Source organism: Mustela nivalis, assembly GCF_964662115.1.
Source record: "Mustela nivalis genome assembly, chromosome: 16".
NCBI classification, from domain to species: Eukaryota; Metazoa; Chordata; class Mammalia; order Carnivora; family Mustelidae; genus Mustela; species Mustela nivalis.
The window spans coordinates 56329157-56473335 of record NC_139035.1 but is presented as its reverse complement, the minus strand read 5'-3'; the positions used below and the strand labels follow the sequence as shown (position 1 = coordinate 56473335).

The window sequence follows — 144179 nt, the reverse complement described above, 5'->3', positions numbered from 1 at the left end:
AATAAATAAAAAAATCTGGGAGTTCCTTCCACCAAGAAGGTCAAACACATGATGTAAAAGAAGATCAAACTCATTAAGTACCTGCTATGGTTGTGAACGCCTTTAAGGATGAAAATTAAGATGTATTCAACACTCAACACCTACGCACCAAAGAACATAACCCAGATGAGCTAATCTGCAAAACTGGAGTAAAAAATGAGCTAATGCTGTTAGGGGATTGTATGCAAACTATGGCAAGAGATCAATAACAATTGAAAAGAGGAGGAGGAGAAAAGCTGCTCAGCTGCTAACAATAAAAAAGCAGCAAAAATGCATTAACTGTTTCAGTAACTGATAGCATAATGTAGGAATACTGACTAGATTGACCATATAGTTATAATTATGGGATTTTTTCCCACCTTCCTTCCTTCCTTTCCTTCTTCCTTCCTTTTTTCCCTTGGGGAGTCAGTGGGTGGAGAACAGGAAGTGGAAGATGGAAGATTTGTTCATCTTTTTCTCATTCTCCCTGCAGCTGACCTATAAAAACTATCTTCATCATGATGAAGCGGCATGCATAACGTTATTCAGGCTGGCAGTTGAACTGACAACACATTTTATATATTACCCAAAATGTTGAAGAAGAAAATTCGCAATAACCTAATATTCATTTGTAAAAGCATGAAGTTGGCTTCATCAGCAAAGAAATTGAATTTGCGAGCTGTTAAATGTCAGAGCTGACCCCTGGGAGTTTTTGAGGTGGGATGATGTGGTGAAGGGCAGGCTTCAGGTCATGTTTTATACAAGAAGTTTAATTGTTCTGGCTAGGAAGTAGAAGTGACTCATTGAGTTGAAGTGGTCTCTATCTCCCAACACAGATTTCAAATGAGGGAGGATAGTGCAGCAGTAATATCTTAAAAAGAATTGGACTAGTTCACTTCAGTCTTTTAACTACTTCCATCCAGATTCATTTGTTTTGGACACAAAAGTTGATCCCAGGCCAATGATAGCAAAAAATAGTGTCTTTGTCACCCCTTTTGAACCCATACAAACCTTTTCACTGTGTTTAAACCAGGCTTTTTTTGCCAAAGAAAATTGCATGCTATTCGGTCTTTTCTGAGCTTTTATTGAAGGACGTTAAATGGTTTATAGCTATAAAGAATTGTAAAGTCATCATGACACCAGGTTCATGGTATGGTATTTTCTAGTCCTGTTTTGATTATCCTCTCAGAAACTTTCATCCCACTCAGGTATGAGTGCTTTCAATTTCATGTCAGAAGATCACTCATGGTAATTTCTTAGCTGTAAGGTCTAGATGCTGGGTGCTTACACGCTTTAAAGAGCAGGGACCAGCTGGGAGATTTCTAATACAGCCGGGGATTTCTAATCACAGCATTTGTTAGTTACCTGCCATGCTCTTTAACCACTCTTCTTTTGTCACTGATTCTGCCACATCTGAAGCTTAAATTTAAGATATCTGTTTCTTGTTCAGTGAATCTTGGTTCTCTGAAGAAAAATTTATTGCCAGAAGAATGTTGTCACTAGTTTACAGTAACCACTGTCTCTTCAATCCTAACCCCCCAGCAGACAAACGAAAGTCTAAAAACAAAAACAAGCAAACAAACAAAAAAAAAAAATGAAACAAATACTCTCAAAGAAGGGAAAAAACCATCTCTAGGAAAGCCTATATAAAAACAAAAACAAAAACTGACCTAGACAATTGAAGTACGCTCTGAAGAAAACAAACAAAATAAAAGTTGATTAAGGAAACAGGTAACTGTTGCACTCAGGACAGTCTGTACAGAGGTTTTGTGGTGGGAAGGAGCTTGTTAGTTAATTAAGAGAGGTATTATAAAATATAAGGCCAGAAAAGTATAGTAGAGTGAAATCATAAAGGATCTCAAATTGCCAGGCTTAGAAATTTGGATTTGAGGGCGCCTGGGTGGCTCAGTGGGTTAAGCCGCTGCCTTCGGCTCAGGTCATGATCTCGGGGTCCTGGGCAGGGAGCCCGCTTCCTCCTCTCTCTCTCTGCCTACCTCTCTGCCTGCTTGTGATCTCTGTCTGTCAAATAAATAAATAAAATCTTTAAAAAAAAAAGAAATTTGGATTTGATTCCACTCATAATGGTAAAGTCAAAGTAGTCAAAACGTGGTGGATTTGTTTTAGAATAGTCGGAAGGTTAGGAGGGTATTTTGATTTCCCAGACCTAAGGCAGAACAATAGGAATGGAAAGAAAGAAGTCAAATTTGCCGGAAATCATAAAGGGAGAATTTATAGGATTTGTAATGGATTGAAATGGGAAGTAATGAGGAAAGTGAAAGAGTAAAAGATCTTTCTCAGTGGGAAAGTAAAATTTGTCTTATTTTGGTGAAGATGAACTTGAGGCACCTGAAATTCACTCAGCATGGAGCCTTGATGAAGGAAGTTGAAGCATCAACTCAGAAACTCTGTAAAGATCAAGGCTGTAGGACCAGAATCAGGACATCATCATGAATGTAGTCATAGAAGTTTGGGAAAAGTGTGAGCTCAAAATGAGAGTGGGTATAATAAGATAAAGAATTGACACTTCTAGGGTATAATAAGATAAAGAATTGACACTTCTAGTCAGGCAGAGCAAATTGAAAAGATGCAATGTTATTTCTGATCTCTCCTGAAACACCTCAAAAAAACAATAAAGGGATTAAAAAAAGAAACCTCAAAACCCCCCAAAGCAAAGAGTAACAGTTAAAAAGAGAAGCACAAAGGAGATGTATCAACATTTTGAAAACTGAAAAGCAGGGCAACAAGTTGTACCTGAATTAACATCATGAAAAAAGCTAAGTACATGGTTGGCAATGCCAAAATATAGAGCCAGGTTTCACAACACTATTTTAAAAAGGCTCAAGAATTGGAGGTGGCTGGTACCTTGGAAGGTAAAAGTGCCAGTGGGTCTGAATGCAGGAGGACTGGTTTTGATACTGAAAAAAAGAAATTATAAAACTGTCTTCACCAATCATATCCTTTCTCAGTTCTATGCAGCTAAGAGGCTTACTCCTTTCCCAGTGAGGCGGGAGATTAAGTGGTTGTCCAGAATGGTTGAACGAATGAGAGAAACTGAACTCAGGGTATCCAGGAAGTGTTCTTACTGGGGAGTCACTCCAAAAATAAAGGGGTATATAAAAATGACAAAAGTCTAGCTTGTCTCCCCACTCAGCTGGTAATGCTTAGCCTAGATCCCCTTGTAGAAAATTAGACAATTTCTCTGGGATAAAGTATGGTCTGAGAGATTAGACCAACACTAGTGACACTTGGATGTCCCTCCATTAATAATAACACTGCCTAATTATCTTATAGTTAGGTTCAGCCCTTGACAATAGCCTTTGCTTTCACACATGAAGTTTCTAATCAGCTCTTTTGCGAAGTATAGAAATACAATACAGAATGTTTGGAAATGAAGACTCAGGTACATAAGTATTTAATTATTATTAATTTTTTTTAAGATTTTATTTATTTACTTGACAGAGAGAGATCACAAGTAGACAGAGAGGCAGGCAGAGAGAGAGAGAGGGAAGCAGGCTCCCTGCTGAGCAGAGAGCCCGATGCGGGCCTCGATCCCAGGACCCTGAGATCATGACCAGAGCCGAAGGCAGCGGCTTAACCCACTGAGCCATTCAGGCGCCCAATTATTATTAATTTTTATAAGAAAGGTAGGGGCTTGGGGTCCCAGGGTGGCTCGGTGGGTTGGGCCACTGCCTTTGGCTCAGGTCATGGTCTCAGGGTCCTGGGATCAAGCCCCACAACAGGCTCTCTGCTCAGCGGGGAGCCCGTTTCCACCCCCCCACCCCTGCCTGCCTGCTCCTCTGCCTACTTGTGATCTCTCTCTCTGTCAAATAAATAAATAAAATCCTAAAAAAAAAAAAAAAAGGAAGGTAGGAGCTTGAGAAGAGACATAGGAGGACAGAATATCTAAGTGGCAAACTATAAGATAAAAAGGGATTTTTTAATGATATGGAAGATAACAGTGAATTGTGTAGGGGACAAAAGAGAAAGGTTAAAAATCCACGAAAGGGTAATTATTTATCTGTCAAAATAACAAACTATTTGTTTTATAGCATTCAGATAAAACCTATCCATTCATTCATTCAGACATAGAGTACCATCGCTGTGTCCAAAACTGGAGGCTTGTGTGACAATGAAATACAGATAAGAATGAAATGATATCTTAATTTGCTCACATACGGAACCAATACTGATAGCCTGACTGGGGGAGAAAGGAAAGTCTAATTCTCTGTCTTTGCATTTAGGAGGCAGCTAATGATTATTTCTTTTATAAATGGGGGCATAGGGTCATGGAGTTTTGGGAATGCTCCATTGGATCAGGCCATGCCTGCCCATTTAATGCTGGAAGTGAATTTGGGGAGAATGCAAAACTTGTCTCTATGCAGTCATCACCTCAAGTTTAAAATGTGCCTAGAATAGCTTTAGCCTCCCTTCCTGTGCCTCCTGGTGCTAAATCTTAAGTAACACCAATGACAGGTAAGTCAGGTAGACATATAATGCAGTGAAACATCATTGTGCTATAAAAGAAAGCCTTTACAATAGCAGGAGAATAACAAACTCTTCAACTATGTTCTGGACCTGTCATAGTTACAACGAAATGAGAGTTATATTTTAAGAAAACAGTTCCTAACGGCAAACGTCAGAGGCATCTGAAGGGGATGTAAGATTAGGATTTGCTAAGCAATGAGCATAATGAGACTAAGCCCTGAAATAAGCAAGGATGAGATGCAAGAAAACCCAAGGCAAGGCCAAGGGGAAAAGAACAAATAAGCAAATCTGTTTGTATGATCCATACCATGCTGGGGGAAAATGAGGGATACAGTTGGAAAGGTTGGTTGAGCACTGGAGTTGGAATTGTGTCTTTTAAGTGTTGACAATTTTATTCTTGAGAAAGAAATGGTTAAAAAAAATGTGTGGAATATAAATTTTTCTGTTAGATATAAGTGAACTGGAGGAAAAGGCAGACAAGGAAGATTGATCAGGCATCTTCTGCGTTATTATACATGAGAACAATCAACATTCCATAATAATAATAGACATGGAAAGGAAGGGAGAAACAATCTTGGGAATAAATTACTATTTTCTTGTCTCTGAGATAACGTTTAAGACTCTAATTAAAGGGGACACCTGGGTGGCTCAGTCGGCTAAGTGTCTGCCTTCTGCTCAGGTTGGGATCCCAGGTTCCTGGGACTGAGCCACATGAGGCTCCTTGCTCAGTGGAGACCTTGCTTCTCTCTCTCCTTCTGATGCTCCCCCTGTTTGCATGCTCCTGCTCTCTCTGTGTCATATAAATAAATCTTAACAAAAAAAAAAAAAAAAAGAGAGAGAGAGAGAGAGAATCTAACCAAAGGATTTTATAGAGATATATACTTACATTTTTGAAAGGGTTTTCAAACTTTTTTCTGTTACATGGCTCACTTTATTTCATATGCTTCAAATAGATCCTCCACCCAATATTTCTCTGATAAAAATATTTTAAAAATCAAGTACTAAACTTCCATAAATAAGAATGAGTTTGCTATTAAAGGAGAGGGACCAGTTACATTTATTGTCTTCATTATACTTTTCTCAAAGGTACAGCATGTTCTCTTGCCTTCTTGTCTCCAAAAATGTGTGTGTGTATGTGTGCATGTTTGTACATGTGAGAGAGAGAGAGAGAAAGAGAGAGGCAGAAACACACAGAGAGAGGAACAGAGACACAAAGATAATGGAGATGGTGAAACAGAGAAACAGAATGGGAGAAGGGAGGGAGATACTGAGCATAAATATTGTATGTATTGTAGGGGGAAGGGAAGGCGACATAAGATAATATATCACAAAAGGAGAATTACATTTCAAATCTTGTCAAAATCACATATAGTAATTTAAATGAATACATGTGGTATTATATAATATTTAAATCAATAGTTAACTTAAGAGACAGATTCTCTAAATATCTGTATTATAAAATTTTCAGGTTTTCCTCAGCCATATGTCCCCTGGTCCCTTGTTCCTCTTTTATTACATTCTGGAAACATTCCCTCAGAATGTTGCTGTGTGCTCTATTCAAGTGAAATCTGTAAAGAATCCCTCACTCCTTCTCCTGAGCTTCTCTTTTACTCTCACACGAGGGCCACACTCACACTTCTGACACCTGATGTGGAGTTTTCTCCCCACACTGAGCAATTCTGTGACACCAGTCATGTGTCCTAGAGTTTAACTCAGTTCTGACGCTATCTACCTGGGTTAAAGCCTCAGTCCTATAAGACCATCCCTCCTCATATGTCAAGCTCAGGTCCAGGTTGCCACCTATAGCCCATGTGCTATAAATCAGAGGTTCCTATTCCTCTGATATGATTCATGTGCAAGAGCAACTCACAGAACTAAGAAAAACCGTTAGCTTACTGTTTATATTATTGTGTATAATAGATGAAATATATTATTCATAAACAGATGGAAGAGATGCATATAGCAGGTATGTAGCAAGAGGCTCAGAGCTTCTGTGCTCTCCCTGAGGACACCACTCTCCCAACATGTCCACATATTTGCCAACCTGGAAGCTGTCTGAACCTCATATTTCTGAGATTTTTTAAAAAGATTTTATTTATATATTCTACAGAGGGAGATCACAAGTAGCCAGAGAGGCTGGCAGAGAGAGAGGGGAGTGGGTAAGCAGGCTCCCTGATAAGCAGAGAGCCTGATGTGGGGCTTGATCCCAAGACCCTGAGATCACGACCTGAGCTGAAGCAGAGGCTTAACCTACTGAGCCACCCAGGTGCTCCTATTTCTGATATTTTTATGGAGGCTTCATCATGTAGGTGTGATGGATCATTAACCCTATTTCCAGCTCCTCCCCCCTCTCTGGAGAATGAGGGGCATGGCTGAATATTCCAAGCTTTTAACTGTGGCTTGGTCGTTCTGGTGATGTGCTCCATCAAGGAGCCTACCAATGATCACCTCATTACAACAGAAGACACTGTTAACAGTTAGGGAATTCCAAGGCAATTGGGAGCTCTGGATTAGGAACTCCCAAATATCAGAACAAAAGATGTTCCCAGTGCTCTCATCACTTAAGAGATTACAATGGTCATAATAAAAAATATATATATACTACTATAAGAAATTAGAAAATTTAATTTAAAAAAATATATTTTTTAGGAGTTCAACTACTATATTAAAGTGAAAAGATTTTACTACATATATGCTAATTAAAAATCCACCTCATCTAAACAATTTGAGTTATGCATATCACTAATAATAGACATGGAAAAAAAATTCACACTTTTGATGTACCACATATATTCTCTTCTATAATGTTCATTATTTTTTTTTTATAAAATAGAATTTAGGCCTGTAGTGTCTTTTTGAGAGTTAGAACTGCTCAGTGCAATAGATATATACATAATATATATTGTTTTCTTTTTTTTAACCTTTTTTCATTGTATTTTATTTCTTTTCAGTGTTCCAGCAATCATTGTTTATGCACCACACCCAGTGCTCCATGCAATACGTGGCCTCCACAATACCCACCACCAGGCTCACCCAACCCCCCATCCTCCTCCCCTCCAAAACCCTCAGTGTATTTCTCAGAGTCCACAGTCTCTCATGGTTTGTCTCCCCCTCCAATTTCCCCCAACTCACTTCTCCTCTCCATCTCCCAATGTCCTCCATGTTATTCCTTATGCTCCACAAGTAAGTGAAACCATATGATAATTGACTCTCTCTGCTTGACTTATTTCACTCAACATAATCTCCTCCAGTCCCGTCCATATTGATACAAAAGTTGGGTATTCATTCTTTCTGATGGAAACATTAATACTCCATTATAGAAAAATATAATTTATAATAGCAACAAATAATATAACATAAGAATAAGTCTAATAAAATATATGAAAAACTTCTTTTTTTTTTTTTAAAGAGGTAACAGTGCTGTTAGGAGCTCTAGATCAAGGGTAAAGACCAACATATATCCTCTCTATTATTCCACAGGGCCCTTTACAGTTTAGTTAGTGTGCATTTTTCCCTAATCATCTGCCTATTTTTAAAATAAACTTTTTATTTTAAAACTGTTTAGACTTACAGAAAAAAATTGAAACTACCATAAGAATTCTTATAAAACACCCACACCCAATTACACCTGTTATTAGCATCTAACATTAATATGGCACATTTGTCACAACTAATGAATCAATAGTGATACATTATTGTTAATGAAAGTCTATGCCTGATTCTGATTTTTTTTTCTTTTTTGTACTTTTTCTGTTTGAGGACTCCATCAAGGATACAATATTACTTTGTCTCCTTAGGTTCCTCCTGGCTGTGACCATTTCTCAAACTTTCCTTATTTTTGATGACCCTGAGAGTTTGAGAAATATTGGTCAGGTATTTTGTAGAATGTCCTCAATAGGGATTTCTCTGTTGTTTTTCTCATGATGAGACTGGGATTAAAATCACAGAGAAAAAGTTTCATTTTTATCAAGGGCATATACTATTAACAGGAGTCATCAGTGTTGTATCAACTTGACCACTCAGCTGAAGTGGTATTTGACAGATTTCTCCAAGTAAAGTTCCTCTTGCTCCTCTTCTCCTACTGTCTTCTTTGGAAGGAAGTCACTAGTGCAGCCCACACTTAAGGGATAAGGAGTTAAGCTCCCCCTTCTTGAGGACAGAGTATCTGCATTAAATATTTTGAATCCTTTTGTATGGGAAATTTGTCCATTCTCCTTATTTATTTATTTAATCATTTCTTTGAATCAATATAGACTCATGCACATTTATATTTTAGGTTGTTGCTGTGCATTTTAGATTAACTAGCTTCTCTGCCTTTAAGACCTACATCATTCAGGCTGAAAACACCTTTTCCTTTCTAGAAAGTAATAGCTTACATATGACTCAAGGAGAAAAACTTGAACAACCCAGTAAGCAGCATTTTATCCTAAGAGAAATTCCTAAGAGCTGATGAAGCTGAAGGACTTGATATTTATCTGGATACCTTGCAAAAAATTATTATTTGTCTCCTTGGACTTTATTGCTTCAAATATGAAAACAAACCCGACTACTTGGTATTTTAATTTTACTGTTTCTTATGAGTGATTCATTTTTGAATTTTGCTATGTCTTTTAATGATTTCGTGTTCCCCATTTGCACCCAGTATTCTGGCTTTTTCTATATGTATAAGAAATACACAATATAAAGACATTTTTAGGTTTCTAATGGCATAGGATTAGAGTTCTGTTGCCCTTGAAATAAGATACTCTTGGTATTCGTTCTTCAGTGATTCACAATGTGTTGATGTGTATGGTTATCTGCCCGGTTACTAGAAAAAAAAAAAAACTGCCAAGAGTTAAACTAATCCCCTGTTACTCCTCAATTTATAACTGAATTTATTTATTTAATCCTTGTAGAATATCTGGGCTCGTTAGGGCTTATTACCTTAATTCTAGCAGAAGAGGAATCTTAATTCCTCCACCAGGGAAGTGGACATATTATTAGAAGGCAGTACAGTGCCTGAGGCAGTCATGCCTCCTGTTCCTGGTGGCCTTCCCGGATGGCCACGTATAGCATCATACCTTTCTTCTCCACTCAGTACATGTCGTCATCTCTATAATTAAGCTTCTGACTCGTATCTTGCCAATTACTGTATCCTCCACTGATAGAATCTTTAGGGACTACTGTAAGGATAAGGTTTCCAGATCGTCCTGGTCATCAGAATTGGCCGGGAGCATCTCTCTTCAAGCCCCCCATATCCCAGCCTGTCCAAGACTTGTGGGCATAATCAACTCTCAAGTTCCCTTTTCATTTAATCTAATTATCACTCTTCATACTAATACATCAGACTTTGCCCCATAATATTTTTCCTTCATCATAATGTTACCCACATAAAAAAGATTTCCAGGAACAACCCTTGTAACAAAATGGTCATAGGCACTGATTGCATTTCTTTTTTAGCTGATATAAGTTCAGCCACCCATACATACACACACTCGCAACCTTGGTTCTGTAATAACAGTACAGGTAGATGTGATCTGTAATAACAGTGCAGGCAGAAGTGAAGAAAAACAAATGGGAAGAAAGAGAGTGAAATGTTCCATGTGGTCATTCTTCATCTCATTCCCCAGCCTGTGAACTGGTCTCTCAAGTAATGTTTCTGGTCTTAGGCTCCTTTCTCCCAACCCAAATGCTTTGGAAATTAAGGTCAATCTACCTTTATTCTTCTTGTGCTAAAAGTCTCACTGTAAGACAAATTCGACCTTCAGCTGTCCCCATCAGATTTCAGAATGTGAGGGGAGAAGAAGAGAGGAGAAAGTCTCCCAACACACTCTCTCAGAGACCTAACAAGAAAATAACAAAAACCATTTAAGAGGGAAATACAAGAAACATTTACAAAACATCTATATGCGACAGGCAATTTTTGCCATGGACTTTTACAAAGGTGAATAGGACATAGAACCCACTTTAAAGACACTCATGGTCTACTTAGAGAGATGGGCCCTTATGCTAAAACACAAACAATTCTACTAAGTACTGTCACTTGAATATATGTTATCCTACAGAAATGCAAGGGTCTGAAGCAAAAAAGAGTTCTTTGTGTAGCTCTTAGGGCCGTGTGTGTGTATGTTTTCAGAAAGAGACCACAAAGTAAAATGGGGAAAAAATGGGGCTTGGGGTTGAATCATAGCTCTGCCATAATCTGAATAACTATGGAGAAGTTATTTAAACTCTCCAACCTTCCATATTTTGTATGTGAAATAAGGATAATTATCCTCCATTTACATCTTATATGGTTATTATAAAGATTAAATTAGAGAATGTAAACAAATCATCTAAAATTATTTCTGAGACTAAGTTGGAACTTCGTAAGTATTTGTTGAATTTAAAGGGATCATTTAATTTGGTGATCAAAATGAATTTTCTCATAAAAATATGATATAGTTTGTGGTTGTTTAAATGGGACAATTACTGCAACAAATTTATTCCCATTAACTATACCTTAAATAAACCTACTGAATGGATTATGAACATATTACAGCTATTTTTAACATTTTGTATGGTTACTGTTTGTGCAATTTCTAAGCAAGCCATTTAGAAACAAGTTTTTGAAAAATTAAATGTCTCAGACTTAAAGTTACTTGAAAGGCTGCCTTCATGTGTGATATTATCTGATTTTACCACAGACCGCCTTCAGACTAGAACTGCAACATGGGCTCTTTCTGGGTCTTCAGTCTGCCAGCCCACCCTGCAAATTTGATTTGCTAGTTTTCATACTCAGGTAAGCCAATTCCTTATAATAAATATCTTTCCATATAAACATTCTATTGGTTCTGTTTCTCTGAGAGACACACTTTGGTTTTAGGTCAGAAGACTTAAGATGTCAGGTGTCCCGAAAGTGATCTGTAGATTTAATGAAATCCCAATGAAAATGCCAGCAGGCATTTTTTTGGGGGGTAGAAAGTAATCAGTTCATTATACAATTCATATAAAAACACAAAAACCTAGGGGCGCTTAGGTGACTCAGTCAGTTAAGCATCTGGCTCTTGATTTCTGGTCAGCGTGATCTCATCCCATGCCTCTGCTCCTCCCCCTCTAGTATATGAAAATATACTCTCTCTCTTAAAAAAAAAAAAATTGCCGAAACAGGGTTAAAGAGATCAGTTAGAGGACTAACACCACAAGATTGCAAAACTTAATATAAGGTTATAGTAATTAAGATAGTGTGGCATAGGTGTAAAGATAAAGAGATGGGGAACTAAATCAATGACATGGCATATAATTTAGAAATAGACCCAAACACATATAGAAAAGAGAGTTTTTATAAAGGTGCAAAAGCAATTCAGTGAAGAACACATTATCTTTTCCAAAAGTGAGGCTAGAACAATTGGATATATACATAAGCAAAAAATTAACTCCAATCTACACCACACTACACACAAAAATGTACTCAAAATGGGTAATAGATATAAATGTGAAGTCTAAATCTATACAATTTCTCATTGAAAATGGAAAAAAAAATTCTTTGTAGCCTTGTGTTAGGCACATTTCTTAGATATGACAGCTAAAGTATAATCCATAAGATTTTTAAAAATGATAAATTGCACTTGATCAAAATGTAAAACTTTTGCTCTTTGAAAAATACTCCTAAGAGTATGAAGAAACAAGCCACAGATAGAGAAAATATTTGTAGAGACTACATCTGTTAAAGGGCTTATATCTGGAATATGTGAAGAGCTTCCAAAACTCATTAACAAGAAAAATAAAGCTCAATTTTTAAAAAATGGGCAAACAACTTGAATAGACACTTCCTCAAGGAGGATCTATAGATGGAAAATAAGCACATGAAAATGCTCAGCATCATTGATGGGGAGGGAAATGCAAATTGAAACCATAACGAATAACCATTACACTCCTATCTAGAAAGGCTAAAACGGAAAAGACTGCCTATACCACATGTTGGTGAGAATGTATAGAACCTGGATGGATCTCTCACACGTTGCTGGTGGGGATGTACAACCGCACAACTGCTTTGAAAAACAGTTAAGTAATTTCTTTAAATGTGAAATAATACACCTACCCTGCTCCTACCATTTCTACTCACAGGATTTACTCAAGAGAAAGGGAAGCATATATCCCTACAAGCACTTACCCAGAAATGTTTATTTGTGATAGTTAAAAACTGAAAGCAACCCAGTCGTGTATGAAAAAGTGGACTTAGAAATGAATGGTGGTGTATCCGTACAGTGGAATGGATACCCAACAATAAAACTGAGCTGACTACTGATGAACATAGCTACACAATGACTCTCAAAATAATTATTCTGAAAAGGGGAAAAGTATGCACGATATAAGATCCTATGTATATACATCTGTAGAATATGAATTCTTTCTATATGTGTGGTTTACCATGTCTATAATATGTCACTAAACTCTTTTGTTTTGTTTAATTGCTTAAGGTTTGAAGGGTATCTCTTCAAGCTATTATAAAGGGATTTCCAGGGAATATTGTTAAGTTAAAAAAAATCAAGGCTTGAGAACACATATATAATATGCTTCTCTAAGAAGGGCGATAAGAAGAGACATAAAAATCATATATACATATGTGCATATATGCGTATATATACACAGATATACATATATTCATGCTATTATAAAGGGATTTCCAGGGAATATTGTTAAGTTAAAAAAAATCAAGACTAGAGGCTAGAGCAGACAGAGCAGGTGCGGTTGTAGTCAGGATTTAGAGTTCAGGTGTCAGTGAGGAGTTCACATTTGTTATTTCACCTCTTCTCAGCTCTGTTTTATGAAGCTATGGCTATGTATATATATATATATACACACACACACACACACATATATATATATATATATATATATATATATATGTGTGTGTGTGTGTGTATATATGTATGTATATACCATATATATATGGTATATACCAGGATATGTTTGGGAAGGGAGAAGAAATAAATAATATTTCCATTTAATCTAACTGCCAAGCAACTGACTAGAATCTCAAACTTAAATGGCAGAATTTTAAGCTTCAGCTACAAACTTATTCAATGAGAAGAACACCTACAAAGCAGGGCTGGGGGTGATCAGTTGTGGAAGTATGAACACAATACTTCATCTACTATGCATATAATGCATTTGCAACACACTGGAATTATAAAATAAAATAAAATAATGGGGTAATAATAACTAAAGAAAAGCTGAAGTCATAAATGAAAATAAGGTACAAGAGCCTTACCAGGTTTCCAATGCTAAGAACATTGTTGGTTTCTTCACTCATTGGATAACATTCTAAGGCCAAAAAACATATGTTTAGAATTATGCATATGGTAAGGACAAGATCAGTGAATGCATCCATTATAATCATATGGATAAACTCTTTCCATTTTAACCAACAGGGAGAACAATTCCAGATCAAGAAAGTTTTAGCAAATCTCTGCCAACACAATGGGCATCTCTTCCTGGATTTTTCAGATTCTGAAATGAAGAAATAAAAAAGTTAAACACTAGCAAATTGTTTAAGTTCTAACTAATAAAATATTTTGACTTTGCATGCAAAGAGATGTTTAGACTAGACTTCTGATTTGGAATTAACAAATAAAAATATTCTGTACTAATAAAAAAAATCAAGTTTGGAGAACATATATGTAATATGCTTCTCTTTAATAAAGGGTTAAGAAGACACATAAAGATCATATATACATATATATATGCTAATATATCCATACATAAAGTATATATATGTATAAAGTGAGTGTGTGTGTATTTATACACATACACTTCAGGAAAAATAAATGGAAAGATAACCTCTTAAAAAATGTGATGGTTACCTATGAGAGGAGTGTGATCTGGGAAAAATGAGTTTTACTCAACACTGATACACAGCTGGTGCAGTTACCAAATTTTAAGAGTAAACAGAAGCATGTGGGTAACAAGTTAGAGAAAACTGTTTACATAAAAGTGAGAAAAAAGTCCACACCAGACTTACAGATGCCAAAAGATACTTGAACAATATTTACAAATTTATAAAGAATAGACAATGGGACCCAGAAAGTTTACAGCAAGACAAATTCTCTTCAAAAGGCATAGATCCTCAGACATGCAGGAACTCTGTGAATGCTGGGCATGTCTTGATAAATTCCTGTCCCCAAAGATTAATCAAGGTAATTCAGGACTGGAGAAACTCTAACAAAAGTATTGTTAGTGAGCAGTGAATGAATGTCTTTTTTTTTTTTTTTTAATATTGGACCTAAATGAATATGGAGAATGTGGTTTCAGAATTGGATGGAAACTTTATACATTTTGACAATGGAAAAATGTGATAGAACTGAATGAACATGAGAGGGACACTGGAAGACTGAGAGCACAGAACTTTCTCCTTTTTGTTCATAAGAGATTGATAAATATTACATACAGTTACAATATGTAATTATACATAGTGATTATAGCTCTTTAGTGTTTTTCAAACTATTTTAAAAATCTGAGTCATCTTTTTGAAACTTTTAACTTGTGGCTTGGAGGAACAACATTCAAAAGTTTAGCACTTCCTTTGTTTTCATGTTTCTTTATCGGTAAGTTTAGTAATGATAAATTTAGCATTTTCAATAAAAATAGTATCCATGCACTTTTTTATAGAATTGCCTATCTATCATATTCTATCCATCCATCCATCCATCCATCCATCTAATTAATTACCTACCTATCCTCTCTATTTGGACATATACATCTAGAATGATGTTTGCCAGATGTTGACTGATTATTTTGGTTTGGAGAAATTTGGGTAATTTTATTTCCTCTCTATCCTTTGCATTTTTATTTTTTTATTTTTTTTTTTAAGATTTTATTTATTTATCAGAGAGAGGGGGGGGGAGAGAGAGAGCACAGGCAGACAGAATGGCAGGCAGAGGGAGAAGCAGGCTCCCTGCTGAGCAAGGAGCCCGACGTGGGACTTGATCGCAGGACGCTGGGATCATGACCTGAGCCGAAGGCAGCTGCTTAACCAACTGAGCCACCCAGGCGTCCCGATCCTTTGCATTTTTAAAAAGACGTATGTATGTATGTATTTGAAGTAGAGAGAGAGAATGTGGGTACAAGTTGTGGTCTGGGGCAGAGGAAGAAAGAGAGAGAATCTCAAGCAGACACCCCCCTGAGCACAGAGCCTGAGGCGGGGCTCAATCTCAGGACCCCAATGTCGTGACCTGAGCTGAAATCAAGAGTTGGCAGCTCAACCAACTGAGCCACCCAGGCGCCCATCCCTTGCATTTTTTTTTAAAGATGTTTACTTATCAAATAGATAGAAAGAGAGATCACAAGTAGGCAGAGAGGCAGGCAGAGAGAGAGGAGGAAGCAGACTCGCTGCTGAGCAGAAAGCCCGATGTGGGGCTTGATCCCAGGACCCTGGGATCAGGGCCTGAGCCGAAGACAGAGGCTTTAACCCACTGAACCATCCAGGTGCCCCACCATCTTTTGCATTTTTAAATGTTATATATTTATATGATGAATGTGAACCATATTTTTAAAAATTAAGATTATTTTGTAAGGTACAGCTAAACTGATCAATAATTCAGATATGTCAACCAGTGGAGGAATTGATGAATATTATGAGCTGAAATGTGTCCCTCAGAATTCATAGGTTGAAGCCCTAACTCCCAATGTGACTGTAGTTGAAGATAGGGACTTTAAGGAGGTAATTAAGATTAAATGAGCTCATAAGGTGGCGCCTTAATCCACTAGGATTACCACCCTTTTAAAAAGGAAGAGGCACTAAGAATGTGAAGGTACAGAGGAAAAGTCATGTGAGGACGCCGATGAGAGACCTCTCTGGAAACCAGTCCTCCCAGTCCCTAGATCCAGACTCCATGACTGTGAGAAAATAGTTGTACTCTTTAAGCTGCCCAGCTGGTGGCACTTTGTCATGGCGGCCCTAACAGACTAATACAGTGAGTAAATTCATCTTTACGCTGCCATTGCAAAGAGTAATTCAAATACAGACCTAGAAAGTATCTTTGATACATCAATAAATGACAAAAACAAATTTTAAGATAATACACATGTAGTATGACTCAATTTCTGTTTCAAAGAAAAAGACAGCAAAACGTAATAAATTCTGTGTGCATATCTTTTCATGTGTTTGTAGAAAGAGATACATACCAGATTGGTTTCCTCAGCGATGGAACTATTAGGGAAAAGAGGTCACAATTTTTTAATACATTTCTGTATTGTTTAAAATGTTACAGTAAACATGCATACTTTTGCAATTAAGAAAAAAAGGGGGGGCACCTGGGTGGCTCAATTGGGTAAGAGTCTGTCTTCAGCTCAGGTCATGATCCAGAGGTCATGGGATCGAGCCCTGCCTTGGACTCCCTGCTCCATGGGGAGTCTGCTTCTCCCTCTGTTCCTCACCCTGCTCATCCTCGCTTTCTCTCTCTCTCTTAAATAAATAATAAAACCCTTAAAAAAAGAAAATAATATTAATGAAAACATCATTTTGGAAACAACACAAAATATGTTTAATTAGTGTTTGTGTGGTATATAATACTCATATTGATTTCCGTCTACATGTCATATGTCCAGCAAGACTTTGTCAGGGATCCTAAAATCTTTCTAATGGAACTATTCTTTTCTCATTAGTGCAAGTAACATAACCATGTCTCTTCTTGTGTTCCTGGCAATAATTCTCAATGTATATAATTACGTCTTTGTTTTCAAACAGTGATTTTTTTTTCCCCCAAGATGTGTGCATGTAGACACACACATGTGTACACACAGTGTTTAGGTGGTTAAATAGGTAGTCTACAAGATTTATTTTTTATTATATTTTAACTCAGAGTTGGCTATGAAACAAGAACAACAAAAAATCAAAACAAGCCCCTTTTTTTTAGAGAATTGCCAGGGCCTCTGTTACGTGTTATAGTCTACATACTATCTAACTGTGGGTAGTAATTAATATTAGACAGCTATAAAAATAATTGAAACTGAGAAATCCAAGCAATCACGTATTACTGACAAATCCTTTTCTTCTTCTCAATCCAACAATTACCAGTCTGGAGAACTGGTAACTTACCTAAAACCCCTCTGGTGGAACGGGGAGGAGAAGCTCAGGACTGAGTGGTCGCCTGTGGAAGATGAGATGGCATTTTTCAAGTAAAACAGGGGCAGGGGTTGCAGGGTCAAGCAGGAAAAACAAATGCAAATCTATGAGCTGTTATTTTAAAACCGAAGAAAAGGAGGTTACACAAGCCACTTCCATGTTTAAATGCTACCTCTCTCGTGGTGTTGGGGGAAACCTTTGCTCACTTGTCCTTTTTTGCTAAAGATGCTGTTTTTCCACGGCGGCAAAGAGTAATATTTGCGGAAGAGGTTTGACAGATGCAATTATAGCAAAAGACACTAAAGCTCAGGTTTGCACGTGGGTAAACACGTGCTTTCTCACCCAGAGAAAAGTTTAGCTTGGCAGCCTTTGCTGCAAAGCATGACTCTGATCCTAGAGAAAGCCAAAGCTACAGAAAACCAAGTCATCTCCAAAAATAACACCAAAATTAGGGCCTTGAAACTCCTCAGGCTGGTCATGCTGGGAATGATGATACCCTGATGGTCAGGACCCACGAAGCTACTGAACCCTCAACATTTGCTTTGTACATTAAGGCTCCACTTGGCATCTCAGCCTTTAGAAGAGGCTGTATTCTGGAGACGTGCATTTTGGAGGTGAGTTGTGCCGCTTAATTGCTTCTGGAAGATTCTAGGAAAACAAATAAACAAAAAAATAGGGTATCATTGAAACCTTTTCTGAGCAAAGATATCTATAGGACAAATAATAAATAGAGCTCCATAAAAATCTATGAAATAATCTGCTTATCCAAAAAAAAAAAAAAAAAAGTCTGAAAAGATAGAAATGCAAACCCCCCATGAGAGAAAAAGTTTGCAATACCTATATCTGAGCTATTAACTTATAGGCATGGTATATATAGAGCTCCTACATATTCAGTTATTAAAAAGACAATTCAAGGCATCTGGGTGGTTCAGTGGGTTAAAGTCTCTGCCTTCGGCTCAGGTCATCGTCTCAGGGTCCTGGGATCGAGCCCTGCATCCTGCTCTTTGCTCAGCGGGGAGCCTGCTTCTTCCTCTCTCTCTGCCTGCCTCTCTGTCTACTTGTGATCTCTGTCTCTGAAACAAATAAATAAAATCTTTTAAAAAAATAATAAAATAAAATAAAAAGACAACCCAATTTCTCAAATACCCAGGGGAAGATTGAACAGAGTCGTTGTAAAGGAAGATACTCAAATGCTCAATAAGCAACATGAAAGAACAGTATCATTTAACCTTGAGAAAATGCAAATTAAAATAAAAGTAAGGTAGCACTTACCCCACTAAGATGGTAGACAAGCCTGAAAACACTGATAGCAGAACAGTGATTAACTATGGCACTGAAATTGCAGGTGTGAGACATGAGGATCTTCCTGAAATGATGAAAATGTTCTGGATCTTGATTGGGGTGTTAGTTACATGTTTCTGTATACGTGTCATAATCCTCAACATTTTACTTACAGCCTATGCCTTTTTCTCTGTTTAAATTTGATCTTAACTTTAAAAATTAGATGCATTGCTCTATTATCCATTTAACCACTTGGAAAATATCAGTATGCTGTTGAAATGTGGGAAGAGGAAGGGGAAACGCTCTCATAGGCATGATTTTGCTTGCAGTAAATGATTCTGTTTTTCATGGAATTGGGAGTTTTCTAATATTTTTTCAAAATAGAGGCAAAAACATTCTACTTACCAGAGAGAACAGGTTTTTTTTGGAGATATATATATATATAGAGAGAGAGATACATAGATATATAGTTATGGACCAGGGACCCAGAGGGCCCCAGCTAAGTGATTCTCATTTAGTCCTACAATAGAGGGCATTTAATATTAAAGGGCTTATTATGCCTGTCTATATTAGGCAGCCCTCATGGACAAGTTTTCTTAGGATCTTATTCTGCAGTGACCATTGGAGTAACAGAGTCCGAGAAAGGTACGAGGCTCCGAAGACTGGGCGGCCACCGAGGGGCTCCTGCTGCCTGCTCATCCAGGCAATGCCAAGGCAAAGAAAGCCTCTTCTTAGGTGCTGTGTGAGCCAGCTTGACTGTCATTGCCTTATAAGCAGTCAGGGGTTGACATGACAGTGCCACCCTCAGGGTGACCCTCCTTCTTTTCCCATGATGCATTTTATTGCAAGTTCTATGAACTGCTCATTAAAAGTTGACAAGGCATTTACTTTACGGCTGAAATAATTCTTTTTACTCCAACAAGCAGCACATTGGACTGGACCCCACAGAAGCAGCTTCCCTCCATCTGTAAGTGAGACCCAAGGCCTGGTAGCCAGTAGGAGGGCAGGGTAGAGTCTTCAATGGGTATGTGTTCCAGGGCTGGTGCTTGCTTAGGTCTGTGCCGGGGCTAGGACCTGGGGTGCAGTGGCACCATTTTCCACCCAGAGCTGGTATTTGGCTCTGGTATTTGAACCTGGGTAAAAACCTCCACCTTTAGCCCCCTCCCCCCCCACCAATCATCAACACTGTTCACTTAAAGAGGATTTGTAGCATGGATATTGGTGGACTTGTGAAACAAAGTTTTCAATGGACCCTTCAGTTTTCAGAAGCTTCTTAGTTTCCCTAAACAGAAATCCCTGGCAGCCTCTAGAGAGCTAGTATTCAGATCTGCAAACACTTTTGTGTTGCAAATTCAGAACAAAATTGGGAATGATGTGGCTTGTCTGCAGCAAACAGACTTCTGAGAGCACCACGATTTTAGGCAGTTTGGGGAATTTTCAGCAGTATGGACCGAATGAGCCGGAAAAAACAGTAGCAGCAGATTGGACAGACACATTCAGGAAAGCTCTGAATGTATGTCCTGTGATAAGTGAACTCTCTTTATTCTGGTCAGATGGAAAGCCTCCCTGCAGAGCCAGACCTCAGAAACATCTATCCCACGTGGGATTTGCCTGGGCAATCTTTTTTTTTTTTTTTTGTGGGGAAGGCAATCTTTTTTATATTTGACTTAGCCTGCTCAGTCTTTTCCAGAGTGAAGGTTCCATTTCCATGGTAAAGGTTATAATCTTGAAATACTGACCATAATAATTTCAGGACCCTGGTTCCACCTTTGTGAATACCTCGAAGCCCTAGAACTCAAGGGTGAGAATCACTGGTTTAACACAAAGTGGTCAGCATCGTGAGGGGCAGGAGAGGTAACTCACAGGCTCCCTGGGGATGTGAGCTGTTTTGCAGGTCAGAGAACTCCGGGCTCCAGGCACAGCTCCTGTTGTGAAGTGGTGCTTAACCTGTGTGTGTTGAACTTCCTGAGCTGAGCCAGAGCTTGGGCAAAGGTCTTTCAACTAGAGATTGTTCCCTCTTTGCATTAAGCCAGACATCCTAACATTACTCACCGTGCAAGTTTATTATAAAGATTTCATAGGAAAGCACTTTGTAAACTAGGGAGCACTTCCATGGAAGTGTCAGGAATGATGATCACGATGAAGGGGCTGGTGGGGAGCATGAAGACGATGAGCTTGACACTGACATTGATGGTAGTGTTTTAAAGATGGTCACAACTGACTGTGAGTCCTGGATATGGTCGCCAGCAGGTACACGTAAGGGAAAGGATATGGGCATCGGGGGTGAAGGTGAAGGGCTAGTGAAACGGAGTTGGGAGAGGGAGAATACATCTACCTACACCAGCCCTGATATTGCCACCATTTCCACAACTGGGTCTCTGCCAAAGTGATCATGAACAAGAAGCTGTGCCAGGATACCAGGCCTGGCCCGGAGACCTGTGGAAGGTACTTGCCCGCTGATAACTGGTTCTAGAGTTTCCAAGATTGCCAATCAAGACGTTTGGATTTATCTCCCCATTTGTTTTTCCTCCTGACATTTGAAACTTTCCATATTTGTATATTATATTTGGAAGAGATGGTTGCCACTCCTGGGAAAAAAATATCTACTGTTGGATGAGCTGCTTAATCCAGTTGGTGCCAATGGGAAATGTCAAATGATTATGTTTATTCTCTTTTCCTCCAACTTGGCATGAGTAGGATTACATGCTAAGCTCTGAGCTCTAGCAATTCACTCAACTAGGAAAAATAGGGTTTCTTTTTTCCTTTCTCCTTTTCCTTTTATGCAAATGCCTCTACTTCCCAACTCCTAGAAATTGCATAAACAACAGTAAGAGAGAGAGCATGCTTGTGAGAGGCAAAAGAGATAGAGAGGGAGAAAGAGAATCTCAAGTAGGCCCCACACCCAGCGCAGAGCCCGACATGGGGCTCAGCCTCATGACCTTGAGATCATGACCTGAGCCAAAATCCAGAGTAGGACACTCAACCAACCAAGCTACCCAGGTGCCCCTCTTATATTAAATCACTATTTACAAATTTTCAAATCACAACAACTCTGAAGTAGATAAGATACTTATTATGGGGTGTCAACAAAAAGCAATGCTGATTTAGAGGAACTGTAATTTAAAACAAAACAAAACAATAAAAAACCTTCAGGTTAGAATGTATATGGCCCTTTCTGAGAAATGCAAAATAAAGGACCCATAAGGGCTTCTACAGATACCCCATGAAATCAATGTCAGGGTCATTGCTTTATACTCATAGTATAAATAACAACTGTGAGCAGCGCACCATCAGAAGCAGGAGAGGCCCCAGCAGTAAGTTCTCGGGCCCTCAGGTGACACAGCTAAGTCTGAATCCCCGCTCAGGATTTGAGCAACCTTAGGCAAGTCGTGTATCTTTCTATGTCTCAGATTCCTTCTCTGTCAAATGAGAATGGCTGCCTCTGGGGATCGTGAGGAGGGAATTGGGAATAGTGTGTCCAAGAGTGCAGCCCATAAGAAGCATACAACAAATGTCAATTATCATTTTTTTAAAGATTTTATTTATTTATTTGACAGACAGAGATCTCAAGTAGGCAGAGAGGCAGATAGAGAGAAAGAGGGAAGCAGGCTCCCCACTGAGCAGAGAGCCCAATGCAGGGCTTGGTCCCAGGACCCTCGGATCATGACCTGAGCCCAAGCCAGAGGCCCAACCCCCTGAGCCACCCAGGTGCCCCATCAATTATCACTGTTAATGAGAAAAGAACATTTGACCAGAAGTCTAGGACACATATTCCCACTTCACAAATTAGCTGTGTCATTTTCAGCAAGTACATTAAACCATGGGCCTCAGTTTCCTAGTGTCACACTGAAAGGCTTGGGTGAGTGGTTTCTGTGTCATTTAGCACTCTTTTAGTTGCAAGTGACAGAAAAGTCAACCAAACCCTGCCTAAATGGTAGAATGTGTTATTGCCTCATGTAATGGAAATTTCTAAGCATGACAAATGTCAGAGCTCAAATGATAGAGTTAGAATTTGGTTTCTATTTCTCGGTTCTTCCTTTCATCGCGTAGGTTCAGAAAGCCAGTAGAGCCAAGAGCCGCAGGCAAGTTAGTGTTCCAGCAATATGAACATAGTTGATAGGTTATCATGAAGATTAAATAAGTGAAGGCCCAGAAAGCACTTAGAACTCTGCCTTAGGAATTTGTGCTCCGTACAGAATAATTAACGGGTTTATTTCCACCTGAGGCAAGATGATGGCAGTAGCTTCAGAACTTAGACCCTTTCAGATTCATGCCTAAAGAGAAGGAACGGTCACATGAGTTCCAGAAATCTAAGCAATATCACATGGTCTTTTCTGGTGCTAAGAGACCTGATAAACATCCCTGAATATAAGATTTCGATTGGCTGGACTTGAATCATAGGCAGACTGTAACAGACACTGTTGGTTATTCACACAACACACATCTGTCACCTTCCTCCTTGTTAAAAGAAAGCCGAGTCTGATGAATGTCCACCTCACCTGTAATTGTACCTGATGGTAATCTCACCCTTCTTGCCAGGTATTGGCTAAGATATGAGCATATGGTAAAAGTTGGACAAAGGATATATGAAGTTAAGTCTGCTGCAGGAGTTCTTAAAAGCTTTCAGAATAATTTAGTTCTACGTTGCTCTGTAATCTCAGATTTGCTAACTGTGTTGAGTGATAGGAAAAGGACCAGAAAGTCTGAACTTACTCGAACTAAGAGAAAAAGGCACTGAGTGAAATATCATCTTTCTCCAGGACTCTATATTGTTCCAGGTTTAGAGATACAAAAGTAAGCCACAGGCTTTGAGATAAGAGAACTAATTTACAGAAAATCAGGGCTGACCAGGAGTAGCCTAAAACATCAGTCCAAGGATTTATCAGAGTTTTTCATACAATGTTGCAATGAACATAATTTGAATTTAGTATTAACAGTCCGACTTTATAAGAAACACATTTTACCATTTACTTAAGATGGATATGCAACATTATAAAAGATAGAAGATTATAAATTCAAAGAAAGAAATGTGCTAAAATATCGCCAAGTCGTATTTTGAAAGCAACATGACGAATTGAGATCATTATAAGTTCCTAGACACACAGAGTTGATGTTTTATTCTTAGGACCTTTATGAAATACCCGTGAAGAAGACCTAGCAGTATGCCTATGTCTGTGATATTTAAAAGGCACTCAGTAAATCATTTACTCCTTTCAGACCTTCTTTTTTCCTAAAACCTAATGGAATCTTTTCAAGGGCATTTGTTACAGCTCCCACTGAACAAACTTTACCTATAAGGAATCTCTAATGTGTAGAATACAGAGGGACATATGGTCCAAGGGCTTAGTCCATGAGAATACTACCGGCAGGCAACAGATCCTCCAAGACAAAAATAACCAGCATCGTGGATAGAAACCTCAGCTCAACCAGCGTTTCCCCTGACAACAAAGGTAATACTCATGTGGCACTTGCGAAAAGGGGATACAGTTGGCAAGAAATGACACAAAGTATGGGAAGCTAAGATTTTAACATCACACACACTACACTCATACTCAAATATCAGTATAAAGGATCTCATTAAAAATATAAAAGTCCTGCATAAGATTGAGGTATGATTCACAGAAACATTTCTGCTGGTGTAGGATTTCTCTGACCCTCTACATTCAGTTGTTTTTAGTCCTTGATTTGCAGATTTCAGCTTCAAATCACTGCTCACGCTGCCACTTCTCTGCATAAAAAGTTCCAATCAATAAAGCCAGGGTTGTTTGGAAAATGCTTACCATGAAACGTGTCGAGCCACTGTCTTTTATGCATTTAGCTTTTTAATTGACTTTGCATGCATCAACTCTGCCTTCCAGTAAGTAGACACAGTTCCCAGGGATTGTCAAAAGACGCCTGGCTCAGGAGCAAATCTAATCCAGTTGGTGCCATTGAAAAACCTTAAATGGCAGCTTTCATCTTATTTGCAAAAACTCCCTTGGTTCAGGTTACATGTTAATCCCAGTTGCTATATCAGCTTTATGGCAGCAGGGGTGGGGGTGGACTTGGGGGCTGTTTTTGGCTAAGCCTTAGTTTTCCTCTTCTTTTATGTAAATGATTAGCTCCAGCGAAATCCTATAATGGGAGCGGTATCTAAGTCTTGAGGGCAGGCCAGCTCTGGGCCCAAACTCCTCACCAGTTGTTCCTGAGAAATAGCTGTCAAACACATAGAGATTTAACACTCACCATTCTTGCTTTGATGAATACGGAAGGCAACAGCCTGCGATAGAGACACAAGTTTATTTGTGCGTCTTTTTTCAACACTGCTAGGGAAAATTCGATCCCTCAGATGCATGCATAGATCTCTGTGACCCAACGCAAAATTATGACCATAGGGGTAACACTTTAGCCCTAAGTGACTTTCCAAAATAAACAATGTAGCTTTTTTTTTTCCTTTTCTTTTTTTTTTTTTTTTTTTTTTTTTATTGAAACCACCCCAAGGCTTGTTGTCCTTGGATGCAATTCTTAGCTTCCTATCCTGTCACACACACCTTACGTGTATTTGTCCGTATGCATGTTTAAGAAAATGATACCAGTCGTCTTGAGTTTGGTTCCCATTCATCTCCCATATAGGATCTGGTCAGTCCACTTCTATTTCCACATGTGAATGGCGGAGTAAGAGAGGGGAACCACCTGCCGAGTACAGAGCATGGACATTGCTCATTCTATAAATAGTACGTCCTTTGGTATACACAGTAGCTCAGGGAGGTGCTGGCTATTATTAGTCTCATTTTACAGATGAGTAAACCTGAGGCCCAGATGGTTTAAGTGATTCTGTCAAGGTCTGACATCTAAAGAATGACCTGGCTGGGATTCGGTGCCAGGTTGCCTCCTCCCTCAGACTATGTTGCTTCAGATCCAGGGATTTCATAGACACTTACAAAGAAAAAAGCATGGCTTTTCTTTGTCTGCTTCTCTCACTTCTCTGAACCCTGTGTGTCTGTATTCAACTTGTGCATTGTACACACAGGACACTCAGCAGGGAGTTTAAAGATCAGTTCACAAAAATCTGTTACTCTCAGGTGTCAATCAGATTCCACCTTTAAGGCCATCATATGGTAACATATAGTGTGATTTGAAGGTTTCCTGGATGTAACTTTCATTTCCCAACCATTCCTGCTGAGTGTCATTAGACTGATATTCCTTGTGCATTAGTCATGACCTTCTCAAACGTCTCTTTTGCAATACTCAGGGTGACCAGGATTAGCCTCTCAAACCATGAGCTGCCCTCATAATTGATATCATTTCACCCATCAGAGCTTCACCCCAGTAACGAGCTGCCATTTGAACAGCTTTAGAAGAAGGACATGTCGGGGGTTATAGAGATGGCAAGATAAAAACTTAAATAAGTCTGGTGTCTAGAGACAAGCTAAACAAGGTCCAAGTCTCTGCCATCTGACCTTGGATGAGTGGCATTTCTTCAACAGCAAAGTGAAGATAATGGCACCTTCCATTTCCAAGTGTGGCGTGGGAGTAAATGAGGCAGCAGAGATCGAGCCCTGGGAGGGATCCATAAGTGCCGTGGGCTCTGATCAATTGTAGTTCTCAATCCAGTGATCTCTGGGAAGAGAATGGTGAGCTACATCTAGGCTGGACAGAACCTTTAATCCATTTGGACTGCTCTAATAGAAATACCATAGATTGGATAATTTATAAACAGCAGAAATTTATTTCACACAGTTCTGGAGATCAGGGAACCAGCACGGTTGAGTCTGGTGAAGACCACCTTCTGGGTTACAGACTCCTGATCTCTTGCTTTGTCCTCATGTGGCGGAAGAGGCAAGGGAGCTCTCTAGAAACTCTTTATAAAGGCAGAGGCCTCAAAGCACCTAGGACTCTCCCACGCTTTCACCCCTCATACCATCCTGTGAGAGGTTAGGATTTAAACATATGAATTCGGGGGAGGACACAAATATTCATACCCTAGCACATGGGTCGTTCTATTAGTCACCAACACTGATGGCCAAGGGCTCTTGGTCTTCTCTAGAAGCCTCATGCTCCTAGCCTTAAGTAGTTTCTGACATAAAAGGCAAGAAAGCTCAAACACATGAAAGATGAAGGAAGCCCTAAATAGACATGTAATCAAGTAGAGCCACCATCTCACTGTAAGTCTAAACATACATGTGCCAAGAAGAAAGTAGGGGTGAGAGAGTTACATGATCCAGGTAGGACTGGTCTAAAATGAGCAGGGCTCTAAGACGCAGGAGAGTTAGACCAGTTACCTTACCTTTGGGTACTGTCACTTGTCCTGTACAATGATAAAGTACCAGAGTGCTGCACGGCCCAATTTTCAGGGGATTCTTACCTTATGAACAGAAGGAAAAACCAGCATTTTCAGAACAACCCTAAGAGTGATATATTATTCTCATTGTCCATATTCTAAGGCTGAGACTCAGACAAATTACATAATTTGACAGAGATCACAGAGCTAGTGATGGAGAGAACAAAATTTCTTCTGAAGTATGCCTGATTCTGAAGCATATTCTTGTTAAACTCAAGAGAACAGCCCTATGCAGTCACCCGGACATTTGAACCAGGCATGTGACTTCAGATGCCCACGTGTGAATTGTTGGCCTAATATTGGGCCACCTGGTTGAATTTCATAATGGAATTTTCCTTGAAACCTGCTTTATCCACCTGCTAGGGCCTTCCCACCAGCTGATAAAATAAAAAGACTCAGAATTCTGCAACCACCTCTGGGTGATGAGAAGTCACAGAGGTTTAAAACACTTCATGGAGATGCCCAGTTCCCCTTAAATTCTTTCCAACACAGTGAATACACATTCAGGAATTATCATGGCTCAGTGGACGATTGGAAAGGCACCCTGTGGTGCTTTTCTGCAGGGCCCAGACCCAGGCTTTTTCCTTTGGATGAAATAGGTTGAGGCTCTGCTTCCCAAATTCCTGCCCACAACCAGGGAAAACCTTAAAAGGCTTTCCCCTTCTCCAGTGACAATATTTAAAATAGTTAACACCAGAGCTGGCTAATGGCTGAGCCTCAGAGGAACCAGGGTGCCCAGGGAAGGTAGTTGGAGGACCCATCCTGGAAACTATGTTCCAGCTGTTACAAGAGCATTTTGGTGTTTTAACAAGCCTGTGGCTGTCCTAGTATGTAGCAGCTAAACACCATTTCTACCTTCCTCCCTGCTTTATGCATTCTCTTAGAAATACCTGTACTGCTGGGCACTCTCGAGGCTTGGGAATACCACAGACTGTCATGAAGGTCTCTAAAATGTGCTCAGTATCCTCATCTGCAGAAATGGACTGGAGTCTGTCAGCCTCACTTCTTATCACGGCCCCATGTAAACAGAAAGACCGATGCTAGATGGTTCCTAACTAAGTAGCCAAAGACTGTGCAGTCCGCAGGGCAGCCCGTACCTACAGAGCCTTTCTGTGAGAGACAGTATTTTCTAACGGACTGACAACCATAAGCCAAGCCATGCAGTCATCAAAACAAACAAATAAAAACCCCCGTGTTTAAGAGTAAACGCAGATCATGTGATAGTCAGTTTGATATGACCGGGACCCCTCTCCCCAGTTAGTGCGACTGTTTCTAATCTTAGATGAAGAGGAGTTCCTGGAGTGAAGCTATTTGTATAACCCACGAGAAGACTTCCCACCCCCACATCTTTAACTGCATTAGGTCTGGAAAAGTTAAAATGATTTCTAAGTGTTCCGTCAGAACCAGGATGCTTATCAGTCTGGTGTGGCTACTTGCCTGCATCTAGCTCCCAGTTAATCTCAATGCTGCTGAGCCTGTCTCCTGGGGGGAAGGGGGTGCAGACTCCCTGCTGTGCAGAAAGGCAGCCTATAGGCAAATTGAGGAGCAGATTAACCCCTTGTGTTCCAAAGTTGCCCAGAAAAAAACTCAACTAGAGTAGTGGAAGTCCCCATTATTGCAAATAGTCAATGTTTTAAAATTCATGAGGAAAAAATAAGTTCAAAATCTCAGAAATGCCTCAAAAACCAAAGTCTGAGGAACCAGTTAAGTAGAAGAGATCTGCTGTAAGCTGCCCATTTGACAAGAATGACTGTAATGCGTGAGATAAGGAATGTTTTTAATGGCTTCTTTTACCTAAAGCTTACAGTTTATCCTAGTATCACGGATGTCTAAGATGCCAGGCAATCTCATACCGTTTATATTTCTGGGTTCAAATCATACTAATTCTATTTGACATTTATGTGACTTGAACAGATTGCTGATCCTCTGAATCTCAATTTCATTGTGAGGAAATTAAAAATACCTTTCTCGTAGCCTTATGAGATGGTTTTAAAGACCGAATGTAGTTCTGTAATGTATGTTAACAGTACATGGCATCTAGTAGGTTCCACATAATTGCTAGTTCCATTTCCTAATAGTACTTATAGGAAGCCGTGCCATGGGAAGCCCACGAACATAAATAGAAAAGTTGGAGGTGCGGCAGATAAAGGGGAGTTCCATAGTATGAACAATCTGGATGTCAGGATCTGGAGGCTGAACCTGAGCCCATGCTGCATGGGTGTACCCAACAGGGAGGACGGCGAGGGGAAGCTAAATGCCAGGGAACCCCTAGTTCCAGACTCCTTCCCTAAACTAGCAAATTCCTGCCCCTCGGGGCTTCTGACCAATCTCTCCACCATGAACACATCCCCATGAGGGACAGTAGGCAAGGATTTACTCAGTTTCCTCTTTCCCCTAAGCCACACTCAGATCCTTAGACGCTTGACAAGAGCTGAGGTAGGAATGCTCAATATGCACAAACTTCCTTTCTACCATCTTCAAAGCCAGTCTGGACTTAGACATTAGCTTACAGCACACCTGTACAGTGTGCACACCTATACAGTACCACATATGGCACGTAAAAATGACTTTTCTTCAATCAAAAATACCCCCTCAACCAAAAAGAATGAGTTTTTGACTATAGTCTCACATACTTCTATTGCTTCAAATCTCTTCTAAAAAGTTGGAAAATAAGGCTGATAGGTCTTAACACAGTATTATACAAAGATGTATCATTAAGAGAAAGCACTAACAAAATGATCTGGATTTCAGGAATGCACATGCTAAGTGAACTTCTGTCTCTTAAAATGTCATAAGGAGACAGGGCCCCTCAAATTTACTAATTTACCTAGCTGATGTTTTTGGTTGTTTTAGAGTTTTGGGTTGGTTTTTTTTTTTTTTTTTTTTTTTTTTTTTTTTTGGTTTGTTTCTTTTTTTGTTTGTTTGTTTTCTTGGCAGCTAAACTAGCAGAAGAAAATACTCTGTTTTTCTCAAGTTCTCATCTCCTGATGCCCATTCTGTTCACAGAAAGAAAACAATAACAAAACAAAAACAATGAAAGCAAAACAAAACAAAACACATAACATCTCTCAATGTGTTGAGCACAATAACACCCCCTTTCGAAATATGCCCTCCCTGTGTTGTGTTTAATGGCTAAAGGAAACTTGCCAGTGTCATTAGGACTGTGGACCTTAAAATAGGGAGATTACCCTGGATTCTCCAGGCAGACCTAAACAATCACATGAGCTCTTCAAAGCTGCTAGAGTCAGAGGGATGTAGGTAAGATGGGGCAGAGGGGCGGTCACAGAGATTCACAACATGAGGAGGTCTTCATCCACACCTGCTGAGTTTAAAAATGGAAGATCTTCCATAAACCAAGGAATATGGTTGCTCTCTAGAAAGATTGTTGCCTGACAGTCCACAAGGAGTTAGGAACCTCAGTCCAACAACCACAAAGCACTTAAATATGCCAGTTACCTGAATGATCTTGCAAGTGGATTCTTCCCAGAACTTCCTCATAAGAGCCCAGCCAGGTGACATTTTGACTCTGGGCTTGTGAGACTTTGAGCAGAGAATCCAGTCAAGACCACTCAGACTTCTGACCCATAAAACGATGAAACACTAAATTTGTATTGTTTTAAGTTGTGAAATTATGATAATTCATGGCAGCAGCATTAGATTAATATTTTATTAATATTTATTAATATAATAAATAATAATAATTTATTAATATTAATATTGTTAATATTTTCTTCTTTCCGGAAAGTGGTACAAATAAAGTGATCAAACCCTTGTGCGTTTGGAAAATTCAGTTCTTTTGGGAACTGAAATCTCGTCAAATCTTCATTTAGAAGTGAGAAGTAGAGAGGAGAAGGAGAAAAGGCATGCTACGTGCGTCCACCTTTCACTCAAAACTCTCTCAAGCAAGGATTACTCATTAAGGATTGCACAAGCATCAATACATAAGAAGAAAAAAGAATTCCTAAAAACCTGCTTTGAAATTGTTAAATAATACTAGGACAGATTAAATAAATAATGTTACTCGTTTGGTTCTACATTATGAAGGATGACTATTGTTAAAGATTTAAATAATGACTTGAGACCTAAAATATGCAAACTGTCTTTCAGTTGAATTGTAACCCTGAACTTATCTGATGTCAATGAAGATTCTACTAGAATACATTTCCAATCCTTTCTTCAAATGGGTCATCCAACACTTTGGGGAGATAAGAATTTCCTCTGAAAAAAATAATACAGAGACATTTTCATCATTTGGATATTGAAAGGAAATATGTTTTCTGGAAAGGTAAAATATAATTGTGGTTAAAGGAAGTTGAATATAGACATTAGGGTAAAGGAATAGTTAACCCTACATAAGCAAACAGTAGGTGACTTATGTAAGAATTACATCCAATGGGAATATATAAATCTGAGGAAGTTAACTAACCCAGAAAACTCACATTGCAATAACATGGTTTTGATTAAGACTTTTTGATGATGTGGCTAGTGGAGAATATGAGTCATCTCTTATGAGGTGCAGAAATGGGTGAACCAAAATGTCACTTGTTAGGGAAAAGAAGGTATGAGTTACAGTAAACAAGTTACTATATATTGTCAGCAAAGTAGCAAAACAACTACTTGAAACCAGTGAAATTCTTGGTTGAAGCTGAAGGGAGGCATGTGGGTAAGGAACCTTGACTGAGTGCAGGCTTTGAGTTCCTCTTCCCTAAGTTTCTTGTAAAAGCTAGAGAAGACAATAGAACAGAAATCGAATTGAGTAGAAATGATGGCACTAATGATACCTGGTGTGAACCAGGTACCTGGTGTGGTTTTTCCCAAACCCATTTCACACAAACCTGTAGGCGCAAGCCCTTTGAGGTAGATATGTCTGAGGTTTACCTGAGTTCATTGTGGCCATATTTCTTGGTGCAACTTACACATATGCTATGCATTTTTAGACCTTGTATATCCACAAGAAACAGATGCTTCTTGAAACTATGGACATGGAGATTTATTTTGTTCAAGTCAACAAGGTGAAATAAAAGAATAGAGCATTTTGGGTCAAGTCTTTAAAATTTTCCATCACACCATCTGCATTCCCATTCAGTCCCCAGATTACTTGGGAAAGCAGTAAGACTTCACTTTCAGGCCAAAGTTACTCAAAATCAATTACTTAAACACTTCCCCAGTGGGATTATCTGAATGTGCAAGACCATGTGTGTCTTTTATACTTACAATTTCTTTCTTCTTTTTATTTAAGAACATCTGAAATAGTTCAAACTTTTAGAAAAGTGCAGAGAATAATTTATTGAACCGCATTGTAATTACTATGCAGCTTTATTAAAAATTACTTTCTTTTGGTCAAATTCATAATCAGATCATCTAACAGAAGACTTGCTGAAGGTGTCTGATTGGTGCCAGACCCTGAAAAGGTGCCTTTTTGTATATATATTTCAGTCCTGCTTTTGCCCTCTCTGTGATTTCCTCTTTCCAAAGCAGTCAATGTGAGTTTATTCTGTTCATTCTGTTTTCTAAATGGAAAGGAAGGATAGCTTTACTGGGGATTTCTGTATAATTTTTTTTTTTTTTAATTCGATACTTAGTACTACATCTTTAGTCTCCTTGATCCTCCCTACATCAAACGCTATCTCCTTTTACTTAAAATGAGTCACTCATCTTCTCCCACACCCTCCTCCCACCGTAATGAGATAGTCACCGCTCAGACTACTAAGAGCTGTAATACATCCCCACCCATTCTGCCGCCTCCCTAAGCCTGGCCTCTCTAGCTTTTACTTGCTGTGTCCCCATTACAGCCCCTCAATCCTCCTCTCCTCCTTCAGACTGTCACCCACAGACAGATTCTTGTTGTCAGCGAACCCACCTTTTCCTGAAGAGTGTCTCCTTCCACTCCCTGGTCCCATTTTTCTTCTCATCTCTGATATTTCTAAGCATACTTGAATTCTTTGTTGCCGAAGAACATACAAGAAAAATCTTTCAAAACAACAAAGGGAAGGAAGGCCTTTTAAAATTAAGCTCGAGTATCCTCTTCAAAACACACACTACTGTTCAGGAATGGTTGCCTGATTCTGTCAATGGTAGAGCAGGTGTCAAAAATTAATGAGTTTGGGGCACCTGGGTGGCTCAGTGAGTTAAAGCCTCTGCCTTTGGCTCAGGTCATGATTCCAGGGTCCTGGGATCGAGCCCCACATCAGGCTCTCTCCTCAGCAGGGAGCCTGTTTCCTCTTCTCTCTCTGCCTGCCTCTCTTCCTACTTGTGATCTCTGTCAAATAAATAAATAAAATCTTAAAAAAAAATTAATGAGTTTGTTCAGATTCCCATAGATGTAGCCGTTCTAGCTGCCTCTGAGTGTTCTTTCTGCTGTAGGACATTCACTCCTAAAGAGCTGGCAGTCCTGTGGTCTTGTTTCAATGAAAGGGTTGAATATATAGCTTCTCTCCTGGTAAGAGCCAGTAACCTATTCCCTCTTCCACAGCCACAAGATAATACCACACACACCAGTTGTCTTTTATTTCACTGGCCAGACTGCACAGATGATAAAAGTGATCACTCGCTCTTTGAAAAGCTTGTGGGACATAATCTACGTAATGTTTAATTTCTTTCTTGTGACAGTGGCAATTCCTGTATGATCATACATTGTCAATTAAAATTTGTGGATGGTCAATTTCAAAGGCTTGGTAAATTATTTTATTTTATTGTTTTAAAGATTTTATTTATTTATTTGAGAGAGAGAGAGGGAGCATGAGTAGGATCAGGGGTGAAGAGGAAGAGGGAGAAACAGACTCCGCGCAGAGCAGAGAGCCTCATGTGGGGCTCGATCACAGAACCCTGGGTTCATGACCCGAGCAGAAGGTAGATGCTCAACTGACTGAGCCATCCAGGTGCCCCTTATTTTATTGATTAAAAGAAATTTTAGGATGAATTGATGTTAGGATAGTTTGATTCAGAGCATATCTTCGATCCATTGAGACAAGGGCTCATAAACTTCTTTAAAAGATTTGCTTTTAACCACATTAATGCTGATTAAAGTTTCTGGAGGTCATGGCTTCAGCAATGGCTCAGAAGGAAAACATCCGCTCTGACACCTTGCTGGTCTTCAGGGCTGTGCACTGGCCCTGGAAGGAGAAAAGGGATCTACCTGTTCCTTCGACTTCGATTCAGGCCTCCTACTTCAAGACACAATTGGAAGAGGATAATACGTAACACAGAATCAGGATTTCCTTTTAAGAAAGTTTCTATTACTGAGTACAGTGAACTTTGGGAAAAGTTCAGTTTGGAGTCATTTTTGTTTAGGTGAGGGGTTTGGTCATGTCTCATTTCCCCCAAACTAGTTCATCCGTCTCAGCTTCTGAAGCTGAAAGAATTGAATCCTGAAACACGTTTTATTGCTGTTTCTTTAGGATAGTGAAGGAGTCTTGGAATTTAACATCTCCCCAAACCTGAAGAACTTAAAGGCCCACTGTGTACTCCAAAATCAAAATCATCTGTTCAGGGGGGACTGAGACTTCCTGTGGAAAGTACAAACTTTTAAAGTTTTCCGTTTTCATTGCTCATCTGAAATGATGTAGGATTTATGATTTCATATTACATGCAAGTACGAAAGCACCCTATTAGATGGGTAGGTTATTCCCATGGGTTTTGTGAGTGTCAGTCTTAGGATGGAGGGCCAGGTAGTCGAGGCCCAGATGTGTGCAGAAACAGATGTGCCTGCCTCTCCTGCAGAACCAGAGATTTGCTGCTGTGGGTGTAGGGTTTGCATTTGCACAGCAGTTCCCCTAAATTATTTTAAAGGTTAATATACTGGCTGTTATCTTTTCAAGAGTTTTTGCCCATTTTAGTTTCTCGGTGTTGCTTTTCTGCTATTTCAGATTTTGCCTCAACCTGATACAGATAAGTGAAGACTTTACTTCAGAGACCACATAAAATTGATTTCCATACTGTTGTTTGTTGGTATATTTCCCTTCAAGCTCTGTGTGTGTGTGTGTGTGTGTGTGTGTGTGTGTGTGTGTTTGTAGGGGGTGGACCGGGGAACTAAAGCCATAATTATCTCTACCCCAAAGAATGTCAAATATATTACATAGCACTTGCCAACAAGCATACAACAGAGCTCTAACAGCTAAGTTGTTTCTCTCTGCTTGATTACAACAAACAATATATCTACAGAGCAAAATGAAAATGCTGATTAAAGCAGCATTTCTGTCCATTTCAGATAGAGACCTATGGGCATCAACCTCATCCTGGCCTCTTGGGTAATATATCTCAATGTCCTGACTCTCTTAGCCTATGTAAACAAAGCAGCTTTGAGAGACATTGGAAAAATTAAATATAAATTTAGGATCTAACCTTTGCCCTCTTGGTTGCTTTTTCCAATTTCCAAGACAGCATGGGTACCTAGAAGATTGGTAGTGGATAAATAGTGATTAAGAAGAGAAAGATCTAGAATGCTACCATATCATTCTCCAGAACTCTTACAGAAGCACAAGAATATGTTAATGGCCATTTATATTTATCCTATTTTATATAATTACTTTTCTTTTTTTTTCTTTCTTTTTTTTTTTTTTGATTTTTTATAAACATATATTTTTATCCCCAGGGGTACAGGTCTGTGAATCGCCAGGTTTACACACTTCACAGCACTCACCAAAACACATACCCTCCCCAATGTCCATAACCCCACCCCCCTCCTCCCATCCCCCCCCCCCAGCAACCCTCAGTTTGTTTTGTGAGATTAAGAGTCAATTATGGTTTATCTCCCTCCCAATCCCATCTTGTTTCATTGATTCTTCTCCTACCCACTTAAGCCCCCATGTTGCATCACCACTTCCTCATATCAGGGAGATCATATGATAGTTGTCTTTCTCTGCTTGACTTATTTCGCTAAGCATGATAATTACTTTTCTTAAAAGCACATAAAATTACATGAAAGATAATCTGGACTAAAAGAACTAAAAACACCAAATACATTATCCATATACCAAACACTTTTTTTCTCCTTCCTAGACTAACATTGTTTAGGTCTACAATTTTAAAACATTGCTAATTTTGTGTGTGTGTGTGTGTGTGTGTGTACATATAATACTGTATTTTCCACTAAACTTGCAAGAATTTTTAAATCTTTCTTTAGTCTTTATAATGATCTTGAAAGTATTTCCATTGAGCTGATGTAGCAAAATTCACTTAGCTATTGTTGAACATTTCCCAGCTGTATGACCTTGAGCATGTGACATTAACTTTACATGCCCAGTTACGTCATCTGTAAAATGGTAGTAATACCACTTACATCATGGGGTTATTGTGAAAGACTAAATGAGCTAATGTGTATATAGCATTTAATACAGTGTCTGGCACTTAAGATGAACTCATTATGTATTAGTTTTTAAAAACTGTTTTTATTGGATATTTAAAACTTCTTTAGTGAACATCTTCATTCAGGAAACTTCTCTCTCTCTCTCTCTCTCCTTCTCACTCTTGCTGTGTGTCGTGTGTCCCGAGTGTGAGATTCCTAGGTCAAATAAAAAATGTTCACCATGGAATTGAAAGTTCTTTATGAAGATTGTATCATGCATTATAAAAACTGTCAAAAAGCAGCTATGAAGTATCTACTTTGCAGTGTGTCGTACAGAATACCATTCCAAACAAATAAAGTTGACTCAGTCTTTGACTATTATATTCTACAACGACACAGTAGAAGAGATATGTTTGCATCTTGCTGATTCAAGTATGGACTAAAATAAGATAAGTAGAGTGTGAAGCCATCTAGGACACATCACTGGAGCATTGCTACCTTTAGGTTTTTTCAATTGTGGGTAAAAGACCATTTTATAAATAAAACAAGTTATATGAGCAACCCACCCAGAACACTGAGCATCAGAATAAACTGTAATAGCTAATAAAGAACAAGGAGAGGATGAAATAAGCTCTTGTCTGAGTAATCAGCAGAGAAAGATCAAGATTTGTCCTAATGGCTCAAAGAGTTTCCTATCAACATAGCAGTCTCCCTCACACATCTGTGACTTCTTTCCTTCTGTACTTTAGTTCCTACTCTTCCCCTTATTTGAAATTCCCTTTCTCCTGTATACATCTTCCCAACTGAAATCTATCCTAGCTCTAAAACTTTTGCCTCCTCCATGAAGCCTCCCCTGACTGTCCCAGGACTAAGGACATTAACTTGACAATTACTTGAGCAGTTACGAAGGTAAAAGAGTAGTAAAGGAATAAAGGGGTTCTGAGGAGACAGTCTTGGGAAATGCCACCCAGGATGAGGCAAAAAAGAAAGTAAAACAGCAAAGAACGGATGGCCAGGATGGAGCCATGTCTGGAAAACCAAAGGGGACGAGCATTTCCAAGGAAGGTTTTATAAATGGAACTGGGATTAGAGTCAAACTCGATTTAGATCCTTTACTCATTGTTCTTCTCTCAGGTGAGGATTTCTTTAGACTTTATGGATGACCACGTTGTTTTCGTGAAGGCAAAGACCAACCACATCATGACCATAACCAAGGAACCACAATCTCTTCATATACAACAAACATGAATGTCTTTTCTCTTCCATGCTTCTTTATTTTTTTTTTAATCATTGAAGATCTCTTTCATGTTTCTTAATTAGTTTTTTTTTTCCCTCTTTAAATACCGAGATAAAAAGCGCTGATTGTATTCTTTTAAGGTTGAGAAAATTAAAAACTTTTTCCAGAGTATTGTAAAGGGTCAGTGACAAGGATACTTTTTGTGCCCTGAAAAAAAAATACCATTGTGGGCATTCTGTAAGAAATGGGCTTTTGTGCCTTTCATAGATTACAGTTCTTTATACAATGGACTTGTCTAAGTTTCTTCCTGTTTTCCAATCAGTTAAATTTAGAACGATTGTTTCCATTGCTTATAAGATATGATGTCTAGGAAAGTGAATGCCTCAATGTGATACCAGGGCCCAGCAAGTCTGTGAAATTCAGTTGTAACTCGGGATATCACCCGACTCCTGGGCCTTCCTCTAGGCTTTCCCATGGGCATCCAAAGCGTATTTTTCCGTATGGTTGCTAGATTGCAAGTCTGGAATATAAATTTTCTGTCACCAGAACACAAAAGAACTCCATTTTTAATATAAAACCACTTATTTTTAGAGACTCTTCTTTATTTTTAGCTTATATAACTTTTTGAACACTTTGTGATTAATACAGTAAAAATGGGAAATAACATTTAAACCAAAAGGAAAAAAAAGCACCCATTTTCCTATCATCCACATATAATCGCTGTTAACATTTTTATATATGTCCTCCTAGGTAGTATTTATACATTGGTTCTACCTCCATATTTTCATTTACATATATATTTTACACAATTGTATGTGTCCTTTTTAAAAAGATTGATGCATATTGTCCTATGACTTTGAAACTTGCTTTTGTCTTTCCATGTCAAGAACAACACTTTCACCACATTACTTTATGACTGCTTGGTTTCTAATTGCATAGGTGAATCATCGTTTATGTACTCTGTTAAATTAATTAAAAAAGGAGGTCATTAGATTGAGGTGGCTCCATTAGACTGAGATGACAATGATGGCGTACCTTAGCAGACCAAAATCTAAGTCTGTGAATGCCTCAAGGTTACGAAATCAAAACACTAAGGCAAACACTCACAAACAGCCAACTAGATTTTAAGCTAAGGCCAACCAATAATATCCTTTAAAAAAAAATAATATCCTTTCTTTGTTTCCACACCTTTCCTATCTAAGTCTTTGCCTTGGTTCCTGTCAAGGAATGTTCCTGATGACTTCCGGTTTGGTGTTACCTGATCGGAATTGATATTTACCCAAGTTAAATCGTAAAATCTTTACTATGCCTTGGTTTATCTTCTAACAACCTCTCCTCTATTGTTGGAAAGCCAGGTACCCCTATGCCAGGGTGTTTTTAAGGTATTTATGTACTTTAAATATTACATAAACCAGTAAAATATAAGTACAAGTTAAGATTGTACATTTTTAAAATTTAAATTAAATACTTTGGAATGGCTTCATTAAGGTGAGTCAGTAAGAAAAACAGAGTGAAAAAAAAAAGAAGAGAAATCTGTCAGATTAAATGTGGGCATAGTAATTATAAAGATTGGGGCATCAAATATAAAACTCTTACACAATAGACATAGTTTGGAAACAACTTTGCATTTATACAAATACTTATGATACCATTTCTTATTAATATTATTCTTAATTTTTATTATTGAGCTAGAGTTGACATGCATTGTTATATTACTTTCAGTTGTACAATGTAGTGATTCAACAATTCTATACATTACACAATGCTCACCATGCCAAGTATAGTTACCATATGTCACCATATGATGTTATTACATTATCATTGACTCTACTCCCTATGCCCTGCTTTTCCTCCTCATGACTTACTTATTTTATAACTAGAAGCTTGTACCTCTTAATTCCCTTCACCTGTTTGGCCTATCCCTCCATCCCCGCCCCTCTGGCTACCATCAGTTTGTTTTCTGTGTTTGAGTTTGTTTCTTTTTTGTTTTGCTTATTTGTTGTTGTTGTTTATTTGTTTGCTTTCTTTATTAGCTTCCACATATAAATGAAGTCATATGGTGTTTCTGCCTGACTTATTTCACTTAGCATAATGCCTCTAGGTCCATCCATGTTGTTGCAAATGGCAAGAAGTCATTCTTTTTTATGATTGATAATATTTCATTATATATATATATTTATATATATATAAATATATATATATATAATCTTCTGTATCTATTTATATGGGCAGAGTACCTGAACAAACATTTTTCCAAAGAAGACTTTCAAGCCAACAGAAAAATGAAAAGCTAGTTAACATCACTAATCATCAGGAAAATGCACATTAAATCCACAATGAGCTAACACCTCACACCAGTCAGAATGACTAGTATAAAAAAGACAAGAAATAGCAATTGTTTGTGAAGATGTGAAGAAAAGGAATCCTTGTGCACAGTTGGTGGGTGTGTAAATTGGTGCAACCACTGTGGAAAACCGTATGGCATTTCCTCAAAAATTTAAAAATAGAAACACCATTTGATCCAGCAGTTCCACTACTGAGTATTTATCCAAAGAAAACAAAAACACTAATTTGAAAAGATATATGCACTTCTAGGTTCTTTCCAGTTTTATTTATAATAGTGATGATATATAAGCAACCCACTATTTTTGAGGTGCTTTGAGACATTAAACACTAAATTTTATTACCTCTCTGTTTTATTTAAAATGTAATCTGAAACTGATTAAAAATTTTCCAACCTGATTTTTAATTAGACATTTCATTCATAAATTTAGTATATGAAAACCCGTCTAGCAATCTGGTTAAAAATGCAGATGCTGGAGCCTTGAGCCTTCTAGAGATTCTGAGTGAAGGTCTATACTGATGCCCAGGAATCTAATTTTTTTAAAAAGATTTTCAGGTGATTCTTATACAGAAGTTAGAAATACCAATATTTGACATTTATGTCTGGTGATAAATTCCAGCCCCTTAGAACCTCCTCATTTATAGCAATATTTGCAGAAACAAAAAACAAACAAACAAAGAAAAAAAGAAAAGAAAAAAACAAAGGAAATGTTCTTTGGACAAGCATTTCACTCTCTCAGGGCAGCTTGCTTTTGAATATTACCTTTCCAAATTTTCACTCTATCCTATTTTTCTATAATCAAAGAATAAGGAAGTTTTAGAACTCAGATTCATAGTTTTGTGATGGTAGTGAGTAAAAACATGAACTTCTCAATTATCTTAAACTTATTTGACATTCATTTAGTGAAAAGATCGACACTTAAGTTTCACTGATGGAAAAATAGCCAAATATTGCAAACATTTTGAGAATATTTGGCATTGTTCTATAAATCACAGATGTTGAAGACAGGAAAGATTTTGCAGGTTCAGCCGGTCATTGGCTTCTGTCCACTAAGGCTGGTCTAGCACATCAGAGACTAGATCTTAGTTCTGGGAAATTCCAAAGTCTTTGAGCCTTGAGGTATTATTTGTTCAATTATCTTATTCCAGGAATAATGGCTTTCCAATCACCCTAAAGGTTGTATATCTAACATTTTCTCAGTATTGTTTAAATTTTAGTATCTGCATTACCACCTCAAAGATTTACCTTCTTGGTAATTCCCATGACCTTGTTTGAAAATGCATTCCAGGTTTTTACAGATTGTCCTACAGTTTATCCTAAAACCATCCTGCTATCATCTAATCTCATTCCCATATTCCTGGTTCACAGTGCAGATGGAAAAATAACATTTTGTCGCTCACATTATATCACCCTGTACACTCGGGGTTGAAGTAATATAAACATGATTATAAGTTGACATCCTGTTCTCTATTAAAATGAAGTGGTCATCCAGATAATCTGATAGAGGGGATGATTTTAAAAAACAAAAATCTCTACTTTTTCTTGGAGTGCTTTGAATGTTTCCCCCCTCCTTTGGCGGTGGTTTTATATTCCAAATTTGTTGGGTTAATGGGAAACAAGTTTTCCTGTGTGTTCACCAACTAACAGTGGAGAAAGCCAACTCCAAGTTTTACAGATTGACAAGGGAATGTAATCTGATTTAATGCTCCATTAAATAAATCAGTGATAGAGAGACAGTAGATGGATGGATGGATAGATAGATAGATAGATAGATAGATAGATGATAGATAGATACCTTGTTGAATTTTGAATGAAAATGCAGCATGAAAATCAATGCCTGGATGCCTTCACTAGAAGGTTGACTATGTCTTCTCCTAAACTGTCCTCCCACAAAATTTTCTTCTTCCAGAAGAAATGTTTTCATTGCTCTCTTGTTGGCCTGCCTCTGTGAACCCCAGACATGAGTCTTTGTTTCTTAGTTTAGAAGCAATGAAGTCTACTTTGAAAAAAGTACTGAACTAGGTACTCCAAGTACCTGTAAATATCAGTTGTACAATTGCTGGCCACAAAAGCCACTTGTCTTAAAAATGAAAACAGGGTAGATAAAAGTAATGAAAGTCTGGACAAAAATTTCCAATCATGTTTACCTTTTTATTAGCTCCTCATCCCAGTTTGTGCAAATGCATGTTTATCCAAATAAAGCACTTTTAGAGCTTTTGAAATTTGAGAGTATTTTAGGTTTTTTTCTTTGTGATTCATCTGATTTTTAAATCTCATAGATGAAATTCTTAATGAGATCCATAACATTTCTACCTATCATCAATCTTCAAGGGTTGCTGATATAATCAGGCTTTGTCTAAATCCAGTCATGGGTCTACAGAGTTCAGTACTGGGTTCTTGGTCTTAACTATCTTAGTGGATTGTATGTTCATATGAGTGTGTAGAAAATATTTGTCTCTAGGCCACACTCTTTTGAAGAGACTAATACTGTCTGAGTCCTCTCAGACCTACCACAGATATTCACGCCTCCTGAACCATTGTGTGGGAGGATCCTAGAGTCTGGATGTATGTTTACCTCAAGATGGGGCAAAACCACACCTCTATCCTCATTTCTCTCAAAGTGGAAACTGCTGGAGAAGAGGGAAAAGCAGGGCACAAGCTACTTCTCAGGGACCCAGCTCAACTTCCATCTTTATGATAGACCCTCTGATTTCTTCCTTTCTGTTTGTAGTACATGGAATCTTTATATATGTCAAGAGCCAGAAAAAATAGCTGATCTTTTAAATCTGGTCATTCTACATCCTGACTCTTTGGGCAAATGCTTAAGATACTCCTCCTCCCAAGCCCAAACTTTAAGAACTTTCAAACTCTACATTTGCCATGAGTTTGAAATTTTTATTTTGAAACTGAAAAGTCGTGGGACTTTCTTTCTGCATTGTTTCATGCCCTCTCTTCCCTGAGAAAACCAAAAGCAGGATGATTATTTGCCTGACTTGGGATGGAGTTGAGAGTGGGTCAAGAGCCAGCCAGTAAATGGAGTGAGGGGGAGGTGTTAGAAAATACTGGGGAAAAATCACATTCTTTAGGAAAAAGACAAAAAAATAAAATTATAAGACAGAAAAGTATTATCTCACTACTATGAAATGAAAAGAACTTACGATGTCTTCCTAAGCCTTCTGCCAAGAAACTTATTTAATTCTTAGAACAATAGCAAATAAAAGCTATGACATCACAGAAATGCCACAAATTCAATACGTTGCTCTTGATCATAAGTTGGGCAAGTTCATGACCAAGAGGTTTTAAAAACCTGTCACCAGAACTTTGCTTATGGCTCTAACCCCCGCAGACTAAAACTCACTAATTTCTAAGATGCTTTTTATTTTCCACTGACCTAAAAAAAAAAAAAAAAATATATATATATATATATATATATATGTATATATATTTTTTTTTTAGTAGGCAAACCATGAAATGCAAACAGAAGTCAAAATGAATTCAACAAGATGGCAAGCCTCTTTATATATGGCTTTGAAGCCTCTTGCAATAATATTAGAGGAACTAATGAAAATGAAACTGGAAGGCTTGCAAAATGCACCTGGTGAGCACGTACATAGTCTCCATCTCACACTCCCTCTTATATTCTAAAAATGAACAGGCTTACTTCTCTTGCCAAGGGTAGCTTCCCCCCCACTTATCCTGTTACATTAACATTGGTGCTGGCATTCATTTTCTGCTTGCTCTCCAGAGTGGGGTTGCCACAGTGAGACTTGGAGGTGGTCTCTCCTTGGTCAGACTGTCCCCCTTCAGCTTGTCCTAGACTGCCCCTTCCTTGCCTCATCCCCCCATACATGGGACCTGGGTTTGGTCTGACCCTTTGGGCCAACATAGTGTGATAGTTTCAACTGACATTTTCAAGTATGATATTTCTTTAGGAAGACAAAGCAAAATAAACGAGACAGGGAGGGAGAGGACGTTAGGGCACTCTCTCCATAGTATGCTTTGTTTGTTTATTTGTTTGTTTGTGTTTGTGTTTGTTTTTTAACCGTTAATTTGAAAACCACAGTTCTGGCTGCCTTTTTTTCTAATGGAGCAGATGAGATCCTAGTCAAAGAACCGACTCCCACCTCCTCTGTCCCTCCCTCCCCACTTCTTCCCTCCACTGTAGTCTCCTGGGTTCTCCACTTCTCACACTGTTTTCCATTCCAATGACTGGCAAAGAGCTTGGAATGAGTAGCCACCACCTATGGTGTTTTGAACAATATCAATGCCTGGAACCTCAAAAAGGAAGACAAAATGTTCAATAGGTTTTATGAGTTCTCAATGCTTTTAGTACACTTCTTGAGGGGGAGGAGGTCGCAGGGAATGGGATGGGCAGAGAAGGACAAGGAAAGCCCTGATCCTCTTCTACGGCATCTCAGAACTCTCAGTGACTTTGTCTTGGCATGGGAATCACTGGATTATGGTCTGCATCGGAATAAATGCCTTTTATGTTCTATGGCAAAATAAATAAATGGAAAGGAGGGAGAATAAATCTGTAATTATTTCCTTCTTCAGGAACTTGAATGGAACTTCTGGGACTTTTGTTCTCATGAGTCCAAATGACTTAAATAGTACAGAGGAGATGGTGAGGACTGAGTCCAGTGGACAGAGTCAAAAGGTTCTCAAGTCACTTTCCTTCTTCTCCCATCAGAGTAATATTTCTCCAGTCCCTTCCCCAATAACCAGATGCATAGTAAGCTTCTGGGCCATTTGATACAGTTAAACTCCTGTCAGTGACTTTTGGCCAAACTTCCCTACAACATTTAAACAGTCTTATCCTCACCATTCTTCACCATAATCTTAGACCTCCCCTTGCTTTCATATCTTCCTGACAAGAAGATAAACTGTTTGATCATCTATATCCAAACAGACTCTAAAGCAAGTAGATAATAGTTACTAGCATCCTCTCCATAGCTCTTATAAATTTGCAACAGAGCAGATTATGCTTCTAGTGATACTGCTGGCTTGACCTAATTGCAGATTACTAAAAAACTCAGGATTTATGAACACTTTAAAAGGGTGGTTTTTAACTTCCAACATTTTGTTATTATGCTGTATACCACTTCCTGAAAATCAACAATTAAAGGAAAGAATTAAGCATTTGTTCTGTTCTGTTTTTATAACATGAAGTTTATTTACAGTAGATGGAAGAAAGTGTTTCTCTATAAAGAATAATATGGGAAAAAAGAAGAATGTGAGCTTATAAATGTGAGTGGAGCGATAGAATTAGAAAATCACCACTGTGCAAGGATGAGGCTATGAAAAGTATTTCACTGAATATTACTGGGGAGCAAAGCATCCCCATGGGGCCCAATGTCATCCCACACGTGACTTGCCAATCCAAAAGGAAAAATATGCCCTCATTAAAGGAATATCTCACGGTCCTGTTAGATCATGTGATCAAATTTAGCATCATTAATAGCAGGACCCCTTGGCATTATACGCTCTAAAATACACAGCAGCATGCGTGGAGTGTTTTTACCAAAAGCTTTAATAGGTCAGTGTGCCTACCATCCAGGTAATGGAAATGGGATAGTCACAAGTTAAACCTCCCCACAGGGAATAAGCAGACAAATCTAGAATGTGGGACAGTCTACAAGAACACTAATGTTGTCTCTTCAAAAAGTTGAAGTTAAGGGGAAGAAAAGGTAGGGGAACTGTTCTACTATAAAAGAGATAAAAAGGGGCACCTGCAGGGGTCCCAGTTGGTTTAGTGTTGAACTCCTGAGTTTGGCTCCAGTCTTGATCTCAGGCTCATGAGTCTGAGCACTGCATGGGGCTCTATGCTCAGCATGGAGTGTGCTTGAGATTCTCTCTCTCCCTCTCCCTTTGCCTGTCCCCCCACTTGTGTGCACACATGCGCTATCTCTTTCACTCCCTAATAAATAAATAAAATCTTTATTTTTAAAAAAAGGGGCTTAAGAAGCATAATATCCAAATCCAGTGTGTGAGGTTTGACTGGATTATGTTTCAGAAAAGGAAAAGAAAACTACAAATAATATTGTGTTGACAATTTGAGAATTTTGAATATGAAGTAAACATTGGATGATATCAAGGAAATATGGTTAATTTTCTTAGGGGTGTGAAAAGGGTATGGCAGTTGCATAGCAAAGTGTCTTGTCTTTTGGAGAGACAAGCTGACATATTTCAAAGTAAAACCTTGTAATTATCTGCACAAACTTACAAATAGTTCAACGAATGAGTAGTGACAATCATGATACTCTTCTTTCAACTTCTCTATACATTGGAAAATTATTTCAAAGTAAAATATTGGAGTGGAGAGATCAAGGCCAAGGAAAAATAATGCCTTCAATGGGAAAATATTTCTCCTTAACTTTCTGTGTTCATTGTCCCCTTATCTCAACTCTGCTAGAGGAAACACTTAGTGTCTTGATGATTTACATAAAACATTAACCTTAGCTTTTTAATATATGTTGCTGCAGTACTTTTTCAGTCAATGCCCTTATATAATCCATGTTTGCAGACATGTACAATCTGATAAGCACTGCAAGGAACCAGGAGCCATTCTAAAATGAGACTCTTTGCTCTGGCTGCCTTTCAGATCCACACCTGAGAGTGAAATGCCAGGTAGATTCTTCAAGAATATTCCTCAGGATAAATATCTGTTCTTGACATAGCTTTCCCCATGGTACTTTTAATACTCTAACTATAGCCCTGGTATTACTGTGCTCAGCCACATCACCCAGACCCTCAGAACCATGGTATTTTCGCATACAAGGTGGTGACTACATCAACTTCCCTGCTCACCTCACACGGTTGCTGTTGGTCAAACAAAAGAGGCATGAGACTGTGATCTGAAATTTGCTGAAAAACACACACATACACACACACCGGATGCTTATTTAAGTAGTTGCCACAAGAATAGTAAACAGAATTTTTCATTTTACGTTGTCCCATTTCTGGTACTGCATTCATCCTATTAAACTTGATTTGTAAAGTGTCCTGGTATTTTAAATCTATCTATATGAGATATTCATCATTTTTAATTTTTCTCATTTTTCTCTCATGATAATATCATCTTCATATTCCTGGAGTGTTCTCATAATATTCTTTTGACACGAAAGTAATTATTTTTGTGTCTGCTTTTAAGTTAAGAAAGATTGGAAGGGGTTTCCCTCCTTGCCCAGGGTCACAGAACACTGGAACAGTGAAGCCGGTCCTCAGAGCTCCTGGTTCCCTGTTTTGGCTGCAGGCTGGGCTGCTTACATTCGATGTGTCTGTACAAACCAGCGAGAGGTCTGGTAAGTTTTCCAAGATCACTTGTGATTTTGTCAGGGACAGGGTGGGGACATACCATGAGATTCCTTTTACAGCAGCTGGATTGGATCTCTGGGGGCTCTTTTGCCAGAGCCTGGTCCTTTCTTGCTGTGCAGCATTGTGCAATAGCCTCTTCTCAGTCCCACGCCCAGACACCAGCTGGGCAGGGGGGAGAGTAGGAAGAGGGTGGGGGGCGTGGAATCCTGGCTAAGCATTCCAGTAACAAAGCCAAGTGGACCAACCACTGTACCATAGAAAGGAAATATTCTGGACTGACTTTAACATGACTGAAGAGGATACATCATTTTACTGTGACCCCTCTGTTGGATTAATCTTGGCTTGGATATTATGGCATTGCACCCCTTCCTCTTTTTTCCAAACTGATTTATTTTACAAAAACCATGTTTGCCCTTATATATACAAAGGAATATATATATATATATATATATATATATATATATATATATATACACACAATATATGTATATATGTATATATAAACAAGAGCATACATATTCTTGTTTATCTGCATTTTAAGATTTAAGTGGAGGTTTTTTACCCATGATAGGTGTTCAATAAATGTTTCTTTCTTTTTTTTTTTTTTAAAGATTTTAATTATTTATTTGACAGAGAGTTAGAGAGAGCACAAGTAAATAGGCAACACGGCAGGCAGAGGGAGAGGGAGAAGCAGACTGTCCACTGAGAGGAAAGCCCGATGTGGGACTCGATCCCAGGACCCTGGGATCATGACCTGAGCCAAAGGCAGCCGAGGCGCCCCTCAATAAATGTTTCTTGATGCTGCTGCTGATAATAAAGTTTGTATAATATTTTATTATTTCACATGATTGTGATGAACAATTCCAAATTCAGTGTTATTTATGGAGTGGAGTGTTAAAAAAAACTGCATCGCTACAATGACAACATCTGTCACTCGTGTTGAATTACCTGCTATGGTTGAGTTATTAGGATGTCCATGAGTTCTTTATTCATCAGATGTCTGTAACTTGAACCAGAATTTACAAAGGATTATTTTATCTTTGTAAAGGCCATTTTCCCTCATTTCTGGCTGATTCCAATGTGCACTGTGCTCTTATGTGTCTCCCTCATTCCAAAGCCTGTAACAAACAAATAATTGTTTGACCGTAACTTAATCTTCAAAGATGAAAATGTTCTCTTTGTAACAATTTGTACTTTTCATAATATGAATCTCCAATTCCAATCAGCCCGTTTTATGGCACTGCATTTGATGAAGTTAAACACACTTATACTGGTGAATACTTCCATCTGGCTACATGCAATTTTGTTTCAACTATAGGCTTTATTTGCTGGTCTCAGAATTCTAAAGTAAGAACTAGATTATCTATGAAAATAACATGTAATGGGCAGGAAAATCATTATGTGCCTTAGAAATCCAAGTCAGATAATAATCATGATCTCTTATATTTGTCAAATAAATCTTGTTTGTCTTTGTCATTTGTTAAACAGATGTTTTGATTTCCACGGACAGTCTCAATTGCCTATCATTTAATTATTTTAATAACTAAATGAGACTTAATTGTTATAATTCTGTAAAAGGTTAACATAAATTAATTTTTAAGTTAAAAAAATTCCCTGCAAAATTGTGTCTCTATTTTTTGGTCTATTTTTCATACCAAAAATTGGTTTGCAAAGTAATTCAAACTCCATTTTAGTCTTCAGGATAAATATTCCCTCTTCCTCCTCAGACCTAAGGATCTTTTCTCCCCCCGCTGTGCACAGATTAGAGAAGGATACAAGTTTTTGTATGCTTTAGATGAATTGGTTCAACTGTAAGATTTCCCAGGAATGTTTGAGTGGGTCCTCAGGAACCCTAGGCCCTCTATTATTTCCTGGGACCTACTATCCATATTGTGAAGAAAGTCGTGTTTTACTCAGTGTAAGCGCAGTTCTGTTGCACTAACAAGAGTCTTCAAGTCAGAGTGGCCCCTTCTTCTCATTTATGGTGAGTATCGCTCCTAATCAGATGCGGTTCTTTCCCACTGAGACCAGACACACCATTAGTGGTCTTCTCAGCTTAGTGCTCTAGCTAATATGACAGATTGAGGATCACATACGAGACAAAAGTTATTTTCCTCTTCATTGGGAGAGTAAGGGCTAGTAGGAATGTTTGACCTAAATTTCTATTATCCAAGAAGAAGTGAGTGCCTGAAGAGATTTAGTAATTTTACTGAATATCCTTCTGGGTTTTGGAAGAACAGATTAGTGAAGAATAGCAAAAGGGAATCCCCAATCCCCAGTTTAAACAGCAGGAATTTCTCTGTGGGACTAGCCTGACATTTACTATAGTACCTGGAGTCTATCTATGCCTCAAAAGAGGCCAAACAATTAAGGTAAAGTGAAATGTTGATTATTTGGATCCTAACCCACTAGAATCCTCAATTAACTATAATTGACCAGTTTTTGCTTCAAGAAGAGATGGGAGAGTCATTAGAAAAATAATCAATGTCAGGAATTTGGTAACAAAACAAATGTCAGTCAAAAGCTATATTTTGGGGCATAATATTTTTTCCTCCAAACCTTTACCCTATATCCACTGTTCTCAACTGCCTCTACCTTTAGTTTCTCCAAGCTTTTCTTTCTGTATGTCACCCTAGATGGTCTTATCTCTAAGGGTCTTATCCCTACCCTTATTCTGTACTCAAGGAACTTTCAAGAACTTAGGTGATGAAACCCAGTCCTTAGCCTGACCTTCCTGGCCCTCCTCAGTCCAACCTGGACATATTTTTCTGTCTTTCCTTTTATAACTGTCTCATTGACCTCTCCACTGTCCTCCAGATGAAACTTGTATTTTTCTGCCTAAAGGCAGAAAAAGCCAGGAAGGCCTTCCTACTTCTTTCTTTTCAAATCCTATTCATCATTCAAATGCAAATAAAGTCTCACCTGACCTCAAGTCCTTCAAGGACATCACAGTCCGCAAAGATTGTTCTCACTGTATCCTATATCCTTATCCCCCAGTTTTCTCAGGGGAGATGACGAGATTGAGTAGTTGGAGACCTCGGCATAAAAACTCAATGTGCATTGCAACAAGAGCTAGTAAGTCAATAAAAAATTTTGAGCTCCTTATCTTCAGAAGTAAGCTGTTGCTCCCCTAGAAATAGTGCTGGTACTAGAATTATATTTAATACTAATCTATAAAGAACCCACCTTACTGACTAGAATGACAAATAATACACATGTAAGATGGGAGTGGTTTTGTTGCTGTAATGCTGCCCTTTTGAACATTTCATAATGGTACAGGACTGTCTCAGTAAATAGATTCTGAGCCACCATGATATTCTTTAGATTAATACTCTTCTGCGGGCTCCACCCTGCTATCCGAGAACTTATCATCCACCCACGCTATCAGTCACTGCATATGTCCTTGCAAGATTATCACATAACAAGAACAAGCTGGGTACATGCTTATCTGTTAGGGATTTTTGGTGGCAAGGAACAGGGACTAAGTCTGTCTAACTCACATAAAGGAAATGTGTGAGAAGGATAGGAAAGAGGACACACACCATAAAAACAAAATCAATGCAGATGAAAATCAGGGCAACACTGAGATTCTTTCTACATGGCTAAAAAAACCACTGCTAATCTTTGCTGGGCACCACTAGTAGGTTGAGATAACTCTAATCATTTTTTTTTTAATTTGTTTTCCTTCTTTCTCCAACCCCCAAGAGAGTCTAATTGAATCCACATGGGTCACATGCTTATCACTAAATGTTCTGATTGACAGTATTACTTAAACAGCTTGCAATGGCAGAGAAATCATTCTTTGAAATCAACTATGGGTGCTCTTACCAGAATAAGAGAGAATGGATGCTGGACAGGAAGCTAACAAATAATCATTACAACTTGGAAAATTTTTCTAACTGAGGGAGTTGACAAACTACTGGAATACAATGGCCAAAAGAAAGACCCAATAGCTCTTTTGGAAATAAAAAACATATACTTTATTTTTTCATTTGCTGAGATAATAACATTTTTTTGGACAGGGATAATGACCAGCTGACCCATTGAGTGCCTTTTTCTGACCCTGTTTCTGAGCTCTTTGAAGCCTTTTCTAGCTATCTCTGCTTGCGTGTAACCCAACTAAACTTCCAGTTGCTTTTTCTTCCTCTGTATCAGGCTGGACTTACCATTCCCCTTCCATTAACCTTTTAGTTCATCTGCTTCTTGTGTCTGTCATCGACTGCAGGAGATGCTGATTATGTTGGGAGCCTCTGGAAAAGGGGATGAGACAGAGAAGCACCAGCAGATAAGGAGACCAACAAGGAAAAGATTAAAAACCTCTCAGCACTAAGTACAGTTAGGTCAGAGTACTGCTGCAAACCTTCGCAGTTGTTGGCTTTGGACAGAGGGAGGATGAATCAGTTTAGATAACTCAGGAATGGGCTTGAACCTTTGCCCAGACCTCAGAATGAACCACTGAAAAAACCTCCGAGTTTTCCCAAATTAAGACATTGAGAAAAACATTGAAAGTGAGTTTTCCTTTCTCGCCCATCCCCGAATCCCAAGGGAACAGTTGGGACCACAAGGCAATTTATTAATAATAATGGATTAGATTTTCAGTACAAATTCCCCTCTGGCCATTTTGATGTGTCAGAAATGCTTTATAAATGTTAAGTACTACACTTAATCTCCTGAAAGGGGGAGGGAGAAGAGGTTTGCCAGCTGTAAATGTTAGTGATTTCATTTGGTTAAGAGTTTGCTATTCAGTTTTAGGATGTGTTTCCCCAGAAAGTCAACCAGTCGTCATTAATTTGTTGGGTGCCCATTATTTGCCAAGCATTGCACTTGGTACTGGGGACTCAAGGCAACGGGTATAAACCAGAGTGCTGGTCTCCTACAGCTTCTAGAGAATTTAAACACCAGGCTGATTGGATGTGCAAATGCCCCTCGATCCATTTACTCACACATCTAGCCACTGGGTATAATACGGTCACTTTCCCCCCCTTCATATTTGTGGTCCAATAGGGAGGACCGGGCAGTGGGGAGATTTAAAAATCTGAATAGTTGTTTTTTTATATTTAACTCATTTATGAGCCAACTTTCCTTTCCCTTCAATGCCAGGGACATCATTATTATTCTTGTACCACTCTTAGAAGCAGTGTGACTTGAGAGGATGACCCAGTCACCTTTTGCCTCCATTTGACTTGAGAACCAGCACACTGCATTTACCCGTCTTGACCTACCTTCACAGAACTAAAAGAGTTTTGAACGATATCTGAAGGAGCTTGTGAAAGTTCCAGACCCCAGATGATGGCTTTTGGCAGTCGGTCGTTACACCTCTCATTTCCTAGTCCAAATGTTGGATGCAAACAACTATCTGTTGTTCGGATCGTATCCAACTGCTCACATTCTTCCGGACGCTACTCAGACACTGTCCCTATCACCACCTCTCTCATCTCATTCAAAAGGGGAAACGTCTCTATAAACTGCTACCAAATGTGAGGAAGCTCACATTCCTAGCTTAAGAAGCTATTTGCTGTTATCTTATTTATATACTTAGGAAATTATGCCTTGTGGCAAGAGAGGGATTTTTAGAAGTGACTGAGTCAGTCTTTGACTCTGTGAAGGATTATAGGTAGGTCCTTCCAGAAGGTTTTTTGTTGTTGTTGTTTAAAAAAAAAAAAAAAAAAAAGAAGTCTATGAATTTGTAAAACTCTATCAGAGTTGGTCTTGTGGGCTCCTCATCCAGATCTTACCTGCTTGAGAAAGCTGCCAAAAAGGCCAAAGACAAAGCCACTGCTTGATTTGATTCCATTGTCTAAGTTTTATTTAAGGAATATTTGTTGAAGTCATTATCCATTTAACTTCCTGATTTGTTGAACACCATCTGTGTCTCACTCACTCTGCGATGACTCCAGATAGACAGAGAAGATCTTCTTTGCCCTCTTAGGACTTAGGGTCTGGTGGAAAATATAAAGATATAGAAATATACCTGATGATAGAATATAAATGTAACTATATCAATATGCACAACGGATAGCAGTGGTCTAAGAGGATGATTAACTAATGTCTATTAGGGGAAAAAAGTAAATTATAGGAAACCTCTCAAAAGAGATGTTGGCCAAGACAGAAACTTCATCTGAGACTTTGACAGCAGAATTAATAAGAAGACCGAGACCCTCAGCTACTAGAGGTGCCCCTGCTGTCCCTTGCCACATGACCCTCTCCACAAGATGGCAGTTGGCTTCTTTAAGGCCAACTGGAGAAAATTTGCTACTCTTTTTTTCATCTCTGACATTTAGACATTTTGTTAAAGGTCTCCCCTGATTAGATGAAGCCCACCCAGGAAAATCTCCCCTTCCGTTAACTTTCCATTAATAGTCAGCTGATTAAGGACTCTGGTTGCAGCTATAAAATCCCTTAATCTTAGCCATATAAAATATTCTAATTGCAGGAATAATATTCCACCATAATCACAGGTCCTAGCACACTTAAGGGCAAGGGACTATAAAAAGGTGTGGTTCCTTGCAATCATCTTGGCATTCTACTCTGGTGAACAACAGGCAAAAACGCATTACAAACTGATACCACAAAGCCATGTGAACCTCATGATTCCTTTCTTGTGTTGCTGCAAGAGTTTCCTGCCTTTAACTCACCAATTCCCAATTTTTCTTCCTTCTCCACAACTTTCTCCCTTCTCCGTTGTCATCACTCCATTCTGATATCTTCTCTCCTAGCACAGCTTTTTTTGTTAAGCATGGATCTGCTCAAGTGAGTGTCTGCTTACAACTCTTATTTATTTATTTGTTTGTTTATTTTTAACTTTTTTAAAGATTTATTTATTTGTTTGAGAGAGAGAGAGAGAGAGCATGCATGTGCAAAGGGAAGAGGGGCAAACGGAGAGGGAGAGAGAGTCTCAGGTAGATTGCCTGCTGAGTGCAGAACCTTATGTGAGGCTGGATCTCACAACCTTGAGATCATGACCTGAGCCAGGTACTCCAGCTTATAACTCTTTAATTATTTCATCTGATCTCCAAATTCCCAAGCCTGGCATTCATGGATGGGCCTTCCAGCCTTGAGTTCACCTTTATTCCTATGAGAGTTGGTTTTATGTGGCAATTTCAGTGGGTTATAACAGTCAAATATTTTTCTGAATGTTTTTATGAGGGATGTTTTTTACTGAGATTTATTGGGGATTTTTAATTTTTTTAAGATTTTATTTATTTATTTGACAGAAAGTGCACACAAGAGAGAGAGAGAACAAAGGAGGGAAAGGGAGAAGCAGGCTCCCCGTGGAGCCAAGAGCCTGATAAGGGGTTCGATCCAGGGACCTTGAGATCATGACTTGAGCTGAAGGCAGATGCTTAATAAACTGAGCCACCCAGGCACCCATATGGGTTTTTTTTTAAACCACTTTATTTATTTATTTTTAAAGATTTTATTTATTTATTTGACAGACAGAGATCGCAAGTAGGCAGAGAGGCAGGCAGAGAGAGAGGAGGAAGCAGGCTCTCTGCAGAGCAGAGAGCCCGATGCGGGCCTCGATCCCAGGACCCCGGGATCATGACCTGAGCTGAAGGCAGAGGCTTTAACCCACTGAGCCACCCAGGTGCCCCAAAACCACTTTATTAAAGTATAATTGGCATATAAAAAGCTATACATGTTTAAAAAATAGAAACTAATGTGTTTGGAGGTAAGTATACATGTATGAAACCATCACCACAATCTATAAATATATTCATCACTTCCAGAAGTTTCCTCCCACCCTCTTTACTTGCTTTATTTTTGTGACAAGAGCACTTAACATAAGATAAACCCTCAGCAAAACATTAGGTGTACAGTACAAAATGGCTAATAATGGGCAGTATGCTTTCCCATCTCTAGGACTTATTCACCTCATACAACTGAAATTTAGTGACCTTTGACTAATAACTCACTATTTACTCCTCTGCCAGTTGCTGGCAACCATCATTCTACTCTTTCCTTCTATGAGTTTGACTACCTATGTAAGTGATATTTTATAATTTTTGTCCTCTGTATCTGGTTTATTTTACTAAGTAAACTTTACATTTAAATCAGTGGGCTTGGGGCACCTGGGTGGCTCAGTGGGTTAAGCCACTGCCTTCGGCTCAGGTCATGATCTCAGGGTCCTGGGATCAAGTCCCGCATTGGGCACTCTGCTCAGCAGGGAGCCTGCTTCCTCCTCTCTCTCTCTCTGCCTGCCTCTCTGCCTACTTGTGATCTCTGTCTGTCAAATAAATAAATAAAATCTTAAAATAAATAAATAAATCAATCAGTGGGCTTTAGGGCACCTGGGTAGCTCAGTCAGTTAAGTGTCTTAATTCCAGCTTAGGTCATGATTTCAGGGTCCTGAGATCAAGCCCTGTGTTGGGCTCTGCACTGGGTATGGAGCCTACTTAAGATTCTCTCTCTTCCTCTCCTTCTCCCTGTCCCCTTTGCTCTTCTTCCCAGCTCACACATGGTCTCTTAATTAATTAACTAATTAATGGACTTCAATTGCTCTCCATAATGTAGGTGGGTCTGATCCAACCATTGGAAGGTCTGAAGAGAAGGAAACACTGATCTCCCCTCATTTGCATTCAGAGAGATTCCTTGCCTATTCAGAGAGATTGGATGGCCTATGGAAGAGAAGCACACTAAAGTAAGAGATTATTGGAATCATCAAGGAGAAAAATAATGAGGACATGAAATCTAAGAGTGGCCATGCAAATTAACAGAAGGGACACATGTGAGAAAGACTTAGGAAGATTTTGTGTCATACTAGATGAGATGGAAAGAGAGAGAGAAGTAAAAAATAATCTCAAAGTTTTTGACTTAAAACTCTATGTAACTAGTGCCACAGAGTGAGAGAGAAGACAGGAGGAAAACCATATTTGAAAAGAAAGATAATGAGTTTGGATTGATAATGTTGTCTGAGGTAGACATCTAAGTCCAGTTGAATATTATGGTGGCCGTCAGCATCCATTTCCACCCCTTCTAGTTGGTCTTCATATACTTTAGAAGCTACAGTACTAGAAGTAACATTGCCCATGTGCACTTGCACCCTTCAGGTTAGCTATAGGTTTGTTTCCACCAGTGTGTTGCAGGGACATAAAATTTGGCATGCAGGGGTGAAGCCAGGGGCATGTTCTTGCTACCTGAGTTGATTTCTGCTGGCAAGCCCATCCTGGAGATTTGGGTACTTTCTGCAGCAAGGGTCCAGGGTGCAGGCCCTAACCTCACGTCTTTTAAGAGGCCATTGATGTGGTGATCAATGGTCAGGGTTCCAGTGACCAGTTTCATGCTTATCAAGAGCAAGTTGTGGGAGTGATAGTGGTAATTTCTCACATTTTATGATGCTAAGGAATCTTACCACTTGATGGTAAGTCTCACCGCTCCAAAGTTATTGTTTACTAATTATGTCGTTTCATTTCTTTTAAACAAAGAAGTTAGAATGTTTGCCAACTATTAAGGCAAAACATAAGCATTCTAAAAGTTTTAACTAACCTTTCTTCAATCAATGTGAGATTTTAGGAAAGGTGGGAGGTGCTATTGACTTCTTGTGGCTCCTGCTTTCTGTCCTGCAAAATTCCTGACACAAGGAACTAATAAGGGCCCAGGAATTAGCTTGGAAAGTGGAGACAAGAAATACAATAGAACTAATAAAATATAATAGCTCATAAAGCTATTCTGTTGCAGAAGAGGTGGTTGAGAACATGCACCAGAACCTCTGTCTTCTGATGTTAAGTCTAATGGTCCTTTCACTATATGACTACTTTTCAGCAAAGTTTTTGTTTTATTTTGTTTTGTTTTGTTTTAGATACTACAAAAGTATCTGTCACTCTCCTTTCTGAATTTCTAATCAATGGAGTGCAAGACAAAGATGTTTTGTTCTTTAGGGAAGTCTATCCTTGAGAGAGCCAGATTCTCTCTGGCTCTCTTGATGTTCTAAAGCACCATCAAGAATATCAGATTTTTCATTCTTCTACATATAGCTGTCCAGCTTTCCCAGCACCATTTATTGAAGAGACTGTCTTTTTTCCACTGTATATTTTTTCCTGTTTTGTCGAAGATTAATTAACCATAGAGTTGAGGGTCCATATCTGGGCTCTCTACTCTGTTCCACTGGTCTATGTGTCTGTTTTTATGCCAGTACCATGCTGTCTTGGTGATCACAGCTTTGTAATAAAGCTTGAAATCGGGTAACGTGATGCCCCCAGCTTTATTTTTGTTTTTCAACATTTCCTTAGTGATTCGGGGTCTCTTCTGATTCCATACAAATTTTTGGATTATTTGCTCCAGCTCTTTGAAGAATACGAGTGGAATTTTGATCGGAATGGCATTAAAAGTATGGAAAGAACCAAGATGCCCTTCAAAGGATGAAGGGATAAGAAATGTGGTCTATATACACTTTGGAGTATTATGCCTCCATCAGAAAGGATGAATATCCAACTTTTGTAGCAGCATGGACGGGACTGGAAGAGATTATGCTGAGTGAAATAAGTCAATGGTTTTACTTATTTGTGGAGCATAACAAATATCATGGAGGACAAGGGGTGTTAGACAGGAGAAGGGAGTTGGGGTAAATTGGAAGGGGAGGTGAATCATGAGAGACTATGGACTCTGAAAAACAATGTGAGGGGTTTGAAGTGGCAGGGGTGTGGGAGGTTGGGGTACCAGGTGGTGGGTATTATAGAGTGCACGGATTGCATGGAGCACTGGGTGTGGTGAAAAAATAATGAATGCTGTTTTTCTGAAAATAAATTAATTAATTTTAAAAAAAGAATATCATATGTTTGGGGGCACCTGGGTGGCTCAGTGGGTTAAAGCCTCTGCCTTCAGCTCAGATCATGATCTCAGGGTTTTGGGATAAAGCCCTGCATTGGGCTCTCTGCTCAGCAGGGAGTCGGCTTCCTTCTCTCTCTCTCTCTCTCTCTGCCTGCCTCTCTACCTACTTGTGATCTCTCTCTGTCAAATAAATAAATGAAATCTTAAAAAAAAAAGTCAGATGTTTTGATGTAGGATTTAGAAAATAGACTTCCCCAAGTTCACCTCACTAAATGTGTTCATGTTAACACTCTCTTCTGCTTGTTGACAACTTGGGTTCCTATTTGCCAAGATATCTGCAAACAGCCTGGATCTTTGGCTAGAGGATCAGTTTAAACTAGAGAGCCCTGGGCTGTTTAGAAAGATGAATGCAGTTGGCTAGCTTGGAGTTATACTGGGTAGTATGGGTCCAGCCTAAGGGTGAGGAGATTGTTCAGCTCACATGCTGAATGTGCTCAAAGCATCTGCGCCTCAGTTTTCAATGCTTCTTTGTCTGAGTTGTCCAGGTATAATAACCTGCCTTTGGCGCCACTGGTGATACGCAAAGCCTGTCCTAGAGGAAGGGACCCTGCATGGGAAGGAAGAGGGGTAGGCTGCACATAATGCCTTCTGGGAAAGAAAAGAGAGCCCCAGGAGCTGGAGAAGTTCTCTCTCTACCTCATAGAAACTACTAACACTTTGAATTGGGGATAAATCAATGCAAATTTTATTTTGTGAAACTAAGCAAAACTGTGTTGCCTTTTCTCTGTTACAAACTGAGAAATGAATACAAATTTCAATTAGAAAATAAATAGCTGCATGATCAGAATCCTTTCTTTTGTATATGCTAAAAATCAGACAGATGTCTCCAACATAGGTGTTATAGGGGAAAGTCCTATGGGCATCGTTGGAACCTACTATCAATATTAACTCTATCTACTGTAAAAAATAAGTCCCCATTGGTTTCTCGTCCTGTTCTTTGCTCAGTAGTTGGGAGGCATATCCTATATCTACATTAGGCAATAATTCCTTAATGAACTGAGAAGCATCAAACCGGGTCATGCTTCCATATATGGTTGCCAAAACAATGTTGCCTCTACTCTAAGTACCTATCTTCAGTATTTTTAGTAGACACTTCAAGATGGTGGGAAATTAACTTACTATCCTCACTCTGCAAACTTGTGTTTCCTCCCTCTTAAGAAAAGAAAGAAAAAAAAAAGAGGCACAGAATCTATATTCAGAAAACTATAAAGTACTCATGAAAGAAATTGAGGAAGACACAAAGAAATGGAAAAATGTTCCATGCTCCTGGATTGGAAGAATAAATATTGTGAAAATGTCTATGCTACCTAAAGCAATCTACACATTTAATGCAATTCCTATCAAAGTACCATCCATCTTTTTCAAAGAAATGGAACAAATAATTCTAAAATTTATATGGAACCAGAAAAGATCTCGTATAGCCAAAGGGATATTGAAAAAGAAAGCCAACGTTGGTGGCATCACAATTCCAGACTTCAAGCTCTATTACAAAGCTGTCATCATTAAGACAGCATGGTACTGGCACAAAAGCAGACACATAGATCAATGGAACAGAATAGAGAGCCCAGAAATAAACCCTCAACTCTATGGTCAACTAATCTTCAACAAAGCAGGAAAGAATGTCCAATGGAAAAAAGACAGCCTCTTCAATAAATGGTGTTGGGAAAATTGGACAGCCACATGCAGAAAAATGAAATTGGACCATTTCCTTATACCACACACAAAAATAGACTCAAAATGGATGAAGGACCTCAATGTGAGAAAGGAATCCATCAAAATCCTTGAGGAGAACACAGGCAGCAACCTCTTCGACCTCAGCCGCAGCAACATCTTCCTAGGAACATCACCAAAGGCAAGGGAAGCAAGGGCAAAAATGAACTATTGGGATTTCATCAAGATCAAAAGCTTTTGCACAGCAAAGGAAACAGTTAACAAAATCAAAAGACAACTGACAGAATGGGAGAAGATATTTGCAAACGACATACCAGATAAAGGACTAGTGTCCAAAATCTATAAAGAACTTAGCAAACTCAACACCCAAAGAACAAATAATCCAATCAAGAAATGCAGAGGACATGAACAGACATTTCTGCAAAGAAGACATCCAGATGGCCAACAGACACATGAAAAAGTGCTCCATATCACTTGGCATCAGGGAAATACAAATCAAAACCACAATGAGATATCACCTCACACCAGTCAGAATGGCTAAAATCGACAAGTCGGGAAATGACAGATGCTGGCGAGGATGCGGAGAAAGGGGAACCCTCCTACACTGTTGGTGGGAATGCAAGCTGGTGCAACCACTCTGGAAAACAGCATGGAGGTCCCTCAAAATGTTGAAAATAGAACTGCCCTATGACCCAGCAATTGCACTACTTGGTATTTACCCTAAAGATACAAACGTAGTGATCCGAAGGGGCACGTGCACCCGAATGTTTATAGCAGCAATGTCCACAATAGCCAAACTATGGAAAGAACCTAGATGTCCATCAACAGATGAATGGATCAAGAAGATGTGGTATATATACACAATGGAATACTATGCAGCCATCAAAAGAAATGAAATCTTGCCATTTGCGACAACATGGATGGAACTAGAGCGTATCATGCTTAGCGAAATAAGTCAAGCAGAGAAAGACAACTATCATATGATCTCCCTGATATGAGGAAGTGGTGATGCAACATGGGGGCTTAAGTGGGTAGGAGAAGAATCAATGAAACAAGATGAGATTGGGAGGGAGACAAACCATAAGTGACTCTTAATCTCACAAAACAAACTGAGGGTTGCTGGGGGGAGGGATGTTGGGAGAAGGGGGATGGGGTTGTGGACATTGGGGAGGGTATGTGCTTTGGTGAGTGCTGTGAAGTGTGTAAACCTGGCGATTCACAGACCTGTACCCCTGGGGATAAAAATATATGTTTATAAAAAATAAAAAATTTAAAAAACAAACAAACAAACAAATAAATAAATAAATAAAAAGAAAAGAAAAAGAAAAATGACCCTTGTTTGACACTGATTCCTCACACTCACCACCTTCCATTCACTAACTGCCAAATCGATATAAGCTTCTTAGACTCTCTAACTGGCCATGTTTCTTCAATGTCCCCGTAACGTAGTTCATTTGCTCATCTTTTCTCACTTTAATTTTGCAACCAGCTCCTAACTGGTCTCCTTTTAAGCTTATCCACTTCTGACACATTCTTTAATTGCTATCAGATGAAGGTTTTTACAACAAATCTGTCAGTTCTGTCCTTGAAATTGTTCAATGAATTTTCATTGTCCTGTTAATAAGTCTTAATTTCCCAGCTTGGCATTGGTACATCCCTGCCTTCTTCTGTAGCTTCATTTATCACTGCTTATTCCTGGCTTATACACAGTACAGTCCTTCTCTTTCTTTCTCTCTCATGTCCCTTTGTTCTTTGAAACGTATGAGTCAACATATCATCACTGGGAGAATCTTCCACAGTCCACCAAAACTAAATTAGGAAACCTGCTTATGTATTTCCAAAGCACTGTTTACCTCTCTGATAACATTTTTTTTTTAAGATTTCATTTTTATTTATTTGACAGACAGAGATTACAAACTGGCAGAGAGGCAGGCAGAGAGAGAAGAAGGGAAGCAGGCTCCCCTCAGAGCAGATAGCCCAATGCTGGGCTCTATCCCAGGACCCTGAGATCGTGACCTGAGCCAAAGGCAGAGGCTTTAACCCACTGAGCCACCCAGGCGCCCCTATGATAACATTTTAAAAATATTATTGGAAATCTATATTTCTCCCACAATATTGTAAGTTACTTGAAGGCAGAGGAAAGGTCTTATGTGTATAATAATCTCTAAAACAGAATAGTGAGCTTGGCACGAAGTATATACTCAATCTCATGTTAGTTCAATGAACAAATAAATATACTTTAGGCCAGTAGCCTGTGGCCATATCCTGGACAGGCAGACAGGTATTTGACAGAATAAGCCATGATAGACAGATTGCCCATTTTTTTGTTGACAAATAATTCATATAATTTTTTAAAAATTGACACTTGGTGTGCCAGGGGGGCTCAGTGGGTTAAGCCTCTGCCTTTGGCTCAGGTCACGATCTCAGGGTCCTGGGATAGAGCCCAGCATCCAACTCTTTGCTCAGCAGGGACCCTGCTTCCCCCTCCCTCTCTCTCTCTGACAAATAAATAAATAAAATCTTAAAAAAATATATTTAAAAAAAATTGACATTTAAGAAGCAGAGAATTGAGCTAATCCATTGTTCTCAAAGTACAGTCTATAGGTCCCTGAAATGTACTGAGACTTTTTAGAGGGCCTGCAAGTTCAATTGTTTCATAGTAGTACAGAGACAGAGGTTATCAAAGCTCTTGGTCCATAGCACCCTTACCATCTTGATAATTTTCCACAGCATTTCTAGACCCAAAGAAATACTTAGCAGTCTGTTTATTAAGTAATTAAGTTGAAAGAACTTAATAAATATTTATGTCCTAAAACCTTAGTAACTATTTGAAAAAATAATGCAAATTAATGGCGTATTTTTATTTCATTCTTTTTTTTTTTTTTTTTTTAAGATGTATTTATTTATTTGAGAGGGGTAGAGGGACAGGGAGAGAGGATCTCAGGCAGACTCCTGCTGAGCACAGAGCCTGACCCAGGGCTTAATGCACTGACCATGAGATCATGACCTTACTCAAAATCAAGAGTCAGACTCTTACCGGACTGAGCAATCCGGGTGCCCCTTATACTATTCAGATTTTCTATAGCTATATCTCTACTCCTTTACCTATCATTTAAATCTGAAGTGGTTATTTTTAAACTCCCAACTAAAATTATTTACTCTTTTAAAATTTTCACTGTGATTCTGATAGGTGTTGCTTTATATATTTTGAGGCTACGTATATGGTCCGTAGTCATTATAACCGCATTATTTTTAGTTTTATGTAGTTTCTATTTGTCCTTTGTTATTTTTTCATCTTAATTTTTTTCTGATATTAAAATTGTTGTCTGGCTTAAATATTTTCAGTGCTTTAATTTCTTAATTTTTTCTGATGGTAACATTTCAAATATTTTAATTTTCTCTTGGTTACTCCAAATATATTAAAATAATTATGATTATTTTATATTCTTTCTTACTTTATATTCTTTCTTTCTTATATTCTTCCTTAAAGTTATATATATTTATATCTTCCCCCTAAAGAAGTAACTTAGCACAATATGTCACATACTTCAGTTCCCTTCACCTAGAATTTCAATTTTGAATTATTGTAAACATTAAATTTTACTAACTATACTAATAGTTTTGTCCCTTTTCTTGTGGTAACTCCCTGGACGTTTTTTACTTTTTTTCATCAAACTACTTTCTCCAAAGTGTCCTTAAAAAGGATCTTTGTTCAAGAAACTCTCCGATTTTATCTATGTTTGAGAAGCTCTGTATTTCGGGTCTGCATTTAAAATAGACTTTTCTGGACATATAATTATAGTTTTGAATTATTTTTCTTAAGCATTTTGAAATAGATTTTATTTTCTTACCTCAAATGTTGTAAAGGAAAGTCTGTAAATCAGTGAAAGTCTGCAGTCTGATCTGATTCTTGTTCCTATATGACCTTATTTTTATTCAGCAAGTTTTAATTTTTTCTTATTTTGTGTATTTCCCCTTACTACAAGCTCTGATACCACTGATCTTTTTACTGACTCCATAGCTTTGCTTTTTCTAGAATGTCAAATAGTTGGAGTCATACAGTACATAGCTTTTTCAAATTGGCTTTTTCACTTAGTAATATGCATTTAAAGTTCCCCATGTCTTTTCATGGCTTGATAACTCACTTGTTTTTAGCACTGAATAATACTCCACTGTCTGGATATACCACATTTATTTATCAATTCACTTACTGAAAAACATCTTGGTTCCTTCCAAGTTTTGGTAATTACTCAAATAGTTCTCTTTTAAAACTTTTTGTCCCTATTCAAATTATTCTATCCTTCCATATCTTTTTGAATGTAGTTATTATTAGTTTTCTATCTAATACATTCATTCTGGCCCTCCAGAAGATGATTCAAAGTATTACTTTTCTTTTATAGCAGGTAACTCCTAAGATCTCTTTCTACCAAGAGCTCATATTTCTCTGGCAGCATCAACTACCCTGGTTACCTGGATACCCAATGAGACAAACTAAGCCCTAAGCCCTGACTTCTGCCTCTTCTGAAACATTTAATGGGGGCAGGGAGAGTTGCCTTCGAATGGAGAACAGTGGTATTAAATCAGGCCCATTGCCCATCTTCCCAACCAGTAAAACCTGCCCCTCCATAAAACATGCTGTTCCTTCACCCTTAGTACCAATCTTATCTAAGAGTTCTATTCCTTGACTGTGACAGCTGAGTCCATGAAATAAGGAGGGTGGGGGAGGAGAAATGTTGTGGCTAATCTTCTTACAGCCATTAGTTCCCTGTCTCACACATGCTGCTTTCCAGCCTGGGCAGGCCTGACATGGTGCTTTGCTGTGATGGTGGAATGGACAATGGTCCTGTCAGGGCAAGGCTGTAGTGAGCTCAGAGCGCGGTCACTCGTTTTCTCTGGACCACTGTTCTCTCCCATTTCAAAATCCATTCCTCTTCTCCCGTTCTAGGAGGTTCTCAAAATCATGGGATTATTTTCTCAGTTTGATCAACTTCACCTCTTTCTCACACTTTTTGGCATATTCAGGATTGGATGTGAGGAAGGGGAGAAACCTCTTGACAGGAAAAGGAAGTCTCTGTAACACTTTTAGATGAGCAGCTTAGAAATATCAGAAATTGGGTGCCTGCGTGGCTCAGTCAGTTAAGGGTCTGTCTTTGGCTCAGGTCGTGATCCTGGGTTCCTGGGATTGAGCCCTGTGTGGGGCTTTCTGCTCCGCAGGGAGTCTGCTTCTCCCTCTCCCTCTGCCTGCATTTCCCCTGCTTGAGCTCATTCTCTCTCTGTCAAATAAATAAAATAAAATCTTTAACAATAACAACAACAACAACAAAAAAAGATAGTGACACTTTATTTCAAAACCCACAATATTTTCCTTTTCAGAGGACAGAATGTGAATGTCTTCCTCCTCTCTGGATAACTGAGGGCCAAAGAGTTCGAATTTAAATCCAGGTCTTTCCACATTCAAGTGTACGCTCTTGCCAGCACTCTCTCCCAGTGCTTCTTCCTTTTGAATATCTTAGGCCAAAGTGCCTTTTCATGGAAACTTATTAGGATTCTCTTCGTGGTTAGGAGATCTAGCAGTGAAAGCTGTTTTCCTGGTTTTCTCAGTCTCTGAAAGAGGATTTACTCTGTGGACAAAATGTATGCAGCTGTCAGAGCTGTGCGCCCTGGAAGAGGCCAACAATTTTACAGTTCAAGACCAGATGTGGTCGAATGTGTTGACAAAAAGTAGGGTCACAAGGTCAAGTGCCAATTTTCCAGATCAATTTTTAAACTGTCTCTGCTGATTATGGCAATGGAAGTATCCATACATTTCTTGGAGAAGGTATTGATCAGGGAACAGAAGCTAACATAATTCATCCCAGCTTAGAAAAATCGTTCACAAGGTATTCTGCTTGATTCATCGTTTCTTTTTTTTTTTTTTTCCCCTGCATATTTGAAAACATTTTGGAGGGGAACTGTGGGAATCCTCTTCCCCAGAACACTGGCAGATATTTCTTAATTCCATTAATAGGAGCTTGGTGCCAGGTCAAAATGCTTTGTTGAATATTATCCTAGCTGGTGCCTTTATTTCTAGCAGTCCATTGGCTCAGTGTTTTGTACCCAATTTTCTACAGACATGTTTCAAGGTAAGGAGTAATTATTTTTTTTCTTTCCCCTGGCTGTTATCCGGGAAGTTCTGAACTCAGAGTAGCTACCGAGTGGTGCTGTCCTCCATGAAAGAATAGAAGGAGGTAGGTTTTAGCTTCTTTTTTCAGAGTCTTAGCAAAGAGCTGTGGTTCTGGAGGCTTTCCCATGTTCATTCTTTTCAAAATGAGGAATCCTGAAATTCAGCCTTTTATAGTATAAAATTACTCACATTCCAGCTTTCTTTCCAGAAAATGGACGGGGCAGGATATATTTTGCATTGCTAACTAGACAAAAGCAATTGTTTCCTCCAAATCTCGAGTCCACATTGTTGTCTATGTACCGTCCAATGACCTCTCGTGGTTTTCATCGGCACTGGGGACACCTAGAATGGTACTGAAAAACTGGACTCACTACACCTGGAAACTCTGTGAGTGAGACCCGAGTTGGCTCTCAGGTGGCAGAATCAAGCCCATTAAATGTGGATTCTTTCTACTTCCTTTGTAGCAGAAAATTTCCCAGGGAAAAACTGACTGTATAAGTAATGGCCATTGAGAAATTCTCGATCTCATATGGAGGCCAGTGGTGCTCTTGGTTCATTATTTTATTCCATTTAGGACCAACACCAGCCTGTTCACTTGGACAAGAGATGCAAAATAACTGTTAAGTTTTAAATATAGAATTGTACCTCTTCTTCAATATCTTTCTGCTTATTTTGTTGAGAATGTTTTCTCATGGAAGCTAGTCCTTTAAGAGCAAACACGAATGTGTAATGAACATGAATATTAGTTCTGATCTTGTGTTTGAAGCCTTATGTTGGTACCACTGGCATGAAGGGCCTGAGTTATTGGATGTACAAGGGTAGTGTGCACGGTAGAGGGGATTTGTGATTGACCTAGCATTAAGCCTCCCCTCTTCCTTGGGAAAATATTTCCTGTTAGACAACCTACCATGCTTCCCTCCAAGTGTAAAAGGCTTGGGCACAGATGGATAATTAGACCTATGTTGAGAAAAATACACAGTGAAACTATCAAATGGACTTCAGGGAGGGGCCGTACAACTGGGAGACTGGGAAGGGAACTATTGTGATCATCGAAGCCAGAAGTACTATAGAAACAGAAAAGAAGAGGAAGCTCCTGGCCATATTTCAGTGACCAGCCTGACTTGTGGGCCCATTTGGTTTCACATTTATTTTAAGTTCCTCTCAAAAAACAAAAAACAAAAAAACAAAAAAACAACAGAATTGTAGGCTCTCCAGCTGCATGAAACCTGAAGGAATCATCTGATGATATAAAGGCCTCACCATAAGCTGAGAAAATATCAAGTTGCTCAAATGAGAATAAGTGGTTAAAAGCAGCATCACATGAGTTATAAGATTTTTTTTTCAAATTCTTTTTGTGTGTGTATGTAAGTTCTGTGTTGACAGCATAACATTTTGGTTGATTCATGGCCCTGTTTTAAGGTAGAGTAGATAAAGTATATATAAAGTTGAGATACATCATCTTGTCTGGCCTCCTGCCTTTAGACAGGCAAAATATTATTATTCCCATGAAGTCATTGAGGTTGAAGAGGCCAACTAACCTGTCACCAGGTAATCAGCACAGGGGAGAGGGTGACTGGAGCGCCATTCTTCAGACCCCTGTTTTTCCCATTATTCCACTGATAGCAGGCCAGGAAGATGATAGTTCTGGGGCAGCTGGGACACAGCTTAGCTACATGAACAAGGTCACAGGAGAAATTATGTGGATGGAAATTTCCCAGATGAGTCTGGGAATGATGTGGACCTCAATAAGCATTTTTATTCTGAAGCCTTTATCATATTTAGTTTGACTGTTTAAAGTCTATTGGATGATTCTATCTGATAGGAAAACATCTCCTCTCTCAACATGGAATAGTCACTATTCCCACCAGTTTTCTAAAATAGACTCAGATTCCAACTTAAAGAACTATGTTCAGCTTTTTTCAGTAACCCAAAGTTGACATTTAATTGTGCCTAGGGATTCAGCAGCCCGAATGTACCTACTGGAATGATCCCTAGAAATCCAGGTGTTGCATATTAATATCATGATAACCATTACTGTTAGGACTTCATGCAGCATTTTTATTTCTTGTAGCTAATCTTTAAAAAAAAATAGTTTCATTCTTTGAGGTCCTTACCTAAATGAAACATTTGCTTTTGCATTTCAGTGTTGTTAGAAACACTGTGGTTGGAACAGAGCACAGTAGCCCATCTTTGGGGGCTCCTTCCAGGCTCCCTTTGAAGTCACTAGGAACATTGTACAGAACATGGACACTGTTGCTGTGGAAAGGAGTAGATAAAGATCAACATGGTTAAACTAGGATAGAAATATCTTTGATTTTCCATTTATATTCAAACTCTCAGAGAATCCTGGAGGAATAGCCCAGAGGCAAGTGTCTGGCCTCTAAGGAACGGAGCACTTATTGCCCTGGTGAAAGGATCACCCATCCACTGGGGGTGTCCATGGTGGCTGAATGAATAAAAGAAAAGATAAAGGGTTATCAGTTGGGTCCTGGCCCTAGTTGAGTGGGATATCAACCAAGGGGGGTTTTATTTTTCCTTTATGTTTAACTACCTGTTTCTTTTCTTCTCTGTTAGGAGGTGAGGTAGAGCACAGTTAACCCAGGCCTGCACTGTGGGTATGTCTGCCAGGGGCAGCACTGGCTTTCCACTCTGGATGTATGCCATTTTCCTGAGGCCCCAAAGAGCCAGTCAGTGCTGTTTGTGCTTCTTCCAGGTGGTGCTAAGAAATGTCTCCTTGACACTCCAGAAAGGCTTCTTTTTGGTGGGTCATGCTAATCCTGGGGATAATACAGAATTTACAAAAGGAATCAACACGTTGGACCAGATTCCAATATGAGACAACACAGTTAGATATAATCCGGCCTAACCTTAACAGAATGTTACATCATCATTAACTTGGGAATTTGTTGTTTACATGTTTAGACTTAATCGTATTTTAACCCCATCGAATTGGCCACACACAGGAAAAGCTTTCAATCACTTCCCTTCAAGCATAGTTTGCAAGAAGAGCTCTGCTCGGTGCCAGCTTTGCCTTTCAGCCCTTGTGCCTTATAGTGATTACTACATCTTTCCCAAGTTCTGACCTTAGCCGTGGTAGAGACTCTGCCAAAATCCCACAGAGCTGCAGTCCCACAGGCATCTTGCTGAGATCCTGTAAAGTCATACCACTGGCATAGCTAGAGAATGGACCACGCCCAGGAAAAGAGCAGAGCCAGAGAGCTCCACGATGCCCATTATCCCTTCTCATCAAAAACGATGTGAAATCAAGAACTCTCAAAGAGGAGGGGAGGAGAGGGAAGAACAGCTTGAAGAGGAAATGCTCTGTTCATCCTTTAATGTCCCATCTTGCATCATCTCTTGGAAGCCTTATCCGCCCCTCCCTGACCCCCACCCTGTTTGCTGTTACACAGTTTTATGATTTCCTGTGTTATTGAACTTACTATTCCGTATGATGCTCACATGTCTTTCTCCTCCACTAGACTTTCAACTTCTTGAAGGCAGTGATAATGCTGCTTAATCCCATCAGCTACTATTTGTTCAGCTGCCACTACATAACAGGCATTTTTCCAGACACTGCAGACCTAATAGTGACCAAGGCAGAGAAGATCCTGTTCTGATGGAACTTATTTCTGGCTAGACAAACTTATAGACATTTTTCTAAAAACTTTTATGTTCCCAGATTATATTTATATACACGTGTATATATGTGTACTTAATATAAATATACACATATAGGTATGTATAAGTATATGCATGTATATATACATATATAAAATATATATTTTTATTATTATTATTATTATTTATTTATTTTAATTTTTTATTTTTTTATAAACATATATTTTTATCCCCAGGGGTACAGGTCTGTGAATCACCAGGTTTACACACTTCACAGCACTCACCAAAGCACATACCCTCCCCAATGTCCATAATCCCACCCCCTTCTCCCAAATATATATTTTTTTAAATAAGCAAAAGGATCTATAACTTTGAGGTGCATGAAGGATGATGTGCCTTTAAAATGTGGATTAAGTGATCCCATTTTTTCCTGTATTACTCCAAAAGTATTATGGTCTTCACACCCATATGCTGACTATTGAAGGACTCACCAAGGAGTGCTGTGGGGTTTAAGTCAACCTGCAGGCCTGGCTGTGGCTTCCATCCATCACCCTGACCAGCAGGTATATCAGGGAGGGCACCCCACCCCCCATGAGCAGTGGCATGAGGAAACTTTTTCAGGGGACTTTATGTGCTCTGGGGGAGTGTATTCTTTTCCCTCAGGAGTCATGATTTGTAGGGAGTTGTAGGCAGTAAACTGAACTAGAATATTTCATAATGTAATCAAATGAAATCTGTTTTGTTTGTTTTCCACTACCTTTTGAAATTTTATATTATCTATGTAAATAGATTTACCTATAGAACAAATTTCTAGTCATGCTTAGATCCTAAAGTCACTTTAAGTTACAAATGCAGTTCCATGTTAGAAATTGCAGTGTTGAGTCCAAGATGTTAATGAAAACTCTGAACTTGATTTAAAGTAAAATATTCTCTCATTTCTTGACATAGGCCTGCTTCAAACTGGGAGGCAGTGAGGGAGAGGGATGGGGAGGATTGGCATGCTTGACTTTTTCCTGTATTTCTCTACATTAAGCTTCTAACTATCCACTTCTCAATCTTGTTAACTCATTCCTGACCCTTTTGGGATCCTCCTGGGTGGAGAAGGAGGATCAGTAAAGAGTGAAGAAAACTCTTTCTTAAGACATTGTTTTACCAAGCTGGCTTCATGCCATCTGGGTAGCAAATGTTTAAAACCATCCCTCCCTCCACACTGTTAAACTGTTAAAAACCATGGGTTCTTTAGATGTTGCTGGTACTGGAGACATTTCCTGCAGTTCCCCTGACGCATTTAGATAGATTTCTTGTGAGTCTTTCCTTCTGCAGAGAATACATCATTCACTTCCAGTTTCAAGTTTTTGAGGTTCCCTCCACCCTTCCAGTAAGGCCCAGAATGGCCTTACTGGGCAGGACCCAGACTGAGCCCACACTGGCTCTTCTAGCACCTGGCATCTCAATAGTCTCTCAGAAACCCTCACACATCTCCTGTCTCAAGAAACTCTGGGTGGGATAGGCTGTTCCAAAGGCAATGTCCCTATGTGGAGCTTGTGACAGCTTTAGCTTGTTCAGTTGTGACTCAGACATCAGCTGTCTCCATCTTCTAGTTTTGAGGTATCCCATCGATAAATCCTCAGTAGGCTTGGGGTGGGAGAGGTAGCCCTCAGGAAAAGCTCCTGGAATGGCTCTCTGGCCATTTCTTTGCAAATTCTGCATGGGATGATCTGGCTTGGGAATTTCACCTTTATTTTACCTTGGTGGCTCACTGGAAACATTAATGTAAAATATTTTCCAGATAATATGGGGCCTTGAGATATCAGGGTCACTGTGGAGAGATCCTACCTGGGAAGACAGAAGCCAAGTGACTCAGAGAGAGGGGCAAAGACTTGACACTTTCTGGAGCCCTGGATTTAGAACTTGACATTGTGAACTAGGAGCTAGAACTACCTCTACCACTTCTCCTCTGACCATCCTTTTTAGCCTCTGCTGGTTTGCATTTGGTTTCTGTTACTTGCGGATGGAAAGAGTCCTTGCTAATGCCTCCAGTTGCTTTTCATGTTAAGCTCTGACCAGGCAAATTAGACCCATCCATTGCCCCTGAAGTTATCCCACGCTTTTCTCTTGTCACTACTTTGTTGTAGCCTTTTCTTCTCAGGGAATACTCCCTCCTTTCGCCCACCCTGCCCTCAATCACTCTTGTAGCAGAAAAGCAAAATCCACATGCCCCTGCCTGCACCTCTGGGGGGCACACACGTGCACACACAGGGTGACCTGACTGCTTGTTTCCTCATCAAAGGAAACTATGTCCATAGTTTTCCATGGACATGTGTGCTTACCGTCTTTCATAGTAAAGGAGACAGGGCCTGGCCCATGGCTACCCGGGGAGCAACTATACTTCCCAACCCTCTGGAGTTGGTTTGGTCTCAGGACTGACTTCTCACCCACAGAACTAGAGAGAAGTGGTCCGCGTCACTCCCGGTCAGCACCACAGGCAGTCATATTCTCTTCTACTCTGTTCCATTTTCCTGTAGGCTTTAACCACCGGAAGTGTGGCGCCCCCAAATAGGACGGCGGGTCGAGTATTTCCTGTCTCTGAGATGAGCAGGGAAGTTGGATGGGGAATATGTGATATAAACGATAAGATGTTGCCAATTGTTGGCCATGCTGCAGCTCTCCTTGGGTTTCTTCAAATCTAGACCCTGGGCAGCCTTTGTGAGGGATGTTTTGAGAAACTAAGGATAGAAGTGATGTGGGGCAGACAGAGATGGAAAAAAAATGGCTTGAGAAGATGAGACACAGAGAAGAGACTGAGAGTTGTAGGAAGGTGTCCAGAAGAAAGCTCAGCCCCTGAAGACCTCTGAGGTACACTGAGGAGGGCACCAGGCTCTCCACAGTGGAAGATGGAAATGCAAGCCAGTTCTCTTCAGGAACTAAAGAATAACTGCAGCCAGCTGGAAGATGCCAGAAGGCACTTGGGTTATGTCCTGCTCTTTTGTTCATATCCTCTGTCTGTCAAGATCCAATTCAAATGTCATTTCCTCCACAAACTCATCTCCACCCCGGGGTCAGCATAAGGGGGCATGCTTTGGGAGCATTCTGCAAAGTTCCGTGGACAGAAGCCCTGGTCTCTAGTGGGATCTCATAAGGGGCCCCAAGTAGAAAATATGACATTCATCTTTGCACCATTATAAATTCAAAATATAATTTTATGAAAAGAGTATTTCACTGAGAACAGGTTGGTTTTCAAAGTGCCATCGTGGCCTACCCTCCGAAGGCCATGGATCAAGCTCAGATTCTTTTTATTATTTCCTGCAAGGGGAAATTCGTTCCTGTACCCAGGGGCATGACAAGTGCCTCCTCTCTGAGGGGGTCAGCAGCCTTTATTGATGTCTGAAAGGTGGTCCTCCATTCCAAGATGACATCCTATATATGTCAAATTACAAAATTGCTTTTCTTTTCTTTTTTCTTTTTTTTTTTTTTCTCTTTCAGGAAAGAGCTCCCAATTTCACCTTCCTTAGTAGTGGAATGAGGGGCTGAAAAACAGCAGTTGCTGATGAAATCCCAACTTCCAAATACATTCCACAGCTTATTTGTGGAGGGAAATGTTCTTTACCTTTTGAACTTTCAGAGAGTTGGCCAAAGCACGCGGGTAAGCTTTTTTCTTTCTTTCTTTCTTACTTTTTTTTTTTTTCTTTTTAATTAAACAGGAAAAAATATCACACCCTGGCTTGGCTGGTTTCCAAAAGTAGGGCTTTCACAGCTATTCCTGAAGGATCACTTGGCAGATGTGAGGCTAGGTGATGGGAACAAGGACCCAGCACAGCGACTGTGAGGGCAACACCGTCCACGTCCATCCTAGAAACCAGCCACAGCCAGGGTTTCTTTCTGGAAGGGGATCCCAAGTTGAAGCAGAAATGATTCGTTTTTCTGTGTATCATAACCTTGCACCTTATTGCCTATAAATCAAAGCTGTTTGAAAATTTACCACATCCTTTTTCTGTCCAGGCCTGTGACATGGCTTCCTTTCATCCAGCAGATAGATGCCTGTGGTTTCAGAGCCCTGGGATGTTCCACTCCGTGTGGTTAGTTAATGACCTGGGTGTCTACTGAGGTTTATGACCACGGGTTGTTGCAGAGCTCTACCTGACTCCTTTCTTCTCCTAGAGAAGATGAGAACATTGTGACCGTATTAGTCATGCTGGGACTTCCTCTTCTTCTTCTTCTTCTTTTTTTTTTTTTTTTAATACACAGGAAATATTCCTCTCCAAGAGCACATAATTTGGCCAATAACAGCTTCCTAGGCTCAGAGCAACTCCTCATTCTATCATGTGTTCTCCAAGATAAAGTTTGTAGTAGCACTTTTAGCAGCTGAAATGTCACCAAATTGCATAAACTCAAGGCAAGTTTGGGCATTCAGTCGAACTGCAAATATTGATGGAGTGGAGTTCACTGGAGTCAGTAAGACGAATTGTATGGTTCATCTTTCATCCTCAGGATTTACCACGATTCACACAAAGTTGCACAGACTTTATTTTGTTCGTAAAGGGGCATTTCAATAATGAATTGTGGAGAGCAGAGCAGACAGTACTGCTCCTCTGATATGAAAGTGTTGGCAATGAGCGCACCAACAGAGGTGGACGTGAGATCCATGCGGCTGGTATTTGGGGCTGAAGTTTAACCTCTTGGCCCTGGAACCTCCAGCTGGAAAAGCCAGGCTCCCAGTGCTAATAAGTTTGTAAGCAAGACCATTCCAGTCCTCATAATCAATTTTTTGTCATGTGAAAATGGACTGTAGCCTATCAGACAGGAAATTCAACTCTGAGGCTGTCTGAATTATATAGTACTTATAGTACTTCTAGTACTAAATGATTCAATCAAGTGTTGCTTGAAGGTATTCCTAGATATGATGAATACAAGCAGCTGACTTTATATAAAGGAGATTCCTGGATAATCTGTGTGGATCTGGTCCAATATTCGAATGGTCTTAATAACAAAATGCAGATTTCGTTCTGGAAGAAGAAAGTCTACGTTTGGACCAGAGCATCAGTTCCTGCCTAAGAGTTTCTACCCTGCCCTTCCTGACAGCCTACCTTCAGATTGTGGATTTGTCCAGATAGCCTCACAATCACAAAAAAAACTAATTCCTTGCTCTCTCTCTCTCTCTCTCTATATATATATATATGTCATATATGTGTGTGTATACATATAATTAACATATATTCATATATAATTGATAGTAATGTATCCTAGTACATATCATTAATCTTATTAATGTATATAATTAGGAATATTTACATGCATATATCTATTCATATTATCTCCTACTAGTTCTGTTACTTTGCTATTGATACATCATCTTATCATTGACCTAGAAGTAACAAACAGCCAGCTTGATGATTTTTTTTTTCACTGAATCAAGTGTCAGTGCCCAAAGATAGCATGTAAGATTAGCAGTAACCTTCAGAATATGTCTATACCCTGACTACATAAAATTTCCTACCTGTTCTCAACACAGAAGCCAAAGCTATCCTACAACAACATGGGTTAGATGATCTCCCTCCACTGTTTAAAACCTTGACTGATAGTCAATGTCAAGGTCTTTATGTCAGCCTACACACCTAAAAGATCTGAGCTCTGATTCCTTGAACCATGTCACTTGCCTTTACCCTCCTATTCTCATGCTGTAGCCATGCTGGGTTTTTCTGTCCCTCTCAGATGTTATTCAGAGCTAAGACATTATTCCCTGGTTTGATTATCCTTTCTACATAGCACCTATAACCACTTAAAATATTCCATATTTACTTACTGCTATGTCCAAAATCTATCTTTGCTTATACTACCTAAGAGCAGGGAGTGCTTCTATTTTGTTCACTGCTATGTATCTCTAGTGTACACATAAGTTAGACAATCTGTTAATATCTGTTGAATGAATGAATGAGCTTAAGAGTGATGAAGTCAGACAGATATGTGAGTTGGTGTTACTTGAAAAAAAAAACAATCGATTCATCAAATTTTAATTTTCTGAAATGCATTTTTCCCCCCATGTAGATACTATTTCAAAGGGAACTGATGTAATAAAACACTGAAAATCTTCTTTATTCTGAATATTTCTGCAGTGGTGGCCATGTTGGTCACTTCTTCCATGTTGAGATCCTCTCCTCTCTTAACTTCATGATTCTGCGCTGCTCATCTATCAAGATCCATCTTTAGTTACCTTTTCTGTGAATTCTTCCCTAATTGCCTTAACAGAAGTTATCTTGGCATCTCCTGAAATCCTCAAAACACGTCAACTCTGATCATGGGATATAGGGCATTAGTTGTCTGCCTTCTGCAACTACATCTCTATGTGCCAATGAATTCTGGGGTATTGGAACCATGCATTACACTTCCATGATTCCCTGCATTCACCAGCATTGTGCCTCACAAAGGCAGATTTCCAGTTCCAATTTGTTGGAGAAATGAATGAGTAGGTATCGTTAGTCACATGTCTCGTTAATGAAATGAAAGAAGAGGAGGAAAAGGAACCGAGTTATTGAGAAACAGAGGAGAGCAAAGAGAAAGAAATTCTCCACAGTCTGACACACTCAGACTCATCTTCAGAGCATGGTAGCTCATGACCTCATGCACCAAGGAAAGAACACAGCAAGGAATGAGGTCCAATGACTTGTCTGATAAGTAGGGTTTCCATTTGAAGAAGGTTTCCTCCTTCTATCTCTGCAATATGGTAAGTGAAATTGGAAAAAGGAAACCAAACTTGCTTTTATTTGTCTTATTCATATTTATTTCCACCTTCTATTGAATATTTATCAGTGTATAGTCTGTCTCTCCTATTAGAATAGAAAGCATACGGAAGTGAAGACTTAGTCTTTATTCACCACAAACTCCACGCTGCCCAGAACAATATCTAGGACAGGCAGACGCTTAGTAAGTATTTGTTGAACGAAAGAATGAAATAGTTCAATCAAAATGGCTAGTAGTATCCATTTCTATCATATCATGTTCATTTGTTTTCTCAAAAAAGTCAATATTCTCCTTTATAAGTCTGGTTGGACATAATGGCTCATATGTGTATGAAGACAAATGCAATGTCCTGCATATTTTCAGCCCTTGTTATAGTGACCAAATGTTCCTACAAATTTGAAAAGGGTTTTATTTTTTTTATTTTTAGAAAGCAGTTAACAAAAGAACTTTCAGCCAAGTTCTAGAGATGCATGGTAGTGATGGTTGTACTTAATGCCACTGAGTTATATACTTAATAACGGGTAGAGTGGCAAACTTCGTTATGTACATTTTACTCCAATTAAAAGGTAAATGATGAAAAGATGAATTTACAAAATTAAGGCTACTAATATCATGAGTAGCTAGAAGGTCAGTCAATACAACTTTCTCATCGAGGTGAGCAAGAAACAGAGGATGGTTCTCCATACTGGAACTCCTATGCCTTTCCCCATTTAGACCCCAATCTGAAAAGCTGGAGAATGATTTAAATTTTCAAAAATAACTAGATAAGTTGACAGTTATAGTTCCCACATTGTAAGCATCTATTTTCCAAAGACTCTTGAACAGAGAGTTGTGCTTCATATTATGTTCAATAAAATGAGTACATACTAGACTTCAGGACAGCCCATAATTTTATACTGAATGCTGCCATCTAAGAGAATCTCAGCATTCTTCCACCATTATTTATTAGTTCCTACATTTATTGCTTTTTCAAAGCTTGGAAATACAAGTGAAATTTAAAACAGCTTAATTAAACTTCAGATGTGTAGTTCTGATAAGCCTGGCACAGAGCCATAACATTCCAAGATTCTCAAATAGCATAATCTAATTAATTTTTTTCTAGAACATAGAGATCATAAACACAGTGATCTGAAACACTTAGTGTCCTGCCAGCTGGCATCTTCTCGTTTCCAGTCCCCCACACTATAATTTTGCTTCCATTTGTGAGAAACTGTGGATTTCTCCCCTTTAGTAGATTGTATTAAGTTACATGCTATTCAGTTGAGGTATTTTTTAATGAACTAATTACATGTTAGTTAATAATAGAACATTGCATCAACAGTCAACTGTCAAAGATCACTTTTAGAGAAATTACTTGAGTTTTGCAGTAGGAATGTCTGGGAAAAGCCTGACCTGTGAAAATAGTATGATTACCCAGCACCGATTATTGAATTATAAATGAATGTTTGTGTATTGGGTATCAGTATTCTTAGCAATAACAATGACAACAATAAATCTATAAAACACAAACTTTAATGTTTCCTACTAAAATAATGTTTTCCATTTGTCCATGCCTAATTTTATCAGCATACAATAATTAAGACAGTGAGGCATATTGGGTAGGCCCATCACTAAAATCCAGTCGAAAGTCCTGGCTCTGAAGGTGGTAGAGGCTTCTATGTGAATATAGAACCTTCTACAATGTTCAGCCAAAGTTAGCTCCTCATCCTCCCACATCTAATTTTGGATCTGATGGATAGCCATTCCTCACTCTACACAGACCATTGATGGTTTTGTTGACACTGACCATCTTCCCTTTAGGGCAGCAGGATGTGCCGATTTCTAGCTGTGCTGGTTCTGGACCTGTTCCTCCTTGGATCTAGTACTCATTTCCCTGTGATCTGCTTTGCAGGGGACTTACCTCACTGTGCAGGGTTTCCCGGGCTCCCATGTCCACTGGGTTCCACTTGGATTCAGCCCTTTAAAAAGACTACATGTTGGAGATGGAGGGTGCAAGGAAGTGAGGAGAAGTCCAGGACACCCCTCTCTCTACCCCCTGATAGCATCTCTGACAGCAGCTGCCTTTCTTCTGCCCAGCTACTAGGCTGGCCCCAACCCCACACCCAGCTCAGAGGTAGCAGGTTGTCTTGCCTGTCCTCATTTCTGGGTTGTGTCACTGTCCCATTAGGCTTCTTAGCTCTTCTATCACCGATGTAACAAGCTCCCTGTATTAAAGTCCTACTGTTCTAAATATTCAGTGGTTTTTATTTCCTGGCAGACCATGACTGAGATACCAGATAAAAATTCACAATCTCCTGAGGCTATATCCACTTTTCATTCATTTCAGGGGCTTATTTCTCAAACTTTTTATTATATCTGTTTACGCAAGAGTGCATAAAATATTTTTTTCTTCCTCTTCTAAAGAACATTTTTTGATTTGAGAGGAGAGATTAAACTGGGGGAAGGGCAGCTATTTATAAAGTATTAGAACTCGACCTAACAGTCTGTATCCTGGAGTTCCACTTTGCCTACACAGCAGGGCACACATTTTTGGTGAGGTCACACACACCTGGGGATATGATGTCATCTTGCACATTGTGTTACAAACAGGTTTAATAATGCATTGTTGCATCTTAAACCCTGAAATGGAATGTTCTGCTCAAACAGCCAAACCCGGGATCCATCTGGTAGACATGTTAGTCAACGACCCCAAGAGCTCAGCACACTTCTCCCTATTGAGATAGAACAGAAATGACTCTTGCAGATTTAAAACTCAGTTTTATAACACAGCAATGATGTCATCACTATAAGTGTGTTTTTTTTTTCCTCTGTGTCTCTTCTTTCTCTGCATCTTTATTTCTCCCTTTCCTCTACTCCCACTCTTTTTTGTGTTTCTCAGACCTTACCTGAGACCAAGTAGCTTAAAAGGGGTACATACACATGCTGGAAAGTTGTTAGCATTTCTCATAGGCAAAGCAATCTGGAACCTTTCCTACCACTGTCCATCTATGGGCTTAAGGGCTATGTAGAAAGACAATGTATCATATCACGAGGCAAACTTGTCCATTGTGGAATACATATGACTTAAGATAGAACAAAAAATACACATCCCAGAGGTTTCGCCAATTGTGAGACAACCACTTTTCCAGTCTGGAAACTATAGAACCCTCTTTGACTCCTCTCTTCTCTCCCTCTCTCTATCCAGTCACACTAAGCTCTTGCTCTTTGCTTCCAGTGTTGCTGATTACTTCTCAGCCTACCCCCAGTCAGTGTCCTAGCCACAGGCACCATTTCCTGAATTCTATGCTAAAGTTCACGTATCTCTTTTGTTATTTGTGTTGTTTTTTCTTAATGCCTCCATTGCTAGGGAAAAAATCTTACTAATTGTTCAGAGTCCTCCAGAAATGTCATTTTCCCCTGAAAACATCCCAGATCACACACAAAAATTGATCATCAATTATACACATACACATACACACACACAGTCTCTTCCAAGGATAAAGAGAACAGAGAGAAGACACGATTTTGGAAGCCAGAAAATAGATAGATGAATGGCAAATGACATAGGCACCCAAGGAAGTGAAGTACTTCACCCACAGTAGGGAAAACTTAGCCAGCAGTATGAAAAACCCAGATTTATACTATATAATCCCCAAAGGCTCACAATTTAGCCTCATCAGTTACCTTGAGAAATTGGAGTGAAGGGGAGTAGACAATTTTTTTTAAATTATTTGATAGTATTTTTAAAGAAATGGGCAGATCACCAACTTCCTAGCTGACGATGCCAGACTATCCCTCCCCAGTTTATTGTCTAGAAAGCACAAAACACAGGATCTTAAGTAACAGCAGGCACAGTGGAGGGTGCAGATTTCTTACTGAAAGGAGTAATCCTATGCATAGTGAAAGCAAATACCCACCACTCTTTGCATCTACCTGACTCTCAGAACACTAGCTGCCAGGACAATGGAAAACAATCTTTCATGGGAAATATCTCCTTGCTAAAAAGAAGGATATAAAGATATAGGCAGTTGAGAGTCTCCATTAAAACAGCCCAGCCAAACCACTCTACAGTGAACCTGACAGTTGACAACCCTGATCATGTACTCAAAATGCAAATCAGCTTATGAGTGCTCTATCTTTAAATATAAAAATTAGCAGATCTTGAAGAAAAGCCTCCAGCATGAAGTATACAAAGTTGAAAAAGAACCCCCATACCTCCCTCCTTATCACACAAAGCAACTTGGCTGAAATGATGATTTGCAGAAAAGAAAAAACTTCAATATCAAAAAAAGGGTTTTATTAATATTATCAAGAATATAAAATATAAATCCAACCACGTAATAAGAATCAGAGATTTAAAAAAAAAAAAAAAAGGAAGAAGAAGTTGTGAATAGAAGAGGAAAAGGGGAAATGGGAAAACAGCAAGACCAACATAAGTCGCCCAACATCAAAGAACAGGGTTCGGAAGAGCCATGAAATGAAGAGAAGGAAACATCAACAACTTTATTCAAGAAAAGTTCTCAAAATGGAAGGATGAGATTGAAATAGCCCACCAAAGGCCCAGCAAACTAAATAGACACAGACTTGTGTGAAGGCAAATCACTGTGAAATTCAACAAAGAGAAAATCCTCAAAGTTTCTGAAGACACAAATTTTTTAAAAGGCCATACACAAAGGATCAGGAATCAGAAAGACTTTGGACTTCTCAGCATCCCTGAATGGTAATAAAGCAATGCCTTTAAACGTCTACAGGCAATGATTTCCAATCTAGATATCTAGACCCTGATACATTATCCATCAAATATGAAGGCAAATCTACAATTTCTCTGAAGATTCTTTCTCAGTTTTTCTCATATGGAAAACTGCTAGAGCATGTCCTCATCCAGAGAAGAGATTGATAACTGTAGGAAACACAGAATCCGGGCAGTAAGAGCAAAGCAAAGGCTATACAAGGAGATCCCAGGAAGGAGTGTACCCCAGGTACAGAGCCACCCCCAGTCCAGCTTGAGCAGCTCAGTAGGCTTTGAGAGAAACTCTGGAAGATGAAACTGAATGACAATCAAATGGCTTGAGTGTCTTAAGAAAACATTTAGACCAATGTTGTCGTGTTTGAGGTTGAAGTAATGATAAGGATATAAGAAATAAATTTAAAAATGAGAAAAATAGTAATTCTTGGGAAAATAAAAATTATGCAGAGAAGGAAAAGTAAGTATATCTTACATGACTCAGCTGTGAATAGTTTTCATAGACATGATAGCAGAGTATTTGCCTTAACCAAAAATACAGGGAGGATGAAGGATAGGAGGGTACACACGTATGGGGAAAGGACATAGAGCTAACTCCTCACCTTCCATAAGGGAATGTCTATAGCTAAAGATAAAACTGAAAAATCAAGATGTAGCAACACAACCAGGCCATTAGAGACATGGAGGTAAATAATACAATCATCAACTAAAAGAGGTGATGATGATTTCTGCTGGGGATAGAAAAACTGCTGGACAAGAGCTACAACATGCTGTTTTAAAAAAATGTAAATCTTGCAAAATTATGTGAATGTTTAAATTATGTGACACATAACATTGGTCAAAACAAATCTCTATCAGGCAAAGTTCACTGTTCATTCCACGTTACTGTACATAGGGCACTGCTTGACGAGGATTCCATGGGTTATGCTGGGTTATCTGCCTGTGTTTCTATCATCCAATAGATTCTGAGTTCTTTAGGACAGAAATTCCTCTCATTCATGTTTATCTTCTTGTTTAGCATGATGCCTGACAGAGTTGACATTCAACAAATGCTGAAAGATCGCTGTAGAACTATGAGCCCTAATTCTACCACAGGGTATTATAAAAATCAAATTCAGTTCCCTTTTAAGTGAAAAACTATGAAATATTTTAATACATTTGCCATACTCACTCTTGATTCTTCTCTTCACTAGACTAAAAATTCCCAGTGTACCTATTATTTGTGGGTTATTTTAAAAATCTACTCACTGTCTTGGTCACAGATCTCCAGTCAGTTCTAATTAGTCTTCATCTCTCATGAATATTAGATAAAATGTTTCAACATGTGATCTGACTTGTGCAGCTCAAATAGAGCTCCCTCCTCCCTAAATCTAGATAGCAAATGTCTATTGATCTAACCCAAAACCACATTACATTTTCTATAAGTCACATTTCCCTATTGTCACATATTTAGCTTGTAGTCTTCTATAAATCCTTTATTTTTTTTTTAATTTATTTATTTGAGACAGAGAGAACACAAGCAGTGGGAGAGGCAGAGGGAAAAACAGAATCCCCACTGAACAGGGAGTTCTATGTGGGGCTCTAACCCAGGACCCTGAGACCTGAGCTGAAGGCAGATGCTTAAGACTCCCTTATAAATCCTTAATTCTTTTTCTAATTTATTCATGCCAAAGCCATTTTTTATGTATATAGTTCATGTTAAGACTGGCTATTTTTCCTTTTTTATATCTATTTAGACCATCATTCATTCAGTCTGTTGAGACTATTAAGATCCTGTGAGTCAACATAACTCTCCTTCCCAGCTGCCCATGATGAACAAATTTGATTTGCAAACATTTTAAGTTAATTCAAGTCATTATTGGTCCATTGACCAGGTTAAAGATGATAACCATTCACACAACATTAAAAACTGCCCTTTATTTTGTCACTTAACTGTTGGCATGCCCCAAACCTGGCCATCCAACTAATCACCAAGTCTCTTAACTCTTTATCATTCACATGATATATATTCACTTTCTCTGCAAAAATACCACAAAAATCCTTGTCAAATGCCTGGTTTAAGTAAGGACAACTATAAAAACACCAAACAGCAGCTACTGTGCATGCACAATTATATCAATTTACATATTAAATCTCACTAAATCTTTACAACAATTCCTACAGCTGCAGTATTCTTCTAATCTGTTAATCTAGTAATACCATCTTTTGGCTTCATATTTTTGTCAGGTGGATTCAATAGCTATTATGTTTGTATGCTTTCGCTCTGGAGAAAAGCTGGTTAAACATTCCAGAAAATCCTTCAATTTTTCAGATTTTAACATTTTTGACACAAACTCCCCCAATAAGTGTAATCATATAACTCCTTTTCTCAAGGATCATGCATTCTGCAGAGGAATACTAATGGAAAACTCTGTGCTGACCCTTTATTCCAGCTTTTCCAGACCTTTTCCCTGACTTGCCATGTGCTTCCCTTCTCCAGCACTTTGTAATGACCCATTTCACCTGAATGCCTCCACCATCCCCCCACATGTATGTCTATAAATTCTACCCTTCCTTCCTAGGTTAAGTGCCATACATTCCACAAAAATTATAATTATCCTTGAGAGGAACTTCTCATCTGAAAAATTAGATTTCCTCCCTAAGACAGAGCCTCAGATTGCTGTTGTGACAGAATTCCCTAAGCTAGATTCAAAGTTCTTTAAGATCAAATGACTATCTCTTATTCACACTTTTATTCAGAAATTTACCTATTGTAACAACTTACTAATAGTGGGTACTAAATCAAATCTGAAGATAGGTCCAAAACCCAGATCTGTTGACCTCTCAATTGTCACAATGGGTGCTTTATAGGAGATTATTTGGGGAGAACACAGAATTGATGCCCCTCCCAATACATCGTGGGCCTTCGATCCCTGAGGGTAAGTAAGAAAGTCCATGTCCAAGCAGCACGGTTATCCTTCTCAGCAGGAATGTAAGCCTTCTCAGCTTCTGAAGCTAGACATAAACTTTGGGATTGGAACAGGAGTTTGAGAATCGATATATATTTTGTTTCCATCTAACCAAAAAAAAAAAAAAAAAAAAGCAAAACCCCCCCAAAACAAAATACCACCCATCCAATGAACAGTAATGGGAATCACCACATCTCCTAAGCCAGGCCTTTGAGATGAAAAATAGTGGCCAAGAAGTCAAGGTGCCTGGGGCTGTGTCGCCTCTCCCCACCTCCATGGATAGACTGAGTGCTTTGGTCTCAAAATCACTCATGAGCATTACTGCAATCATTCTACAGGGATTATTTTAGCTACAAGAGTCACAAGCCCCGAGATTGAAGAGTAATCATATCCATGAGCTCTTTTAATAATAAATTGCTTACATTTCAGCTGAGAGTGGTTGGATGGGCCTCATTTGAAATTTAGCAAACATCGCAAACTAGTTTTCAAATGCTTTTGATCTTCTATAACCCAAGTATGTTTAGCTAAGCACTCTCCCCTTGATTTTTAAAACCCACATGTACTTTATAGGAAATGTTGCTCACATTGTTTTGATTCATTTACATGTTAAATCATCAAAATATTATTTGGGAAGAGTGTTTTGATGTCCAAGAAAACTTTTCAAGCATTTTTATGAGCTGTTTTTCTTAAAAACAGGAAGCTTCATTTTGCCAAGGATAAACAAACTGAAGGCTCCAGAGGCAGGAGGTTGCTTAAAAACTCCAAACCCACAAGGTTGAGTGGGTTCTAAACTTGGCACCACACCTTTCCCCATCCCTTTGTTTAATGTGGTTCCCTGTCTTCCTCCCAAAACCAAACCCCTAAAGCCAGGCTAGGATGCAGGGTAAAACAGCAAACAGAAAGAGAATATAAACAATGAATGGAGGCGATGCTTAAGCCACCCTTTCGTCCCCAGACTTCTTGCAGAGAAGCTAAGAACATTATGTAGCAGGAAACTGAGGCACTGAATGAGGAAATGTTCTCAAGGTTTCAGGGCAAGTTTGCATCTAAGCCAAGGAACCAAGTCGGCACATTTCTTGCCTGCTGTGTGAGGCCTTTACCCTCAGCCATCACCCCGCCCCTACCCCACCTCCAGTTACACAAAGCACATAGTTGATGCCCTTCATTTAAAAGATGAGTCCAGTTCCAATCGTAGATCAGCTGCAAATCACCAAGCTTTGCTGTTTCCAAAAGGCAGAAAGCACCTCATCATTTGCTTTCAACTTTGTCAAAGAAAAGGGACCTTCCCAGTTTTGATTCTGTTCAGGTCCCAGTGAAGTTTGCAATGGTGGGGGTGGGGGTGGCAAGGTGGATGGGCAACACTGATCAACTCTGCACCATAGCACAGGAAGAACACTGTTGACTTCACTCATAGTCTTTCTCAAGTATTGGCAGATTCCTTTGCCTGGTGCTTTGGTTCCCAGAGGTAGACATCTCTGAAATTTAGGTCCACTTCCAAGTATTCTGAACAAAATGCAAAGCACTCCCTGGCTTGCATTTCTGAAGCAGCTGGTGCCAGAAACCTATCTGCATTTTTCCTCTTTTATATCCTAATTCTGAACTTCGTTTTCATTTTACATTTGGCCCTAGAATCCTAGGAAAGGGGGAAGGCAGGAGCCAACAAAAAAGCTATTCAGCCCAAGTTAGCCCACATTTAAGAAGTGAAACAATCACTTTGGGAAAGATTTTAGATTCATGTTGCAGGGCATTTGTAAGCAATATGACCATGAAGCTGAAAAACACTTAGTATTTTCCTCATCCCATTTCTCACTCCAAATCAAATTAATACTAAATTCTATCTTTTTAAAAAAAATCACAAGACACATAATTTATCTCTTCTCTCAACCATCTCTGAGCCAGTTGAAAATTCCACCACATTTGCAATGATCAAATATGCATATGGAATTTTCATTAGAAATTTAAGGAATATGGTTATACCCAGTTCAGTTGCTAGAACACACTTTCCACCTGTTGACTTGTAACAAACTCAGTCCGCCCCCAGTACTAAATTTACTGTGTTATTTATACCCCAACCTCTTAGAGAATCTAGAGGCAAGACAGCAGAATGCAAATGCATTTTGTTCTTTGTGTTTTTTTGCAAACAAAATGAATACTCTTTCCTCCAAATGTGTGTGAGAGCTAAGGGCAAAACTGAATGCTCCCCATAAGTTAAGAAAAGACGGGATTTTTTTTTAAAGCTATGAAAATGCCTCTGAAAGGGGTAAAGATTTTATTTCCTTTATCTTACTCTTCATCCCTCTCTTTTAACGGGGCATAATCTTCTAAATTAAGGCTATTTCTCTATTGAAAAAGTAATAATGGAACAGTTCACCAGGCATGCATAGAGCGAGAATTACAATCTGGGGAGATTTGGTTCATTAAAAAAACAAAACAAACAAACAAACAAAAAAAAACACCGCAGTTTGGCAGAGTAGAAACAGACGGAGGCCACGTACGGAATGGAAAGTCTGTGGAAGGGCAGGTCCTAATCAGTCGAATGGGGACCTGCCCGGAAGTGAATTCCACCCCTGAAGCCCAACTAGACACAAAACAAACGAACAGGCAATACAATGTACATAACAAAAAACCCAAAAGTGCAGGTGTGGACCAACCCTGGATAATCACAAAGTTTCCCTCCATCTCACACCTGATCCCCAGGTTTCCTTCCCACTGATTTACATTTTTTTTACTTAAATACATGCATGTTTAAAGTGTCTGCTGTCTGTGCAGATCTGAACTATGGAGGTGAGGGTACGCAAGAGGGACCCTCAGTGCGATAGTGGCATTTTCAAAATTTAGATGAGCTAAATCTGGGGAAGGGAGGGAATGTGCTTTGAAAATAAATGTAGTGCTTTGAAGTCATAAATGTAAGTAATAATACAAATTCTAGTTTTAACTTACAGGCAAACCAAATTACATATATGTTGTTTTCCTTGTTAATTCATAAGCCCATTCTTTACTCTAGGGCCGAAAGTATTTTAGGGATAGGAAGATAACACTTTACTCCTCTTCCTGGTCATCATCTACAGCAGACCTCCATCACCTCAAGAGTAGTTCATTGTCTCCCCCTCAGAGCCATTTTTAACTCCTACCTTCATTCCTTACTTTTATTTCCTCTGACAGCACTTCTGCCCTTTTGACCGTGACTGCTGACATCCTAGCTCAGCACCAATCCGCTCCAACCTCATCTCTTGCCCTCGCTTCCTGACTGGGATCCCGAGTTCCATTCTTCTCCCCAGCCACTCAAACTGAAATATTCAAATTAAACGTTTATGATGTCTCTTTGCGTGATTAATTCAGAGCTTTGATTATGGTACTTCCTTCACAAGTACATGTTCTCTAAATGATCATCAATCCTCAATTCAAAAGCCTTTAACGACCACCCTATTGCCCATTAAGGAAAGTCCAAAACCTTTCCTCTAGGATTAGTAGATGCCTTCCATTCTGTGCCCTCTGGTTTTTAAACCTCATGTCCCACTATTCCCTTCTTTGAAAATATCACTGCAGTAAAATCAGTTGTTAATTGTTTATAAACAAATCATCCACGGTTTGCTCTCCATGTCTTGGTTCACTCAATGCCCTTGGTTCACTCAATGCCCTCATCTTTTTTATTAATTAAAAGCGCTATCTACATACAATTGCTATCTTACATATCTTCACGTAAGAAACACCTTTGCCAGTAACAAATTATAGAATTAATATTTCAGGAAGATCTGATAAGCATCAGGTTCTCGGCTGGGTGCTTTCGACCAGCATCATGCATCATTCTCACTACAACCCTAAGGGAATAAATATTCCATCCATTTAATAATCCAGGAAGCTGAGATTTAACAAACATGGGAAAATTGCCAAGAATCACAGAGTAGTATATGTAGTAAATGGCACTACCAGAATTCAGTCAAGAAGTTATAGAGATAATTAAATAAAATAATGCACACATCTGGAATGGAGGACACTCTTAATACCTGCTAAGTAATATTAATGTGCCTGGAGAATATTGTGCGTGATACACTTCATTTTCTCCAGAGAAATAAAAGGCGGGGTGCTAGCCAAAGTACCTGAAAGTCTTTCTAGGTTGTTTCCCCAGAGTTTTAAACTCTTAGATCTTAGATGCGTTTGGATGATAAATGGGAAATGTGTGAGGAAAGACAGTATATGGTGGAGCAAGGGAGATAGTCGACTTCTCTTCCATACCTCCCCCAGTAGAGGGACATGTCTGAGCTGAGGGGACATGGATGGGAAGACCTGAAAGCATGATGGGAGACACTTTGGTGAATTGGGGGCCTGGGAAGACTAAGAAACAGCCTTCTAGGCACTGGAAAAGTCTATTAGACACCTAAAAATGAACAATCCACAAGTTAACGCCTGATCTTTTTTACCAACATGTTCTTCTCATGGTCTCTATTTTAGAAAAACAACTTGGAGTCATTTTGGCCCTCTTCTTGAGCTCCTATCCCACATCCAGTCCATCAGATTATCTTTTCGGCTGTACTTTCAGAATCTCACTAGGTTTTTGCCAACTCCGAATAGCAGTTGAAGCCTGAATGACTATTTCTGCCCTTTCCTCCCTCTGATTTATTCTCAGCCCGGCAGCCAGAGTAAGTCTCTTAAAACATAAATCGGACTGCATACTCCTCCTCCTCCTCAAAATCTTCCAGTGGCTGCCACATCACTCAGGGAAAGCTTGTATAATGGCCTACAAAGCTTTACATGATCTAAGCCCGCATTGCCTCTGTACCTTCATCTTTTAATATCCTCAAAGTGGCTGGAGGACATCTCATTGTCCTCCAGCCACTTTGGCCTCCACACTCTTCTACAAACACACCAATGGGCTCCTACCTCTCACCCTTTATCTTGTCCTGTACCTGGAACTTTTTTTTTTATCCCAGACATACACATAATTAACTCCTTACTTTGCCCAGGTATTGCTTTGTAAAAGAATTCTATGTATTCAATTTATTTAAAATACTCCTTTCCCCAACCATTGTTAAGGTAGTCATATAATTTTTTCTGTCCAAACTAAGATACTTTCAAGAATTAACTAACATTAACTACCCTACAGCTACCCTACTGTTGCTCTCCACTTCCTTGACCAGTATCACCAGTATATCAAGCATTTATCTTTTGGTTTCTGGTTCTTCCCTTTAGCTTACAAGCTCTATGAGGATGAAGGTTCATTTGATTCAATCCCTTATTCCCAGAAACTCTGTAATACCCACTTACTAAATATTTATTGAATGAAGGAATAAACAAACTTTCATTAGTACTAAGATTCTAGAGAAGGAAGTTTGAGTGGATAGATAGAATAACGGACAACGTGAAAAAGGATTCTCAAAGAAAGACATGGAATAAATGAACAGCTAAGAGTCTAGCGAACATATTATAAAGAAGAATCAATATCTGTGGAACAGTAAAGACCACAGATTATCTGAGGATCCTCCCATGGACAGTGGGTTTAGTGGGAGTCCAGGTCTCTCCCCTTGAACCTGTGTATGGTGGACATTCTTTAAGATGGCTACCAATTATCTTCACTTCTTGGTATTCATACATTATGTAATCTCTTCCCCTGGGATGTGGGCAGGACCTGTGACTTGCTTCTAAGCAATAGAATAAAGCAAAAGTGATTGTGTTACATAAGATTGTAACATTGGTCGTGCTAGCAGACTCTCTCCCTCACTAGCTTTGATGAAGTAAGCAGTCTGGTTGGGGAGGCTCATGTGGCAGGGAATTGAGGATGGCATTCAGCCAACAAATAGCAAGAAACTCAGTCCATCAATCCAAAAGCCCATAAGGACCCGAATTCTGCCAACAACCCCATGAACTTGGAAACAGCCTCTTCTCTAGTTAGGCCTTCAGATGAGAACTCAGCCTTGGCTAACATCTTGATTGCAGACTTGTAGAGGACTTGGCTAAGCCAGGCTTGGACTCTTGACCCACAGAAACTATGGGATAATAAATATGTGTTGTTTTAAGCCACTAAATTTGTGGTAATATTGCTATGCAGCATTAGAGAACTAATATATTAGGTGAGCTCTGTGATTATTCTGATGAATAGGATATGGAAGTGATTCTATGCCAGCTTCTCAACCCAGACCTTAAGAATCTGGCAGCTTCTACTCTGGGAACACTGTCTCTGTGCATTCTGAGCCACCATGGAAAAGTCTGATCCCACTGAGACTGCTTTTCTAAAGAAGCTACATGGTGATATTCTATTTAACAGTTTCTATTGAACTCAGTCTTCAAGCCACCCTTGACAAAATGCCAGGCATGTAACTAAAGACATCTTGTATACTCTTCTGACAAGCCCTTATGCTATCTGAATACCATGAAGTATTCAGAGGTTTAATTTTATATGCCAACTTGACTAGGCCACAAAGTGCCCAGATATTTGATAAAACAAATATGCTGAGTGTTTCTGGATAAGATTAACATTTGAATCCATAGACAGAGAAAAGCAGATTGTCCTCCTCAGTGTGGGGGGCCTCATCCGGTGCTGAATACATCCAGTGCCTAAATACAACAAAAAGGCTGAATGAGAAAGAATTCATTCTCTGCCTGTCTTTGAGCTGGGACAACAATCTTCTGCCTTTGGATTTAGACTTTGACTAGAACTTACAACATTGGCTTTCCTGGTTCTCAGGCTTTTGTACTCAGACTAGAATGATAACATTATCTCTGCCAGATCTTCATCTTGCCAACTATAGATCTTGGGAATTCTTAACCTCCATAATCATGTAAGCCAATTCATAATAAATCTCTTGATAGATAGATAGAGAGAGAGAGAGATCTTATTTTTTCTGTTTCTGGACAACCCAGACTAATACAGTAGACAATCCCACATGAAACACAAAAACCTCTCAAATAAGCCCTTTTCAAATTCTTGACCAACAAAACCATGAGATGCAATTAAATGGTGGTCATTTTAAACTGTTACATTTGGAAATTTATTATGCAAAAAAAAATTGAAATAATATTTTAGGGTTAAATCAGGAGACCAATGAGGGACAATCAAGAGGGCCAGATAGAATGATGGAATAAGTTTTCCATGGGTTGGGTGATGAATAGAGAAATAGAAGGAATGCCAGGGATTAAACTTCACCCTAGAAAAGGTAGGAATCTTAGAAAATAATTCAATATTCAATATTTGTTAGATATTTGAAATTTTGGATTGATATTTTTAGAATCTATAATATTATCATCATTATTTTTACTTTAAGTTTAACACTTGCAAGTGGTAACTTGTTCTTTTCCATAAATTAATTTCTAGAACAGGGCCCTAAATAGTGCCTGCTCACAAAAAATGTTTGTTGCTAATAGTGGTAGTCTCTAGAGTCTCCCAGAGGGCAGAATCACTGCTTTATGCTTTCCATTTAGAGGGAAATAAAGAGGATTTTTTAACGCTATAGAAAGATGTGTATCTCCTGATACTTGTTTTCCCCTTCTTTCATGATGGAAAGAGCCTGTCTTTTGGGGTTTAGTCTAAAAGAACCACCATACTAGCCGTTACTACACATCTGTTTATGTTTTTTTTATATTTGACTTTTTTTTCCCAGCAGCAAATAATAAAAACAAACAAAATCAATAACAATAACAAAAAGCAAAAAGCAAAAGCTGAAATAGGCTTGTCAAATTATGTAAATTCATTCTTTCCAGGGAAATGGGTGGTAGACCATGCAGGTTATGCTCAAGGAGTCCTCATCATTTGTCCCAAGATTTCTGTGCCTAAGTTCTCGCCATGATTTATGCCGATCACCTTCTGATCCTCACTGAAGGATTCTCTGATGAAAACCCCAGCTTTTGACCAAACCTAAGGGAGAATGTACCAGATCTCTTCTTTAAGACTCCTGAGTCTGGCCAACTCAGACACAATTCTCTCCCACAAACTCTGTTGATCTGTTACATGCAGAAGCTAATTAGGTGTAGACATTTGGGTTAGTTTGTGATAAAAGTAAAGAGGAGTGGAAGCCCATTTAAGCCCTGATAGTCCCTGAATTCTGACTATGGGTTTAGGTTCAGAAAGTTGAATTCAAAGTGCCTGACAGACATCTTAGTGGAAATTTTGATGAGGCATTGTGATATACGAGGTGCTATGGAATGAATGTTTGAGCCCCCTCCCCATTTTGTGTGTTGAAAGTTAATCCCCAAAGTGATGCTATTTGGAGGTGGAGTCTTTAGGAGGTGATTAGGTAGAAATGTTAGAGCCCTCATGATATAGGGAGACAAGAAAACTTGCTTCCTTTCTTTCTCTCTCCCCAACATGTAAGGATACAGCAAAGATGTCCATCTGTGAGCCAGGGGGCAGACCCTTTCCAGACATGAGATTTCCAGGCACCTTGATCTTCTACTTCCCAGCTTCCAGAACAGTGAAAAATAAATATCAGTTGGTCAAGCCATGTGGTCTATGGTATTTGTGATAGCAGCCTGAACTGACTGACATACTAGGGTCCACTTGGGAGATCTCAGGTAAAGTTAGGAATTAGAGAGAATTCATGCTCATCAAAGCGATGTATTTATCTAGGAAATGCAGCATAAAGAGAAATAAAAAAGAAACCCATCATTTGGCCTTGAGAAATTACAATGTTTAAAGATCTGATAGAGGCCACTCAGGGTGCCAAGAATGAGCAACTAAAATAGGAGGGACAATGAAAGAGCAGTGAGTCATAGAAAACAGAGAAGGGAAGTGTTTCGAGAAGGAAGGCATGTTCAACCATGTTAACAACAGTGTCAAATGCTGTGGGGAGATCAAGTAATGAGAGGCATAAAAAACATGCATCAGATTTAATAACAGAAGGAACAGAGGTGAGTTTACCAACAGTTATTTCAAAGAACCTGAAAAGAGCAAGAAGAGATGGTAAATTTAAACAACTCCAAGTATGTCATTGTCTTAAAATTCATGTCGAGGACGGGTTATGATGGGAGCCAGGCTGGGAATCACAGAGAAGACAGAGAGCATTGTTAAAACTGCAGCTGGAAGATTGGCATCTCATTCATCTTTTTTTCCTTTCCAATTACTTGCATATCTAGCCATCTCAAACAATACGATGTGCATTAATTTAATCCAAAGTTTTCCTAAGTTTGGAGCTTTAGACAGAATGACTTGGGTACATTTTCTTTTAAAAATGCAATTTAATTATTTTTCTCTTTCTAGTTGGATAAGTAAACAATTTTAAGGGGTTTGTTTTTCCCCCAATTTCTCCTTGTAAGCTCTTTTATTTCCTCAGCATCTCAATAAACATCCTTGTGTTTATGATTAGAGGGATGATTCACTCCTCCAGTAGAGTAGGTGCGGAAAGATTTTACATTGTTTTTCTCTAAACAGCACTAAAAAAAACCTAACAAATTTCAGCACAACTGGTCAAAACAGAAAGAAAATTCATCAAACCAGTAGAATTCACAGACATTTGAATAAGAGAATCATCAGTCAGAATAACTCAAGAAGATGATCTTAAATAAGAATAGAACTCTTGTCCCCAAATAAAATCAACAGCTTAAGCTTTCATGATACATGGCTCCAAATATTCAGGTTAATGAGTCTAACAGATTGATTCTAATGTCTTCTTTATCCAGTGAAATTAACATATGCAAATCTATGTGAATTTCAAAGGTATTTTCCCTGAAGTTCTAACAGAAGCGATTATTTACTTTAAAAGGAAAATAGTAACAGGCACAAGTCTCTACTTCCAGTTCCTCAATGTAAGCACATCGATCATGTAGGAATATATGAAAGCAAACAGACAAGCAAATTGTTCATAAGGAGAGAAAACCAGGCAGTGCTAGTAACAACATGTTCACAAATAATGATTCACCAGCACTATCACTTTTTCAAAGGAGGCATCATCATAATGCTACTAACAGTGGTAACAGTGAGAGAAAGGGGGTTGGTTTACTGCAGAGGCTTGTCTGGAAAAGAGTCCAGGAATGGCAGAAACAAGCCTCTCAAGATGTTGCCTTGATTCTGCAGCAATCTAGGGCATAACAATGTAAATAGCTAGGATCTGAGCTCCGTGTCAGAAACACAGGATTCATCTGGACCATGGAAGGAACTGGTGATCTTTTACTGTGTCTATGTGCCATAAAAAAGAAGAAGGAGAAGGAAAAAAAGTAGTAGTAGTAGTCCCAAAAATGCATGCCATGAGGTTAGGCAGGAGTGCATGGAATCAGAGTAGAGTAAGATGACAGATGTCATTTGGAGCCAGAATAGTCAGAAAGAGCCACTGGAGTCAATCTAGTCTTCAGTACCCAATAATTCACAGAAGTTATGTTTTGGGGTGACTACCCAGCTCTCTGCTATTGCTTTACCTAAGGGGGAAACAAAAGTCTTGTGGAAGGAATGGGTCTCTGTTCATGCTGGAATCTTATGATGCACTCAGCTGTTTCTGATTGGTCGAAGTGGTGGGACTATTACATGGTAAAACTGATGGGATTCTCATGTTGGAGAATTCAGTCTAAAGACACAGAAACTGTTGGTAGATAAGGTAGATGTTCAGAATGAAAGACTAAATTGAAGTAAGGCTGAGTTGAAAATAGAGCTACCCTATGACCCAGTAATACTACAGGGTATTTACGTTAAAGGTACAAATGTAGTGATCTTAAGGGGCATGTGCACCCCAATGTTAATAGCAGCAATGTCCACAATAGCCAAACTATGTAAAGAGCCTAGATGTCCATCAGCAGATGAATGGATAAAAAGATGTGGTATATATACACAATGGAATATTATGTAGCCATCAAAAAATGAAATCTTGCCATTAGCAATGACATGGACAGAAATAGAGACTATTATGCTAAATGAAATGAGTCAGTCAGAGAAAGACAATTATCAGATGATCTCACTGATACAAGGAATTTGAGAAACAAGACAGAGGATCATAGGGGAAAGGAGGGAAAAAATGAAACAAGACAGAGCATAAGAGAGACAAAGCATAAAAGACAATCTCAGGAAATAAACTGAGGGTTGCTGGAGGGGAGGGGAATGAGACAGATGGTATGGCTGGGTTATGGATATTGGGAAGAGTATGTGCTATGGTGAGTGCTGTGAATTGTGTAAGACCGATGAATCACAGACCTATACTCCTGAAACAAATAATATATATGTTAATATAAATAAATAAATAAATAAATAAAGTAAGGCTGAGAGACTGCCACTTTGGCATTTGTTCTGATGATCATGGAGGACATTCCTCTGCAGAGAAGAGCAATGGAATAGACAGAAAAACTAGAGAATATGTGGGCCACATAGAGAGAGCAATGAAAGACTCCTGATGGCTTTCTATTGCAGGTCCAGCTTTATTTCCATGAGATATCCTTATAATTTTCATCATATCATTCCTTCTCTCTTTATTTAAGCTCTGATTAGAACACTAGCTTGTGACATAATACAAGGCACTCAGCAACAGAAGCAACAAAAACAATAATAGCTAACACCGATTTTATGTTTATTACATCCCTGACACTCTTAAGGACTGACATGGATTTTTTTTTCCATTTAACTCTCAAGCAGAATTATGAGGTAGATACCATTATTTGTCTCCATTTATAGGTGAGAGAGCTGTGACATTGGTCCCAATGGTGAGGGAGTTAAGTCAGGGCAAGTAGTCTCGCCCCATCACCCACTTCAATCACCAACTGTGTCCTTGTGTGAATCTAATCAAGCCTCACTTTTATCTATAATATGTGGATAATAATAAAGGCTTTGCAGGTGTAGATTAAACATGAGGATATAAGTAAAGACACTTTGTAAACTTTAGAATTCTGTGGGCTAAGATTTGGTTCTGCTTTGGTTCAATCCTGGTTTAACCTTTCATCCATTCTGATCATTCATCTATCAACCCATCCATCCAAAAAATTTACAAATAGTTGTTGAGCACAAGATTTATACCATATTGTGAGATTACTATACATCCATTAGGCACTTATAATAGGTATGTATAATGGAGAAAAGCAATTACGTGTTATCTACCAACGTGACCTCTCTCTCAGCTTTACCAGCATGATGATGAAGAAGAGGGTACTTATCGCCTAATCAGTGTCATAACAACATAGGTCCTATCTATCAAATCACTGCTAAAATTGTTGAAGTTTAAATTTCATAGGATATGATAAATGTGTAGAATTACCATCTTCTAACTTGATGCCAAAATATTATCACAAGAATCAATTCATTTATGTGAAACCACCTAATTGAAAAGATAATAACTGGCCTAATTTCATATGCCTAAGTTTTAGGATTTATTTTTCAGCTGCTCTTCCACAAGAAAAAACTTATACTGGAAGATTTCCTCTTTGTGAGTTTATACTTTATCTTTCTAAAAATTGTTTGTAAAGCATATAATCTGAACAGAGAGATATATTGGCTTGATAAATATTTGAGAATCCTAATATATCATTCTGGGGATGAAAGTGCTCATGACCTTAAACCCAGTGTTTCAGATCCATGGACAATACTGTTGAACTTATCCTAACTGCAGTTTACCCCTGAAAGAGGATGTGGGGGTCAAGCCTACTGAAATTATGTGGGCACTATGTGATGGTGGAGGCCAATGTAATGGTTGCTGGGGAGACAACTTCAGTCTTCCCTTTGGGCACACAGCATCCACTTAGACTCTGTTTCTGTACCTATGCTCCCAGAAATTCTCAGTTACATAAACTATATGAAGTCCCTTCATAAAGAAACAAGCAACTTTCTTACCTATTTAGTGAATCCAACTCTGGGTCCAGGATTACTATATAAGAGGTAGCCCTCCTCATCAAATTCAGGTACGTTGCTCACCATCCTGAAAATATTCCTGAAGTGTTTCAAATCCCTCTTATACAGCACTTCATAGACACTCAGCTTTGTCTGCCTCTTTTTTTTGGTCCGACTACCACCACATCATATGCATCATGCTGTAAGTAGGATTTCATCAATGTCATGCAGGTGCAAGCCAGCACTTCCTCCCCTCCTCTCTTGCCCTGTGGCTTCTCTGTCGATACTCAGGTGTGGGGTACCATGAGTCTTTACTTGGTATCCATGTATACAAAACTCAGAATGCAAAAATGTTGAACTCCAAAGGGTAAACTTTTGACTGTTGGGAGACAAGAGCTAATGGAAAACTTTCCCTTCTTTCTACTCTACTCTTCCTCCTCACTTATGTCTACTTAGGAGACATGCTTTATTTGATTCCCCAGGGGATGACCATGTAAGAAAAATAAGATAAATGCACCAGCTCATTACTATAACCATGTATTGTCTCTCTCTCCTTACCTGATTCACTCCCTTTGCCTCTCAACCCTGTACCCATGGTTTGTAAATCTTAATAAAGTAATAGTACATATACTTTTGTTTCAGGTTCTCTATTCTAGGGAGCACAGGCTAAGACAATGTGTAACAGACCTCTGGCATTTCCATTAATAAAAGTTAATAGAAGACTAGATAAAACAAAACTTACATTTGGAAAAGGAGGCAGTGAGAAACATGCAGAAATCACTGGTACATGGCAGGTATCATAATCTTCTGGCCATAAATAACAAGGACAACCTGCCCTGGCATTGGAAGGCATTCCTTGGTCAACTAATCAGAACATTCCGGGTTCTAACCTATGAATGGATTTCCCTTGTCCATTGTCTTCCATGCAGATAGACTTTGGAAAGAATACAATATCTGGGGTCTGACCACTTAAGTAGCCCACTTCCTGTTGATGTGATTCCTGGATCCTTGGGATTATCTTGGGTTTGAGAAATATGGGTTTTTTTGGCCAGTTATTGGGGATTTTTGGCAGTACTACTCACTTAAAAATTTAGTAGGCTGCCGGTCTATTTGCTTTGGGTCTATGTGCTTATGATCAATTCCATAGGCCAGCATCAAAGCCAACTTCCTTGTCAGTTCATGGCTATATGAACCTGGGAAATTTTGTCTCCTAGAAACATATCTCTGTGGTTTTTTTTTTTTTTTTTCCCTCATGCAGATCCTTGTTTAATGGCTGCAAATATATTTCTGGCCTATGCCTCAAGGCAATTGAACATTATCTTTATGGATGGATCCCCTAATAATATACTTCTTATACTCAGACTACTTCATATCTGTGTCTTCAGAGCGTGACTCTTCCCTTTGTCTGGCAAAGAATGTTTAGCAGGATGAAACTTGGAAGAAACACGGTCTCATTCATATTTCCTCCTAAATTTCCCCAGGTTTCTGCTTTTCTTGTCACCAGCCTTGACTTTTGGAGACTATGGCATTTCTGTCCTTGAAAGATTCCAGATTAGATCAGTGGACTCTCTGGCAATATGTCTTCTTAGCTCTTTTTTCTCTCACACTTCATACCTAATACATAAGCAACTTATCAGCTCTACCCTAAGGACATATCTCAAGTTGGAAAACTCACCCCATCTACCACCAGCCCCAAGATGGTCCAGTCATTCCACCACCATCTTCTCTCTGTAATAGTCTTCTGATGTAAGTTTACACACAACACCCATGTGACCTGGTCCACCTTCTCTGCTCCTACTGGCCCTTGCTCACTGAACACAGAATTCACATTGGCCACCTAGCTTTTTATTCCTTTAAACACCAGGCCTACTTTTGTCTCAAGGAATGTCCTTTTGCTGACATCTCTGCTCAGGAACTTTCTCTCAGATATCCTGGTCATCCTATCTATAAATAATGGCACACACCAATTTCTTTGCCCTTATTTTGCTTTATTCTTAAAAAACCATTTGTCACTACCTAACTTCCTATTTTTTTCCCCCAATAGTGTATCTCTATGAATTAGAATGTAAGATCCACGAAGGCAACAGCTTATCAGCCATATAGCCCCTGCCCGTGAGGAGCACAGTGCTTGGCAGACTAGGCATTCAATAAATACTCTTTCAGATATGCTTCCTTCAGCCTGGGCTTATCTCTTTCATACAAGATCTCTCTTCACGCTGGGAGAAAGACCCTCTCAAGTCCCCAGATGCTACAACTTCATCAGGTCTGAGTAACAGCACACAAAAGCCACAACCTAAGCCCTTATCTTGGTTGTACATAACAAAACCTACCAACTTCCTACTCTGGTGTGGCGGGGATTAAGGGGCCCTTGCTGCTCTCCTTGTTATTTCCTCCACTCAGCAAACTCCACAATAAGACATGGATGTGTAACCACGTCTGCTACCAAAATATGGATCTGCTAGAATGCTTTGGGATGCAAGCGGTAGGAAGTGCAATTCAACCTGGCTTGAACAATGAAGGGAATTTATTTATGGAAATCTTACCAAAATAAAGTAAAACAAAATGTCCAGAGATGTGTAAGCTCTAGGAATGATCTGATCTGAGTTCGTGCTCTATTCCTCCTGTGTTCTGTGGATTTCACCTGAGGCGGGCTGCCCTCACGTTAACAACCCACCTGGAGCAGTTCTAGCTTCCAAATATGCACACTAGACTGTCTAGTAATTTTAATCCTACCTGAAGGTTTCTTCAAGACGTATGATAAATTATTTATTCCACTGCACATGATACTACAGGATTTGGCCACTGCTGAGACTGAGTAATAAAGTCCTTTGCCTTCCGCCGGCCAACTGGTGAGCTTGAAGTAAAATACTGAAACTTTTCATTATGCTAAGTGAAATAAGACAGAGAAAGATAAATACCATATGATATCACTTATATGTGGAATCTAAAAAACAAAACAAATGCACAAACAAACAAAGACAAAGCAGAAACAGATTCCTAAGCACAGAGAACAAAGTGACAATTGCCAGAGGGGAGGAGGGTAGAGGGATGGGCGAAATGGGGGAGTCAGAGGGGGAGGTACAGGCTTCTTGTTATGGAATGAAGAAGTCATAGGGATAAAAGGAGCAGCGTGGGGAAATATGGTCAGTGATACTGTAATAACCTTGTATGGTGACAGATACCGGCTAGACTTATGGTGAGTACAAGATAACATATTCCTCAATTAAAAAATGAATAAAAACAAATACATTTTTTAAAAATCTTGATCACTTCAAGTTATTTAAAATCTTTCCCTCAAGTCTCTTCTACTTTCTGTATTCCTCATCTCATCTACTCTTACTAGTTACTGAAGTCAAAACCTCTGGTGTTATATTTATATTCTCTCTCTCTCTCTCTCTCCTCTCTCTCTCTCATCCCATATCCCATATCCCCTGTATCACCTGTTCTATCCTTCAAAATATACAGAATCTGGGCACCTCCAAATACTTTCACCGCCACCACCTTACCTAAGACACCATTATTTCCCTCACAGCACATTATCACAATAGTTTCTAATTAAGCATCAGCTTCTGTTCTGTCCCCCTATTATCCACTGTTGGTAAGCCAGCTAGAAGGAGCCTGTTAAAACTCGAGTTTGGCTAGGCCACTCTTTTACCTGCCTCTTTTAACACTAGGGTTTTCCTGAGGACACTACTATTTAAAAATGGAATCTCTTCACTTCCAGCTTTATTTTTTCCTTAACACTTGTTACCTTCAAACCTACCAACTTCATTATTATTATTATTATTTTTTAATTTCAATCTTTTCTAAAAAGACAGCAAGCTTCACAAGGGTACAATCCGTGTGTATTTGCTCACTGCAGTAGCCTTGGCACTTAGACCAGGATCAGGCATATAAATGTTTCTATAAATAAATAAAAATATTTATATTTACTCATATCTATATTCATTCATGCATTCATGGTTTGGATTATGGCATCATTGAAGTCAGGAAGAGAGGCGATTTCAAGTAAGATGGATCAACAGTGTCAAAGATTTTGGAGAACTAAAGGCCACCTGGCTGGCTCCTTTGGGAGCACATGCAACTCTTGATGTCAAGGTTGTGAGTTTGAACCCCATGTTGAGTGCAGAAATTACTTGAAAACACATTTAAAAAAAAAAAAAAGGATAACTTAAAAAAAAAAGATTTCAGAGAACTCAGGTATGATAGGCTGATGCATGTTTCAAGGGCAAGTACAGATGGCCTTATAGCAAAGCTCTTCAGCAAAATGAATGAGGAAATGGGAGGAGAAGGGTATCTCTTATGCTCCCCAAAGGTTGGGGAGCAGAGTTTGATGGAGAATCTATCCTAGTAAATCTACCTTCTCCATGAAGTAGGGAATTGGGAAGTTAGATTATCTTTTGAAAAGAGGGGATGACGGACTCAGAAATTTGAAGACCATGGAGATTTGAAATGCAGAGAATGGGAAACGAAGCTGAAGGGAAACAGGATGTCTGAATAGTTCTTTGCAGCAACTTCTTTCATTGCTTTTTACTTTGCTCCACTCTGTTTTCCTTTTGAAGAGAGGCTATCATTTTTAGATCAACCCAACTCTAATAATGGATTTTGTGCATGGTAAAAAAAAACAAGATCTTAAGAACTGGATCATGAAACATACTTCCCGAGCACCCTTAGAGCCATATGTATACATGCGCCTGGAAGCATGCATGTGTGCCAGACGTATGTGTGTATGTACAGGTGGTCTTCACGCATTCAGTTCACGCATCCCATACTCTCCTACAGTCTCCCATAGATAGACTTCGCTATGCCAAACATGGACCTTCGTTCATCTATCCATCAAGTAAACATTTCTATCCATCAAGTAAACATTTCAAGCTATTACACAGAAGTCTTATCATCTGCCTTGGAAATGACTCCATTTTGGCTACGTATATAGCAATTTGTGCAATCATTTCATATTTCACTGAATTGGGGCCTTACTATTATAGACATGTGAGTGAAAATGCAGAAACAAGATCATAAAAATTAACACGATTAAGACAAATGAAATCATTAGGTTTTTGGAAGCTGCTGGTCTCTAGCCTTATATGCTCACTTACAAGCAAGCAAGTGAGCTCAATGGTAAACAAAGAAGGAGGAGCAGGAGAAGCAGCTAAATTAAAGGATATGAGTTAAATCCCACTAGGAATAAGGAAAGGCTATTAAGGCTGATGCAAAGAATTTCAGATTCAGACTTGTAGTCAGAACCAGGAAGATAGAGGGGAGAAGCAGCTCGTTCTCTCTTTCGTAGAACACTACGATTTGACTACCTCACATTTCGGATCTTCTAAACCTTATCTGCCACTGTCTGTTCTTCCATTTCCCAGAAAAACTCTTCCAGCTGCCTGACCAAACCTTTGAATTCCAACTTTTGTGACAGACTGTTGCCCTTGAACTGGGAAAGCTCTGCAACTGGGAACTTTCAAATCTTCCCGGGAAGGTTTGTACATGTGCACAAAACCCAAAAGGCTCGATTTAGTTGCTGAGCTCATGGGCACTGTGGCTATTCATTCCCCAGTTTCCACCCCAGACCATGGTTGAGGCCAACCATAATTACCTGTTTCTTTCTACTGGGAAGACCCAACTTGTCATTTGGACAGGAGCGGCCATCTGGAAGAGTTATTCTAAGATGCATTTGTGCCCATCCTGATTCTGCCCCACTTATACTCTGAATTTGTCAGCACCTATTATTTTGAAAGATCCAGTAAGAAGAACTATGTCTGGAGAAGACTGTGTGTGTTTCCACTTGAGCTCCAGTTTCTGGAACAGAATGACTAAGTGCAAGGACACACAACTCCCGTAGTTATGGTTCAGTCAAATTGCCATGAGTTTTACTTACAAAACTTAATGAGATAGTCAGCACAGTTCATTCCAGATTATCTAATAAAAGAAATCACAGAAGTGATGCTGGACTAGTTAAGACTGAAATGACTACCCCCTGATGCGCGATAGTCTTGTGCAGCCACCAGAGGGGAGACTCTTCTTGGACAGGGGAAGGGAAATGAGCTGAGAGGAATGCACGAAGCACTCATGGACAGACAGAGCCATGTGCGTGAGCTGCCATCTTTTTTCCTTCTCAATGTACTGACCCTTATTTTCCAACACGAGACACCTTTTTAAGACCAAAACAGAATGCTAAAATAATTACGTGCAACAACCCATGTAAACTGGGGCTATCCCAGACAAACTTAGAAAACGGGACATCCCTACCTCCTCGAGTGTGGGCCCAAATACCAAGGCATTGTCACCCGCAAATCCCAAACCTAATTGTTATTATCTCCCTTTAACAAATATGAAAACTGACAGGTTTGCTAACTCTGTGGACTACAAATTAGTATTCTCACTCCACAGACAATTGGATTGAGAAGCAGAGAAACTAACTCTACTTTACACTAACAAAAGTATCTCTTTGTTAAGTATCCTGTTAATGTGATAAAAAAATACTTTATCGGGAGGGCATGCCGTCTGCCTTGACTTTCTCTATCCTAATAAAACCCGAATAACTGAAAAATCTCTACTTCATTGGCAATGTTTAGACAGAGAATAAATATACATACCACTCAAGTTTAAAATGCTTTGCCCCCAAGCTTAAACATTTTGAGCATCTCCTGCAAAACTATGACCCTGAGTTTTTAATTGTTGACTCGAAGACTTGGGGTATTTCATATCTGCAGCAATTGAAAGAATGCTATTCATGTTAACCACAAGAGGCTTAAGAGAGAGAGCTAACTGCTGCATCCGCATTCTTGGAGAGGTCTAAAAGCAAAAGAGGCTCTTCTGTTGCTTGACAGCAGCAGGGGTCTGAGGGCCCTCTCAGGGAGCCTGCCGGCAGGGAGGTGAGTCATGGAGGAGTGCCAGAGCTTCTGAACTCATCCACTTCAGGAACGAGGAACTCAGTGCCCACAGGGAATGAGATCAGCTGCTTTTAAGGACAATCTGGTTGTCAGGCTCAATGAACACCCACATTAGACATCACTGGACATGTAAGAAACAGGACATGTGGTTCCTATGTTGCCTCTGAAATCCTGGCTCCACAGGAACACTTGGAGACATATTTTCCCCAAGGCCTTCCAAGGAAACGAGGAGTGCTTGTTTTCCACAAATTTGTTGAGTTTTAGGACACTATAATTTCCAAATATTATTACCTTCCCTCTGAATGTGAATTTATTCTAAGGCGCCATGTTTGATGTGTCTCTCAGACGTTAAAATTGTCTCCTTTAGGGGCGCCTGGGTGGCTCAGTGAGTTGGTCCGCTGCCTTCTGCTCGGGTCATGATCTCAGGGTCCTGGGCTCCAGCCCTGCCTTGGACTCTCTGCTCAGCTCAGCGGGGATCCTGCTCACCGCCCCCTACCCCGCCCCCGCCTGCCTCTCTGCCTACTTGTGATCTCTCTCTCTCTGTCAAATAAATAAATAAAATCTTTTTAAAAAAATTGTCTCCTTTAAGAGAGATGTAGTGTCTTTAGTGGATTATCTTATTGTCTTTTAAGACCTCGAGACTTTCAGAAGTCATTCCTTGGACATAAACCATGTGTCCTAGGTTCTCTGTTTTGTACTAGGCATGTACTAGTGAATATCAAGTGATAACTCGCATAATGAGACAAGTCTTCATCAGGTGGCAGAAAGAAACGTGTACCCTATCAATTTTTTGATCTACACTACATGAAAAAACTTTGTTTATTCAACCCACCCAATTTTGTTGTACATGATTTCAAATCTATTTATCAAAGAGATTTGTATTTATATAGACAGACAGAGCAAAATTTAGAGCACCACAAATCTTTCCACTTACCCATGAAGTGACTTTTGACCTGAATTTTGATCTGTCTTTGGCAGTTAATCATCAAAAACAGCGTAGGAAACATATGTAACCACAGCCTCAGTGACTGAATATTCTCTAATGTTATAATCAAGTTTCACAACTTTACAAAGTCTATCTTTGTGAAAGTGTCATAAAACTGATCCATTATTGACACTGGACTGCCATTAATGCAAAATGAATAGCTTCATTATATGAGAACCTCACAAAAAGGAGAGAAATTAAATCCCCCTACCTTCCCTCCATTGTTCCCAAAAGAAAATTTGATTTGTATATGTAGAATCCCTGCTCTGTTCTCAACTACCCTAATTTCCTTGACTTTGACCAGCCCCCAGGATAACTCTCACTCCACTTTTTGCCCCAGGAGCATTTTGTCAATATGTACTGAAGATTGGCTGTTGGAAAGCAGCCTGCCAACCAAATCTCTGGTAGTCATGGAATTCTGACTTATATTCACCCTTTGGGGCTCACAGGCTCTGAATCTCAACTCACTTGGCCTTTATTTATTTATTTATTTATTTAGTTCCACTGTCATTTGTTCAGGACACATTGCAGCTCTCAAAAAATGTAACACGTATTTTGAAAAACAATTTTTACTTCATAGATAAAATCTTGATAACACATACAACTGTCTCCAAAATATTTCATGGAAATGTATAAACTTGTAAGAATAATATATTTCTATGACCATATTAAGATACATATATTTAATTTTTCTTTGTAAATCTAGTTATTATCAACATCAGAACTTATACTTTTTAAATATGCATTGCAAGTCCATGTAAAAGCATAAATTACATAAAATATATTTTATGACCCTTATGTAATGATTTTTTTGTTTTATAATTAAGCCGTAGTATTTCTGAAACTATAGTAGTCCATTACATCATGCCATATATATATATATATAATGCTTTTTCTTTGTTCAATTTTTTGTTTTCTTTTTTTTTTACATAGAACTTTTTTTCTTTATTTTTTATTTTTCAGTGTTCCAAGATTCATTGTTTATGCACCACACCCATGCAATACGAGCTCTCCTTAATGCCCAGAACCGGGCTCACACAACCCCCCACTCCCCTCCCCTCTAAAACCCTCAGTTCGTTTCTCAGAGTCCACAGTCTGTCATACTTCATCTCCCACTCCAATTTCCCCCAATTCACTTTTCCTTTCATTCTCCTAATGTCCTCCATGCTATTTCTTATGTTCCACAAATAAGTGAAACCATATGATAATGAACTTTCTCTGTTCACTTGGCCTTTAGATACCCGTGGGCCTCAGATTGATAATGACAGTTAACATATCCCAAACCTAATATCTTAAATATTCAGATACAGTTATTATCCCATCCATGCTACAAATAACATTTAGTTGATTCATATTCAGAGTCTTTCATTATGTACAGTAAGTATACACCTCCTAGTTAAGGTAAATTTTTTAGCTTACATCTTATCAATAAAATATTTCATAATGTTTATTTTGAAGATGAAATTAAATCATATATTTTTACATATAGATAAGGCTGAGGGTTTACAGACCTTTTTAATTAAAGGAAAACTATGGCATATGCTACCTAAGATCCATGAGACTGAAAGACAGAAGTCTTCACCCAAACTTGTATAACTTTAATAGCATCTAATGATTATATCATTTTGTAACCTAACATGGGTACCTTGTATTTTTAATTCACTGCCTTTGATTATTTGTATTTTATCCCCCTAAATATCTTGTCAGCTGCTAGAAGACAGAGGCTGTGCCCTATGCTCTCATTCTTGCCCATAGCACTTAACTGAGTGTTCAGCATGAGCACTCAATCAGTATCATCTGTCTGCTTTGCATTAACAATATCTGATCACAGGTGTCGCCCGGGAAAGCAGGTCTTCTGATCCTGTTGGAGATTCAGTGTGAGATGTTAAGTGACTGCCTGGAGTCACATAACCTCTGTGTGGCGAAACCAGGATCCAAAAGAAGGTCTGTGTTCCTCCATGGGCCATACTTCTTAGGGATCGACAGATTTTGTATGCCCCCACAAGAAGCTCTCACCCCCGCTAACCTGGACCTCCAAATGGAATGAGCCTGGAACACTAAGAAATGTTTAGGAACTCCTGATTTCAAATCTTGAATTTTCTTTTATTGGTATTCATATACATTCGATATATTCACTCTATATTCAATACATGAATTTTCTTTATCAAGACCATGGGTGGAGTTGAGTCCATCCTCATGAATCTAGCTTATGGGCAGACATAAAATTTTTTAAAAGTTCTCAATATCTTGTCCACCAGTTCCTCAGCAGAGCAGTGGTAATGGCTATATTTAAACATCTTAACACTGTTCTTTCAGGATGTTTTAAGAATTTAGAAAACATTTGCTGTGCGTATTAGCACCCCTAAAGGTGTCGTCATTATTAAGATTAATTTGGAAACAATTAGACGAATCTCTTATTCAGCTTGAGAATCGTACTGTTCACTCTAACTGAACAGTTGGTTTGAAGATCAAATCCACAACCTCAGTGTTACCTTTATTTTGTTAACAACTTCTATAGGATATGCCCATTCACGTGTTCATTTAAAAACCATATTTGGAGACACCAATACTTTCATTCTACCCCCAAAAAGAAAGCCTCTCATTCTTTCTTTCTATTGGCTCTTACGCTCATTCTTTCTTGAATCTCCATGTGCACAAACAGAATTTTTCAGAGGAAAATGCCATTAGCCATGGTTTGGGATTCCTAGTGCCAAGTCAAAAACTCTGCAATGGTTTTTTCTAAACAACAGATGTGCACGATGCCATCTTCCAGCAATGGTTTGTTCACCATGAACTTAGAACTACCCGCAGGTTATCAGATGTCCCCTTGGAGCAGGACCTCTCTGGGAGCGCATGCACTAGCTCATTGCTTCTGAATTCTGTGCTCCGTTTCCTGTACCCATCTGGAGCATCATGTGGGAGCACACAAACAAAGCCCTGGCTTCCCAGAAAGACTGTCAGCTCACCTCTAGTTAGAGGTCACACATTGGCCACCCGAGGGTGAATCTGGCTCCAAAATGCCTTGCCTTTAGTGAGTGTAGTATTTGAACTTACTCATCCCTAGCTGCAGATTATTGCTTGGAAATCCAGCTACTCATGAAAATCAACTGGGAAGGTTTTATTTTTTATTGTATTTACTTTTTTAAAGATTTTATTTATTTATTTGACAGACAGAGATCACAAATAGGCAGAGAGGCAGGCAGAGAGAGGAGAAAGCAGGCTCCCTGCTGAGCAAAGAGCTCTGGGCTCAGTCCCAGGACTCTGAGACCAAGACCTGAGTCAAAGGCAGAGGCTTAACCCACTGAGCCACCCAGGCACCCCTGGGAAGCTTTTAATATTCATGCCTGAGACCTGTACCCATATATTCTACTTTAATTGGTCTGCAGTAGGACCTGGCCATCTGAATAAATTTCAACCTCTCCAAGTGATTTTGTGCAAACCACAGTTGAGGACCACTGCAGTCTCTATTTAGGGCCCGAGAGCATGGCTGACAAGGAACTCTGCAACAAACAGCAGGGTGAAACCGGGAAATCTGGGGATGGAGAAAGGAGCAGGAGCACCCCAGGGCCAGACTCATGATGGGTGAACAATCCGACGTGGGTCATATGCAAGAGTCAAAAGGCAGAGCCGGGTTGTTGTCCAGACCAGATACTCAGAGGCAACACTTTCAAGGTAAGAACAGTCAACAAATCTAGAATTCCTATGAGTGCAGCTTATAGTGCCAAGGTAAATATAGTCAAATCTCTACCATTGGAGGCAGCACCCAGAAAGATCCCAGGGCCAAGTAAAATAGACTAGGGTATTTATCGAAGGTGACCAAAAGGACAGAAAATCAGAGTTAAGGAGGAGAGACAAGTCAAGGACCCAAAAGGTAAGGGGAAAAAAGCCCCCAAAAGCAAAGAATCAGGTTGTTGGATGAAGTAGTTTAGGACTAAAGCATGAATGGTGAGAGTTTTTAGTGCCCTCCACTTACCTAGTCCTTGTGTATGTTCTAGGAACTGTTGTTGCAGGTTAAAACAAGATAATTCATGAAAACCACCTTGAATCAGAAGCAAGGCCGCAAATCTGGTACAGTGGTTCAGTATCAGCAGCAACAAACGTGAACAGAATTTCTATTCCCATCAGGGGCCTTGGTCTTCTGAGTGCTGTCAGTGAGACTTGTGTATTGGGTGCTAAAAGTGACAGTTAATCAAGACACCATAGCATAAGGGACCGGTGTTGGAGTCAGTACATAATGCAGCCTCGGGTAGCTAAATGGTGAGTCAGAAGGACAATTATTCCATTGGGTTCATTGTACCCAAGTAGACTTTAACAACATCATGAAGTTCTTCCTGTGAAGAATAAATGGGACCTGATCAATTAGTTATTATTGTCATTGCTCTACGGTTGTATTAGTTATCTTTTGCAGCCTAACAAATTACCCTAAAGCTTTGCGATTTAAAGTAACATTTATGAAGTCACAAAGTCTCTGAGGATCAGGGATTTGGAAGAAGTATAACCAGACAGTTCTGGTTCAAGATACCTTCATAAGGGTTGAGTTCAAAGGTATGACTTGGGCTACACTCATCTGTGTGCCTGCTTCCAAGCTCACTCTTGTGACACTGGTGGATGGCTTCAGTCTCACCACATGAGCCTCTCCAAAAGTTGTTCTCAACATGGCAGCTGACTCCCCCTAAAGAGAGAGAGAAAGGAACAGAAAGATAGGAAGAGACAGACAAGAAGAGAGAGTGAGCATGACAAAGACAGCACTTTTATAACCTAACCTCAGAAATGACATACCACCACTTCTGTCATCTGTGATGGGCGAACACTGATACAAGGTGGCAGGAGCGCACAAGGATATAAATACCAGGAGAGGAAGATATTGAGGACATCTTGGAGACTGGCAACCAGTGGGTGTTGCTGCCATCTTTGTGTATAATTTATTTGGTCTCTCAAAAACATTCCCATTGTATAAGTGAAGATGCTGGGATTCTGAGAGATTTGGTGATTTGAACAAGACCACATTGCTAGTAAATTGTTCTTAGTTGCTGGAGTTTTCCTGGTCATGGTGACAGGGAATTCATTGGCCATCCATAAGTCTTCTACTATTACTCAGTGGTAGTTCTTCACAAACTGCAGTAAAATAAGACATGAATTGAAAAGTTTTCTCAGTCTGTTTGGATCTGGTTAGCATACCTGGCTTCAGCCCAGTCCCTTATAAGGAAATATCCTCAGGCAGTAAGGAATCAGATGGATTAAATCTTTTGTTCATGTTCAATTCTACTACATAAGTCAAAACCATACTCCTGTCTCCACTGACTCTCAGAATAAGGCTCCAGGTTTAAAATCTCATTCAGTCTCCTGTCTGTTTAAATAAAATCTACAAATAGGGTTTAATGTTGTTCAAGCTAATGTATGCATCTATAGATCAATAGAATAATAAATACGTAATTATAGGACAAGGAAATTAAGAGCAGAAATGTATTTGGAAAATTGATGAGAATTGGAGACAAGAAAAGGGCAAAGTTTGAAAAGCAAAATATCAAAGATGGCATGTGTAAGGGTGCTAGAGACTACATGTCTGCCTCCCTCAAAATTCTTAACGTTGAAATCTTAGCCCCCACTGTGATGGGAATTAAGTCATGAGGGTGTAGTCTTCATGAATAAGATTAGTGACCTTATTAGAAGAGACTGGAGAGAGCTTTCTCTCTCTCTCTCTTGCTCTCTCTTTTGCTTTTTCTCCCTTCCTCCTCTGTCTCTCTCCCCCTTCCCATTTTCTGCCACAAGAGGACACAACAAGAACACATCTGCAAATCAGGAGGCACGTGCTCACCGGACACTGGATCTTGGACTTTCAGCCTCAAGAACTTGAGAAACAAATGTTCTTTAAACTTCCCAGTCTATGGCATTATATTATCACAACCCAAACTAAGATGAAATAGATTGGGAAAAATTGGCAGTAATTGTTCCTAGTGACACAAGCTATAATCTCCTTATTGCCTCCACTCTTTTGTATTTGATCCTTATAATTTTTCATTAGTTTTTTTTTTTTTTAATTGGGAGAGACATTCACCTTGCATAAACATTTTTAACACCCTGGCCATGTTATTGCCTTTGTATGAGAATTTTTGTATTTCCTGCCTTGAGATATCTTGTGCAAATATAAGCAAATAGGTACTCTGTATCAGTCTATAATTTTTCCTACTTTTTCTATAGGTGGAAATATACCATACATAGTATTATGTACCTCAGTTTTTTCCAATTAGTAGCATGTCTTGCAGAGCTTTCTATTTCAGTACACAAAGAGATTCCTTGGTCATTTTTAATCGTAATAGTATTCCATGTGGTTATCTAAAATCTTTTGTTATAATAAGCCCTGCCTCAAGAAATAACTATATATATGCCATTTTACACACAAGGGTGAGGATACATCTAGGATAGTTTTTTAGAAGTAGAATTGCTGGGTCAGAAGATGTGTGCACCTAGAGTTTTGATACATTTTGCCAAATTGATTCCTTAGACGTTTTAACCATTCATATTCTTGTCAGCATGGTATAGGAATGGCTGGTCATCCACAATCTTTTTTTTTTTTTTTTTTGAAGATTTTGTTTATTTATTTAATGGAGAGAGAGAGATAGCGAGAGAGGGAACACAAGCAGGGGGAATGGGAGAGGGAGAAGCAGGCTTCCTGCTGAGCAGAGAGCGTGATGTGGGTTCAATCCCAAGACCCTGGAGTCAGAACCTGAACCCAAGACAGATGCTTAACCGACTGAGCTATCCAGGTGCCCCAGTCATCCACAATCTTAGCAGCAAGACTCAAACATGGGTCTTGCCTCATATAATAAGTAAAAAATGGTTTCCAGAGTAACTTTTCATATATTTAAAAGCCATTTTAATTTCATTTCCTTGTAGTTTCTATTCACACATCTTACATTTTTTTTCACTGAGTTATTGATCCTTTTCTTGATATTTGCAAGATATTTTTATATGTTAAAGAAATTCAGCCCTTTGCCTGTGACAGGAGTTTCAAGCATTTTTCCCTATTAAGTTTGTCTACCAACTTCACTGTAGTGATTTCTAACTTTTTTTTTCTTCTTTTGTGAGGGGTGTGCGAAACATTTTTATTTTTATATAGTCACGCCTACCAATATCTTTCAATGATTTCTGAGTTTTGTGTCACACCATTTCTTAACCAATTACCTTTCCTGCATCTACCTAGACTCAGGAAAGACACATCTTTAAGTCGAACCCACAAAAAGTCAACTTCTGTTCCAAAGCTCAAGATGCTCTTGGGGGGGAGGGGGGAAGAGTGAAAGAAATTTTAAAGAACACAAAGACAGTTTTAAATAAGCCACAGTCGTTTTTCGTGTTTCATCTGTTGATGATCCATGGGTACGAGAGCCTTCTCTAATTCCATTTTTGGCTGGATCACTTGCCAGGTCAAAAGAGAGAGAGAGAAAAGGAAAGAATAAGCAAGTAAGAAGGCAGGCAATCATACCTTCCACTCTGAAGGTGTGGTGTGAACAAATGAATCAGGCAGATCTGGGGAAGAGGAGGGTGCCAGGATTTATGGCCAAGGCTCTCCTCACCTAGGCAACAGTTGGTAGGCAGCATTTGTGGCAGTGGCTAAAAGCTATTTCAGGGCTTGGCTGGGACAGTATCTGCTGAATAACTAGGCCAGTCTTAGAGCCAAGATCCACAGCTCAGCTGCTGTTGCTGCTGCTGAAGAAGGCTCAAAACTCATTTTTGCTGAGTCAAATCTCTCTTCGGGGATTTAGAAAACAAATGAGGCTCTGAGAAGTGGAAATTCTTCTGGACAATTCTTTGGGAAACAATGCAGTGGGTCTTTCGGTGTTTCCGTTCCTCTATAATGAATTCAGTCAAAGGTAGAGACCCCCTCTTCACGATTTAAAACTAACTCACTTTGGAAGAGACTTCCCTGGTTTTAGGCAGAAACCATGGGATGGGAGAAATAAGCAAATGAGAAAATGAAAAGGAAAGGGAGAGAAAACTACTTATAGATACATATTTCAGTATGAAAGACAGATGCACACAATTTTCCATGCCAGCCAGTCTGCTGTGTATAAATAGGAAGAGCTCAAGGTAAACTACCAAGAAAATGACTCATAGGGGCAAGAATAAGGAAAGAGATCAAGTGTTCCTGAGTTATTAGTAACTTGAAATTACATCCTTATGCAGAGATCCTTCAAAGCTGCATTCTCTAAGCGTGGACCTCTGGTAAGCCTGACCCAGCAGTGACTTTGAGTAAGTAGAGCCAGGATATTTCAGGGAATGTTTCGTATGTCCATCCCATATACATTTTTTTGGGGTTTTTTTTTTTCAGTTTTTTCCCCAATATCTAGGAAATACCTTAAACATTTCATAAAGTGCTTTCACTAAAGCGTGGGTGTTTGAAACACTAATTCTACTTGTCGCCTCATCACTACCTTAGCAAATATTTGTTGCGTACTTACTGTGTGGGGTGCACCATGCCAGTGTGTTAGCAGGAATTTAAAGAGGGATGATTGAGTCAAAAAGACACCATTATGATGAAAAAGGAAGTGGATGGGAGGGTTGGGGGAAGGAGAAACAATATGGGATATCAAGATTCTAGTATATACAGCCAGAGACAATGCAACTACATTTTAACTAACATAGTCCAAATTTCACTCAACTCAAGGTCAGAGCGAAAGTCCAAGTACAGTGTACAGGCACCAACAGAGGCACTGGACCAAACTTCTTCATAGACACGTAATGAGCATAAAGAGGTGACGATTTCACAAACTACGAAAGTTTTTTTTATTTTACATTTCCAAGGGGGTCTTTTCTCTGAATATGTCACTCGTGGGCTAAACATCCGGTACTAGATTCTCAAGGTTTCTGCTTACTTAGACCAAATGTGCTCTCGGGATTTTATTGTTCCATGGATTCTGCTTTCAAGGGCTTCTGATATCTCATCTCTTCTATTTATTGTTTTTTTTCTGTGATTTCCTCTGGTTCTTGGTTTCCATGCCTCTCTACTATCTGCTGACTTGCCCTCCAACTGGACTTTTCAAGAATAATCAGCTCAACCCTTTACTTTACAGTATGGAAGAGATATATGAAGGTATTTTGGGAGTCATTGGCCAAATGTACATTTCTACCTTTGTATCAGATGCTTCTCCAGCCTCATCTGACCAACTATGATCAGAGCAGTGAACTCACATGATGAAAAGACTATCAATACATACGGAAGGAGCCATTGGAGGTGGCTTTCCAAAACATAACTATGATGATGATACATATTCATAGAGTCCTTCTTGCTAAGAAACAATTTACTATTGAATCAAGTGCCTACTGGTACTCTAAATAATAGATTTCTTTCTATGTGATGTAGCTTGCTTGGAATGAGGAGTTTTTTAGACAGAATTGTAGATCACAGCATTGAAAGGGGATGGGGAAGCTCAATCTATCCATTTTCCTAAATGAGTCACTGGACCCTTAGAAGGACTAAGTAAACTTACCTAGCTCAGGACTGGGAATAAAGCCAGAATCCAAAGATCCCCTTTACAATGTCCTTTCCACTCACATTCTTTATTTGCTCTGCATGGTCTTAAGCTAATTTCCCAATTTAAAAAAAAGTGTAGGGGCGCCTGGGTAGCTCAGTGGATTAAGCCTCTGCCTTCAGCTCAAGCTCAGGTCATGATCTCAGGGTCCTGGGATCGAGCCCCGCTTCAAGCTCTCTGCTCAGCAGGGAGCCTGCTTTCTCCTCTCTCTCTGCCTGCCTCTCTGCCTACTTGTGATCTCTCTCTCTCTCTCTCTCTGTCAAATAAGTAAATAAAATCTTAAAAATAAATAAATAAAATAAAAGAGAGTGTAGCTTTTTGTAGACATTTTTACACTAAGATTTCGCAAGTTTTTTCTAGCTTCAATCAATCAGTCATCAATCAATTACAACATCAACAATTTTAGTACTGATAAAAATTTCATCTGAAAGGAACAGGCCAACACAAGCAAAATAATTTCTCAGTGCCAAGAAAAGAATAATACGTCGCTGAGAACTTTCAGTTTGCCATGAACCATAAACATAGACTTCAAGTGGTGGGAGCTGGGACTCATTCATTCCTCTGATTACGGAACCAACTTAGTTGGCTATGGTTAAATTCAATGACCTGTAAATCATGGGAACATCCGAAGGAAACCATCACAAGCGAATTACGACAAACACACCTAGAGCACGGGAAGTGAGCAAGCAGTTGAATAACCCTGAAGACGTTTATTACATACATGTTGGGCGGAAATGCACACTATAAATCATTATTGGTTAATGTATGTGATTACTTATAAATTTAGATCTCTAAATTAAAACCAGTGTCTTTGAAGGTGGACAGAGGCAGATAACCCTTCTTGAAAAGAGAGCTTGAGAGATTTTAAAAAATGTGAGGCTAAAACAAAATACTTTTCTTGAATTAAAAAGAAACTTTTAACTTTCAATTTTTGAGCTCAATAAAAACAAACTTTCAACTTCTTTTAAATGAATATCATTTTTGTAAGCCCTGCATCTGGCATTCTCCATCCCTGGCATCTGGCAACCTCTGGACTGGGAGAAGAAGCAACTACTCTGTAGACAGGCTGCAAGCTAGTAAAAGCCTCCTATATCAGTAAAAATATCAACTCGCAGCAGAGATGAATTTCGTTTGGAAAATTCTCCTTTAGTCTTAGGAATGATACTAAACCATCTCAATCTGCTTCTAATTTATATTTAATCTCCAGTATTAAATGCATGCACTTACCATCAGGAGGGTTTAGCTAATTCCTCAATCTGCCCCTTACCCAGTCTCCAGCATCATGGCCACTCTTGGAACACACTGGCTTCTGGCTTCAGAGACTGAGACTCTATCTCAGACACCAGTAATGCAGCTCTGAACATAGCAGGCACTCAAAACTGTTTCTGGAATAAATGGGGCATGGAGAGAAATTTAATAGATTCATTTCTTTCCTGCCTCCTATGGTCGTACTCCAGACCAGACAACAGACCCTAAAGCTTTTACTCTAAACCAGGTTTTATTAATCTCTCTCCACTATTGACGTTTGGGTCCAGATAAGTTCTTGCTGTAAGAGGGGCTTTCCTGTGTCTAATGGAAGGTTTAGTAAGATCTGTGGCTTCTACTCACTGAATGCTGGTAGGGCCACTGCGATGAAAGTATGACTGCCAAAAACAAATGTCTGCTGGGGGAGCAAATTTGCCTCCACTTGAGAACCCCTGAATGAAATAGCTTGAATGACAGTAGTAACTAGAAATCAGAAGGCTGGGACAACATTTCTAATCACAGCAAGAGTATTTTTTACCCACAGAATTATAGAATCTAGCTAATCTAATCTAATCCAATCTGATTTATGGCTAGTTGATGTAATTGATTAGAAGTAAGATCAAGGTAACAGCTTTTCTCCTCAAAATAACCTCAGTAGTATGTTAAATACATCAGATACATTGTTGCATTCAACCCTTGCAACAACTTTATATACTTAGTTTGCAGAGGAAGAAATAAAGATTTGGAAATGAAGCATACCAAAGGTGAGATGGGTATGACTTGGTTCAACCTGATTCTTCTCACAAGTACATGTTCTTATTCACCGCATCATTCCTTTATAATCTGTTACAGTCCTGGACTCCCTCTAATTCTAAATGCAATTCTAGATGCAACTCATTTCATAACAGACCCTGGTGAAGAGTATGAATGAGTCAGTGACAATATATTCCTCTTACAAGAAAAACATTTCAAGGGCTATGATGTACTGAAGGTGAGTCATTAGAAACCCAACTATAAAGAAAGAACAAAATCTGTGTTTTACAGGGACACGGAATAAATTTCTGCAATTATTCCATTTTGGGTCACACTTCAGTTTATGGAGCCTACCAGAAAAATAACATCGGAAGAGAATGGTGGGATCTCAGTGGAACTTTCTCCAGGAAAAGGTGAAATAGAGTCAGCAGGAAAGAGAGTTCTGTCACTTTCATGTTTGACACTCACAGACCGTGCTAAAGAAAACATTTCTGGCATATTTTTAGCCTTATTATGGAAAAATGGACCCTGCTGGGTCACATGGACAAGCTTCCAATCCAATAAGAGTCAGAAATGCAAAAGAAAAATACCCTGGGAAAGTTTTCTCCCTGTTCATACAGAGCAGAGCCTACAGTGCATTCCCTTGTCCAGCCTATAATTAAGACGAAAGGCATGTTCCCCTCCAATTTGCTGCCTGGTGGCATGGTTCACATTCCATCCGGGCTGCAGTGGCCTGGTTCGTCCTAATGCGACACATTTTTAAGGCAAGGGAAAAAAAAGTAAAACACACATTTTACTCTTAAGTGTTTCATAGGATGAGCTATTTCAGTCTATACTATTTTTAACTCAGTTAAAAGAAAACATTTTTGAATTGACCATTTCTTACAGGAACTCAAGTATAAGGCTGCCTGTCTTTAGAGAGTAGCTGTCTTGTTTGCTCAAGGTGCCGTCCATTTGGTTGAGACCCTTAGCTGTGATGATGGGTCAGCCCAAAAAGTTTTGGACAGTATGGTATGTGCCCAGAAGGTCAGATACTTTCCACAGCCTCTTGGGGTATCAAAACTTAGCCAACGAACTTTTGAGAAGAAGGCTGTTTGTGAAAAGTCTGATACTTTTGAATTCCACTCAGACTGAAAAAACATGAGAACTGTCTTTTTTTCATAGAAATGCCCCCTTCTTACCTCTCCTTAAACCCTTCAAGCTCAGGCAGTCAACTCTGAATAAAGCATAGCTAGAATGAGATCTCAAGGTTGACCTACATAGATAAACACAGATGTATGTTTTTCTGAAATTCATATAAATGTATATAATTGTGTATATATGTAAATATATATATACATTTATATATGTAAATATATATATACATTTATATACAATTATATAAATTTCTATATATATTAATTTCTGGAATTTATACATATACACATATATGTATATAACTTCTGAGTTCCATGTTTCTTTCCATCTTCTAGAAAAAATCATCAGTGTCTTGTCACTCATTTGGTAACATTTTTGAACTGAAATTACTTCACTCACAGTGAATAGTAATACTATTTGAAATACAATTAAATTTTCATTACTCACATTACAGTGCTATGGTGTCAAAGCATACACTCATAGACCATTCTGTGTCTAAGGAAATCACCTTTAAGAGGGCTTAGAAACTTATAGGTCTGACTGAATCAAATCATTTCCACAGTAGCTACATTCCACCCCCCACCCCCCCCAGTGAGAACTTAACTCCAACAAATAGTTGAATCTTTATAAGTTTTCCCAACTGAAAACTTAACACATCAGTCTCAAAGTTAGAACTCTCAGAGAGAGTATGACAAATAGACGAATCTGCTCTATGTGTATTAATACTGTACTTACTAATTGCAAGCTCTGTAATTATCTCTTCCAGATGTGTCCCATCCTGTACCTCAACTCCATGCCTGGGGCCTTTTTAACAAACAAGCGTGTTTTGTTTTGTTTTGTTTTGTTTTTTTAAGAGGGGGTACAACAGACAACTGAGTTTCCCAGCAGCACTATAAGCCCTAGTAGTCATTTGGCTTTAGTCTAGCTTCTCTTTAAAAGTTCTTTCCTGCCTACTGGATCACCCCATTCCAGCTCACCCTTGCATGAGTCATGAAACTGCTGTTCACACCCATTGCCTAACGTTCTGTGAAGCATGAGGGTTCTGTGGTCCCGATCAGGGATCACGGGAGTCCCTCTGACAGGACTGGCTAAGAGTTCCCAGACTCATACTTCCTAAAGTTAGATTCAGAGGCTGTTCGTTAATGAGCCTTCCTACTTCTGAATGGTACCCCTTTATAATTCTGAGCAGTGAGATAGAAAACAGCAAGAGAGGAGAAGGATTGGTTTCCTGTCAAGCTATGTTTTGTAAATGCAAGATATTATTCCTAAAATGACTACATCCTGTTATAGGTGAAGTTAGTTTTAACAAGTTAATTAGATGAGAAACAAGAAAATATGAGAAAGCTATCGATTCCTTTTAGTAATTAGTACAATAAAGCAAAGTTATTTGTAATGGCATGAACTAAGCCTGAGCTGTTGCTTAAGGAAGAAAAGAAATCATACCTTGCCTAATGGTTAACGTTAGTTAAGGGTTAGAACTAGGACAAGACGGGCTCAGGCCAATCCAACAAGCAACAAGGAGACTTGCTCTGAAATCCAGGAAATCCTTTCTGCACATGGTATGCACCGCAGCTCCTATTGGCTCTAACACAAACCACTGGAAGAAAATTCCTTTTTGTTTAGGCTCATTGCTTCTCAAGTATGCAAAACTGTTAACTTACAATAGGAGAACAATCGATATTCTTACTGGCTCATGTAAATAAGAATCAAATTCAAAAAGGTCCCTATTAACATGAGTGTTATCTGTGTTGAACAGCTTCCCAGGATAGCAAATGGACTCGGCTGGCCTGTCTCACAATTCTTACCTTCACCCCCCTTGGAGTGTGTAACTATTCCACCACAATTAATAAACAATTGCTCCAGGAATGAGGTAACAGAAGATCAAAGATGGGTCCTCCTGATGTTTCAGAGAACAGTTCCATCAGAGGCCAGGCCACCCTCTTGGCAGGAACGTTAGAGAAGAGACCAGAACAAAGGATGGTAGTTGTATGAGGTAAACTTTTCAGATCTCTTCCAACCTTGCAATGCTAATGAAATGGCCGTCTTCCAAATGATTTTCCAACCTCAGGAGAAAATGATGGCTTCTGAATTAACTCAAAAGAGGGTTTCAAAACACTGCCTCGTTCAGCTAGATATTTCAGAAAAATAAAGGCCAGAATCTACCTTAAAGTGTGATGTGGCCAAATAATAGTAGTCATGGTGGCAGGGGTAGTAATAGTTGTAATTCTAGCATTAGTGATAATAATAATGGTAGTAATAGTAATGGAGGATCCAAAATTACTGCTCTCTTTTCAAGTACCTCCATGGAATTCATTTTTTTCTGTAGAGCAACCTACTAATTATATTTCATGGAAGTTGGTATCAAGTTTCATTATCTTTGAGAAAAACGATCCACTAAAGGAGCTGATGGCATTTGGAGCTGTCTTGGGGGCATGCTGAGTTTGGGGAGGGGAAATTTGGAACAAAGAGGAGATAATCCAGAATGAAGAGCAGACTTTTCCTCCGTAGAAAATGCCATTGACTTTGATTCGGATGCTGAATGCACTCAAGGTGAACATTTCCAAACTGTATACAGCTGGACCCACCATACTGGGAATATTTTCTTTTTGAAGAAAAAAAAAAAAAAAGATATTGCAGAGTTGGCAGAACAAAGAATGGAAATACAAGCAGAAACAATATCATAGTCCGGAATGTGACTGCTGGCAAAATTAAAGGACTTCGTTGATGTATAGAAAGTTGTACTTGTTGCCCTTATCTTGTCGTGCAGGAACACAAGGATGGTGACCCAGAAGTATTAGCAGAGGCTGCCGTGATTATCACAATTTTGTGCCCAACTGTATGTACCACCCGTAACGCAGACAAAGCATGTTACACTTGAGGGTTCAAGGAGCAGGGAGGATTGGTGTTTGTCCACACACTGGCTGAATATACATATGAAACAATCAAGATTTCCAAGCAAACTAGAGATAAGAAAAGAAAGAGAGAATCGATGCTCTCAAAAGAGAAATTAAAAAGTTCCTACATCTGAAGATGTTCTAAGAACGAAAGATGGATTCGGCAGTTCAAGAACATAGATCTAACTTTAACCCAAGACAAGACTTATCAGTACTGGCAGTGTATATATAGTTCAGGGTGGGGGGCAAGTGGCTGGGGAATGGAGGCAGGGTATAGGGTAAGACCTCCCAAGCCATGCCCAGATGGGATTGTTTCCAGATATCTGTCCATGGAAGCTCAGTGTCAGGAAAGAGAATGCCTGTCAGAGTCTGGGAACCAGAAGAAAGACGCAGATCCTAGAAAGTAGGTCACACCATGAGTCAAGCTGGAGGAGCTGAGCAGGAAATCAGCCATGGAGTGAGCAAAGGTGGGTGACCAAGGAGTCAGTGAGGAAACATGGTGTTGATAGACTGGCAGGAGGATAGCAAAGAAACTCATGCCATGAACCCCAACTGCCATTAAGTCCTCAGTGCTGTTGTTTCTCTACCAACCGGGGCCTAAGCAGGTAGCAGATGCTCAGTTGGATGCATTTCACATGATTTCACCAAATGAGCCATATGGCCAAAATCATCTAATAGGTTTCATATGCTGTGTGTATTATTCACTGAACAAATAGGTATTGAGTTCCCGCTGTGCACCAAGCACTGTGCTGGGTGCAAGAGGCACAGACATGGGGAAAACCTGGCTTAGATTCACCCAGTCATGGCTATGCCTGTAAATGAGTCTGTAACCAACAGGCTATGGAGAACATTGGAATAGAAATATTTTTAAAGGTTGCTTTTTATTAATTGTTTAAAAATATAGTCAAAGTTCTTAAGAGCCCTATTTGACAGTGAGGCTGGCAGCTTCCAAGTAGCAGAAGTCACTAAAATGTGAAATATCTCAGTCCATGGAAATCTAGGGGTGAGAAGCAGTGGGAGTAAGATCATTCCTACACCTCCTCCAATTTCTTGAGGAGTGAGAAAAGAAACAGTGTCAGGCAAGAGAAGCTGGAAAATGGCATTTTCTCCACTGAGTCACTAAATAAAGACATAATAACTGTTAAGATTTTGTTATCATAATGACATTCATTTATTTATTCAAGCAAAAAAAAAAATGAAACCATTGTTGAGAGCTAAAGGGAGGACTTTATTGTTCTCATTGTTATTGGTTTATCCATTATCTTAAAGGCTCTTAAAGGCAGAATAATGTTAACTAACAGTCAAGAACACAGACTCAGGGGAGAGGCGGTCTGGATCCACAGTCCAGATTCACACCTTCACTAGCTTGGGGAACTTGGGCAACTCCCGTCAACTCTTTGTAATTCCCTCAGCCACAATAGGTGACTTATAATAGATTCAACCTCTTAACCTTGTTGGGAAGATTGAAGGAGTTAATATATGTAAAGCACTTAGGATAGTCTTTGTCTTTCCTCAGTGTTGCAAAGTGCTGGCTACTCCTATTTATTGAGTAACCTTGAGTGCTGGGACCATAACTAGGAACAAGGAAGACATAGTCCCTGTCAAGAAGCTTATATCCTAGTGAGAGAGACAGACAAATAAATGGTTAAATCCAATTATGATGATTAACAAAAAGGATAAGAAGGAATAGACAAGAGCAGGAAAGGACTATGTAATTATCACGGGTAGTTAGGGAAGATCTCTGAGGTGATATTTATGTTGAGATCTGAAGGACAAGAAGGCAGTGAAGAGAGCAAAAGGAGAGTATATGGTCCAAAGGAACAAGTTCGGTGGATTCTAGGCACTGATAAAGGTCAAAGTGACTGACCCACATGAGTGAGGGGATGAGGACTGTGCTGCCATAGTCCTACCAGAGCTGGGTGACAGGTTTGGAAACTTTGAAGTCATATGTGTTCTAAAGAGTGTCACACTGGGTTTCTAACCCAACAACTGGTTTCAAAACCTGGCATCCAGCCAGCCAGTCTGGATGCCGCCACCTGAGCCCAAGGTCATCTCTTGTCTAGAAGACTTTCAAAATGCTGCCCTTTCTGACACTCTTGTTCCACCACAAGGAGATACATTTTCATGAGACAATAAGAAAGACTTCTTAAAACATGAACAACCCCAGTTCAGAGCCCTCCAGTGGTATCCCCTTGTATTTAAAATGAAACACAAACTCCTTTCCAAGGTCTCTGAGGTCCTACAGGATCTGGCTCTGTTTTTCTCACCTAAATCTCCCCTCACACTCTTCCCTTTCTTTACTAAAGATCAGTCACATTCTGTTACTTGAAAAGAGCAAAATTACTCTGATTTTTTTCCTTCACTGAATTTAAACTAGCTGGGACAACCTTGCTTAGGTATTTATTTTTCATCTCCCTACCTCCACTAGAATGTAAGCTCCAAGAAGAACAGTATTTTCTATGTCCTGTTGACATACAGACTGTATTATCACATTGAAGATCCTGAATGCAAATACATCTAGGTATCCTCAAACTACACTTTAAGTCTAGTGGTTCCAAAACCTAACATGAACATCTCATGGTGATTTACCTAAGATAAAGACTCATAGTCCCTGGTGTCTAGAGATAATCGCAGTAGCTACACAAATTAGTTCATCATTGACTCATTCAGTCTTCCATTGACTTCCTCCAATAAGAAATATGCTAATTACTGATATAAAAAATGTATGATACTTCCCAGTCTTAGAAACTCAGAGTCTTATTGAAGATATAAAACATAAGCTTATGAATGTGATGTATTCAAAGCATAACTCAAGACGTGTATCTGATCACAGCAAACTGACAGATTAGGCCAACTGGTATCATTCAAAGAGTTTTTCTGGGTACAGAATTCTAGGTCGAAGATTATTTTGTGTCAGCACTTTTAGAGATATTATTACACAATATTCTTAATTCTACATTATTATGCAGACAGATCCTATAATCCGTCGTTCTGTTGTACACAAACTGATATTTCTCTCTTGCTGCTTTGAGATCTTCTCATCTTGGGCATTCTGCATTTTACCACAATGTATGTCTTATGAATATCTTTGTATTTATCATTTGCTATAAATTGTGATTATTTTATATGTAAATTAATGCTTTTATCAGGGCAGAAAAAAATCATTGTCTCTTTAAAATCGTCTCTCTTTTATTACCTCCTTCTGGGACTCTGATTAGATTTATGTTCAATTTTTTCATTCTGTTTTCCATATCTCTTAATTTTTCTTATACTTCCCTCTCTACATCTCCCTGAGTTTAATTCTACATAATTCTTTTTATATCTCTTCTCTGATTCACTTAATTTTCTCTTACATTGACCTAATCTGCCATGTAAATCAGCCATAAATTCTCCTGTGCCAATACTTTTCATTTCTAAAAGTCATATTTGATTCTCATTTGGATTTGTCTAATAATTTTATTATAATCTTTTATTTCATACTAATTTTTGTGAGTCCAAATTTTATTTCCTTAAGCAAGTTAAACAAAATTATTTTATATTCTGCATCTGAAATCTTCACTATCTGAATTGCTTTGGGTCTAAATACATTGTTTGTTGTTTCTAATCATTCTTACTCATGGTGGCTTATTTCCTCATGTGTTGGTGATTCTGAACTGTGTGCTATTTATTTGGTCTTATTATATGGTAATAAAGAGCACTTACTCAGAGAACGATTTTGTTTTCAGAACATTTTGTTGTTCTTGTTCAGAACCATTTGCTTGTGCTAGGAACCAGTGGATGTTACTGACCTGGTGCCATGTCACTTCCTTTAGAGTCCAAAACGTTTAGTGCTTCAACCCTCCCACCCTTCTGCTGGCCCAAGCTTAATATTTCAATACTGGCATTTGCCCCCAAAGTAAGTCCACTTGACATTTGCTTACTACTCACTGTCCACCTTTAACTGGTTTTTTTGTTGTTGTTGTTTTTGTTTTTTTTTTGCTTTCTTTATTAAGTTATATTTGGAGGGTGTTAGGAGAAGTTTATCCATGAGTCTTTCTCATTTCTTTGCATTCCCTGAGTAGAAGCAGGTTTGTTCTGAATCATTTTTTTGAGGATTTTTGTAGAGCAAACAGCCTTGGAAGATATAGATGCTATCTTCATCTAGGGCAGAGAGCAGATGTATCCAGAATAATAGACATAACTTCTCCCTCCAGGGCAAAAGTTGAGCAAGTTTGCTAATAGCCCTTTTAAAAGATTGGTTTTTCCTAATCTGAGCTTTCCTCAGCTATGGTAGAAACCCATTCCATATACTGAGCATCCACCTGGGCTTCTCCACCACCCTATTAGGTTTTCAGGACAGGGAACTTAGGAAGACAAGAAACTCGTGCTGCCTGTTGTGTGGCAAGTAGTAATGTCTACTATCTCTGATCCAGGTATCTCGTATTTTCTATCAGGATCCAGGAAACTGTGACAGGTAACTCGTTAGCTGGAAGGAGGGTAAACTCTCAGATTCTTAACAGTTCTTGATAGTGGAAAAGATATGGTGAAGTTTCCTCTTATTTTCTGTGAAGCTAGCAATTTATTACAAGGTATGACTAGTTATTTTGTAGCAAAGTCCCCTTAGTATCTATACTAGCAGTTTTCCAGAGTAAAAATGGAATATCTTATTTATATTCATGTCTTCTATGCCCAACAACAAAGTTGTGTTGAATGAATGACTACATGAATGAAGGCAAACCCTCCAATCATAAAACGATAGCAAAACCATAACATGTCAGATTTAATTAAACAATGTATTAATCATTTATGAACGATTTACTCAAGTCAGCATTTGAATGACAATGAAATAGCATTATGCTTACATTTAATTTATGATATTCACCTGTATGTGTTTGGCCCAAAAGAAAAGTCATCAAGTAAGGAAGTACAAGTAATTTTACTAACTGCTCAAGCTCAGAGTCCATATCCAGAGGAGCCTGAGAAGGGAAACAGGTGAATCTTCAATTCCTCACTTGATTTCATTCACAAAGGCCAACACCCTACAATGAGTGGGATATTTATAGAGCAAGAGACAAATTTTCATACAACAATAGGCCTTTCACCCAACATTTGAGATTGAGGGCAAGACTACAAATGGAGGCCTGTAAACCATATGTCTAACACTTGAAGGTTACAAGTGAAGTTAAGAAAGAGTTAAGCACAAAAATTCTATGCTCTGAACCTTGCAAATTATACCTTCATACTGACAAAAGCTAAAAAATAAATGTGAATAAAGCTATGGTTTTTATGACTGAAAGTTGGCAAAACATCAAAGACAATAGAACTTAATTATTATTATGCACATAAGGGTATCCTGTTTATGGGCTGGTGATGTCTGGATGAGTAATAAAGCAAAGACATACACAATACATAAAGTATTATGTATTTATCCCATAAAAGTGTACTATTCTTTTCTTTGTTTCAGTGAAATCACTAATTATATTGTTACAAACAAGATTTTCAAAAAACGTTTGTTGTCATATATATTATTCTAGCACTAAGTAAAATATAAGTATATACCAAGTATCTACAAGTATAAATAAATGTAAGAAAAGTTAAAGTTATTGATGTGTATGTGTTTTAAAAGTTGTCCTCCTATTATATTAAAAGTCATCCATGGCAATTAAAAGGCAAAATATAAGTTACAATTCATGTTTATCTAAAATCTGAACCAAAATATTTAAGTAAACCTGAAAAGGTTTGAACAATTAACTAAATCATTAATTTCTTTTTTTATATAAATTTGTTTATATAGTTCACTTTTTACAAAGTCATTTATGGAACAGAGACATTTTGTTGAGGGCAAAACATTGAATCAGCATCAGTGTCTTTCTTTTGTATAATTTGGACTCATTAATTTCTTAAATAAAAAGTCTACTTGCATGTCTAGCATTCAGTGCTATCTAGCTGTCTGTGTACTAAGAATAATAGAATGGAAATCTCATTTGATACACATTACACCTAGGTCCATGGTTTACAAATTTAAGATCAAAAGGAATGCTTAGTAATGTGAACATGTTTCTCAGCTACTGTGCCCCATTGTTGCAAATACCACGCTACTTCTGAAACGTCTTCAGAACCATCACTTGGGGGCAGGAAGGGAAGAATACTGTGGATTCTGTGGACACTCAGCACTGCTGGGAAACAAGACTTCCTTGTGGAACATTTCCTCTCTTCCCTGCACAACCCCAATCGGTATCTCCATACCCAGTGCTCCCTCAGCTGGCTCCAAGCCCGGGGCATGAAGGATGGGGGATGGAATCTTCTCTTGCTTCTTCTGACCTCTCTGAATCTGGCTTGTTTTGGCTTTCCTGGCCAGCTCCAGGGGCTGAGCCACGAAATGCAGATTGGGTAATTGCAGTAATTCTGCATACGAGCTCAATGCTCCGATGTTTACATTGCCAACTTGGCCTTGCACAATATAAAGATGAACTATGAGATGCATGCTAATAATTTAAAATTTTAAATTTCCTTGCTTGAGACAATGTTAAAGAGTAAGTCGAAAACACCACTGCAAGTCAGGACAGAGAGGGAGACTGGTGGAAAAAGGAAAGAATATCTTCATATACATCTTTCATAGCCTTTCTTCCTGCTTTTGGAAATAGGGACATTTTTACGTTGCTCTTGGCCCCACAAATAATGCGGCCAACCATGGTTATGGACCGTGCTGGACCAGCACTGTGCTTTGGATCCCAAGGGACAGAAGCAGCTATGCATTTTTAATATCTTTATTTGCCTTTTTTTTTTTTTAACTCTGTGATTTTTAGGGAGGTGGTCTAAAATACCTGCTTCAGGACAGGTCCCTCCTCGTGCCCAGGTTCAAGGGCAGAGCTGAGTAAGGCCCCTGAACACAAACCAGCTTATATTGCTGGACACGGCAAGCAGCAATGGTGATACTAAGAGAAGGTAACAGGGTGCACAACCAGAGGCAAAATGAGATTTTACCATTTTCATTTTTCCTCTGACTTAGAATCTAATCTCTTATAGAAACCTATAGAAAATCTGATTTGACAACATGAACATCAGAAAATCTCCATCCATAGAAAATCTGATTTGACAACATGAACATCAGTAGAATTTTTGAAACCAATCTATATGCATAATCACAACCACTAAGGTTTTATATTAAACTTTTTTTTTTTTTTTTTTTTTACTTCTTCTCTTAGACTCTGTTTTGGACATTAGTAACATTGGCTTTTCTCAAAGGAGGTATATAATGTCTTTATTCATATCCCCCATGACACAGTGACTTATATTAAACACAGCATTTAACATAAACAGATTGAATTAATTTTGTTTCTTCATTTGGTCATTGGAATATTTAATTACAAGAAATTTCACATTTTAGAACACACTATCTCTAATGAGATCAGCTCAAGTATTTGTAAATAACTGAAGGGCACATCTCACACACTTTTGTGAATTTTATCTTTACGTCAATCCCATACCACCATTCTCAGCCCCAAAAAGGGTCCTCAAAAAAAAGTGCAAGTGGAAAAACAGCCCACTCAGAAGGCAATTGAGTCTTCGGGTTACAAGGCTCCACGGGCAATTATTGAGCCCTGGAAATTAAATTTGACACCCCTTGCTCTAAATGTGTCCCTGTGTCAGGCATTGCTAAGGCATTGCTGAAGTTAAATAACAGTTAAATAAGGATATCTTGTTGGTTGCTTTCTTGAAAATATATGCATTGTTCTTTAATCAATTTTTCTGTCAATATTTAAGAAAAAAAAAAAAAAAAGTCGTCCACCATTTCCTTTCCAAGTTATTTAGAAACACACTCTCTCGCTTCCCCTACATATGTTTCAGCCACACTGGCCTACAGGATTAATTGGAGTTTACCTTTTTAGGATTCCAAGGGAATCCTTGGAAAGGATCTGGCCCCGTTTTTCTGGACATCTGCTCAAATTCCAGGCAGCGTGGATAAAGAGGTTCCTTTTTTGAATGGTTGCTTGGCAACACCTTATTTCCAAATACACTGATCCCTGGACAGATACAGAACTGTGTCCTACTTCCAACAATCCTTTCAATGCCCGACCCAACAGAGGAGTGCCCCACTCGTTCAAAATCCCGTTCCTAATTCAGCCTGCCTCGAGACCCTGTTGTGCATCAGCCATTGTCTAAAGAACCTGACTGCCCCCCCCCCCCCGAATTCCCATCAGAGAAATAATGGCAGGCGCTTGACTGCTCGGCCATTTGCACTCCAACTTTTCACAAGCTCTTAAGGGAAATGGGAGCAAATGATGGATGACATATTAAAGGAGACGGATGATGAGTAAATGAGAATGTCAGCTAGGTTTTCATACTCTACAGGGCATGGTAAATGCGGTGTTTTGTTTGCATTTTTTTAAAAGCAGGTCCATCTGTCGAGGTTCAGAAATTGATGCATGAACCTCTAGGTACTCTGTTCATGTTTTTGAGGTCAGGTTGATGAACTTGAACAGGGCTTTGGCTTTAGTGTTAAGAGCCATGAGGGCCAAACTCACACTCTTTAAATCTGTCACGTTTAGCAGCTATCAGCAGAAAAATGAACTTTCAGTTGTCTCATTGAGACAATTAACCTGTTTTTACTGCCCTTCCTCCAACCAGCCAAATCCTGTCTACTCTTCAGTCTTCTCTCCAAAATCTTCCCCAAACACTGCGGTCCAGAACAACCTTCTCCCTTCTACACTTCCGTCACTTGTTTTCTACAACACTTAATAGAAATTAATCTTTAATGCCTTGCTTTAGCTCTTATTTTATTTAAGTTGCTTGACACTTTTAACCATTTAACTACTTATATATTCATGCCTTGTTTCTTCTACCAAATTCTTAGGTCTTCAAGTTCTACCATAACACGCCAATAACTTTCATTATCTGACATTAGTGTATTTTGTATTTATTTGTTCATAACCTTTATCACTAGAATGCAAGTTATAAATGGGCATTGATTTTGTTTCTTTGTCTATATCTTCAGAATCATCAGGAACAGTGCCTAGCAAATAATTGGGTCCCAATACATGTGTTAAATGAGTGAATGGATAAATGAGCAAATCATTTGTTTTAAGCCTTTATTTTAAAATTGTAAAATTTTTAACATAAGTTTTAACAAAGCTGGCAGCAATCAGAACCTTTTTGGGGGATAAAAGTCTGGGCTTTGTAGTCACACAGGTATGAATTCAAATCTACTTTGTTATTTACTAGCATGCTATGGCTATCCAGTATTGAGCAAAGCACTAAACTCTATGCCTCAGAACTTTTTCCTTTAAAACAGAATAATAATACCGACTTCTTTTTTTTCTTTTAGATTTCATTTATTTTTTTGAAAAAGAATGAGAGGGGGGGGAGCATGAGAAGGGGGAAGGTCAGAGGGAGAAGCAGACTCCTGCAATCATGACCTGAGCCAAATGAAGTTGCATAACCAACTAAGCCACTGAGGCACCTCATCTTCATCAAGTTGATGCATTAAGTAGGATGTAGTCATTAAGATTCCTGACGTGCAGGAACTGCTCAACAGTTTATTACACAAATCTATTGTGATCACTTACAATGTTGAGAACAGTGGGTGGGGGAACACTAGTGCTCTCTTAATGCTGCTCTTATGATTATAATTAGATATTGTCTGGCAACAAATTTCTTCCCGAACTTTTCACTGTGACTTTCAGGTGGATCATTGAAACATGGGTCTAAAACCCCATAGCAGAATTTGCAGAAAGACCAGGACTAGCAGAGATGTGTTTCATGATGTTGACTAGATGAACAGGAATATCGGTGGTGGTAAACAGAGGTTATGGTGGGGAGGCAAAAATCTGGATCAGAGGGCATATTGGAAAGGCAGGACTAGTACATACATACATATTTGTGGCCTCAGAATACAATTATGATCCCTTCGATAGATGACTCCTACACATACAGGAACCTCCTCATTTAATGCAATTGGCATTTCTCAATCCCAAAAGGAAAAAAGGTAATTAAAGAAAAAAAAATTTATTCTAACTAAAATATATAAATGCACCAGTCTTTGAATTGAGACTTAGAGCTTTGATTCGAGTATGAATCAATTGTCTATTGCACTGTTCTTTCTTGTATAAACCGCATGCCGCATTCATAATGTGTGTGTTATAATTTTAAGTTTTGCTTACTTCATAGTGGGGCATGAATTTAAGACAATTGTAAACAAATTGATTTTTTGTGTGTGACTTTGGAATTAGGTATGAATTTTTTTAAGTGAGTATGAAGTTTTCTTAAGTTTTTTTTTTTTTTAATTTATTTCTCAAACTTAGTTTCACATACACCAACTGGTTAGAAATATTTTAGCCCCCAGTTTTTATCAAGTCTCTCTGAAATATTCAATTTGAATTTCACAGAAACAATAATCTCAGTCTTTTGCACTGAATTTCATCAACTTACGTAAAAGTTCATTAAATTGCATAATCACCATAACAAGTGTAAATTGTATAACATCATGTTTGGAAACAAACAAAACTAAACCTTGGTAACTATTGGACTTGGAACAGTGAGAGCTCCGAGGCTGGTTGTATATTAGAGAGCAGCCTACCAGTGGTGAGCTTTGGCCTACTGTTGACATTAGTCATCATGCTTAACAGAAGGAGAAAGACTGTCAGTTTATCGAACAAGTTAGCTAAAGGGAGGCTTATTATCAAGTCCTTTATTCCACCTGGTGACATGTAAATTGGTCCAACTCCTACTCTAGTTGAATAAAAAGGAACAACAGACAAGAAAGGATATTCATTTTAAGAGCTACCAATTATCAGCTTGCCCCAGGGGGTGCCCAGATGCCTTGGCTCAACCCTCTCTGAGATTGAAACAGGATGAAGACTGATGTCAACTGGATCATGGAAGGCCACTGATAACTAAGGCAACATCTTTATTCCAGGCCCAGGGCTTAACATATGTATTCGGAAGAAAGAACTAGTTTCAGGAAAGCTGTGTTAGGTAGATAATAGTATTCTACCAAGGGGTAAGAAATGATGTCTACAGGCGTGCCTGGGTGGCTCAGAGGGTTAAGCCTCTGCCTTGGGCTTAGGTCATGATCTCAGGGTCTTGGGATAGAGCCCCGCATCGGGCTCTCTGCTCAGCGGGGAGCCTGCTTCCTCCTCTCTCTCTCTGCCTGCCTCTCTGCCTATTTGTGATCTCTGTCTGTCAGGTAAATAAATAAAATCTTAAAAAAAAAGAAGAGAAAAGAAAAGAAAAGAAAAGAAAAGAAAAGAAAAGAAAAGAAAAGAAAAGAAAAGAAATGATGTCTACAGTCGCTAGCTGACCTGTGGGTTTTATTGAGTGTTGTGGGTTTGTGTGACATATTCTCCCTGAGAGTCTCATTGCTTTTTACTGGCTTGGAAATAACATAATGGACAAGTCTTCAGGCAAAACAAACACAGTTAAAATAAATTGTGTGTGAATTGTAATGGAATTGTTAGTAAAAAAATGCATTGATTACCACTATACCTGAAAAACAAACTACAGTTTGGAGAAAATGAGTCTTTTTATAGATAACTCTCTCAATATGTCACCAACTGGTGACCACCCCACTTCCCTCCCTAGGACTTGCAATTACTCACACCAAGAGTAATTGTAGTGCGTTCTCTAAGCACTTGCATTGTGTCACCAACAAATTCTAATTCTCTAACCAACCAGGTGATGACCATCGATGAAACAAAAGTGAGAGGAATTTACAAGATGGAAAATCAATTTTTTCAAATCTTCTTTCTTAAGTTGAAACATCTAAAACTAAGCTAAAACTAAAAACATTTGTAAGGGATTGTTTTTGTCATTTCCTTTCTCTTAGGAGCTGTAGCTTGGACTTCAGCAGTAAGGGGTATAAGATTTCTTTTGAATGAGGTAGCTTCTGTGCAAAAAAAAAAAACAAGGGTCGAGAATCTAAAAGTCGCTACAGATTTCAGGAAAGGTTCATCCTTCTTAGCTTTGGTAACAAATAATCATCAGAACCAGGTATTTTCCCATGTTGCATGCATCAAGAACTCACCTGAGTGTGCACTTTTTTCAAGCTAAGCACCCAGTGTCAGCAAAATCAACGACAAACTCACTCCGATAAACACACTCTGAATGTCAACAAGCCGGCAACAGTCTCAGCCAGGTAAGCATGCCTCTATAGGTAACGTCAACCTACTTGAGTATCTGGAACTCCATCAAATTCTGAACCCCATGCTTCTCAGAAATCCTATACGAGATAAAGCAGTCAACTGAGTGGTGGTCGCATCACCCTGTGGCCTAGTGGCTACATAGACCTAGTAATAACTAACAACCACTTTTACATACATTATTATTTTGCTTGAAGCTGATAACAACCATATGAAGTGGATATTATTCCTTTGGAAAAGGAAGAACAAATCATATATTATATCCAACATTTATTGAGCCTTTACTGATTTCCAACCTCCGTCTTTAGCATTTAAGTATTTTTTTCTTTCATTTAAGCCTTACAAATGTGAAATAGGTATAATCTCTCATTTCATAGTTAAGTATATCAAGGTCAGAAAAATTAGAGCCAGCACTGAAACCCAGGCCTTCTAATGGCTAAGTCATGACCCTTTCTTTCCAGCAAAATAATAGTGATGGAAACCCCCATCAGCAGACCCAGGTAAGCAGGAGCTGGAAGTTTGTCCTATGTTTTTGTAGGATTTCTCACATAAAGCTTGCTAAGAAGCCAAATTTCTATCCATGCCCAAGAAAATAAATAATTGGCTTTTCTTAAATTTGTATAATTGAAGATGATTTACCAAAAGCTTACACTAGGGGCGCCTGGGTGGCTCAGTCCTTAAGCTTCTATCTTTGGCTCTGGTCCTGACCCCAGTGTCCTGGCATCGAGCTCCAAATAAGGCTTCCTGCTCGGTGGGGGGTCTGCTTCTCCCTCTCCCACTTGCCTTGTTTGTGTTCCCTCTCTAGTTATCCCTCTCTGTCCAATAAACAAATAAAATCTTAAAAAAAAAAAAAGCTGGACTTCTGTACCCTTAGAGTCTGAAATAAAATAAAATAATGAGGGGCACCTGAGTGGTTCAGTGGATTAAAGCCTCTACCTTCGGCTCAGGTCATGTTCCCAGGATCCTGGGATCAAGCCCCTCATTGGGTTCCCTGCTCAGCAGGGAGCCTGCTTCCCTTTCTCTCTCTCTCTCTCTGCCTGTCTCTCTGCCTACTTGTGATCTCTGTCTGTCAAATAAATAAATAAAATCTTAAAAAAAAAAAAATAGGTAAAATAATGAACCCTGATGGAGAGCATTAGAGAAAAGCACCTTTGAACTTACTCTGGGATTAGCAACAATGAATTTCTATGGAGACCATATTCTATAGTATTAAAGGAAGCAAGATACCTTCTTTTATTTGCAATTTTTCCACTGTGATTTGATTGATATTTTTAATCTTTTAATTTGAAAATTTTCAACTTTATGCAAAAGTAGAGGGGATAAAATAATGAATCTCGGGTAGTCATCAGCCACCATCAGTAATTACCAAGTCATGGCCACCTTTCCGTTACATTTCCCCCCCTTCCCTACCCTTGGATGATTCTGAAACAAATAAGCATCATGTTATTTCATTTCTAAATATCTTAGCAAGTCTCTCCAGAAACTAACGACTCTTTTCAAACATACTCATGATCACATCTTAGAAAACTAATAATTTTTAATATCAAATACCCAATCATTGCTCATAGTAATGCTAATACTAAGATCAAAAATATGATGGTTCACCCTGATATGAGGAAGTGGTGATGCAACATGGGGGCTTAAGTGGGTAGGAGAAGAATCAATGAAACAAGATGGGATTGGGAGGGAGACAAACCATAAGTGACTCTTAATCTCACAAAACAAACTGAGGGTTGCTGGGGGGAGGGGCAAACATAATACTTAGCAAACAGGTATGTCGTATACGAATTTCCAAATGAATATCCAGTACATTTCAACAATAGTCCTATCTGTGCTCCTAGCTTCTTGTATATATTGTTTTGGTGCTGATAGTTTCTATTCTTGGCTCTTAACAGAAATAAATATATCTTTATTATGGGATTATGGACATTGGTGAGGGGGTGTGCTTTGGTGAGTGGTGTGGGGTGTGTGGACCTGGCGATTCATGGACCTGTACCCCTGGGGATAAAAATATATGTTTATAAAAAATAAAAAATTAAAAAAATATATCAAAGCAAAAAAAAATATGATGGTTCAAAAATATGAAAGTGTTTAAGTTTTTTATGCCCTACTTGTCTCCAAACAAGTCTAAGTGCTATAAAGTCACTTAGACTTTGCTTTAAAGTCACTTCTCTGTTGGTTGTGTCATGGCCTCCGTGCATATTTGAGTTCATAGGTTTCCTTTTCCTTTCCATTTTTAGGGTTGGCTTTATTTGATTTTATTTTGATTTGATTTGATTTTTTATTTTTTTATTTAAATTTTTTTTTAAGTTTAAAATATTTTATTTAATTTGTGAACTATGGATGTGGCTTCAGTGTCAGATCTACAAAGTAAGGAAAATTGAAAGAACTTGAGTTTCTATCCCTGTGACTTCACCTTATTCCTTACCTCCCTTCAGTAATCATTTTAAAAACAGGTACACTTTCCTTGGCTTTTTAATTTTTATTTTTTATTTTGTTTAAAGTTTTTATTTATTTATTTGACAGACAGAGATCACAAGTAGGCAGAGAGGCAGGCAGAGAGAGAGAGAGAGGGAAGCAGGCTCCCTGCTGAGCAGAAAGTCGGATGCATGTGGGGCTCAATCCCAGGACCCCAGGATCATGACCTGAGCCGAAGGCAGAGGCTTTAACCCACTGAGCCATCCAGGCGCCCCCATTCCTTTTTTTAAATGTAAGAAAATACATACACATATTTTTGCTTGCCTCCATTTTTACTAAACTATGTGTACTTTATATACTTTTCTCTATTTGCATGATTTACTTAACAATATTTCTTGAGACCCTCCACGGTAATATATTGAAGTATGACATATCCAGCTCACAGTGCAATACTCTGTGTGTGGATGTTCCATAATTTTTAAAGAAGTCCCCTATTCCTATAATGCATAGGGTTTTGCTTTTTAATTAAAATCACTTTGATTTTCAAAAAATAAATTATACAATATTCAGCACGTTTTATGCAGCTTCTTGATAAGGCATGATATTTTCTTTGGAACTATCCAAAACTTATATATATAAAATCAAATATAAATAAATAAATAAATGTAAGTCTAAATATATAAAATGTAAATTAGAAAACAGAGAGAGAGAGAGAGCGCTTGGGTGGCTCAGTCAGTTAAGCATCTGCCTTCATTCATGTCATGATCTCATAGCCCTGAGATTGAGCCCCACATCAGGCTCCCTACTCAGCAGAAAGCCTACTTCTCTCTGTCCCTCTGCTGCTCCCCCTGCTTGTGTGCTTTCTCTTTCTCTCTCTGTCAAATAAATAAATAAAATCCTAAATATATGTGTATATAATTATATCTATATATACAAGTATACACACACACACACATATAGATCTATTACATATAGGTCTATATTTATCTATATCTATATATAATAGATCTATATATTAAAATATATAAAGATCTCTATATTTTATATAGATATAGATAGATAGATAGATAGATAGATAGATCGATCTATATTATCTTTGCTAAAAAGACATACAAAGACTTCAAAATTTCTTATTTATATGAAAGGGTAAGAGAATATAACATCAGAAACATGTTCTGCCTAAGCTGCTTTCCTTTCTCCAAAAAACATCTGATTAGAGGTGTAAGTGAATTTTAACATGAATAATACAAAATGGAAACATTTTTAAATGTAATTAAAACCTTTGGGGAAAGACTTACTGCTGTTCACATACCCACAGTTGCTTGCATTGTCTTCTCTGGGCTCAGGCCTAGAAGAAATTGCTACTCAGTAACAACTGAGCCAGAAGGACTTGGAGCCCAGGTTGTCTGGCTTTGCCATGTGTTTTGGTAGCACTTATTTCTGCTCTCCTTCGCACCCTCATATGGTTGTATTCATAGAAGATAAATAAGCAAACATAATACTTAGCAAACAGGTATGTCGTATACGAATTTCCAAATGAATATCCAGTACATTTCAACAATAGTCCTATCTGTGTTCCTAGCTTCTTGTATATATTGTTTTGGTGCTGATTGTTTCTATTCTTGGCTCTTAACAGAAATAAATATATCTTTATTAGCAATACAGAGTTAGAACTTAAACTGAGTCCAACAGAGAACTACTTTTTTTTTTTTTTTAACTTTTCATTTTAATTGTATATTCACAGAGAATTGCAGGAACATTTTCCACGGAGTTCTCATGAACCCTTCACTTAGTTTCCCCTAATGGTGACTACTTACAAAATTAGTACAATATCACAACCACAACCAAAATGACAAGGCCAAAATCTAGGGAGCTTCCTCAAGTTTTGCAAATTTTATATGCCCTCACTCACTCATTTGTGGGTGTGTGTGCACAATAGCCGTGTATCTATTTATTCTGAGCAATTTTATCACATGTATATAGTTATGCAACCATCCCCACAAATCAAGACATAGGACTGTTCTATCTCCAGATCCCTCCTCTTCACCCTTTACCCCACCTCCATACCCCCCCTCCCATTCCTAACCTCTGTCAACCATTAATCTCTTTTCAATATCTATACTTTTCCTTATTTCAGGAATGCTGAGTAAATGGGGTTCATACAATGTACCATTCTGAGGTTGGCTTTTAAACTCAGCCTAGTTCCCTTAGGATGAATCCCAGTTTCTGGCTGTATTAATAGCTTTATTCCTACAAAGCATTTGTGATCTGAATGTATCATAGCTTAACTATCTACCTGTGAAGGAGTGTGGCTTGTTTCCAGTTTGGGGCTATTACCCGTAGAGCTTCTATGAACATTCACGTACAGGATTTTGTGTTAACGCTAGTATTCATTTCTCTGGGATAAATGCCCAAAGCTGTAATAGCTGAACTATATGGTGAGTACATACTGAGTTTCTCAAGAAATTGCCAAACTAGTTGCCAGAGCTGTGCCATTTTCATTCCCATCAGCCCTGTGTGAGTAACACACTCGCTGTACATCCGTACTAGCATTTGGTGGGGACACCACTTTTATTTTAACCACTGAGAGGCATGTAGTGATATCTCATGGTCTTAATCTTCATTTCCCTAATAGTTAATGATGCTGAATATCTTTCTGTGTGCTTATTTACCACCTGTGTATCCTTTTTGGTGAAATGTGTATTCATGCCTTTTGCTCACTCTCCAATTGAATGTTCACGTGATTGCTGAGTTTTGAGAGTTCTTTACATAGTCCAGATAATAAGACCTTTGTTGGAGATGTGGTTTGCAAAGGTTTTCCCCCCAAATGTGCAGTTTGCTTTCTTCATCCTCCTCTCAGGGTCTTCTGAAGAGTTAAAGTTTTTAATTTTTAATTTTGATAAGGTAAATTTTTCAGTTTTTTCTGGATCATGCTTTTGGACAAGTCGAAAAACTCTTCACCTAATGCTAGACACCAAAGATTTTCTTCTCTATTTTTTTTCTATAATTTGCATAATTTTAAATTTTATGTTGAAGTCTCCGTGACTTTTTATTTAATCTTTAATGAGAATATTATTAAAAACTTTCAGCCTGGAGCTGCAAAGTGAAAACTGAAGTGGAATTCTCAAGAGCTTTGGTGTTTTTAACATCCAGAAATGAAGGCATCATATCATTAACTTTTTATGAACTAAACAAACCTTCTTCTCCTTGCTTACTCACTTCTAGTCATGGCCCTAATAGCAACTAGACATAAGGAGAAATACTTAGAGGGATTACCAGTTAAATAGTTAAGCTTGTCATAATCTTGTCTAACCTGATTATTGGAAAACAACAACAACAACAACAACAACAACAACAAAAGTACTTCTTAGAAAATTGTGTTTTCTAGTTCTTTATTCTTGATGTCAAATCAAGCAGTTCTCATTCCAAATTATAACTCTAGGGATGCCATCTGGATTTGGGATATTAACATCAAAGACTTAATTATAATCTTGTTATACACAGGGTATATTCATAACAGGCAAACTCAGGGCCATGAGCGTTCTATGAAGTCTCTTCAATTTGTCTTGCTTAAGCAATAGTTCATATTATATGGACTGCCCCTTGCTAAAACACTAGTGATCCTGCGTGAAGCATGACCCACTGGAGGAGTGGGGAGGGCATGCAGGGAAGGTGTACGCACCCAAGTTTTACCTTTATGATAATTTTAGACAGCTGGGAAACATGGGGAGGAGTAACCCAAGTCAGTCCTAAGTGAAAAACTGGGGTGCATACTGGTTAACCCCATGCATTTGTAACTGATGTTTCTCTGATGACACTTCATCCTAAAAGAATGGAAAACCAAGGCAAAGAAGCTCAAAGCAGAGATAAGATAATGCTTCTCTTGAAAAATAAAAAGCACCAGCAAATGAAGAGAAACCCTATTCCCAATTTAGGGGAAAGGATGGTGTTCAATAATGTCTTCTCTCACTCATGTTTGAGAATGTCAAGGAGGACTGCCATTTCTTATGAAAGAACAGAAATGTTTTTGGAACATGAAGCTTCGTGTTTAAAATAATAACAACAACAACAAAATCAAAAATAGATAAATAAATAAGTAAAATAATAACAGCAATGACAAAATAAAAAATAGATAAATAAATAAATAAAATAATAACAACAAAATCAAAAATAGATAAATAAATAAATAAATAAAATAATAACAGCAACAACAACAACAAAAAGATTATTTTGCTTCAGAAGTCTCCTTAACCCTTAGCTATGTTTTAAGATGATACATGAGCCCAAATCTCAGGAATGCAGGTTATGGTTTTGATTGTTCACTCTCATTAGCAAAAAAACATCTCTCCAGCAATTAAATACAACCTAAAGGAAACTGCTGTGAAACACTACCGGGTTGGGCTTTGATTCAAATGAAGGATAAATAAGAAAACAAATGTTAAAACCCTTTAAAATGTTTTAAAGATGATTTTTCATTTCTATTAGTAATAGGGTCAATCTCCAAATGTTGTATTATTTTTATGGTCTACTAGCCATGAATTAGGGGTGGGAGATGGGTTATTTGGGTTACTAGTGTTTTTTAATTAGATCAGCATCTAAAAGAGTGCTACCCACTTTTGATTGCATATTATCTATACATTTCAACCAATTAACATAAGCATTATATGTTCGAGGTCTTTCTACTAATTTCTTACTCCTCAAAGACAGTGCTGAATCAAACAAAATGCCTCAAATGATCTATCATGGTAGATTATATTTTCCAAAAAGGGCAAAACAGTATCTTCTATTCCATATCCTTTTCTTGCCACTGAACTTTGATCTCAAGAGATGGAATTTATGCTCCCTTCTCTTGAAACTGGATGCAGTGTGTTTATATGGTGACAGTGATGCTGTGTGACTGGCAGGGCTAGACTGTAAAGGATGGGCAACAGAGACTTTGATTTGTTAGAATTCTCCTCTTTCGGCCACCATGTTTAGAGTCTGGCTATCCTGGGGCCACCATGATGTGAGGCAGCCCAAACTCACCCATTGGGGAGGACGACATGGAGTGGCCCTGAGAGTCCATGAGAAGAGGCGCCTGGACACCCTCCATGTTCTGCAGTCTCCCTCTGCCCCATCCTTCCAGCTCTAGCCAACATCTGCCTGCAATCACATAAGAGATGAGAGCCAGAACCACCCAGCAATCACATAAGAGATGAGAGCCAGAACCACCCAATCAAGCCCTTCCCAAATTCCCAGCCCACAGAAACCATCAGAGGTTATAAATACATCTTGCTGTTTTACACTATTAATTTGGGGGTGATTTATTATACACAAATAGATATTCAGAGCACTTCCTCTGACCTTTTGATTTAATCAAATAATCTGTTAATTTAGTTAGGGAGAAACACTGAGCTAGTATGTAGATAGAAGCAGCTTATAAATAGCGTAGATTCAATTGAAGATGTTAGGTCACTTCTCTGACCTTTCATTAAAATCTTGTCTTTCTTTACTTTGCTAATACTGCTATACTATTTCTCTGTGAGAGGAGTAAGAGCTCATTTTACAAATTTTCCCCCATAGAACTTTCTTCTATTTCTTCAATTTCATGAATATTTCATTCTAAAAGCCCAATCTCTAGTCCCTGGTCATTTTAGCCCTCTGGGATTATTTCATAGTTGTCTACACTTCTAACTACAACATCTATTTATCATCTGGAGTCTATCTTGTGTGTGTACATGGATGTCCACAAATCCTCTTCAAGTAGATTATAAATTCTTCAGTGTAAGAACCACATTTCACAGTTTTTATACCTTTATATTCATTGAACTGTTACATTGCATTTTAGATCTTTCCATGATTCATTTATTGGATACACTATTTTGATAGCTGTGATATTATGACTTATAATGAGAAATATCTATTTGGTCTTTGTTTCCATTCCTGGCAGGAAGCTCCTAAAACCTTGGAATTTCCTGTGATGAGAACCATAAAGGTGTCTTTTGTTATGGTAATAAGGTGACTTTTGGAAAGTACCTAAGCATGGGGGTTGGTGGCCAGTAGAGCCAACCATGTGTTTGGAAGATTGGAATTTTCAATCTCACCCACTAAGCTCCCTGGAGGGCAGAAGGGCTGGAGGTGGAGTTCAATTACCCATAGTCAAGCCTATGTGATAAGACTTACCTACATAAAAACCCACAAGGACAAGGACCCAGAGAGCCTCTGGTTAATGAACATGTGGAAGTATTAAAAGACTGAAGCACTCTGGAGAAGGCATGGCAGAGCCACACCCCTTCACACATACCTTTTCCTATACAATTCATGCATCTGGCTATCTTGAGTTATATCTTATTTTAATAAGGCATTGGTAAAACCACTAGGTAAAATTTTCTCTAAGTCCTGGTGTGCCTGGGGGTCTCAGTCAGTTGAGCATCTGACTCTTGGTTTCATCTCAGGTCATGATCTCAGGGTGGTGAGATAGAGCCCCATGTCAGGCTTCACATTGAGTGGACTGTCTGCTTGAGATTCTCTCTCTGTTTCCCTCTGCCCCTCACCCTCCATTCTCTCTCCCTCTCTCTCTCTTTCTCTAAAAAAGAAAAAAAGTAATTATTTTTTAAAAAAATTCTCTAAGTTCCTTGAAAGTTCTACCAAATTAATCTAAACCAAGGAAGGGTCATGGCAAACTTTGATGTATAGCTGATGGGTCAGGAGCAGAAATCACAACCTGGACTTATAATTGGCATCTAACGGGGTGGCAGGGGAGGCAGTACTGTAGGCTGAGCCTCTAAGCTGTGAGATCTGATGCTATCTCCAGATATATAGTGTCAGAATTTAGCTGAGTTATAGGAAACCCAGCTGATGTTGGAGATTTGCTTAGTGGTATGGGAAAACACGCACACATTGGAATTGGTGTTAGAATCATAATCAAAAATTACTTTTTTCATGCATCATAATGGGTGATCACAATCAACTTGATCTAATCATTCAAAGAGACAGATTTCTATACATAAACCTTTGTATTTATAAAGTCAAAATAATTCATTGAAAAGTTACAATTTAAAAAAGAGAAAAGCTACAATTTAAGAGATGTCATCGTGGAAGAAAAGAAAATAGATGGTTTTTAAATATGCTAATTCCTGGGTTTTTGTCATCAATATGCAAATAATTATAATCAAGCTAATCAATATAATTTACATGTAGAGTCACAGTCTACTATACAATTGATTAAGAAACTCAGTCTTTAAGCTAATGACAAAAGGCCTAATTGAAGTTGTAAACTTATCTCGTCTTGTTAAAGGCTCTTACTACTAAAATAATTCTTATCATCAAAGACTTAATCTCATGACATAAAAATTAAGGTTCAACTCAAATCGGTCACCAAAAATATGAAGTTGTTATTTTAATTTGAATCAATACACAGAATTCACACATTTTTTCATACGATTTTCTTGACCAGTCCAGCCAACTAAAGAAGTCAGGCTGGGTTTTGCTGTGTAAGATATATTTTCACCCAATATAATTAAGTTTGAAAAAATAAGCACCCAAACTGGTTATTTACTAATCTTTATCAAAAAAGTACCCGCCAATTGCCTACGTTTTTCCCTGTCAACTAAGTGATTTTGTATGGTTTGTTCAAATCTAAGAGTGAGCCTCATAAAAACAAGTTTGAGACAGTCCTTAGCTGACATGCTCATTGTTTTAGTGCCTCACACAACATCAGCAACCACAGGGGTGGACTCTCTCATGATTGGGGTCTCTTCTCCAGGACCCTTCACTGCACTGTGAGCCAGGAGGCCACCACAGGATGCAGTGAGGACCCCAGCTCCCAGATGGAAAGTAAAAGTCAGTGACTAGGAGAATGGAAGGTCCTCAGGGCAAAGGCTTAGTCACACTTAATGTCAACAGTCTGGGAGCCAAAAACAAAGTCATATGAGAGAATAAAAAAGCAAGTGAGTGGTAAAAGGAAGTTATAACAGCCCCACCAGTGTGATCTTTTCTTCCACTGGAATCTGTGTGATATTTAACTAAGATGGTTAATATAACTATTTATAGATTCTGTATAAAGAATTGTGTGAGTTTACATGCACACATATAAATAAATACACAGTCACAATTACTCAGAATAAATAGAAATTCAAAACAAGAACCAGAGAATTCATACTTTCATCTCATGTTTGTATGGTCTTTCATTAATTAGAGTGTTGGCAGTAATGATGAAGAAGTCACATGACCACCCAGGACTAGAAATAAAAATGTAAGTGATCTTATTTCTTTCAGTGAATTTCTCAAGTATCAGTTTGTAATCAACAATCCCATCTGCTACTTACTAAAGACCTCAAAGTTACATCAAAGGTCAAAACAGTGGCAAGTCATTGATTTTTGTCAGTGCTCACCAGATGGACCTAAAAGAAGTATAGGTTGCCATACAAAATCTGAAATGGAGCTCATACTTTCCAAACTCTGCTATGTGGAACAACCATTGCACTCTAATAGGACATCCAAATGGTCTATAGCTTACTTTCTGGAAAAGGACCTCATGGAACACCTAGTCCACATTCATTAAAATAAACTAAACTGAAGTAGATCGAATTGAATCATATCGAGTACATCAACAAGAAATGGTGAAAAACACATCCAGCTGTCTACCAGCAAAGAACTGTAGATTTCTACGTCAACATGGAAAGATAATTCAAAACCAACAGCAAAGCAACATTCCTAAAGTACAAGAGAGGCAACAGGAACATTGTCTACTCAGAAATGTTTCCCTCAAAAATGTATCAGTCAGGATCCTTTCAATTCCAAATACCAAAAAACATGAATCAACCTAGCTCAAGACCCAATCCCTATCCCCCCAAGAGTGGGATGGAAGTTGGAGGTTTGCAACTCACCATAAATGGAAAGCCTAGCCGTTCTGATTCACCTACCCATCCCTGCCATTGAGTGGGGAAAATGTGATCCCACATAGTGAAGGGATTGTGTGACAAACATAGACATACAATATGCACACATACACTGTTTGAGTGGTACAGCTGAATCTAATTCCAACTACAACTAGATTGGCTTGAAATGACTCACAATGGCAGAGCTGTCTCTTCATGTCTCAGTTTTTCTTTCTGTGGGCTGACTTTCTTCTTTCCCACTGCAGAAGGACCTCTTCCATGGGGCCAGAAATTGTTTCCCAGATACTTCATTTTTACACATATCTGTTTTAGCAACCCCAGCAGAAAGAACAGTTGTCTCCCTCCATATTACATTGATTCCAGAAGGGACCTAGGCCTTAATGTCCCAAGCACAGAAGCACTGAGCTACTCACTATTGCCAGGGAGATGAAGTCCCTAGAATCAGCCTATTTTGCCACCAGCCCATCCCTGGCATTGACTGGGAGGAACACGTGTTCCCAAAGGTGGGTAGAAGGGAGCAGAGGAGGGGGATTGAATTTAAACACACAAACACGGGG

At 38.8% G+C, this 144179-nt stretch overlaps 1 long non-coding RNA gene across 1 annotated transcript; it reads right to left on the bottom strand.

Annotated features, from left to right (window-relative positions):
• Positions 1-53240: 53240 nt before the first annotated feature.
• On the bottom strand, positions 53241-139823 carry LOC309849918. Its single transcript, XR_014303990.1, has 4 exons — positions 139769-139823; positions 109176-109325; positions 78281-78338; positions 53241-53305 (listed from the first exon to the last, which is right to left on the bottom strand). It is a non-coding gene; the product is annotated as an uncharacterized lncRNA (long non-coding RNA).
• Between the last annotated feature and the right edge of the window lie 4356 nt (positions 139824-144179).